Source organism: Cupressus sempervirens, chromosome 5, assembly GCF_028749045.1.
Source record: "Cupressus sempervirens isolate cs-2001-9-10 chromosome 5, ASM2874904v1, whole genome shotgun sequence".
In the NCBI taxonomy this organism is placed as follows: Eukaryota; Viridiplantae; Streptophyta; class Pinopsida; order Cupressales; family Cupressaceae; genus Cupressus; species Cupressus sempervirens.
In genome coordinates this window covers 269296210-269440388 of record NC_143122.1, presented here as the reverse complement: position 1 = coordinate 269440388, position 144179 = coordinate 269296210, and the positions used below count along the sequence as shown (strand labels likewise).

Here is a 144179-nt window from a genome sequence, read left to right as displayed (position 1 = left end):
AATGATCAAAGTACTCAATACCAAGAAACCAAACCAAGATCAATGTCAAAGCTCCAACCATGGAATTAGGAACATAAACATGACATCATAATCTAAACCATCTCCTCCAAAGAGATAACACGCTTCATGTGATCATATCAAATAACTGTATCATGTTACAACTCTATATTGGCAATAAAGAGAGAACCATGACATAAAAGACACCATAATAACATATCAAATAAAAGCATAAACAACATCTCTACCATGGACCCCTTGAATCCTAAAGATGTCAACATCTCCAATCACATGAAGATACCATCTCCAACTAGTGAACCAACAAATGTGAAAGACCCTTCTACAATAATAGGATCTAAGGCATCCTTCAACATCTGCAACACTAAAGAAGATCATCCATCACCATATGATGGAAAAATACAGTCACTGCTAAAGCTCCCATTGAAGCATGATACCAAGCTCTCCAAGCATATGACACACCATCCTCCAAATCTGAAAATCATCCAGGTCCACACATCACACTAGGTGAAACCAAGATCTCCACACTAAGGAAAGTCACCATGCTTTAAGACTCCATAATTGACTATCCAAGTACTCAAATATCATACATCCTCTCATCTCAAAGCAACCACATAAATGCACAAGTGACCACGAACAAGGCTAGCTAACAAGTCGACACCAACACTGAATCAAATCTGGTGGATATAGACAGCCGACATCCAAGTTATCCCACTACAATTAAATGGGTGGCCTACCCACCTGACTACATAACTTGTAGATCCAATCATTGCAACATGCGAACCCACTATCACATTAGTAACATATGCAAATGAGATCAAATAGAATAATCATGTAGACAACATGACTCAAACACCAGATCAAGCACAAATCTAATTTGCTAATTATATCCACATCAAGCACCATAGTCCAAGAATCCAACAAAGCATCACCATAGAAATGTTGAGTGACTGATCATGTACCAACATCTCCATGCAAAGAAAGAAAAACACCTCCTCTCACCATGCACAAAGAATGCATGCATGTAGAACTACAACTATCTCATCTGGTAACACTCTAAAGGAACGAGAGTCCAAAAAATAGCTCTTCATTAGATCCACAAAAAACTACAAGTTTTTATTTCAGTATGTAAAACCTACAAAAACATTGTGTTTAATAACACCCATGCACATCCACACCCACTTCTTATTTGGAGGACTTAGAGTCTGAATAAAATACCAAACAATTGAACCCATAATAATGGATTACATAGATGAAAATCACCATAGATTTTTTTGGAAAATCTATAAACCCCTTAGATCCAATGAATAAGAATCCAAGCCATGCATGTATAAACATCCAAGAGGAAAACATAGTACTGGAACTCTAGGCCCACTTGTAGACCAATCCTACAACCACTACTAGTACATGCATGTGAGAGAGATAGGCTATCCAAAAGCTTCCAGATCATCCAATGATCAACTCCATAGCCTCTATGCATTTAAGGTAACAAAAGAGACACCTTCAAATACCCATCAAGAGTTATTCTGTTGTCAACCAAGAGCTCCAGACCAATGTCATTTCAATATGACCAACTCTATTTTCTCTGTCTTCACCATCCTTCAAGAAATGTTTGTTGTCTCCTGCAAGACTTCCACTCATCAAAGGATTAATTATCAATCAATTTCTTCAAAACAACTTGTTCAAGCTCTGCAAGCTAATAAATCTTAATAGAAGAAACACCCAAACCCAGAAAAATCTGTGAATCCTCACATGCAGGCAACATGCAATTCACAAAACTGAGCTTTGATACCAATTAAAGGGAAATTAGAACACCCCATAAAGTCATCTAAGATCAGTATGCACATCCTGTATATAATAGTTCCTTGAACAACTTCTAATAAGCAAATACAAGTGCATACTACTATGCCATAAAAGCGAAAATAGACATAGTTGATTTCCCACAATTAAAACCTTAAAGGAAAGTGATTGCAATTTACTAATCTAAATAAATTTCAGCAACATTACGAAATACAGATTATTATTCTACAATTATGAAACTAGAAGAATGAGATAGAATAGAGAACACAGATATACATGAGGAAAACCTTTCTAGGTAAAAACCCCGCCCTCCAAACCATCAAGCTAATGTATTATTTAGCAACAAGTTACAATACATTTTTAGCCTTCGCATGGAGATTTACATCTTGCTCCATTCTAGAGAAAATCTAGCAGCATAATGTTGTGCAAATAACTTCTCATCTCTCTCTCTCATTTATTCTCTACAACAATGCTTGTACTTATAGAGTTTTCATACAAGAGGAAATCGTTTCTAAAGTGTCTACATTCAACACATCTAGAAATTATTTTAGAAACTTCCTTATGCACAACCCTTACATAAAACAAAACATAAGAGAATAAATCGCCAAAAAATAGAAGCTTTCTATTTATCTACTCCAAGTCTTTTTTTGTGGAAGAATCCAACTTCATTTAGCAACTTTCCAAGAAAGCACAAATAAAAACATAAAACGTGGTAAGGCTAAGTCACCTTATCCCAACAAAAACATTTAGAAATAATCTAAACAGTTGTTTTCCCTCATACGAACTGCAAAGACAACACCTTTTTCCTTCTAATACATCTTGGTATTGATGTTTACATGACATCGATGTTGTCCATACAAGGCTCTCTTCAATTTTTGAAGTATGTCTAGTAAAGAGAGAGAAAGTATGTCATGCCTTAGCAAGGCACTCCCTCATGTGTTCATTGGATTAATAAATTGTGAAGAGATTTCAATATATTTGAAGAACAGGGGAAAAAAATGCAGTGAGATGTATGTCATCTGGACAGTCAATAAAATTCATCAGTTTCCTTGCTTGCCTATAAAATTTTTTGGCTTTCTGTACAACCTCATTAGTAGTATCTCTCTTGTTCTCTTCAACTGAATTACAAGATTGATGTGAGCAGAAGAAACGATTTCGCTCACAAAGGTCTCAACCGACTTCAAAGGATTTCAAATGATGAGCATACATGATTTGCAAGACCAAAAGGTTGATTTTAAGGGACTAAATAAATAAGTGACAAACTGGTAAGGGCAATGATGTGCATCAATGCAAGTATGTTCTAAGAAAATAATGTGATATGAGAAGAAAATTAGGCCCAAACACTATCATGACGACCCTAACACAAACATTCATTACGAAGCTAGTTAAAGCAAGAGACATATCATGATAAAAGATGACCAGGATTGGAGACTCCTCATATGCCAGCCACACCAGCTGCTCAGCCCATGCACCTCGTCTAACGTACAAAGTCCAAAGCATAAACACTCATCAAGAGCCTCAATGTTAATAGAGAAAATGGTGCCTTCCAAAATGAGTGCCAAAATGAAATATGTCTCCAAATAATTATATAATTTGGAAATTTTTTATGGAGAATAGGAATGGACCATTCCAATAACATGTATTTTTGGGAATGGACATATGCTTGTTTTGGGGGTAAATTTGGTATATGTATCCCTATTCCCTATTCTGATTTGACACACCAAACATAAGATACCAGACCAAGTTCTATTTTCCTATTCCTATACCAACAAACAAACGGGGTTAGAGTCTTTGATGTTGTTGGTCGTTGCTATAGAATCAAATTTAGTATGCATTGATTAAGAGTAGACTTCCATTTAATGCCTCTATATTTCCTCGCTAGTATTGCTTGGTTTGATTTGATAACCAATAACGACATTGCTCGTCAATGGGAATCCCTTCAATGGTTTGCTTTCTGGTTATATATTTATTGTGATATTTCTCTCAGGATTTAACTGTGTGATTTTGAGTCAAAATCATTGACCCATGTTTCATGTGTAGTGATTCAACATGAATCCATCTCTCATGAGAATAAATGGAACACTTAGTGTAGACACCTAAATTTGATTACACCGCTTTGGTAATCTAATTTAGCCATCTCTAAAGGCATCATTAATTAAATTCCTATTTAATTAATCCTTTGCCATCCCTAGCTGATTAATTTAATTAATCATCTATAGTCCTAATTGATAAATCAAATAAACCTATTATTTATCAATTAAATCCTATTCTTCTATCTAATTCCAAAAATCCCCATTTATTAAATAAATCTATTTGATAAATAAAATCCTCAAATCTAAAAACCCCTCACCTATCCCTAAACCTCCATTTAGCCTAATCCACCCCATCCACCCATACTAACCAAGCTTAGCCACTAACTCACCCACCCTCATTAATGCCATCCACTTGCACATCTCTAACATTCATAATCTAATCCTAAACCCAAGCCTAATCCACCCCTTAATGTTTTCACATTCCCTAAACAAGTTTAAGACTTTCCTAAACCAAACCAAAGTCCCCCATCAAAAATCCCAACCACCAAGTCATGAGTGCTCTTACAAACCATAAAAGACTCTTACAAGCCCACTCATGACTCTTACATCCATCTTCCACACTCTTCCCTCTTCCACACTCATTCCTCTTACATCCCTCTTACATACTCAACCCCACTCATCATGCCTTTAACCAACCCTTTACCCTACCCTCTCACACTCATCCTCTTTTTGTGACAAGTGTCACCTTCCCATTGGTGCTAAACAAGCACAATCCATGTGCTCCCCTTTGAGTGCATCTTAGCCCTCCTTAACCATCTCCCCATCCTTACACCTAAGCCCTCCATCCCTCTACCCCTTGGCCTATAAATTGAATCCCATCCCAAGCCATTTCATCAACAATCTTTGAGCTAAAGTTACCATGCTATTTTGAGAACCAAAGTCATCAATCTTACCCTTATAATGCCAAATTGAGAGCTCACAAAGCTACCAATTTTCCATTACCCATCTCCACCATTGAAGCAATTGGGCAAGCAATTGAGCATACATCCACATCAAAGGACACATCTACAAAATCAAGGAAGCATGGAGTGTTTTCTCTTTTGAGGTTTGCATTTTTTGTTCGCTTTCTTTGTCTAATCATATATGTGAATTTAGTTTTAGTTTGTGAATGTTTCTCTTATTGTTAATGTTCTTTGCATACTAGATCTTGTTCTACATTTTGGCACGCCCGGTGGGACCCCACTATGGGTCATTTAATCATCAATTTCTATTTATATGTTGTTTTTCTAACAATCTAATGTTTCTTATTGTTTGAGTGAGTTGTAGGGTGTTTTTCTTATTTTTGCAAGATAAAGAACGCACTTAGGAAGAAGACATACCCTCAAAAAATCCAAAAATTAAAAAAAAAAATTATTAAAAAAAATTCTAAAAAAAATTCGCGTTTTTCAAATTTTTTTTCGCGCAGTGTCGTCTCCGCAATTTGGCGTCTGCGCCTGCAAACTATCGTCTCCACCAGCTACTCTGTCGTCTCCGCAACCAAATTATCGTCTACGTAGTTTGGCATCTCCGACTATCGTCTACGCATCCTAGACTGTCGTCTCCGCAGATCAGCGCCTCCATCGGCTACTCTGTCGTCTCCGCAACCTGAACTGTCGTCTCCACTACTGCCATCATCTCAACAAATTAGCATCTCTGCAGATCAGCATCTCTGCAGTTTGGTGTCTGCGCCTGATGAACTGTCATCTTCGCTTTTCTCTGTTGCACTTCTGTTTTAAAATCTTTATTTATGCACTTTGTAGTGTAAAAAATTTTTTTAAAAAAGAGTATAAATCAAAATTTGACTTTTAGTGCTTCCATAGGATTTAGACCATTTTAAGCATTTTTACGCATAGGAAAAACAGCAAAAAAAGTTTTTAAAAATTTTTCCATAGTTAAGCTCTCATTTTTGAAGATTTTGGCTAACTAACTAAATTGCATTTTTTTGTCTCATTGCAGATTGGAGCACATAAGGAACCACTAACCATGTTTCTTGCAGGTTCTCATGTTGCTAAAAAATGAACTTGAATGTTTAACCATTTGTCTTTGAATGCATGTTGCTAAAAAATGAACTTGAATGGTTAAACACATTTTTCATTGAATGAATGTTGCTCAAAACACACTCTTGAATGCCATGGATTAAAATCAATTTTTCTTGGAATTCATGCTTAAAACAACAAATCCAATCTTGAATGCCAAGGATCAATTAACCATTGCAATATCAAACACTTCATTTGGAGCTTCTAAAATTGAACAAAAAAAATCTCTTTTTCACATGCAACTTAGGTAAAGTTTGATTTTTGGACAATTAAGAAACTTTGTTAAGTTAAATGCAAATTTGCAAAAATCAATTTGAGTAGTTCCTTGGACTCACCTCTTTTCTAATCACTCGTCAATTCAACCATTGGTTGCAATCTCAGCGCCATTTATGGGGATGGGTCTATTTGAAAAAGGTGTTAAATGTTCCACAATCTAGCTAACTCACTTGGTCTTTGAACGTTTGCTTTAACTTTATCAAAATTCCTAAATGACTAAAACTCTAGATTAAATCAATCACACTTCAAGTTTGGGCACTAAAATTGAACAACAACTGACGTGGAGAGCCTTCGAGCACGCGCTTGAAATCAAATCTCACACACTTTTGTTTTGGGCTTAAAAAAAACTCACACTCAATCTTGAATGCCTTAAAGAAAATTAATCGATACTTGAGGTGGAGGGCCTCCAGACGCGCGAGTTTGCTTTTGTTGACCCTAACTCTTCTTATTGTTTGCATTCTTTGATCGATTTACTTTTGTTGGCACCTCAAATTGGAATTGAACATTGTCTCTTAAACATGAGTGCTTGCAAAGTCTAGATTAGCACACATAAGAGTCAGTTGGTAAAAGAACAAGTGTGTCTTTTAGCCCAAGGTCATCCAAGTCTTCTCTCCCCTTTTCGTCTTTCGAAGCCATCTTGCGTGCATAAGATTAGGATCCAAAACCTTGTTTCTTTTTAGGAGGCCTGCTTGAGGATTTTATCACCCCTTGGACGACCTCAACTCCAACGTTTCGACGGAGTATAAGAATCGGGAGGTGAATCGAAAGACACCTCTCTTGGGATCAAGATTTTTTCACTCGGGCTAAGCCTCAAAGAACTTTATACCCTTGAGAAGTGAAAGAGGAGAAGTGGGTTACCGCTCCTCTCGGCTGTGTGACATCTTTTTGGTCTCATCTACGAATTTGGGCCTCACGTACCTTGCGTATATCGAGGACTCCCTAGCTAAACCAACTGCCAGCCTTGCAGACAACAATCTAGGATGTTAATGTGTTTGAAGTGACTGATCGAAACATTTGTAGAACATACACACTCCTCGGCGCAAGTATCACATTCTGAGAACCACAAACTTCTATCTGGGTGTTCCTATTTATTGCTTGATTTTATTTTATTTATTGAATGAATGTTTGCCAAACTTGGTCAATCCTAGCTTAGGGCACACTTAGCGTAGTCACTGCCTATTTTAGAAGTTGAATGAGTCGAAGAAAAACAACTGAGATCTCTCAAAGCCAAGAAAATTCAAGAATTTATGTTGGAACAACCCAAACCCAAACAGAAGTTTCACAAGGTCAAACTCAAGCCATCTCTAGCATACCAAGAACTTTCAGCCAAGAGAAAAGAAATAACACCAAGCCCACGAATTGCCAAACTCCACAAAGAAAAGGACAAAGCTACTAACGAAGCACTTCAAGAGGCCTAGTTAGAGCGCACCATCAAATTTAGCCAACATCCAAGAGTTAATCCTGCTTATGCCTTACCAACTAGGCATGATTTCTATGATTAGACACCCTTGTTTCTCCACATCTTCTTGGATAAGCTTCACTTTAGAGTCATCTTTGTAGAAAAGCCAGCCATCTTAGGTTATCCCCTTAAGCATTATTAGGTCATCCATCTCATTTAGAATCAAACCATCTAGCTAGCAATCCAAAATCTTCACATCCAAGCCTTCAAAATTTGTTGTCACCTTGCCAAAAGTTTTCCATTCGTAAAATCTTCCAAATCTCACCAAGGTTATCCCTTTGACAGAGCTTTGTCTAGGGTAATCTAGCTTTGTCACTTGTTATCCCTCATCACCTTGAGCTAAAGGTTGGGATCCACAAGTGGTCAATCTCGTGTTCTTCTTAAAGAATCATCAGTCTATCCTTAAGTTGACACAATCACCACCAAGCTTGCACATAAGAAAGCAGACCTTTTGTGCTTTGGCAACATATCTTTGAAGTTAGAATCCCCAACCCAATCCTCCTTAGGTTTTGTCATATAGCTTTGCCTCAACCTAGGAAATCATTTGCATAGAAAAGCCTTCCCCCCTTTTGCATCCACCAGCATTTGTTGCATCTCATCCCTAGGAGCATTTTCATGCCACCCGTCACTCGCTTAGCCAAGAAGAAAGAAACAATGGAGCCCTATCATTTGGATCGAACAGACGCACCCCCCTTGAGCATTCAACCATCCTTCAGCCTAGAGAAAGCTATGCCATCACCTACTGACATTGAAGCTTTCATGAACCAACCAGGAAATGCAGTATTGGTAAATGCCATTATAGACAAGAACAAAGAGACAATCATGGCTAATTTTCGAAGGGACAATGTATGAACCTTTGACTTTGGAAGACCCCCTCCATTATCAGATCCATCTCACTCATTGTTTGGGCAGCTGCCACCAACCATAGGCTCTTATGATCCAAATTATCCTTAATATATGCCAAAAGAAGAGCCTCTAGCCAATCCATATGATCCAACAGACCCAAACATACCATCATCCACCCAAGTTGAAATCTCCATGCTACAAGCCAACCCAACCACCACCACTCCATCCTTGGTTCATACCTCTCCACTCCAAACCCCCCTTTACCCAAAACACCTCACCGTTCACTCCCTTCACTATTGTTGCTGTTGCTCCCCAACCTAGCCTTCCAAATCCACCCATCTCCCAAATTAGTGCTAGCATCTTTGGCCAAACTCAGCAACATACAACAGGGATGCCACCCATGGGGCCAAGTAATCAACCTTTCATCACCCCCAGCTTGTTCACCACAGCCCAAAGCACAATCCCATCATTTCCATTAGGTCTTGGGAGCTCAATACCATCAGCCACAAATCCACAAGCTACTACCCTCACTCCACAAAGCTATCAAATCCCACAAGCTACTGCCAATTTTCTGCCAAGCTCGCAAGTGACCCCAGCTCCTGCCACCACTCTACCAAGCTTCCAAATCCAGCCACAAAGCTATCAAACCCCATCAGTTCCATTCCCAAGCTTTCAATTCCCACCACCTCCACCACCAACTAATCCATTACCCCCTATTACCAACTACTTTTCAATGCCACTCCTAGGAGGTAATCCACCACCCCAGCCAACCACCAATTATTTGCAAATACCATCCCAAATGGGGGCACAACCCACATATATTGGTCAAACCCCACAAGCCCCCCGATCCTTTCCCCAAGCCTCACAACCATCTTATACCTTACCCCCACAAAGAAATCCATTTATCCCACAGCCAGCTTATGTTCCTCAATCCCAACCTCAAATCCCATATCAATAGCAAGCCTCGCACCACATGCAGCAATATGTGCCACCTCCCCCTCAGCAACCCATCATCCACCATGCAGCTACCCAAACAATGTACAATCCCTATCAGCAAATCCCTCACAGCCATCCATATTCAGTGGCCCCATCTAGCGCATACCTACCTCAAGGCACTCCTACATTGGGGGCACCCCAGCCATCACCTATCAATTCAAAATGGGAGCAAATGAAGATAGCTCTGAAAGCCATCCAAGAAGGGAATGATCTGAAGACATTTAAGTTTGAGAATGTGTGTCCTTACCCATTTGACAGAGCCATTACCATGACACCATTTCCCAAACACTTTGAGGTACCCAAATTTGACAAATTCAGAGGAAAAGGAGACCCTGTCACACATATCAAAGAATTTTACATGCACTACCAGGACATGGCATACAATGATGTCTACCTCTTGCGCCTTTTTCCCAAAAGCTTGGCTGGACCAGCTCTTGAATGGTTTTATAGAATCCCCTATGGCACAATTAAAAACTTTTTAGAATTATTTGAGGCATTCGTAGCCCAATATGCCCATCTTGTTGAAACAGAGCTATCAATAGTTGATCCTGTCCACACTAAGCAAAAAGGTGGAGAAAGCCTTGTCGAATACCTACAAAGATGGCAAACCCTTACCACCCGCATATCCTGCACCTTGCCAGAACGCCATGTGGTGAAAATTTTTATTGATAATGCCCATCCCAGTTTGGCTCACCACATGACCATGAACTGTCTGCAGACCTATAAGGATATCAAAGAGAAAGGAATGATCCTTGAGCAAGGACTCATTAAAGATGGTGTGGTCAAGATTTACAAAGAGTCTAACCAAAATCAATCACATTCCAATGACAAGTCTAGGTATTGGAACAAAAACAAGCATGTTGCAACAGATGGGGTTATTGACACCAGACATGTGAATATTGTTGGTCCTTCTCAAAACCAGTCTAACCCACCATATCAAACAAACAACCAACAAGCTATCAATTACCAACAATGGAATAACCAAAGCTATCAAAACCATAATACAAGACCCAACTTTCAATGGTCTAACAATCAAGCTAATGCCATCAATGTAGCTACAGGGCAAAAACCCAGATTCCAACCTACACCTAGAAACTATACGCCCCTTGGTGAGCCATTGGATGTCATTTTTGAGAAATTGGCTAAGGAAAACCTCATCAAATTTCCTCCTACCCAGCAAATTGATCCAAGCCAATCCAAAGCTGCATGGTACAAAGACAATGAGTATTGCAAGTTCCATAGGGTAAATGGTCACACCACCCTCAGATGCATGAAACTAAAAGATTATGTGTAGGACCTCATTGATCGGAAAGAAATCACTGTTGGTGCCCAAACCTCTCCCAATGCAGGCTTATAGATTTATCAAAATGCTTTTCCTCCACACAACAACCAAAATCCTAGAAAAGCACCTATCCAAAACAACACCAACAACTGCCAGCCAAACCAACAGCATGGGAAGAACAATGACCACACTTCATCCTATATAGACTATGGTAGCCTCATAGGTTGTATATTTGAGAAAGAGCCTTCTGTCAATGTTATCAATATCCGAGGACTAGACAATGAGTGTGCAGTCACCACTCGAAGAGCACGATTTAACATCGCAGGCCCACCAGTTTCATCAATACCATCAGCTCCATCAAAAAGCCGATACAATATCTTGGAACACCTTGGGAACATGCCAGCCCAAATCTCCATTTTAGACCTTCTCCGCACTAGTCCTGTATACAAAGACATCCTTGACAGTGCTCTCATAGAATCCCGTGTCCCTTCTGATATCAATGCTATTGATTTTCGTAATCTTTTTGGACACCTATCCTCCTCATGTGCCCTATCATTCAAACCCACTGACATATCCGCGATCGAGCCAGATCACACCCTTTCGCTTCGCATAGCCATCATGGTATCCAATTTTGCCGTGAAAAGAGTAATGATAGATAATGGATCAGCCTTGAACATTTGCACCCTAAAATTCATAAAACAAGCTGGGTATACTGAGGCAGATATGATCAGTGAGGTTATCACCATCAAAGCTTATGACAACTTGGAAAGAACCACAGAAGGGACTATTTTGCTACCAATCAAGGTTGGGCCGGTCATCCAAGAGACAGTTTTCCATGTTGTTGATCTAAACCTACCATTTAACATCCTCCTCGGTCGCCCATGGATTCACGCTATGAAGGCCGTTCCATCCACCTACCATCAATGCATCAAATTTTTGCATCAGGGCACTAAGGTAACCATCCATGCTGATCCATAACCCTTTTCTTACTACAATACGGTTGAAGCTTCATATACAAACCATTGCCCTGGAATAGACATCGGCACAGCCATCGCCAGCTCATCCCACACTTGTAATGATGCAGAAACCATCCTCGCATCCACCCTATCTACCGTAAAGATCAACAACAAAGGTTGTGGAGAATATAGTCCATCAGATGCATTTGTTGTCGGAGCAATCCAACTTGATCCACATACCCATGGACGGCCGACATATCACAAAGCTAAGGAGATTCCACCTCCTCGATACAAACAGTTTGGCCCAACAACCTTTGTATCCTCAAAAACCCCTCTTCATGAGGAGCTCACTCCAGATATCAACAATTGGTTACATAAGGATGCACCTCCAAGAAATCAAGCACGCCTTGATCACTTCAGCCAGAAGTATCCCCAAGAACATAAGCTCATCACTGAAAAATGGAACTATCAAGGTGGTGTACTAGGACCAGAAGAAAGGGGCATGCAATGTCCCATCGAAGCACATAAGTGGGAAACAAAGTTAGGTCTTGGCTTTGGCATACCCACAACTGGGGGCACCAACAAGAACGGTCATGCTTTTTTGAACATCCACCACGACCTTGTCGAAATCGAAGACATTCCTGAGGAAGTTGAAAAGAGGGCCTACAACGATATCCCAGACCAAATCTTCCTAGGAGACTCTGTTCTCCGAGAACTATCCATCCATCTCATTGACCTACCACTCGCTCATCCACAACTCATAGATTGGGACCAACCAAGTTTCATACAGATTGATGAGTTCGCATCAGAGGAAGCACTTCTAATATTTATGGGATCTGAAACTCCTCATAAGAAAACAAAGCCAGATTTTGCCTACATCTACAAGCTAGATCCCAAGGGGTATTTTGGAAAAAATCCCCAACCTAGTTCCAATACACCCAAAATTGGAACTAAGGTAAATCTGAGACTAGCTAAGGTAGCGAAGAGAACCCCTTAGCAAGAAAATCCAGAGCCACAAGCAGAACATGAGGATTTAGTATTGCCTCCTCAAGATAATCGACCAGAGGTGTCATCTATTCTAATAGAGGATACTAGAGAAGTCAACATCGGTTCTTCAGAGATCCCCAAACTTGTTCACATTGCTGCATCCCTATCACAAGACCAAGCTGATCTCCTCTTTGAGGTCTTAAGAGAGAACATTGGCCGATTTGCATGTTCATATCAGGACATGCCAGGGTTGGATCCAAAGCTTGTAGTTCACCATCTTTCAGTCAATCCAAAGATCAAGCCCGTCAGACAAAAGCTTAGAAAAATGCACCCCAAGGTGGCATTACTAGTCAAAGTTGAACTAGAAGGAATGTTAGTTGCTAAGGTTATCCGACCTATCGACTACTCATAGTGGATCTCCAACATGGTCCCTGTCACTAAGCCTTCCGGTGACATCAGAATCTGCACTGATTTTAGAGATCTAAACAAAGCTTGCCCAAAGGATGATTTTCCATTGCCCAACATAGATATGATTGTAGATCTTACAGCTAGACATGAAATTATGTCCCTTATGGATGGATTTTCTGGGTATAATCAGATCAAGATTGCAGAAGAGGATCAGCATAAGACAACATTCACTACCCCTTGGGGAACCTTTTGCTACACCATGATGCCTTTTGGCCTAAAGAATGCTGGGGCTACCTATCAAAGAGCTATGACAGCCATTTTTCATGATCTTATCCATAGCATTTTGGAGGATTATGTGGACGATATCCTAGTCAAATCTCACACCTTCATGGATCATCTCGCTGACCTGGAGAAAGTCTTTGATAGGCTAGCCCAATATCATCTCATGCTAAATCCCAAGAAGTGTGTCTTTGGGGTCACATCTGGCAAGCTTCTGTGTTTCATAGTTTCTAAACGAGGTATAGAGATCGACCCCAAGAAGGTCAAGGCTATCTTAGACATGCCTCCTCCCCAGACACTGCGACAGCTTCGCTCTCTTCAGGGAAAGCTTCAATCCATCTGATGCTTCATCTCCCAGCTTGCAGATAAGTGTACACCATTTTCACATTTACTAAAGAAGGATGAGAACTTTAAGTGGAACCCTTTATGTCAACACAGCTTTGACCAGCTCAAGCAGTATCTCACCAATCCCCCTATCTTGGTTCCACCAGTTCCTGGTCATCCCTTGATCTTGTATATATCAGAAACACCTACTTCTCTAGGGGCACTTCTAGCACAACATGATGATTATAACAGAGAGAGAGCCAGCTACTATATTAGTAGAACCCTAGTTGGTTATGAACTCAATTACACTCCTATGGAAAAAGCTTGTTTGGTAGTTGTTTTCTCAACTCAAAAGCTTCGCCACTACATGCTAAGTCATACCATCCAACTAGTATCCAAAATTGATCCTCTCAAGTATATGCTCTCCAGAACAGCACTCACAGGTTGGCTAGCAAAATGGGTTATGCTACTAAGTGAGTTTGACATCCAGTATGTGGATAGAAAGGCAATCAAAGGGAAAGCTATAGCAGATCACCTAGCTGATGCACCTCTAATAGATGCATATCCTTTGCTCATCGAATTTCCAGATGAGCATATCTGCCTAATTGAAGAATAGTCCCCATGGAAGCTTTATTTTGATGGCTCATACACATCTCATGGATCAGGGGCAGGAATATTGCTGGTCACACCTCAAGGAGATTACATTCCAAAAGCCTTCAAGTTACAATTCCCTAGCACCAACAATATAGCAGAATATAAAGCTCTCGTAGCAAGATTAAAAATAGCTACAGAATGGAATATCATTGAGTTACAAATCTTTGGCGATTCTTAGCTCATCATCAAGCAAGTCCTAAATGAATATCAAACCAAAGACGAAAAGCTATTACCCTACAAAGAGCTAGTTGATCAACTAACCCAGCATTTTACAAAGCTTCAATTTACACAAGTGCCACAAATGCAGAACAAGGCAGTAGATGCCATGGCCACTATCGGCTTGCTCTTGGAAATTCCCCAAGAAGCTAAGCAGTATGAGTTTTTAGTCGAGTGGCTCCTCACACCCGCCTATGCGAATGAGGATTCAAACCGTGTTTGTATCTTGGTTGGTCCCCAATCCCCTTGGTACCATGAAATTCACGCTTACCTTAACGATGGTATCATATCCCCTCACCTCACACGCACCCAACGCCAGAACCTTATTCGAAAATCATCCCGCTATGTCATCATAGCCAATACCCTATATCGTCGGGGTTATCACGATACTCTCTCTCGATGTTTAGATGAAAATGAGGCCGTGATGGCATTAAAAGAAGTACATTCCAGACTTTGCGGTGCCCACACGGGTGGTATTTTCCTAGCACGACAAATCCTTGAAGCAGGTTGCTATTGGCCTACCATTGAAGAAGACTCCTGTGACTTTGTCAAAAAGTGTCTCCCATGTTAGCAGTACACAAATCTTGTGCACGCTTCAGCACAGGATCTCCAACCTATTGCACCACCTTGGCCTTTCGCTTGTTGGGGCCTTGATCTAGTTGGAACTATCACACCTCTCTCATCTGATGGACATAAATGGACAATAACAGCTACAGACTATTTCACTAAGTGGGTGGAAGCAGTCCCCCTAGTCTCAGCTACAGGAGTTCAAGTCTCCAAGTTCATCTTGTACCACATTGTTTTCCGCTTCGGTATCCCATCCACCATCTTCACCGACCACGGAGGTAACTTTGAAAATCTCAACATGGAAGAATTATGCACTTCCCTCCGCATCCATCACCGCTTTTCTAGCCCATATTTCCCACAAGGTAACGGCCAGGCAGAGGCAACTAACAATACCCTCCTCAAAATCCTAAAGAAAGTTGTCAATGATTCCGGCTGCAATTGGCACCTACAAATAAATCTGACTCTATGGGCCTATCGAACCTCCTTCAGTACATTCACAGGAACAACTCCATACTCCTTAGTCTATGGTGTCGAAGCGGTACTACCCATAGAGGTTGAACTTACCTCATTGCGCATATCTTTGCGAGGGCAAATATCAGATGAAGAATATAGAGCAGCTCGGCTCACCCAATTAGATCTCTTAGATGAAAAGAGACAACAATCCTATGACCATCTCATAGTCTACCAAACTCATCTCAAAAGGAATTTCAACAAGAAGGTGCTCCCACGACACTTTCAGCCAGGTGACATGGTCCTCAAAGAAAATATGAAAGTCCAAGCAGATCGAGAAAAGAAAGGCAAGTTTGAACCCACATGGCTCGGTCCTTATGTTGTCACTGCATCCTTCGACTCCGAAGCCTATCAGCTATCTACACCAGAAGGAGAACTCTTGAATGATCCTACTAACATCATTCATCTCAAAAAGTTCTATGCTTGAAGATCCTTGGTATACCCAGCTTTTGAAAAATACAAAAAAATAGTAAAGAAAAATAAGCATCCAATGGTGAAAACTTGGCAATTCAAGCACCTTGGATAGGTACCTTGGTGAAAACCTAGTAATTCAGGCACCTTGTGTACTAAAGACTAATCCATTATCTATCACTATCCTATCCCTCATCCATCCACCCACCATCCCATAACACACCTGCTTGTTCCCCTGGTGTTCCAACCAAATATCCAAAATCTGATGAAGCTTGTAAATACCTCCTGTACAGCTTGTAAATCTTGTACCTCAGCTTGTAAATCTTGTACCAAAGCTTGTATTATACCTTGTAAATCCCTTGTATCATAGCTTGTATATTCGAATCTTGTCCAAAGCTTATACCATATTCTAGCTTGTAAATAATCTTGTATCCTAGCTTGTATCCCGTCACATGCACACAAAGAACCCCATTTTCACTTAAAGCTTTTCACAAACCATCTACCTATCCACCTATCAACTATTATAGACATCCCACCCTTCACAAACATTTCCATCTCACAAACCCCAAACATGAACAACCTTGTACATTTGTAACATATCTTGGTTCGTCAGCTTGTACATCCTCTTTAGCTTAGTACCATTGTATCTATCTAGCTTTTGTGTCAGTTCCTCCTTGATCAGCATCTTGCACACATCGCACAACCCTTGGTTAGCTATTCTAATGCATCCTTTAGCTAGATTTCCTGTCACCAAAGTGTTATCCTTCTTAGTTCAGCTTGCCAGATGCATCACTCATCCAAATCCACCAGCTTAGGTGCTCTCCGATAGGTCCTTGCAAGATATAGCTTTCCTCATGTCTGATCTTGGTTCGTTAGTACCTCGTCCTACCCATCTTATTGGCAAACGGTTCTCTTTTGGATTTTCACTTTCTTTTGATTTGGAATCTTTTATTTTGGGTCTTGAAATATCTTTTCCAAGCAATCTCCTTGTTCCCTCCTCAAGGTTGCCACAATCTTCCATATCATGGTATGCTGCAAATGGGGCAATTAGAGCATAAGGTCTTGATCAGGTCTTTTGATTGTTTTATTTTTTTGCTTGTGGGTTACCTAGTGTCATTTCCATGCTGCTTCCTTTGGGATTCATGTGTGATACTGGGGCAATCCTTGTGTGTTTGTTTCGAGTCAGTTCGTCAGTCCTTTGGACAGTTGGTGAAAAGGCCTTGATGTTCTTGGTAACCTTGGCAATTAACCGACAGTCCTATAGCAAATCTAGTACTCAACTACATGGTGGTACTTCTCTTTGAAGTATCCCCCCGCTCAAAAAGCTTCAATGGATTCTCTTCATCTCCATTATCCCCCATCCATATCTAGCACCTATCCCAGCTTATGCATCAGTATCTCTTTGGATCAATCCTCATGCTTAGCTTTAGGGATCCACAATCCTAGTCTTAGGGATCCACCAATCAAATCAATCCACCAAGCCTCATCTTTTGAGATCCACAATCCTAGTCCTAGGGATCTCCGAAACCCATCTTTCGCCAATCTAACTCTTTGAATCTTGTTGCATCAGCTTTATCATCCCCATCATCCATCCCCCTATCTTGGATTCCTTTTCTTTATAGCACTTTGCTCCTTCATCCCCCCCCCCCCAATCCTGGAAAGTCTTAAGCTTGTGCATCTGATTTCTCTTTATCATTCTCCCGTAGTGAGAGTTTGAGCTAATTCAGCCCCTCCTCTTTGCCGATCTATGTCTCTGCTTGTCTCGATTTCTTGTGCTTTTCAAGAAGCCGTCAAGCCTCATTTCTCTCTCTGCCGCCTTCTTGAGGGGGCATCATCTAAGTCTAGTCTCTCCTCTTCTTATCCGAGACTAGGGCAACCTTGTTGCTAAAACATCTTCCTCATGTCGTCTTCATTCGAACTTCTTTGAAATAGTTTTGTCTCAACACTATGTCAAAGAGGGGCAAAATGTAGACACCTAAATTTGATTACACCGCTTTGGTAATCTAATTTAGCCATCTCTAAAGGCATCATTAATTAAATTCCTATTTAATTAATCCTTTGCCATCCCTAGCTGATTAATTTAATTAATCGTCTATAGTCCTAATTGATAAATCAAATAACCCTATTATTTATCAATTAAATCTTATTCTTCTATCTAATTCCAAAAATCCTCATTTATTAAATAAATCTATTTGATAAATAAAATCTTCAAATCTAAAAACTCCTAACCTATCCCTAAACCTCCATTTAGCCTAATTCACCCCATCCACCCATACTAACCAAGCTTAGCCACTAACTCACCCACCCTCATTAATGCCATCTACTTGCACATCTCTAACATTCCTAATCTAATCCTAAACCCAAGCCTAATCCACCCCTTAATGTTGTCACATTCCCTAAACAAGTTTAAGACTTTCCTAAACCAAACCAAAGTCCCCCCTCAAAAATCCCAACCACCAAGTTATGAGTGCTCTTACAAACCATAAAAGACTCTTACAAGCCCACTCATGACTCTTACATCCATCTTCCACACTCTTCCCTCTTTCACACTCATTCCTCTTACATCTCTCTTACATACTCAACCCCACTCATCATGCCTTTAACCAACCCTTTACCCTACCCTCTCACACTCATCCTCCTTGTGACAAGTGTCACCTTCCCATTGGTGCTAAACAAGCACAATCCATGTGCTCCCCTTTGAGTGCATCTTAGCCCTCCTTAACCATCTCCCCATCCTTGCATCTAAGCCCTCCATCCCTCTACCCGTTGGCCTATAAATTGAATCCCATCCCAAGCCATTTCATCAACAATATTTGAGCTAAAGTTACCATGCTATTTTGAGAACCAAAGTCATCAATCTTACCCTTATAATGCCAAATTGAGAGCTCACAAAGCTACCAATTTTCCATTACCCATCTCCACCATTGAAGCAATTGGGCAAGCAATTGAGCATACATCCACATCAAAGGACACATCTACAAAATCAAGGAAGCATGGATTGTTTTCTCTTTTGAGGTTTGCATTTCTTGTTCACTTTCTTTGTCTAAGCATATATGTGAATTTAGTTTTAGTTTGTGAATGTTTCTCTTATTGTTAATGTTCTTTGCATACTAAATCTTGTTCTACACTTAGCACTCATTGGATCTAGGTGATGCTCACAGAGATGAAGCACCGGGACTTCTCGGGAGGTCACCCATCTTATTACTACTCTAGCCTGAGTGCATTTAACTACAGAGTTTCCTCCATGGTTAAACCCAAAGCTTGCAACCCCATTTGCAAAACCTTCACCAGTGTTGTGCCTTATGGACCATTCAAATTAGAAAGCCCCTTATTTTGTATATATTTATTATCAAATGATAAACATGAAATTCCATTATATCCAACAAAAATGTCACGTGTCATGTACCCACTATTGGTTATCATTCTTCAATTCACTTTTTTGTATTTGGTATATTACTAAGGACACAGCTATCCTCCCTACAAATTGCACCACTTACTAAATTTTAAAAAATGAAAACACAATGAATTTTTTTTTAAATTTTAACATTTGATCTACATGATTTGTATATTTTGTAATCGAAAACAATAAAAATTTTGAAAAAATTTCGTTGTGTTTTTGTAAATCTGTAAAAGAATCATGTTTGACTCTTTTTTTTTGGTCTTTGATGGATTTTGTCGGAGATTCGCCAAGGCAACAGCTAAAGGGTGAATTATTTTATTTGCCTTACCTATGCCTAAGCCATGCCCCTCATATTTTGCACCAATCAAATCAAATGCAATGTTGTTTGTCTATCCCATGACATACATGTAGTACGATGGTGCTTGTCCTTTATTAAGCTGTAACATTGAGAGAGTGCAAACAACATTTTAAGTGTTGCAATATTTATACAGTTACTCCTTTTATTATTCTATTTAATATTGTTAACATTACAATAATTTTTTTAATTTTTCATAGATAGTAATATAATATTTGAATAAATAGATAGAATAGTACTACAAAACATTTTCATAGATTATTAAATAATTAATAATATAAGATAATATTTTAAGATTAAAAAAAGAATAAATTTAATAAATAATTTTTTAATACTTTCTTTTAAAATTTATTTGAGGATTCAAAATGTTCATCTAAATATATTATGGATATTTATTTTTAGAAAATTTAAATGTAGAATTAAAAAATTTAAAATCTTGATACAATAGTGAAAATTAAATAGAAATGGATTGTGGAAATCTAATAATGTTAATTAAATGCAAATGATTATATAATCTAAAGTAAATTAAAATTTATTTGATAAAATTTTATGCTCATATAACATTAATAATATCATATTTCCACAATCTATTACTAATGATGATTTTGCTTCTGGATTTGATTGTGTATATTTTTTTATCATCAACGTTTTGGATCACACTCTGTGATCCATCGGAGTGTGATTCGAAACGTTGATGATAAAAAAAATTACACAATCAAATCCATAAGCAAAATCATCAGCATATAACATTACTGATGAAATGAATAATATTCTACATTTGATTTCTATGAGGTCATTTATAGATAGGTGATTGATGTTTGTTATAACATTAATGTAATAAGAATTATCAGAAAAAAATGAATGTTAAAAATATTAAGAACAAATAGATATAAGCATATAAAAAAGATAAGGAAGAACTATACAAGAAAGAATGAACAAAATTTTAACTATATTGAATAAATATTTCAATTATTTTAAATTTAAAATAGAATATATCATGAAAACATTTAATTATATGCTTAACATAACTATTACATTATTATTAAGAATATTAAAATTATGATATAAATTCTTAATTGAAGAGTGTTACTAATAAAGTTATAATTTATTAGCAAACTCAAATTGGATTAGACTTGTTACATTTAGATATTAATACTAGTAGGATTCAATTGAATTAAGATTATACGAAAATTAAATTTAGGTTTATATATAAATTGGATCTAAAGTAATTAGGATTGGGTTGTTATAAGGAAAAACAAAATTGAATTGAAGTTATATTTTTACATATTTATAATTTCTAACCATTGTTATAAAAGATTTATAAATTAAAATCAATTTATAAAATTAAAATAAATTATAATTTAAAAGTAATAATTTTGAAAAATAAATAAATATTCTAAAAATTATTAGAAAGAAAAGAAACACTATCATGGGATGGGTATGGGATGGACAAACAACATTGCATTTGATTTGACTGGTGCAAAATATCAGGAGCATGGCCTAGAGATAGGCTCGACAAACAAAATAGTTTACCCTTTAGCCGTTGCCATCGGAGCTGCGGTCAAGATACTTGGACATGTTTCTTTTCTTTCTACTCATCTTACTAGTACTGACACCTTCTCTTTAATAGACATGTCTTCACCGATAAGACGTTCCTATCATATATATTTTCTCGGTGCTCATTAATAATATGAAATTCTATGTACTCGTCCACTCATCCTTATCTCTCCGTCATAGTATTAGTTGCACCCTTCAACATTGTATTCTTAGCGAATGGGTCATCAGCTAACATCCATATGGGTGGCGATATGAAATTTCCTTTCTCCTTGATAATACTTCGTCTGCTCTGTAATCCCAAATACAATGAAAATTGTTGTTTAACTCCATTGTTTGATGCAAAAATCTGATACTCCTCAAATCAGTGATATGAATCTCTTGATATCACACGGTCAAATCAAAGTATAGATTTGGGGATAATTTCCTACATGCATTATTAGAATTGATATCGATATTATACCTTCTGTTTTTTCTTCCCAATTACTAAGCATGGATTGTGTTGTGGTATTTATTGCCTTATCCTCTGTAGGCTTCATAGTACCTATTAATTATTTTGTACAAGTTGAGTACCATCTTTTTTCAAAAAATCTATGGTCCTCCATCTCTACATATCGATGACCAGGTTCTTCCATCATCTAGACTTCCTCAATACGGTTTGATATATTTTTTCTGGCTATCAAAGCTTACTCTCCTATTTCAAGCTCGTAGCCATCTTTCATCGGATCTTCTCGAACATTATTTTCTGTTTTGTTGCAATTCTATCATCACTAACATTCTATTATTTCATAGAATTGTTCCATCATTAATCAACCTGGTCAACTTTTTGCATTTTTTGAACGAAGTTTAATAATGCTTGGTGTCCCCAACCTAAAGTCCCAATTAGATGTCGCCTATCATAGATAAAGTTGGATAATTAATATTTATTTTTCTAGTATGAATGAAATATCGATGCACATTCATCGCTAATATCTACTTCTTCATTACTATGATTGGATCAATGTTATCCATTTTCAAATTAGAGATCTGGTTCTTCATGAGACTATTGGCTCTATATATATATATATATATGTGTAACTATGGAGGGCTTTGCCACACACTTTTTCCTGTGCAGTCTCCAATATCATTTAGTCGCTCCTCAAATGGATGTTTGATTCCAATTGAAATTGAATTTTGATTTAGTTTTTACATAATATCTATTTTCTTAAATTTAGATTTCATAAAATTGTGTTCAGGTTGTACAAGCTGGCAAGATGTTGGGTCTGATACCATTGTAATTATCTTTTCTTTTAATATTTGTTATATATGATTCATTTCTATATTTTAATATTCTTTATTACTAGCAGTTGTATGTTTATGTAGTTGCAACAATTAGTCGATAGGAGGTATTTTGGAAAGAATATGATAATGTGTAGTGTAACAAAGTCAGTATTAACTTACAATTATAGAATAATACAACCATGATATTTAGTGTTGATAGAAATTTTAATTATGTGCTTTAAATTAGGAGTAATTAATATGCTATAATAGCTATGAATACACAGTGAGAAGTTGAAAATTTGCTTTTAGAAGCTGAAAAGAGAAGTTATTACCTACCACAATGTTTTTTAAAAATAAAGACTGAAAGCCAAGATAAGATAAACTTTCAAATTGCATTTTTATAATAATATACACTTAATTTGAAGTAGGCTTTAATGAAAAAGAGATATGTAATTAGTAAGATGCATATATGTATAATTATTCTTTATTGAGGGCGTATATGGATGTGAACTTTGTATGAGATGATTCAATGTCATGATGGAATCCAGAGTTTGCTAGAGGGGCTAATTTGTAACTCTAAATTCATGGATAAAATAATTAAGAAGCTGAAAAATAATTATTGTAAAATGCATGTAGTACTAATAAATGTCAACAGTACTTGTAGTATTTTATTAGAGAAGAAGAATTACGAATAATCTTGGTAGGAGGCTATGCAAAATTTAAGAAAAAAGCATGTCGAGAGTGTTGAAGGTTGTGATGTTGTAGCACATATGATCCTTTTTGAAATCCCATGGTAGATAGTTAGATTTTATATATTAAAGAATACATATTAATGTTAATAAAGATTTTATTCTGAATTAATTTTATAAAACGTTTTTGTGCCAACGAACAAGATTAATAACAAATATATAAAAAGCAATCTAAATAGAAATAAAAATTAGATAAATATCTTGAAATATTTTGTATTGTAATTTTAAATTTCTATTTGAGAAAAATATAATTCAGTTCAAAAATAAGAATGATTTTTAAAAGATTTTCTAAAAGAATTTTTATTCTAAGATATAATTTGCTATGAAATTATATTAAATTATGGTAGACCATGAAAGAAATAAGCTAAACAAAAGATTTTAAAATATTTCAAGAAATTCTATTAAGAAAAGAATTTAAAAATTGTAAGAAACAAAATGTTTTTCTTTAGATTTTATGTATATTAAAAAAGAATTTATTTAATTGTTTTCTTCAGATTATATATATTAAAGAATCTATATTAATGTTAATAAAAAATTTATTCTGATTTCATTTTTGAAAATGTTTTTGTGTCAACGAAGAAGATTAATAACAAATATATAAAATGTAATCTAAATAGAAATAAAAATTAGATAAACATGTTGAAACATTTTGTATTCTAATTCTAAATTTCAAGTTAAGAAAAAATAAAATTGAGTTAAAAAATATGAATGATTTCTAAATACAATTATATTTTAAGATTTTATGTATATTAAAATAGAATTTATTTAAGTTTTTTCTTTAGAATTTATATATTAAAGAATACATATTAATGTTAATAAAGATTTTATTCTGATTTCATTTTTAAAAATGTTTTTGTGCCAACAAGATTAATAACAAATATATAGAAAGTAATCTAAATAGAAATAAAAATTAGATAAACATCTTGAAATATTTTGTATTCTAATTTAAAATTTCAATTTAAGAAAAATAGAATTGAGTTCAAAAATAAAAATGATTTCTAAAATATTTTTAATTTTAAGAAAGATAAAATCATAATGATAAGAAATAAGATTAATAAAAAACATATAAAAAGTAATCTAAATAGAAATAAAAATAAGATAAACATTTTTGTATTGTAATTTTAAATTTCAATTTAAGAAAATTAGAATTGAGTTTAAGAATAAGAATGATTTCTAGAAGAATTTTTATTTAAGAAAGATAAAATCATAATTTGAAGAAAGTTAAAAATCACCCACCAATACCATACAAAACTAAAAGTAATGAGACATATTTTAAAACAATGAGAACAAGGAAATAAAATTAAGATTCTATTTGACCTTTTCTACAAGTTTGACATTTCTATTTAATAAAGTGAAATTAAAATAAACAATTGGTAATGTACATCAGACAATTCTTGAATCCATGTAAAACTAATCTACACATAAAATGTAAAATGATCTAGTTAAAGGCAAGCTAAAATAGGTGCCAAACAGAGTTTGAAACCGTGAAAAAATCTGCACCTACTACAAGACTCATGCGTGGAATCATTTTCCACTTACAGAATCAACATAATCAAATAAGATATCGGTTTTGGCCCCAAGTTTAGACCAAAAACTAAAGGCAATCTATCTATAAAATGGCTGCCAAGATCAAACAACGATTTGGCTTCAGCATGTAGATTGCAATGAAGACATTGAAGACCCTACACAAACACAGAATCAAATAAATCAATAAATCTTTAATCCTTTATTTTAAATAGAGCAGAAAAATCAACTAAATTTGTAGAACAAATTTGGGTCTGTTCAGAAAAACGTCATCTTGAGCTAAAGATTGTGGTCAAAAATCTGACACAATCAGCAATATGATCTAAATTGTTTGACATCTAAAAGTTTGCATTGGAAAGGGAAAAAATAGTTTTTAAAATCCCTTACTAGGTATTTCGCTTCAATATGTAGATTGCAATCGACACATTCAAGAACAAAGTTGAAGGCTATGGATGATCATTTATAAAATTTAACAGAAGACATCAGAGAATTAGCAAGTTAAAAAAAAAATAGAAAACTTAATAGAAAAATAAAAAGTTTATATAAAAAGGATACTTATTTGAAAGAAAATAATAGAAATTAATGTTTTTAGAAAAAATCTAAAATATGATGTTTAATGGAAAAGCTGTCATAAAATAGAAAAACAATTGGGGTTAGAATTTATTTTTTTGGGAGGAAACCTCCCACATAAAAGCCTATCGGCTTAATAATCTAATATTTTAGCCCATTGGCTATTTGTGGGAACTTTGTTCCCAGAAATTGATTTTTTAACGAAAAAGTTGTCAGGAAAAGTTGTCATTTGGGTAGAAAAGTTTTTTGGAAAATTGTAAATCCTTTCCGATATTTATGTCAGTTTTTATCTAATTACACTTTTAACTCTCCGTAGCTCATGTTGTGATCTTTATTTATTTAACTTTTAATTTTTAAAATTGATTTAGATTTTAGTTTTTAAATAATTTTAATTTTTTTTTAATATTAGTTTAGTTTTTCCTTTATTATTTTTAGTAAATAGAATATATTTGTTAGAGATGTTGCTATTTTTTCATATTATTTTTTTAATTTCTCTTATTAATTTTTTATAATAAATTTTTTGATGTGGTTTTTTTAAATGATTAGTTTTTTTATATTTGATAAATTGAATTTAAATAAATATATTTACTAAATTCTTTTCATTAAAAATTATTAATAATCTAATTTATTCATATAAGATAAGATAATATTATTAATGTCCGACAAAATACCACAACGAGGGTCTGTGGGACTATAAGCTTACATCAAGAAAATAGTAGACACCAAACGGTGACCACAAAAGAACAAGTACAAGAAAAGAAGAAGAAGAAAGTAGGAGACAACACAAAAAAGACTAGATATCCGTCCTCCAAGGGAAAAAGTCCAACAATGAGTGATAGATTATATTTTAAATCTCCACTTTTAACTATTGTTTTTCTTTTCCTATTTATTTAAAAAATAATTACTTGTGATCTACGTTACCTCATGTTGTGATCTCTATTTATTTAACTTTTGATTTTTTTAATTGATTTAACTTTTAGTTTTTTAATTTTTATTATTATATTAGTAAATAGTTTTTTCTTTAAATATTATTTTTTAGTTTCTATAATTTATTTAATTAATAAAATATTTGTGAGACATTATTTTTCATATTGTTATTTTTTATTTTTCTTATTAATTTTTCTTGAATTTTTTAAATAATTTTTTTTTTCATATTTGATAAATTGAATTGAAATAAATAATACTTATTAATCTATTTAAAACATTTTAGTAAATAGTATGTTATTTAAATTGAAAATTATTAATAATTTAATCGATAGGCTATTTGTGAGAACTTTGTTCTCGAAAAATATTTTAAATTTCAATTTAAGAAAAATAGAATTGAGTTCAAAAATAAAAATGATTTCTAAAATATTTTTAATTTTAAGAAAGATAAAATCATAATGATAAGAAATAAGATTAATAAAAAACATATAAAAAGTAATCTAAATAGAAATAAAAATAAGATAAACATTTTTGTATTGTAATTTTAAATTTCAATTTAAGAAAATTAGAATTGAGTTTAAGAATAAGAATGATTTCTAGAAGAATTTTTATTTAAGAAAGATAAAATCATAATTTGAAGAAAGTTAAAAATCACCCACCAATACCATACAAAACTAAAAGTAATGAGACATATTTTAAAACAATGAGAACAAGGAAATAAAATTAAGATTCTATTTGACCTTTTCTACAAGTTTGACATTTCTATTTAATAAAGTGAAATTAAAATAAACAATTGGTAATGTACATCAGACAATTCTTGAATCCATGTAAAACTAATCTACACATAAAATGTAAAATGATCTAGTTAAAGGCAAGCTAAAATAGGTGCCAAACAGAGTTTGAAACCGTGAAAAAATCTGCACCTTCTACAAGACTCATGCGTGGAATCATTTTCCACTTACAGAATCAACATAATCAAATAAGATATCGGTTTTGGCCCCAAGTTTAGACCAAAAACTAAAGGCAATCTATCTATAAAATGGCTGCCAAGATCAAACAACGATTTGGCTTCAGCATGTAGATTGCAATGAAGACATTGGAGACCCTACACAAACACAGAATCAAATAAATCAATAAATCTTTAATCCTTTATTTTAAATAGAGCAGAAAAATCAACTAAATTTGTAGAACAAATTTGGGTCTGTTCAGAAAAACGTCATCTTGAGCTAAAGATTGTGGTCAAAAATCTGACACAATCAGCAATATGATCTAAATTGTTTGACATCTAAAAGTTTGCATTGGAAAGGGAAAAAATAGTTTTTAAAATCCCTTACTAGGTATTTCGCTTCAATATGTAGATTGCAATCGACACATTCAAGAACAAAGTTGAAGGCTATGGATGATCATTTATAAAAGTTAACAGAAGACATCAGAGAATTAGCAAGTTAAAAAAAAAATAGAAAACTTAATAGAAAAATAAAAAGTTTATATAAAAAGGATACTTATTTGAAAGAAAATAATAGAAATTAATGTTTTTAGAAAAAATCTAAAATATGATGTTTAATGGAAAAGCTGTCATAAAATAGAAAAACAATTGGGGTTAGAATTTATTTTTTTGGGAGGAAACCTCCCACATAAAAGCCTATCGGCTTAATAATCTAATATTTTAGCCCATTGGCTATTTGTGGGAACTTTGTTCCCAGAAATTGATTTTTTAACGAAAAAGTTGTCAGGAAAAGTTGTCATTTGGGTAGAAAAGTTTTTTGGAAAATTGTAAATCCTTTCCGATATTTATGTCAGTTTTTATCTAACTACACTTTTAACTCTCCGTAGCTCATGTTGTGATCTTTATTTATTTAACTTTTAATTTTTAAAATTGATTTAGATTTTAGTTTTTAAATAATTTTAATTTTTTTTTAATATTAGTTTAGTTTTTCCTTTATTATTTTTAGTAAATAGAATATATTTGTTAGAGATGTTGCTATTTTTTCATATTATTTTTTTAATTTCTCTTATTAATTTTTTATAATAAATTTTTTGATGTGGTTTTTTTAAATGATTAGTTTTTTTATATTTGATAAATTGAATTTAAATAAATATATTTACTAAATTCTTTTCATTAAAAATTATTAATAATCTAATTTATTCATATAAGATAAGATAATATTATTAATGTCCGACAAAATACCACAACGAGGGTCTGTGGGACTATAAGCTTACATCAAGAAAATAGTAGACACCAAACGGTGACCACAAAAGAACAAGTACAAGAAAAGAAGAAGAAGAAAGTAGGAGACAACACAAAAAAGACTAGATATCCGTCCTCCAAGGGAAAAAGTCCAACAATGAGTGATAGATTATATTTTAAATCTCCACTTTTAACTATTGTTTTTCTTTTCCTATTTATTTAAAAAATAATTACTTGTGATCTACGTTACCTCATGTTGTGATCTCTATTTATTTAACTTTTGATTTTTTTAATTGATTTAACTTTTAGTTTTTTAATTTTTATTATTATATTAGTAAATAGTTTTTTCTTTAAATATTATTTTTTAGTTTCTATAATTTATTTAATTAATAAAATATTTGTGAGACATTATTTTTCATATTGTTATTTTTTATTTTTCTTATTAATTTTTCTTGAATTTTTTAAATAAATTTTTTTTTCATATTTGATAAATTGAATTGAAATAAATAATACTTATTAATCTATTTAAAACATTTTAGTAAATAGTATGTTATTTAAATTGAAAATTATTAATAATTTAATCGATAGGCTATTTGTGAGAACTTTGTTCTCGAAAAATATTTTAAATTTCAATTTAAGAAAAATAGAATTGAGTTCAAAAATAAAAATGATTTCTAAAATATTTTTAATTTTAAGAAAGATAAAATCATAATGATAAGAAATAAGATTAATAAAAAACATATAAAAAGTAATCTAAATAGAAATAAAAATAAGATAAACATTTTTGTATTGTAATTTTAAATTTCAATTTAAGAAAATTAGAATTGAGTTTAAGAATAAGAATGATTTCTAGAAGAATTTTTATTTAAGAAAGATAAAATCATAATTTGAAGAAAGTTAAAAATCACCCACCAATACCATACAAAACTAAAAGTAATGAGACATATTTTAAAACAATGAGAACAAGGAAATAAAATTAAGATTCTATTTGACCTTTTCTACAAGTTTGACATTTCTATTTAATAAAGTGAAATTAAAATAAACAATTGGTAATGTACATCAGACAATTCTTGAATCCATGTAAAACTAATCTACACATAAAATGTAAAATGATCTAGTTAAAGGCAAGCTAAAATAGGTGCCAAACAAAGTTTGAAACCGTGAAAAAATCTGCACCTACTACAAGACTCATGCGTGGAATCATTTTCCACTTACAGAATCAACATAATCAAATAAGATATCGGTTTTGGCCCCAAGTTTAGACCAAAAACTAAAGGCAATCTATCTATAAAATGGCTGCCAAGATCAAACAACGATTTGGCTTCAGCATGTAGATTGCAATGAAGACATTGAAGACCCTACACAAACACAGAATCAAATAAATCAATAAATCTTTAATCCTTTATTTTAAATAGAGCAGAAAAATCAACTAAATTTGTAGAACAAATTTGGGTCTGTTCAGAAAAACGTCATCTTGAGCTAAAGATTGTGGTCAAAAATCTGACACAATCAGCAATATGATCTAAATTGTTTGACATCTAAAAGTTTGCATTAGAAAGGGAAAAAACAGTTTTTAAAATCCCTTACTAGGTATTTCGCTTCAATATGTAGATTGCAATCGACACATTCAAGAACAAAGTTGAAGGCTATGGATGATCATTTATAAAATTTAACAGAAGACATCAAAGAATTAGCAAGTTAAAAAAAAATAGAAAACTTAATAGAAAAATAAAAAGTTTATATAAAAAGGATACTTATTTGAAAGAAAATAATAGAAATTAATGTTTTTAGAAAAAATCTAAAATATGATGTTTAATGGAAAAGCTGTCATAAAATAGAAAAACAATTGGGGTTAGAATTTATTTTTTTGGGAGGAAACCTCCCACATAAAAGCCTATCGGCTTAATAATCTAATATTTTAGCCCATTGGCTATTTGTGGGAACTTTGTTCCCAGAAATTGATTTTTTAACGAAAAAGTTGTCAGGAAAAGTTGTCATTTGGGTAGAAAAGTTTTTTGGAAAATTGTAAATCCTTTCCGATATTTATGTCAGTTTTTATCTAACTACACTTTTAACTCTCCGTAGCTCATGTTGTGATCTTTATTTATTTAACTTTTAATTTTTAAAATTGATTTAGATTTTAGTTTTTAAATAATTTTAATTTTTTTTTAATATTAGTTTAGTTTTTCCTTTATTATTTTTAGTAAATAGAATATATTTGTTAGAGATGTTGCTATTTTTTCATATTATTTTTTTAATTTCTCTTATTAATTTTTTATAATAAATTTTTTGATGTGGTTTTTTTAAATGATTAGTTTTTTTATATTTGATAAATTGAATTTAAATAAATATATTTACTAAATTCTTTTCATTAAAAATTATTAATAATCTAATTTATTCATATAAGATAAGATAATATTATTAATGTCCGACAAAATACCACAACGAGGGTCTGTGGGACTATAAGCTTACATCAAGAAAATAGTAGACACCAAACGGTGACCACAAAAGAACAAGTACAAGAAAAGAAGAAGAAGAAAGTAGGAGACAACACAAAAAAGACTAGATATCCGTCCTCCAAGGGAAAAAGTCCAACAATGAGTGATAGATTATATTTTAAATCTCCACTTTTAACTATTGTTTTTCTTTTCCTATTTATTTAAAAAATAATTACTTGTGATCTACGTTACCTCATGTTGTGATCTCTATTTATTTAACTTTTGATTTTTTTAATTGATTTAACTTTTAGTTTTTTAATTTTTATTATTATATTAGTAAATAGTTTTTTCTTTAAATATTATTTTTTAGTTTCTATAATTTATTTAATTAATAAAATATTTGTGAGACATTATTTTTCATATTGTTATTTTTTATTTTTCTTATTAATTTTTCTTGAATTTTTTAAATAAATTTTTTTTTCATATTTGATAAATTGAATTGAAATAAATAATACTTATTAATCTATTTAAAACATTTTAGTAAATAGTATGTTATTTAAATTGAAAATTATTAATAATTTAATCGATAGGCTATTTGTGAGAACTTTGTTCTCGAAAAATAAAATTTTGAAGAAAAATGTGTTAGTTGACTGAAAAAGTTGTTATTTGGCCAGAAAATTAAAAATCCTTCCCGTCAATTATTCACCGAACAATTTTTATCTCACTCCACTTTTAACTCTTGTTTTGATATTTATTAGTTGTTATCTCCACTCTTAACTATTATTTTTCTTGTTCTATTTATTTGTTGTGATTTCCACATTAGCTCATATTGTGATCTATTCATTAAACTTTTGATTTTTAAAATTGATTTAAATTTTAGTTTTTAAATTATTTTAATTAATTTTTTTATATTAGTTTAATTTTTTATTTAAATATTTTTTTTAATTTCTATAATTTATTTAGTCAATAGAATATTTGTTACACATTTTTTTTGTATTTGTCTTATTAATTTTTCATAATAGAATTTTTGATGGTCTTTTTTAAGTGATTTTTTTCATATTTGATAAATTTAATTTAAATAAATAATATTTATTAATCTATTTTAAAGATTTTAGTAATATTATGTAATTTTAATTTAAAAATATTAATAAACTAATTTTTCATATAAGATTATATTTTAAATATTCACTTTTAACTATTATTTTTCTTTTCTTATTTATTTAAAAAATAATTACTTGTGATTTTCACATTAGCTTATGTTGTGATCTCTATTTATTTAACTTTTAATTTTTTAAATTGATTTAGGCTGGCGCATTTTAAATTATTTTTTATATTAGCTTAGTTTTTCCTTGAAATATTGTTTTTTCAATTTGAATAATTTATTTAGTCAATAGAATATTTGTTAGAGATGTTTTTTTTTTTAATTTCTCTTATTAATTTTTCATAATAGATTTTTTATGAGTTCTTTTTTAATGATTTTTTTTTCATATTTGATAAATTGAGTTTAATTGTAAAATCTTGAAATTATTGAATGTGTTTCTTAAGAAATATTCAAATTTCCTAAATATTGTAAATTTTATATCTATGTTTTAATCTTCAACCTTTTTATTTTTGTAGTTTTATTTTTTTTTAAATCATATTTACATTATTTAACATTATTCTACATTTTTCTCTTAAATCTTATTTCCTATCGGCACACTCATTGCATGTATAAAAGCATGCGACTGCTAGTCTAATTATATTTTTAAAAATAATTTTATTATCGAGCACCTGTCGGCTTATCGTTGCAAGCACAAAAGCATGCAACTACTAGTATATCATATGAAATTATTTGTATATTTTTATTTTTTTTTATTCTGATTTTTTTTTTATAGAGATATTGCATTTGATATTATGCCATATTGACTTTATGATCATATATAATATTTATATTTACAATTATCATCCATTATTATTAATTTATAATATAGTATTATTATTTTATTTGACATTATTATATTTATCTGATGTATTATTATTATGCCAAAATATATTATTATTATATTATTAGTATTTTACTTCACCATCATGATTAAGGGACATGGCATCTATTCATCCAACAAATTATATAAAAAATCATATAATATCTACTAATCTGAAACTAAATATGGATATTGTCATCAAAATAGACAAATCATTATAACTTCACTAGAATAGAAAAAATATTTTCTCAATTGTAGCCACATATCTTGCACAAAGATACACAAAGAACTTCTCAATCACAAATATATGATGTACAGAAGGATAAGAAATCTAAACACCAACAAGGAGGAATATCTATCTCTCATGTGCTATCATTGAGCTTCTAGATCTCGGCATTTTCATTCTTTGTCTTTAAAAAATTCTTAAATGGTATTAGTCATAGGAATTTCGTTGCATAGCCATTGGAGAACATTTGTCTCACATTTGAGAAGGCCACAATTCACATCCAAACTGCCTATAAATTTTGACTATAAACTATCTATATTGGACATAAAAGAAATCAAAGGCCAAAAAAATTATGAATTGGACTTGTGAAGCCCAATTTGCAATTGGGTACAATTTACTATTTTCAAAAATACTTTCTATTTTCAGATCTGATTTAATTTTCATCAATTTGCACTTAGGTAATTTTATTTTTGGATTTGACTATTATTCTACCATTATATGTATTTTGTCAAAAAATTATTTGGCATAACTTGATTTTGGATAAGGCCAAATCCACAATTGAATGGAGAGACTTGCAGTGGAAACCTCTATTATATATTCAATGTCGGACTTATGGCATCTTAGTTTAGGTTTATAGATCAGATAAATATATATTAACATACCAATATTAATTTATAAAGTTACAAGTGGAGAGTTGCATCTTAATTTAGTTTTATAGACCAAATAAAAATATATTAACATACCAATATTAATTTATTGAGTTGCAATAAATAATTGTTCACTGTTAATTATTCTTGAAGAGAGTTTGGATATTTACTTTTATTTGAAGAGAGTTTGGATAATTACTTTTACAGAAAAAAATGTAAAGCCAATGAAATATGATGTAAAAGAAAATTCCAAAAAATAAAATAAATATACAATCTGTGATAATTTGTTGATTATTATCATTTGATTTTGAATATCTCTATTTGCTCTAGCATTTTCAATACAAGGAAACTTGCATCCAAATCATTGGAGTTTCTAGAGCCCATAGTGTTCTTGTAATGATGGCAGATTGCAAGTATCCATTAGAAATTTTATATTCTCAAATCGAGTAGGCTTGAGGATATACTTAGATTTAGCTTTAGGAAATACTTAGATTTAGCTTAATGCTCCTGAGCATGCAACATACTAATAACAGAGGCTTATATTGTAAAAGTTTTGATTATTTTTTCTTAGAAAATAAGCAACTTCTGTTATTTCTCTCAAGATCATAGAACATTCCTATACACGCATCAAGGCCTAAATTTGATGGCCACATATTTGTCTCGATTTCCTAGAGGCAAATAAACTATTTCTAATTTTGAACATAAGGTCGAAGGCACTCGAAAATTCAAAAAGATGTATAAAACTAATACATTCAACTCTTGAAGAACATTTTTCTAAAACCTTTCTCACCCATTTAAAAGGTGAGCTTATATAACTTGTATAGTGGTATCAACTTTGCATAATTGAAAAATACTGAGACTACCATCAATTGCTCCTTTAAAATGGGGGAAAATATAGTTACAATCAATAACCCTTTGAAAAGAACAAAGGCAGGAAAACCTAATCAATCGTCAAGATTACAAGATATACAATATAACAAATACAATCATCCAAAATGCTCACTACTCCATAAAGCTGTTTGGTGCTGATTCCTCCTCAACGTCCATTTCCTATTCCATTAAAACTATACGTATCCATTTCCTGTTCCACGTAACCTATAAGTGAAAGGAACAAAATGTTCGCTACTCCATGGCGCTACTTGTTACTGCTTCCTCCTCCTCTCCATCCATTTCTTGTTCCACACTTTTAACCTAGTAACAAAAAGAACCAAATCCTCAAGATAATAAAGGACAAATATTTAAGAATGTTCGTTTCATAGGTTGCATAAAAGATAAGTAACTGTCAACATTACAGTCTACTAATTTTCACATAAGAATGAAGGGATAAAAATAATAGGATAATAAATATAAAAATGCAGCAAGATCATACTTGTCGTCAAGAATGATCATCCTTGTTCCATTGTTGCAAAACTAGAGGCTCAAACTTATAGAGTTGATGTTGAAGTTTGATTAGATATTAACAAAGAGTAACAGAGATTTAATAAAAGCTGCAGTAATGTTTTGGAGGTGGGGATTAGTAGATTAATGATTGAGGCATATACAGATATACTTGATTTTTAACTTTCAAACTAAGTAGAGAGAGAGAGAGAGATTTGATTATATACGTGAGTGCATGTTTGAGTGTAAGAAAGAATGAGATTTACAATTTAAACAAATGATTATAATAAATGCAAAGAAAAAAAGTGAATTGATAACCTTAAATATTGAACTTAGTTGATTAATCTGAGTTAGTACAGGATTGGAATTACAGTGTAACTTAGTCCCCCAACCGTGAGGTTTTCTTTTCTGTAGTCTCTTTCTTGCTCTAAATCCCTCGCATTAAACTTTGTCATCTTACAAAGATTGAAGTCCTACCTCTAACATATAATTTGACAAAAATAAAAAAAATTGAGAACATAATGAGCAATACAAGAAGAGTATAAGGTAAAGTGAAAAGGTGCCCTTATTCATAAACCAGGTTGGCGTACTGGCTAGGTTGTGACCCGAGTATCATCTTTTATAGGAAGCAGCTTCATCAAAGTGTAATGCACTCATTGCATCATGCTCTGAAATCTACACAATGAAGATAGCATAGAGGCATATACATCACATAAAATGCTTCAATAAAGCCCCAAGATTAACTCACCATCCTACCTGTTGTAAGTAATCCTTTACAAGATAACACTAATCTAAAGTAGCTTTAGAACTCGCACTATACCAAACCATCTGCAAAGTCAACCTCCATGGTGCACCAATAATGAGCTTTAAAGTTTGACAATATGCCTCCACAATTGAACCTCGATAATTTTGACAATGCACTCTCTTTCAGCAGTTTCCAACTTCCTCAAAATAATTACAGAATCTATGTTGACAATCAAGCCACGAGACTAATTTGAACTCTACACCAATTGCCATGGGCTAGCCATTATTGTAGGAGTTCACCATTTGACTCTTCTCTTCAACCAGTATCTCTCAGAGACAGAAGTTGCATAATAGTAGACTCAAGAAAATCCAGACATCATCTGACTATCATCTATCCCTGTCTTTAGGGCTTCTTTTTTTACCAGCTTCAACATTATATACTTCTTTAAAGGGAGGTATCGTCTGATTTCATTGCACAGCATTTGACTTCCCACAAATTAATGCTCAAGTTTAAGCTTTTGATGTTCAGCTCAGAAAACTCTCTGCAATTTTTCATGGACAACATTACCTGTCATATGGAACTGAACATCATTCTCAACTTCGTTGACTTCTGTCTAGTTGTATGAAAGTCTCAACAGTGTCAAGCTTTTCCAAAAACATTTTGTAAGAGCATAATATTAAAATTTACCAGTTTTGATAAGCTTCTCTTGTAGCTCTCCATCAACATAAAGTCTGATCTCAACCTCAATTATAATCTCAATTTCAGCAGCATAATATTCTGGGTAATTAACCATTGCTTCCTCATTTCCAATCAGTATTTTTTATTTTGTTGCTTCTCATGCCTTAAAACAGTTACCACTCTGCTCCTCCCACTTCCTCCACCCTAGGAATATCATTCCAGATTTGTACTTGCTCTGTTCTCACCTTTAAAACCCTAACATTTACTATGATTCATAATCTCAAGGTGAATCCTTTAGTCCAAGTATTCTGCATGCCAGTAACACTACAGTTCAATATCACAGAAACAAGTAATCACCACCTGCCTCATTTGCAATGTTGTTTCCTGAGCTTTTCAAGAAGTGGATGTGAATCTTTTGCATGTATACCTTTCTGTTATTGGCTCGCATTTACACTTCGGATAAGAAAAATAAAAGCACGAGATTGGAAACTTTTCATTTAGGGTCAAGGCTAGAACATTCTAACTTTTCAACTTTGAACAGATTAATTAATTTTTTAAGCTTAAGCTTTAGATAATAATGAGGGCTTTTTTTAATTTGTATCCTAATGAGGGCTCATTATAATTGGATTGCCACTGAAATAGAGATTGTGTTTTATGACAGCTCCACTTGCCTGCTATTTTAAGACCAACAGTATGCATAAGCTTTTGGGTTTCATAAATAAAGATCATATGTACTTGCATTGTGTAGCTCTATGCAGCTGTGAGCCATATGTTCATTTAAGTTGCTCACTGATTGCATCAGAAGGACTCCTTAATGAAGCGTGGAGCAGATTACATGGTGAGAGACTGACAGGAGACCAGAAAAGTATCTGCGCAGCAAGGTTCATATTGGAGAATAATGAACATCATCACTTGTCACTGTAAAAGGGCCAAAGAAGAGTCCAATAATGCTTGCAGGGAATTTGCCCAAGACCAATGGGGCCATTCTGGACAATCCTAGGAGGAAGTCAGATGCACCCTTTCAAACTTCTTCCAACATGCATGGCGAATGACTACAAGAAGACTAGTTTGCATGCCTTCTGCTGTGACCTAAATTGCATATGACAAGAAGGCTTCAATGCCAGAAACAAACAAATCAACTCTGCCTAAATAAAGTTGAGGATGGGAGGAGATTAGAATTATCTAGCAGTAATATCCAAAGAGTAGCGAAGTTTCATTCATTTGTTTTACGAAAGGGTAACAGTCCATGAAATTCCTATGATTATTGTAAAACTACACCACAATAGCAAGGATAAATACTCTTATTTACTGAACTTGTAAGCATCTGGGTAACTACCTCAGGTACATAATGCATAAGCATGTTCTCAATACCAGACTTCAAAGTGAGTGCAGAGCTAGGACAGCCACTGCAGGCCCCTTGCATTTTCAATTTGACTATGCCAGTTTCCCTGCAAGAAAAAAAAAACAAAGACACAAATCATCCTCAGGCATTAGCTTAAGCTGATAAAAAGATGAAAAATAGAATTTTCTAAGCTCATTCTGAAGCACGTGTCGCCCCGGGAATAAAGATTTAATAATCCAAGCACAAAATGTATGTTATTGCAGCTACAGTTCTAGCATAGCATAAAAACATACGGATCAAAGCCACGATATTCAATATCACCACCATCATCTTGTACAGCTGGTCGTATGCGTGTCTCTAATAATTCTTTTATCATGGCAACAGTCTCATCATCATCCTGAAAAAACAAGTAAAAAAATGAAATACACTTGCATAGAATTATATGTTAGTTGTCAAAGTTAATTTACAGGTGCCTCGGAATGAACTCAACGATCTAATATGAGTGTTATGAGACCGTATAAGTCTAAAGCTGAAGATTAGTATATTATACCCATTTAAAACACCTTCTGACTTGAAACCTTTTGTTTCTATTATACTTAAACAAATCTTAAGAAAAAGGTTCAGCAAAGCAAATATAATTCTGGTATGACCTTCGCTATCATGATGATATAACTGATGAAATCTTAACCAAATATGAAAGGTGAACCTGCACTATTCTACTTATCAGAAATAGTATTCTAGCATGTGTTTTCCAATGTTTCATCTCTTGGACCATAAGAAGACATCAATAATGCTCATAAAAGAACTAACCACTTATCTCTCTTCATTCTTATGTTGCCTGTAGTGCTTACCATGTTTGCATCTTGTTATGTGTTTCTTCTTTTAATCCAATCCAAACTCCTGATATGTTAGTGCAATATTTTTTATTACTGATCTATTTTTTTGTCATTGCTGATGTTGGTAGTTGGTTATTCAGGTGATTCAATAGTGATCATTTATGCATGATGTGTATGCCAGAGATGCAATGATGTTTTATGATGGTGACTGGATGAATTTATATCTCATTGTGATGCTTTGATTTCTAGATTAAAATACTTTTATATTTTGTGACCTGGTATAATATTTACTGTGTTTAGAGATAGATTTATTAGCAATGTTACCCAGGGATGTGTTTCCAACATAATTGAAATGGAACATCCTGAACACTTGAAAACTTCAGGAAACCTGTCCCCTTGCTGCCCATAAAATTAATGGTTAAACTTTCATAATGTATTTTGACTTCCACTCTCAATTTAAATTATTTAACACAAACATTTATGTTGAGGTTCTATAATATATATAAGCACTATTTATCCATATTTTTGTATAAATTTAAAACGTCCCTTTATATTTTAATTTTCCCCATTTTTTATATAGCTGTGCCCATTGTTGTCCCCCTCTGTGGGGGAAAAAATATCCATCCTGGAAACCCATTTCCCCATACCCCCATTCCGGAAACCTGAGGTAACATAATTTAATGACATAGTTACAAGACTTGGATTTGCCTCGGACTCAGCAAGCTGATTTTTGACTTGGCCTTGATGTCTGAACTTGGCAAATCGAAAAACCCAAGAAATTCAAACATTTTAAATGATGTAAATCTTATATCATACATCATTTAATCAATCAACATCAAAGACACAATAATTGAGACAAATAGAAGCTACTTTGCACACATACACAAGGTAGCAATGATCACATACATATAAATGCAAATATTTGAAGAAAATAAGTTAAACTAAATAATACATTAGAAACACAAATAGTATCACTGTCAAATGTCTACAATATGAAACCCATGGAATCAAAATTTCAAAACATATATCAAAATAAAAGCTAGATTGTATACGACTAAGGCTCAAAATAGTCTACATCAATGATTAGTCGACTCCATGACCTTCCCAAATAAATAAAGTAGTAGCCAATCGATCTGCTGGTCTATTTTTTAAGACCCCAATATTCTTCTGTCAAACCTTTTTTCTCTCTTTCTTGTGTTTGCAAATGAAGGAATGACCTTTTTAGGTTTTAGAGAAGCCTAAAAAGCAAAAAAATGTCAAACCAAAATTTTAAAAAAATACTTATCTTTTGCCTTTTAACTGCCGGTAGAGTCCACAGGGCTCGGCAAGTCAGACAAGTCTGCCTGACTCTTGAGAGTCAACCAGGACTTTGCCTAACTCGGCCAAGTCAGAGTCCAAAGGCACTTGTGTGCACATACTAGTGCATGTACCTTGCTTGTGATGGATGCGCCACAGTACGAGAGGACTAGAGGGTTCCTTGAGGTTGAGTGGTGTGACCAACTACCATTGGGGACCGGTGTACAAACATCAAGTAGTCCACACTGAAAGTGAAAACTCCTTTGGACTCGTGACCACTAACATTGTATCTATATTTGATCTCATGTATTATCTTATTGTTTCATTCAAGATCTGTATGATGTATTTCCTTCAAAGTTCCTAGACTCAAACTCGGAAAGGCTAACTTGAATCACGATTCAGCAAAATGAAAAAACCCTTGAAATTATATACTTTTGTAATTATATATATATATATATATTCCATGAATCAAAACGAGACAAAAAAACTCAGCCAAGTTTGCTCAGCTTAGTGACCCGGACTACCCACACAACTTGCGGCAAGTCATGGAACTCTGATTTCCTTATTCTTTTGTACATGATATTATTGTTCATATGATCTTAGCACTTGTGTAGTGATTATGACTATAATCATGGCATTGGGTTTATGACTCGTTGAGGTTGGATGTTATTACATGATGTTATCCTTGATTGTATTTATATGTACAAGATGATGACCAAGAAGATAGAAATTAGTGTTATTAGATTCTCTACAGAATATGGTGATTGTTAATGTAATTTCCATGATAGAAGCTTGTGTGTTGACCTTAATCATTTCCATTATGCATGTATGTGACCCCCCTTATATGCCTCCAACATCCTCGGTAGGTTAAATGATCTCAAAAAGATCAATTCTAAACATGTGGACCCTTAAGCTATCAATTTTACTAAGTTTATGACCTTGATTCCTTTCTTGTGCATATGTGCCTTAAAATAGTGCATATGTTTCTTTTTATTACGCATCCACTCCAAAATGGTGCACCCATTCTTTGCCTCCTGCGCATACTTGCAAATTCTTCCCTGTCACTATGGTAGCATCTATAACTTGTTTCGCACATTTGTAACGTGTTGAGAAAATGTGCGTTCTAAAAACTGGATGATAATGTTTATATTGTATTACTTAATTTTATTATGTAAATGTTTCATCTAGATGGACGTGCAATATGGAGAGATTCCCATGGAATATTCTCGATGAGTTGTATTGTACGATTATGATATTTGTTGTCCTACATTTTGTCATCACAAAATGTTGGTAATAGCACGAAACTTTTCCAAGCTAGTTTCACATTTCTCTAAGCTTGAATTTGATATTTAATTGTTTAATGTGAATCAATTGATCCATTTCAATTCAAATATCAAATTGTTTTACTGAAGACCTTTGTCAAGTTTTTTCCGTTTTGCTTTATGTCGAGTCTTTGCTTGATTTTTGAAGCCTTCACAAGCCATTCTTTGCTTTTGAGTTTGTGTTTGCTTGTGTTTAGTCCTTTGGTTTTGCTCATGTCATGTCTTTCGATTTGCCCTTCGATTCGGTCTAACTTAGAGGTCAATCAGAGTTGTCAATCAAGAGTTATGCCCGTTTTAGTGCCTCAAAAGTGGACATTTTAGGTGCAACAGCACGAATTAAAAATATGATGTTATATTTTCAATTTCACTTTCACTTTTTGAAAAATATAACATTATACTTGCTTTTCGTTATGTTTTTAAGTTACTTTATCTTTAAATTTATAACTTAAAGTGACAATAGTGCACTTTATGTTACAATTTTAAGTTGAATTACTTTTTAATTTTTCACTTAAAGTAACTATATAACTATATAGTTACATTTTAAATTTTTTGTTTTAAAAATCAAATACTTATTTAAATGTCACTTTAAAATGATGTTTATGTATTATATTGAATAATATGATAAATGAATATTATTTTTGACCCATTTGATAACATTTTTATAATTTTAAGTGAAATACATGACTAAAAGTTTTCAAAAATGGACTTTTTATGTGCAATTGCATGTAAAAACTATGAAAAGTGGAAACTTTTCATATCATTACATATAAAACTCACTTTTGAGGATGCTTTTCATGCCATTACATCAAAAGCTCATGAAAGTGAACCTTTTTGATGCAATGACATGAAAAGTCAAGTTTTTGTGCTTAAGCATCAAAAAGGTGAGACACACTTTAAAATATGCAAGTGACCTCAAAAGGTCTAATTTTGCCCATGAGCATGTTTTAAAACATGTAATGCACTCCAAAAAGTGCAATCTTGTATGGAGACATATTTTAAAATGTGTAAATGACCTCAAAAGGTCCAATTTTGGAGAAAGACATTTTAAAATGTATTATGCTCATTGAAAAGTCCGATTTTGAGAAGAAAATGTGTTCTTGCTCCCTAAGAATCCAATTTTGGCCATAACTCAAGATTTTCTTCATGGATTTGAACAAAATCTTTCGCATTCAAGGCATTTTTGCTTGGTGATCATTTTGCTTCCATCAAAGATGAGTGTAATGTGCTGAAAGCCGTTTTTGGGAGTTCATATCTACGGCATGTTTTTGTGAAAAACTCCAAAAATCTTCATTTTTGCCCAACGTTTTTGCATGGAGATAAATCATTTTGCCCTTATTGAGTGATTACATTGTATCTTGGTTCATATTTTGGAGTTTAAACACCAAAACATTTTACTTGGAAATCTATGGTGAAACAAGTTTTTTCTAAAAACATCCCATGAGCTTGAATCTTTAAAAACATTGGAATTTGGAGAAGTTTTAGGGCACGTTTTGGCATTTTGCAACAAATTTTCCTTGTTTGCTGCCCTCGTTCATTCAAATTTACAAAGTTGGAAAAGGTCTCATCATTTGTGAAGAATTTTTCAAATAAAAGAGCATCTTTTTCCTTCATATTTGGCATGTAAGTGGACTTCTTCCTTCTTGTAATTTAATTCATGCTTCTCTTTGCTGATTTTATGCATGAAATTATTAGATGATTGCCATTTGTGAAGATCTTTGCCATCGAAAGTGCATTTTCCCTTTAAATATGAAGTTTCATTCATTTTCATGTTTTTGGTTCTTTCCCAAGTCCAAATTTCGAATTTGAGCTTTAAAGTGCATTGCATCTTGGCATGTTTGAGTTATTTCCTGAAGATAAAGGTACGTTATTTCTTTTGTGTTTTATGTTTTGCGTTTGTTTGCCGGTTTTCTCCACTTGGAGAAATTACAAGTTCTTTCCCAAGAACTTGTTTTTGCTTCATTACATGCGAAAGCATCGTCATCTTTCGCATTTATTTCTATTTCCATGTCACAACACTTCATCTCTCATTCAACAAAATGCGATTACATGTTTTTCATCTCATTCGCCATCCGCCCATGCATGCAATCCCATTTTTCGCTTCCGTTTTCACCCATCTCACTTTTTGCTTCCATTTGCACGACACAATTACACGAAATGTTTTATGTGTAATTACATTCAAAAGGTCCGATTTTGATTAAAAGTCACATTTTGAAAAGTCAAAACGATGCCATTTTCACTTCCCATGTACTTGATTTCTCCTTTTCCCCAAAAGTGACTATAAAACTCATTAGCTTCCTTCCATTTTCTATTTTCATCTCTTCATATGCATTTGTGCTTACATGAGTAAATACATGTTTCTGCCTCATTCCATGCTTTACATCTTGATCTTCATTCGCACATACAGGTGTAAGTGTTTCCTTCATTCGCGTTTGCATCTCATTTTCACTCTCTACCTCCCGTTACATGTTGCATTTACATGTAATCCATTTTCTGTGCAATGACATCTTGAAAGCCCATCACATTTTGAAAATCAGCAATCTCCATTTGCACGCATTCCCATGCGCCAAGCACTTTACTTCAAAATTTAACAAAAAAGAAAAAAAAGAAAAGAGGTAAAGGTGTTGATAGAAAGTTGTTCTGAGTTTACACATGAACATCATTGAGAGGGTTTTTCAAAGTGTCAAAAACTCCATTTTGTGCTGATCTACAAAAGAGAATTTATGACAACTTGAGTGAGAAAAGCTGGATCACATCAAGTTTTCAAATGACAATGGACAATTCATCAAAGTCAGAGGTTACCAAGGTGAATGCAACGGTACAAAGTATAGGAACTTCCGATCTTGTGATCTTTCGATATTGCATCATCAAGTACAAGGCCTTTCAAAACAAGGCCCTTCAAAATTGTTTCCTTCTCTTCCATCTTCTTTCTTCTTCTTTCATATTTGTAGTTAGAAAAAATGTATTACATGAAGATGTGTATTTACATGTAATGCGAGTTACATGTATGTAAAAAGATGTAATGCGAGTTGCATGTGCAGTTGCATGTAACCCTATTTTTTCTCCTGTAATTAGACTAGGTCAAAGTTGGTTGAGTTGCTCCCACTTTTTCCTCCACCTTTTTCTCAACTTCTTTGCCTATATAAAAAAGTGCCCCCTCATTGTAAAATGATCATTATCTTTTATGCAAGAGAGCTCTGAAAAAATTGTGCCAACAGAACTTTGTTTGTGTAAGCACTATTTTAAGGAGAAAGTGAATACAAAGGAGCATTTGAGACTTAACTTTGATTAAGTGAGATTGTTATTTGAGTGAATTGTAAGCTTTGTCATTGATTCATATTGTCTTGTGTTATTGGTAATTGTTCTAGTGAATTGAATTGAAAAGAGTTAAGAAACAATTGAAGCCAGAGCTTTGACCAGGAGCAATTGTGAAAGTGTATAGCTAGAAGCTTTATCTGTAGCTTATATTTTCTTCTTAATTTCCAAAATAGTAGTATTCTTACTTTTAGGAGTCTTTGTGCCTTAATTGTAAAGTTTTTTCATATGGAAGTACGATGACTTAAAGCCAAAACGGTACATTTTCAACTAGCCTTTGAGTTGGTGAAGGTTTATCGGTATCGCTATTTCCAACTCTTGATAGAAGTGTAATTAGAGATTCACCCTGCCCATTACTCGCTCCACGAGTAAGTGGATCCTTTCTTGAAAGTTAAGAAGAAAGGATATTGGTAACACCTTTTTAACAAAATCTCTCGACTTCTTGCTTACCTTGAGTTGATCCAAGGAACGGTGAGAAGGGGGAGCCTTCCCTTTAAGGTAGGAGAGACTCTGTCTCACACGCTGTGGCTGGTCATCCTATTTTGTGACTGGATTTTTTACCCAAAACTGTCGGTTGCAAAATATCCACCCAACAATAGTATTTGATTTAATTATTTAATATTGGGGAACTAAATTTAAATGCCCAATATTGAATGTGAGGTCAAAAGGGTTAGGTAGCACATGGTTTTATGTAAACCACTTGGTGGTTTTGTAGGAGCTTGTTTCTATAAAAGCAATCGCAAGGGTAATTGTCAGGTGACATGAACAACCACCGTCGACGACCAGCTACAGATATCGAGCAGTCCCAGCTAGCAGTGGAAACTCCTTTGGACTCGTGACCTATGCCATTGCAGCTTTGTTTGATCTCATGTATGGTATCTTATTGGTTCATTCCAATGCTCTATGGTTTATTTCCTTATTCTTTTGTACATGATGTAACTGTTCATATGTTCCTAGCACTTGTGTAGTGATTATGACTATATTCATGATATTGATGTTAATGGCTCATTGAGGCTAGACGTTATTACATGATGCTATCTTCAGATGTATTTATATGTACAAAATAATAACCCAACAGATTGAAATTAGTGCTTCAGATTCTCTACTGAATATGGTGATTGTTAACATGACTGTGGCGGTAGAAACCTTTGTACTAGTTGTGTATTGACCTTAATCATGGTACATTGTCTTCATTATGTGTGTATGTGACCCGCCTTATATGCCTCTGACATCCTCGGGAGGTTAGATGATCTCGCAAATGATCAATTCTGAGCAAAACCATCAGTTCTGAACCTGATTCGATTCCTATGCATATGTGCCTTAAAATGGCACATACATCGCTTTTTGTTGCACATCTACTCTCGAATGGCGCATCCATTCTCTGTCTATTGCGCATACATGCAGATTCTTCCCAATCCCTATGGCAGTTGCCACCTCCTCATCCATGACCTGTTTCTGCGCATATGTGCTCTGCAAAGCTGCGCATCCACAATAGAATGTAGTTCTGCAAGAGCTGTTCAAGTATGAGCATGCAATTACCCTTTGTTCTCATGGTTCCATTGATGCCATCACAGTTGGAATCTGACTCCATTTAGTGTATTGGTTGAACAGATCTTCAAAGTTAGACCTTGCATGTTTACAGTTCTGTGATGCCAGTGGGTTTTAAGGGATGCTATGCAAGTCTAGGCTTGTCATCATCACCCAAACACTCTTGTAGATTCTCGTTGAGCGGTCTTAATGTAGCGGCAATAGGACCCTTGAGATAGCCCTTAGATCTCAATGGCTAGGTATTGTTCATGTTTTTTTTGTGTCTAATGTTTATTGTTCATTAATTCATAATGATTGTATTATGATTGTACCGTTGGTGTATTCTCATTGTCAGTATAATTAACTATGCCTTGTTAACAAAACAAACAAAGAGAAATTGTGTGTGTATTCCTAAGGGTCCTCTGGTGGCCGTGACATTACCAATAATTTGGACTTCGCGGCTGATATCAACACTAGCAAAAGTTTTGGATATCCATGCTGAATGCTTCTGAACCCTCTGAGATTCTGGCTCCATCCTATGAGAATCTTGGTTTCTTGTAATTTAAAATAGGTATACATTTTTGCAGACAAGCTGAAATGGCTCATAAATGGGAGATCAAGGCGTTTGAACTTTGAACCATAACAGAGCTGCATGAGAAAAAACTGCTGCTAAGGTATTTGTCTGTTGGGAAACAACATTTTGTGCAAAATTATTTAGTTAATTGTATTAGGACATGTAATATCATAGTAAAGTGTATATGTACACTTGTATAAAGTAAGTAGTATACTTTGTTGAAACTTCAATCTATTGCTCCATATAAATACTTTCTACTTTTAGCATATGATCAAAAAGTTAATATGATGCTCTCAACTAAGAAAGCGTGCAGTTTCCACTAAATCTCATTCTTTTGTTTTTACCAACAAATTACATAAAAACTAGCAAAAAAATAGCAAGCTTGCCTGGAAACATTGCTTGACATCATGGAAAAAAAACTTCTGTGGCCAGATAAGCATGAAAACATTCAGTTTTACATTTTTACCTTTCATTTCTCACTACTCATACACACTGACAATATTCAATGCATGTTTAGGTGAATTCAACAGATTTTTGCTTGATTTTGAGCTGATTTGCTGAGCTTTTAGGCAGCAACCAGAAGTTGTCCCAAATTGTGTTTTTTATTAATCAGCTTGTTTATTTTTACTATCATGCTAGGGTTTTATTGTTGTTTTTTATTGATGTTTCTTAGCTGGCTGCTGGAGTTTATATTTTTATTTTATTTTATGATAAAGATAGAAATGCAGATTTTTAGTTTGAAAATTGGCATCAAGAAGCAACAAAGTTGGTGTCATGCCAGGAACCTTACTGGGAAGCATGGAACATTGCAGAGACAGGTAGGACTAGTTGTGTAGAATACATGAAGATGACGAGACGCATCACCTCCCTCAAATTTCATCTTGCACAAATCCACGGAAGAGCTGCTTCCATTGGTGATAAAGCAAAGTTCGAGTGATGCAAGAGGTTAACACTTTCCTTCCTTCATTAGAAAAGTAAAGGACTACTTCAACCATGGCAACTGTAATGGGTTCTTCTCTTGAGACTAGAGTAGTTAGATCTTGCATTGGCCTATGCATACAAGGCTCTTCTAGCACAAGTCATTAATAGTCAACCATCCACATCACACTGAGAAGTTCATCAGCTCTTTGTTCTACATAACACTCCTGATGCCCAACTTTTCCTTGAAGATACTGCATGCAACCAAGAGAAGCAAAATGAGGCAAGGTTGGCAATTGTCAATTTTCAGTATGTCAATATGACTATAGCATACCACGCTGCAAGCAGCTCTTATTGGGAGGTAATTGTCACTAATTTGATAGTTGCAAGGAAACGGTGAAGTCATCACCTCTTACAATTTGAGAGTATCATTGGATGGTGATGTTAGATGGATGGAGTTCTCGGTGGAGGAACAAAAGAGGATTTTGCAGAGAAAAGAGTTTCAATATTTGGGATAATGGGTGAGCACATGGCAGGAATGCCCTAATTAACTTTGTTGTTGCTTCAAGGGATCAATTGAGGTTCCTAAAGTCAACCTGCGCCTCTAATGCAAAAATAATTGGTGAGAATCTATACCACATGTTTAAAGAGGTGATCTTGGAGGTGTGTTGGTAGTTAGTGTTGTCATTGATGTCAACCGTTTGCCTGCTTACTGTTCAAAGCTTGCTGATGACAACAATATGTGCTGATGTTGATATGTTCTAGTGGCAGTTTGATGTCAACCCTCTACCTGCTTATAGCTTAAAGCTTGCTGATGACAATAATATGTGTTGATGTTGATATGTCCTGATGAAAATTAGTTGTCCTTTTGTATCGACCTTCTGTTTATTACAGTTATGAGACCATGAGACGAGATGAGATATCGATGATTCTGTTGTAAAGTTTCTGATGACACATTTGTGGAGTGATGCAGAATGTTTACCAAATGCATTGCTCCTCTGGCTGTAATGTGTTGCAAAAAACAGATGTTTTTGCCAATGATAGATGGTTGTGGTACTGTTGGCTGAGTGTTCTCTTCTATAGATATCTACCCAATAGGACTTGATGACTACTTCATTGTGTTAAGCTAAGATGTTGATGTTGTGATGCTGGCCAGAAGTATTCCAGTGAGGAATGGTGTATGTTGATAGCAAAGAAACGTGAATCGGAATCGGATCGGAATCGGCAAGGCCGAATCAAATCGTGAATCGGCAATGAATCGGCAAATTTGAAAAAACCCTTTAAATTTAAAGATTTTAACAATTTAAAACTTATTTCATGCACCCTTTATTGAATATAACTTAAGCACACTATAACATCATCAAATAGAAGTTAAAACTTAACATACATAAACATGGAACATAAAATCCATCACATACGTAACTATGTTATCTAAAATGTAAATTGTAGGCTAGCTGAAGTAAATAGAAATCAAATGATCATAATGATTTAAATCATAGAATGTATGTAAGATGATCCATAAGACATCAAATCATAAATTTATGTAAGAATCTAAGATGAAGATCCATGAAAGTTTGAAACATATGTCTATCAATGATTCAGTATCAATATCTGTAAACAAAATATAAAAACAAGGCTCCAGCTCAAGCCTCAGGCTCATAGTCATCATCATCCTCAACATCATCCTCAAGCTCAGCTACAGCCTCAGCCTCAGCCTCTGAGTATCCAGTCTGCCTAGTAGCAAGGCGTCTAATGTAGGTCCTAGAGGACTGTCGAGCCATATCTCCCGCATATAAGATGGGCTCACGAATGTCGCTAGGGCCTGTGTCTGTGCGTGCACGTGTGCGTCTACCAATGCCTGAAGAACGTGCTCTAGCTGCCTCAGCCTCTATATCCACCTGGTCAATCCACGCACGGTCTTCCTCAGTGAAGACTGGATCTACAACCTCTGTGAGCCACTCTGATTCTGGATCAATCTCCTCCAGAATGATCGGAGAGGAGTCAGTGCCCAAAATCTGTCTGATCCTAAGACGGAGGTTGTAATGAATGAAGACAAGATCATTCAACCTCTGCACTGTCAACCTGTTTCTCCTCTTCGAGTGGATGTGCTTGAACATGGACCAACTGCGCTCACATCCAGAAGCGCTGCTTGGCTGACTCAGAATACGAATGGCAATTTTTTGAAGTTTTGGGGTTGTGGCCCCAAACATTTGCCACCATCTATCTGAAATAAGGGAAAATAAAAATAATTAGTCTCATTTACAAATTACAAATTACAAGTTAACTCTAAAATTACATAATCAACTTTAAGTTTAGAATCTAGATTCATGAACATTGACTATATTATTTAATTTTTATCTGGCTGTATTGTTTCCCGAGCATCTATGGCTACCCTGCTAGAGAAAAGTGGCCCTTCTTTATTATTGAACTTATCAAGCTCAATAATTGCAGCACTACTATCCTCATCAGTACTCAACCTCTGGATCACTGTATATAAGCCGGTGAGAACCTCCTCATCCGCCTTGAAGTCAGGACGAAAACGAAATGCCAAATTCAAAAAGTAAGTTGCTGCATGGATGGGTCTGTGGAGCTGATTCTGCCATCTCCTATCAATGATGTCCCAAGTAGGGGCATACTTCTCCTGCACTCCTGCATACTAAGCTCTAATGGCCTCCTTGGCCCTATCCATGCCCTCATATATGTAGCCCATAGAGGGCTTCTCCCCATCAGCAGTTCGTAGGAGAGATACAAGAGGCTCAGTGGCCTACATATAAAGTAAAACAAAAATTTGAGTCAAAACTTAAACATAGAATAATTCAATAATATAACTTAAGGTAAAACTAAATCATTAAACAATTAGCATAGTAAACTGTAAAATATTAAATGTTAAATTGCAATAAAATTACCTTAAGGATTTCTCTAGCAGGTTTCCAAAAACCATCATCATCAAATATGCAATCCACCACATCTATCCCTGCAGTGGTCGTAGCATAGGAAGATGAAATCCACTCCCGCCCAACAAACATGCTCCTCAAATCATCCCTTGATGTCAACAAGGACTGCAAGGTGATAAAATTCGAGGCAAACCTCGTGATCCCTGGACGAGCTAACTCTTTGTCTCCTGTGTACTTCCTCATTGTGTTAAGGACAAATGAATGATTATAAATAAACTTGCATATGTTTTTTGCCCTTTCCACACATGACTTGACCCACTCAAGTTTGCCAATTTCCTCCAACATGAGGTCAAGGTAGTGTGCTGCACAAGGGGACCAAAATATGGTGGGGTGCCTCTCCATCAAAAGTTTGCCTACAACAATTTTAAGATAATTAGAAATTCAAATTTCAAACATGTTAGAACTTAGGATACTTAGAAATTCTAAGTTAGAATTAGAAAAAGTTCAAAATTCAAATAAATTTATTTCAAAACTTAAAAAGTTAAAAGTTTACCTGCAGCAACATAACTTGTTGCATTATCCGTCACCACTTGCACCACATGTTGTTCCCCCACCTCTGCTATAACTTCCTCAATAACCTCACATGTGGCATTTTTTACATGAGCAGAAGCATCAATGGATTTGAGGAACATGGTATATCCTACAAGTAACAAAACAACGAATTATAATTACTATTAGCAATCAACAATCAAAATTTGAAATAGTCAATCACGATTCAAAATTATGTATGTAGGAAAGTAGAATGATCAATCACCTCCACAGGATACAAGAAAATTGAGGAGTGTTCTTCCCCTCCTATCTGTCCAACCATCAGTCATGATGGTGCAACCCTTTTCGATCCACTCCTTTCGGTTGTCCTCAAGCTCATGCCTCATATCCTCAACCATTTCCTCCAGGAGGTATCCACTCAACTCAGCCTCAGTTGGGGCTTTAAACCCCGGACCACAAATGGTAACTGCATCTATCATGTTCTGCCAATAAGGAGTCCTGTCACAAATAGATAATGATATTGATTAGAAATTTAGATGTCAAAAACTAAAATCATAAAACAAGTAGATATAATTAAAGTTTTACTTTTACTTTTAACTTTAACTTTGAAGATAACAAAGAAAAAAGAATCAATTACCTGGCTGCAATAAATGGAATGTTGCAAAAGTACCAGAATTTGCAAATCTCTTTTCTGGCAGCATCATGAATCTCCTTGTTCAAACCCATGCCCTCAAGTGTGGGTTGGGAGCCAGGAGTAGTGCGGGGCACAAAGTAACTATCCATTCTGCTTTTCCGCACTCTAGGCCGCAATAGGTTGGTGTTGGACTCTGTCTCAGTATGAGACCGACTACCACTAACACTCACATGAGCACTAGCACTAGGATGAAAAGGAGGCCTAGAAGAACCCTCTCCAACACAACCTACAGATGCGGAAGCTGATGCAGATGCACTTGCAGATGTAGATGCGGTTGCGGATGTGGGAGCACGGGAGCCAATACCTCTTAACCCTTCAAGTTGCATTTTCTTAGTCAACTTGTCTTGTTCAATTTGTTCTAATGCCACTAAACAAGAGTGTTTTGCCTCAGCGGTTTGTTGAGTGCAAACTGTGACATCATGGCCAGGTATGCCAGCAATGTGGTATTTCAATCTATAGATACCTCCCGAATTTATTTTTTCTTTGCAAAATATACATTTTGTTTGATATTTGGTTCTCCCAGGAAACTCTTCATTATATTTCTAGCATTCATCTTTTTTACCCATTGTGGAAATTGGAAAATGAAAGCAAAGGGCTGCTGCAATAAAAAAATTCATGTAAAAAATCAAAGTTTGCAACTAATAAACAAAAACTACAAAACAACAAACCCTAGTTTGCAATTTAGTAAAAATAAAAAACATTCAAGATTTGCAAATGAACACTAAAAAAATTTAACAAAAAATGCATACTACACTAACATGCAAAAAAAAAACCAACACTTACCTTTTGCAAATGAGTTGAGGAGTGTTGATATTGACTCCTTAATGCTCCCAATGCAATTTATGACCTCCCCAAATGGACTTCTGATCTCTTTGGTGCTCTTCCTTCTTGCCGGTTGGAAACCTATGGATTCTCTTTTCTCTTCTTCTCTCTCACTCTTCCTCTCTTCTACTCATACTAAGCAAATAGAAGGCTCTTTAGGGTTATAACAAAGAGGAAAGTCAACTTAGAAAGCAAATAAAACATGTGTTTTTTTTTTAAAATTGAACTTTCTATCCTTGCTGCCGCGGCCGATTTCTGGAGATTCACGATGGCGATTTTGGCGATTTTTGCCATGAATCGCCGATTTTGGCGATTCAGGCGATTCACAAGAAAAAATCGCCACCAGCGATTTCCGATTCCAAAAAAATCGGGAGTCATGAATCTTATCGCGATTTCGGCGATTTCAGCGATTTCATGGCGATTTTTGGAACTATGGTTGATAGTGATGTGTGTTAAGTGTGTTTGCAGAGAACTGCTCCGGCAGCTGCTTTGAAGAATGCTTCACATCCGTCCATGTTTATTGGTATGACCATGTGGTTTTGAACCTAGATTGTGTGTCTTGTGTTTGTTGCACTCATATCTTTTCAGGTCCCTGATGTTGCAGCTGATGTTTGAGAAAATTGTTGTATGTTGGCACAATCTTGGTGCTGGACTGGTCTAGGAAACACTCCGCATTGATGCTTCCAGTGTTGCAGCTTGCTGGGATTGTTCGCAACATCTATGCAATGTCTTAGTTCAATTTTCAGAAAGAGATGTATACTGAAAGTATGTCTTTGGGGATGACTTTTGTGATTGTGTTTTCCTGGCTTTCCAGTTATTAAGAACTTTGTGTCAGTCTGGCTTTGTCAGCTTGATTCATTGAGGATAAATTATATATGTTCTTGGGAGTGATATTGGATTTTCAAGGAAAATCTCCACGCAAGTTATTAAGTTCTTTAGTGCTGCACTATGTTTAGAGTTGGTTTTTAGTGTTGTTTGTGGCTATCTAGTCAACAAGGCTTGTTCTCTTGCTTATGTTCTTGATTGCAATAAACAATGTGTTGACTTGGTATTGGGTTTCACCGTACCATTTGGAGATCTGCATCAAATGGTTCCATGTTGAAGATGTGTTTTGGGCTGACTAACTGTTGCTACACGTTACTTTGCTCCTGATTTTGGAGGATGTGCACCAAGCATTAGCGTGTGATGTTTGGGATTACATTGGTTACGTTAATATGTTTTGGTTATTATGTTATTATGATTGGGTTGTAGTGCCTCTCCCATTTGACTTTTGTAAGTCGTCCTGATGAATGCACCCTTGCTGATCTTTTGTTGTGATGGATCATGATTGTGACCCTGAGTGGTCTACACCATTGAGGTGTTTAGATTTATGTTTCTATATCAGTTGCTTTGATTATGCTTTTGACTGATCTTTGAGATTATGATGTGATTTTTGGTTCACTGAGGTTTGTGCCAGTGGTTACCAGGATCGATGTGGTATCATGAGGTTGTTCCGTGATTACTTTGAGGTGTGTGCAAAGATTGCACTGTGTTCTATTACCATGCTACACGGGACTAGGTTCCTGTAGCAGTGGTTAGTCATGTTTATGACTATGGTTGTTTATATGTTTTAAATGCCTTTTTATTGCAAAGTAATCAGTCATTATTAATGCGTAAGTAATTAGAATGGATTGTTCATGTTGGATTCTTTGGTTATGTGCTGTAGACATTTACCTTGTTATATTTCTGATTAGAGAGATATTTGTTTCTCATGTGATGTTTTACATTTGAGATGACCTGAGGGTCAAATGTTACTCTTTGATTCCAGTATCATAGATATTAGACTACTATGCTGTTCAGTTAATCATATTGCATGATGATGCTATTTTGAGATGACAGTGTGTTTTATGATGATATCTGGTTATCTGGTATTTAGACATACCTCTGATTATGTTATGTGATGGATTTAATGCTATGGTTATTTACTTCATTCCTGCGTTGTTATGCATTATGCGAACGTGAGTGATGTAAATAGATTATTTTAATATAATTAAATAAATGGTTAAATTAGGTGATTTAATGCATTTATTGCTTCGGCTATGTTATTATATGCAATTGCACTTGATCGTGTTGTTTAGTGTGCAGGATTTATATCCCTGGCAGTGGCAGATGGAGTTAGTGATTCAGCCATTCATATTTTACCAATGTCGTCCTTATATGGTCGACGTATCCTTTATTAAAATGTTTAATTTAAACCTTTCGGTGATTATTAAATCCGAACTCATTTGCATTATGTGATTAGACCAATAAGCGTGTCTGTGCATTTAGAGTTTCGCTTTGTCGCGAAAGTTGTTTAGGAGATTTATGTGTTTTTGAGTTTTCGGGCTTTTTAATTGATTTATTTTAATTTATGGCAGCTTTGGCATAGATGAATTCCTATTTATAGGAATAGCCTGTTTTCGTTTGGGTCGATTCGGGGTTTAGCTGGATTGGCTGGTTATTTGCCCTAATCGATTATTCACCCGAAAAGTGAATAAGTATCCAAAGAGGAATTTAATTCCTCACTTCTCACTTTCAAATTGGAAAGTTGGAGAGTAAAACCCAAAATCCTCTTCATGAGGATTTACTGTTTTGTTCGTTGTGGGAGCTACGGGTGTGGTATCGTCGCGAGGTTGAGCTCGTTGGATCCAGCTCGGGGAAACCTTGGATTGCCGCGATTTTCAGTTACTTCTGCGGGATATTTATTTTATGGTTCAGATTCCTGTTTTGCCCTTTTGGCTGTGAGGTAGGGCTTTCCTGTTTTATTGTTTCTGCTCCGTTTCTGCTTCTGTTTTTGGTAGCCGTTTGTTTGGAGGCTAAGAACTAGTGTTCCCCTCCGTTTCTGTATGTTAGTTCTACCCGGTTGGGCGGGTATGAACATTTCCCTGTTTTTTGGGATGAGGGTTTGGGATTTTACGCCATTATGCTGGCCGTTTTTGCATACGGTGTTCGATTCCATTTATTTTTGGATTTTTGGGATTTTTGAACCCAAAGGCCAAATGGGTTTTAATTTTGAAGTTTTTCCAAAATTTGGGATTTTTACCTCGTTTTGCGTGCTGCCCTATTTTCTCGGGTTTTCTTGGCACAATGTGGGTCGTGGACCTTGATGATCTGTTTGGATATCAGTCAAACCACTTTTGCACTTTTATGTTGCATTGGGATGTGTGTCGCATCCATACTCTCGACGTTGTGTTCGGTTGAGTGATTTTATACCTGGTGTTATGGTTTCCTTTAGACCTTTTCTTTTGTTTCGTGAACGTTAGGATTCGTGTAGAATCCATACTCTTGAATTGAGGCCGATTGAGTGAGTTCATGATGTTTGGTCTCGTTACATCATTGGGATTCGTGTAGAATCCATACTCTCGGATTGAGGCCGGTTGAGTGATTTCATGATGTATGATTTTATTGGCTTTGGGATTCGTGTAGAATCCGTCCTTCCCGTGTTGCTTTCAGTTGGGTGTTTTCTTTGCATTGTGTTCTCATTCCTGTCCTTGTGTTATGATCTTCGTGATGGTGGTGCGCCACACACGAGTACGTACGCGTACATTTGTTGGGTGACTTGCGAGGCCCGATCTTTCGTGGATTTGCCGGAAGTTATGATCATTGGGTTTGGGATGGGAGTATGCATGCCCACGGGCACTTGTCGTAGGAGGAGCATGGGTAGGGTAGGGTAGCATATGGAGGGGGCTTCTATCCTGTAACCTGGTGACTACTTCCCGGTTGGCAGAGGAAGTTTTATATAAGTGATAATTAAATTAAAACTTTGGGTCGTAATAAATACAAGATAATTAAAATGTGTGGGTTGTGCGCCTTCCATCGTGAAGAGTAGCTGCCCTAGGTTGTGCGCCTTCTGTTGAGAAGAGTAGCTGCCCTAGGTTGTGCGCCTTCTATTGAGACTAGCTTGGGCTTGTCGATGTCAGGCGACTCTCCATGATGTCAGCCCCTACATAGTAGCCTATTGAGTATCTAACCAGGACCTGTACTCCTTGCATTGTCTTAGGTTCTTGGTTGCAGCCATCATACTGTCTGGCATGAGTGTTAGCCTTGGATGTTGTGTTTTTTGTGTTTGTGGTTGGATCATTATCTCCATCAGCACGGCGGGTGTGGACCTACGGGTGCCACGTGGTTGGGAGGCGTAGCTACCTTCACCACTGCTAGGGATCGGTGTACAGAGACGATCTTTGTCCTAGTGCGACCGTTGCTGGATGTTTTCACTTGGTACTTCGGGTTCTGGAGTATGCTTTCTTGTGACTTATGCTTTCATTGGAATGCTTGTATATCATGTTTAGATGATGTTATTTTATTTGGCGCATTCCCTTATTATGATGTTTAGCATATGATTAGATGATGTGATTTGCTTTAGTAGTATATATGTTGCTTACTGCTATTTAGCATGTGATAGGTGATGTTATCTACTGTAGGATTATCTTATGTGTTATCACTAGCATGTTAGATTTCCTTATGCTGTTACTATTGCATGTTTTTAGTAGTGACGTCCCTATTACGACAGTACCGACGATTTGGTCGGTGGCTTGGGATGTTACGCGCGGGGGATGGCTAGGACCCACGATGGTCTTATGATGCTATTGACGGTTGGAAGGAACCGCGTACTTAGTTTGGTTGTTTTGTTCCTGAGATGTATTTATGTACATCGAGATGTTGCTTTTGTTCTTTGCAATGCTTACTTTCAGTGTGTTCTTTGTTGCTGTGGTTTAGATGGATAGATGTTCTTCATTTTGTGTTGTTCTTGCACTCGAGTGTTCATTCCTCGATTCGCGTGGATCCGGTACTCCCCGGTGTGGAAGTTCTTTTGTTGTTTTTTCCCCGTTTTTGAGTTCTGGAAGTGTTTTTTTCTTTCTATGGGCGACATTTGTTCAGCATTGTGCGACACTGATAAAGTATCGCACGCCCATACAAAGAATGTCGCACGAGATTGTAAAGTGTCGCACGCATTACTGAAGAAGTGTCGTACGACACTGGAAGAGTGTCGCACGGCTTTATGAGAAATGTCACGCGATACTTTTCCAGTATCGCACACCTTCTTGAGAAGTGTCGCACGCAGTAAGGGAGAAGTGTCACCCTCCCTTAGTAAAAAGTGTCGCACGGTTTTTGTGAAAAACTTGCGCATGCCATCAGCGGGCACTTTTCTTCGTGATCCGATCTTTTTGAGAGTTGATCTGGATACCCTTTTGGCCGTTCTTCGAGCCTATGTTGTTGCATTTTGAATTCAGGAGGTTTCTTTGAAATTCAGTTTTTAGGTTTCTGTTGTAGTCCTTCGGGGTTTAAAATATATCGTTTAAGTATAAGTTCCTTATACTTAAGATATATTTTAATATATGCGAAAAATCGTTTGAGATAGGTTTCAGACCTCTCAGAGATAAGTTATGGATTCTAGGAAATTTCAGGGCTTTAGAAATCCAGACTTAGCCAATTTTTAGGGCTTCAGGATTTCAGGCTTAGCCAAATTTCGAGATTCTGCATTTTACCCCAGCTTGGTGTTTTGTTGATGAGTGGTTGTTTCTTGTGCCCTCATCATGTGCGTTGTCTTTGTTGGCCTTGTTTGTGTGTGTTAGTTTGGTAGTTGCGTTTGGAGATTCGTTGGTTGCCGGGATTGTGTTGAAGTCTTCCGTTGCGATCTTTGTGATCCCTGTATGATGTTGTCTTGTGCATTCATACTTGTAAAAAAAAAATATATATATATATATATATATATCTTGGCTTGATTTGAATCCTTGTTTCCAAGGATCTCCGGGCGGGGCATTACATGGGTCCTCTTTATCTCCTAGATGGGACCACTTTCACCCCAATTATATTTTGGTGGCTGACTTGTCAGGATTACCCTTTGTCCCTTGTTCTGTCCAACCTAATTGATGGTTGATATTTATTCGGATGGTATAAGTAAAAGATTGAATCACTTGCAAAGTGAGAATGGTGGAGGAATGATGAAAGATGTAGGTTTGAGGCAGTAGCAGTGGGTGGTGGAAGTTGTGGACTGAAATAATAATGGTTGCTAAAGACATCATGTCAAAGGCATCTACATTCTAGGGAGAATGCTAGGAGTCTGCAAACGGCCTATTTCATCATACTTCATTCCATATATTCTGAGTTGAGGCAGTGAGCTCCTCATTGGATTTTCTTGTATCTTGCCTTGAAGAAGTGATCTTCAGTTGCAAAACCTTTGTACCTAGCCCCAAGGCAATTGTCTTGGCAGCATGTTCAGCAGTGAGCCTCTTATAGCATTTTGCATATATTGTGAGCAGATTCTCACCATGGTTTTCCTCTCCTTGGATTTTCCATGTAAATCTAGTGTTCTCTTGTGTATTGATGTTGAATGTTTTATCTTTTGTTTGAGTTTGATGAAGTAGCAGTGGGTGGTGGAAGTTGTGGATTGAAGTAATAATGGATGCTAGAGACATTGTGTCAAAGGCATCTACATTCTAAGGAGAATGCTAGGAGTCTTTAAAAGGCCTATTTCATCATACTTCATTCCATACATCCTGAGTTGAGGCAGTGAGCTACTTCATTAGGTCTTCTTGTATCTTGCCTTGAAGAAGTGATCTTCAGTTGCAAAACCTTTGTGTCCAGCCCCAAGGCAATTGTCTTGGCAGCAGTTCAGCAGTGAGCCTCTTGTAGCATTTTGCATATATTTTGAGCTGATTCTCACCATGGTTTTCCTCTCCTTGGGTTTTTCACGTAAATCTAGTGTTCTCTTGTGTATTGGTGTTGAATGTTTTATCTTTTGTTACTGTTGTTCAAAGTTACATGTTTAGAATCGAAGTAAAAGTTTAAACTTGATAAGAGATTAATTCTCCCACCCACAGCTTCCAAGTGTGTTCAAGGTGGATGTGCGAGATGTTGTCCACAGACAGTGTAGCAACGTATGTGGCAGCCAGCAGGCAACTAGAGGGGAGGTATCCTACATTGATCTTCTCCTTAAGAATACTGGCAACCTTCCAAGGGTAAAAACCATCATGCAAGAACCATAACAAAATACATCAGCAATAGCCTTGGACGCTTAAACCAATAAAACAACACACTGATGGTAGAGAGCCTGTGTGCCCAAGTACAACACAATTTGCCACCAATTGCATCCCCTTGCAAAGCATTGCAGCATCATGTCATCTCTTAAGCGGATGCTAATGAACACTCCATAGGAAAGATTCTCTTTATTGCAAGAAGCTGAAGGGGAATGGTATTTAAGACCGTCTTGATAAGCTATTTGCCAAAAAGATGGGCAAGATCCTCAAGGTGACATACAAATTGACAGTAGACAGCTTGTGTGGCTAGTTACAACACAATTTGCCACCAATCTCATCATTTTGCGAAGCATTGCAGCATCACTGTCATCTCTTAAGTGGATGTTAATGAGCACTCAATAGGAGGGACTCTATTCAAAGAAATTGTAGCGAAAATTGTATAAGACCGTCTCAATAAGTTTTTTTTCCAAAAAGATGAGCAAGATTCAAGCCGACATAAATTATCAATGATATTCCATTATAAGTTTTTATTATTTTAGATTACTACTTTTTTGTCATTTATAATCCAACTTACAATTTGATATTTTGTTTTCTTTTAGGTGTCAAAAACAATGATACTGCAAGTTTTAGGAATGTGGACAAGGGGACTATGTTTTCAGGACAACAATTTTTTTGGCCAAGTTTGATGACGGCTATATAAATAAAGGGAAAATTTTAAATACATAGAGAAATTTACATATATACATAACATTCAGATGAAAGTATGGACAAAGCATGTGTAATGTCCCTTCTTTGGGGACATTAGAATTATTAAGAAATGAATTCTCAATATTAAATTTGACTATGTTACCTGGAGATTTATTATTAAAGGTCAAATTAATATCCCAAATGGTCACAAGAGGACGAGGAGGAAGAAGACAATTTACCAAGGAGAAGTTGAAGAGTCGACCACTGTGAAGATAAGAGGAGATGAGACTCATTCTTTCGGTATGCTTCATTTCATTATTCAATTCAGATTTCCTCTCTTGTGAGAGTCTCAAAAAGCTCAGCTTTCAGCTAGTTGGAGGATGTAACCCCTCGTGCTAGCAGACAGTGGACGCAAACCCATTGTCCCGGGGAACATCACTTCAGGTGTTTCATCGCGCTTACAGGTTCTTATCCTATTGTTCCAATCCGACTATTGAATCTATATTTAGGATTGGCTTCTGTGTATTGGTTATTGTATTGTTGTATAATACAATAACGTTTAGTTGTTGGTTGTTATATGGCTTCTGTATAAGGCAATGACATTGTTGAAGATATTATAGAGTTTGCTGGTTTTGTACTATCAGTTGTAATTCATGGGTATCTGTTTGACACCTTGAATGATATTGTGAAATAACGGTTATATTCATGTGAAGAAACCTTCTGGTCTTATTATAGCATTGTATTCCATTTTGTTTATATCTGAATTCGAATATTGTATCTGAGATAATTGAAAAAAAAATTATTGGAATTTCTACTGTTTACCGGTTGTGCTGGAAACTATCTACCAAGTTGTGTTACTGTTTATATTGCTCAAAGAGAAACCGGTAATATCTGGATTAGAATATTACAGTGGTATCAGAGCTGGTCTTCCTGCCAGCCTGTGGATTTATAACAGCGGCAAACTTTTATAAAGATTTTATTAGAGTTCTCCCTCAGAGCTGAGAATCTTTTTTGGAACTTTTACTAAAGCCAATCCAGACTGTGTTTTGGGAAGTTACGTCACTTACGTTACAGAAAACTTGATGAGGTATCATTTGGGTAAAAAAGCAGTATTGTCTAAAAGGACAAATACACCATTCTTAGGCTTCATCCAATAAGCATCATCATCAAATTTTTATCCAATATGAAGATTTGTTACCCCGTGATCTGTTGAGGATATTTTAATGACAATGCAATAGTTACTGCACCTATTTATATATGTTAAAAAGATGAGCAAAAGGGTAATGCAGATTACTGTGCACAGAAATGAAATCAGAGTTGGTGCAGGACAAAAATAAAAGAAATTTGAAATTTTTCATATCTATAAGCATGAAGCCACAGAATTGAAAGTGATGCAGAAATGAAATTATCTTTCATTTGTTACCGAGTTGATGCTCATTTTTGGTTTAGTGGAATTACAGGAAGATTCTTGTAAAAGAATATACAGATTGTGTTAGAATTTAAGTCTTTTCCATACAACTATACCTACAGCAATGAAGACAATGAAATGAATAACACTCCAGTCAGACTGTAATCTGCCAATCATCAAGCAGCATACAGGATGAATAATATTCAAGCCATACAATTCAGAGTAAGAAATCAACAAAGATGGGAATGAAAGAAAGAACAAGTCTCAGATACCAGAGTGTGGTGTCCAGGAGATTTTAATGGCCATATCTCATAGAGCTGCTGGAGCATTGTTTATTATTAACCTTTTGTTTGTCAATATCGAACGATAATCTGTGTTTGGTTACAGGTTCAAAAATTCCAGTGGAAAAGAGGATGAATTAGTTCCAGCAAAAGACAAAAAGCATATGTGCATGCATACGATTTTTCTATCGGGAAATGCATCCTGTTGAATATCAGGTTGAAGATGATGGAGTAGTGAAAAGGATACGATGCATTGAAGCAATTAATAAGCATCTTGCGTTCCTTTGAAAGGCCTCGATTAAAGCAATATTAATAATAAATAATTGCATGTACAACAGATACAACGACACATAATCTGCAGTGCACAACAGTTACACGAAGGAGCTCTTAAGGCTGCAAGCTACGATAAAGATTATACCATGTCTCCGTCTGTGTACTAGCATCGACTGGAAGAAACGGCAGACAGTTTTCCGGAAGGCAAAATCAAAGGCGTCAGCGACGAGTCTTGATGATAAGAACGTTTATTTCTACCTCCATAGTGCAGATACACTTAGCGACTGTTATCTTCATTTGAGGAAGCATCGATTCTGGAGCGTACTGACAGACCCAGTTCGACAAGCGTCTCAGCAAATAGAATTGGGTGAAGACAAATTTGAATGAGTGCAGGGGCTTCATAATATCTCTTGGCAAGTATAATGCCAGCTGTGAATACATGGACAACCGAGGGCATAACTGATGGAGGAGCGCATAGAAACGGAAATAAAATATGGACAAGCGCTCAACTAACATGATGACACCTATTGGAGGCAGGTGGTCTATTCAAAGGGAATCACAGGTGTATAAGATTCGACAGGCATATAGGAATATCGGCGATACTAGGAGTAATGGTAGGAGCCATTGAGGAACACGTGTCCATATTGAACCACATCTCTGCAGCCGCTGAAGAAGATATGCATTCAAAGTAACGAGTGGGTCCTCAAGGAAGGATGTTATTCACTAGGCTCACTTAAATGGACAAGTGTCACACCTAAATTTTTTGAAATCACCAGATACTGTCAGACGTCATTCGACAGTTACAATGGTAATCCAGAGTGCCTACAAAATTGACAAATCTTTTCTCTGACCAATGAGAGTGTCAGTATCATGTGGGATGCTTATACGTCTGAGGAATGCCAAAATTAGATTCTTGTCCCAAAGGAAATTGGTTTTACAGTCAAAGATAATTTGAGGTGGGTGAAAGCGAATGAAAGAAAGACCCTTCAGGATATTCTCAAATGACAAGACCATGTTATTCCTGGTATTCCAGTTTCTATGTGGTGTCATTTCAATCAAGCTTTTATGAAAAATTTGTCTCAGGGAGTTGGTCTCTTCCATAGCTGTGTTCCACATTTCCTGTCTTCTTGAAGTAAATATTTTATTTTATTTTTTGAATGGAGCTGCTGGTGAAAGTTCTCTACTAAAATGCTACAAGGAAGAGTTAGTTTCACATTTGGGATGATAGAAGTTTGCTCACAACAAGTGGTCTTGGGTTAAGCAAAGTACAAGGATGAATTGATAAACTTGTCTTTCTAACACTTTGGACTCATCTTAAGAACTGCAATCTGAAACTGTAAACAGAATTAAGGATTTAACGACGACTGTATGATAGCTCTACAGGATTGTATATAGACTGATTATGTCTGAATGGCCATAGCATATATCTTAACAAACACTTAAGATGTGGAGTACGCATTAGTGCAGTGTTGTTTGAATTAATGATTTCTACATCATATGTATTACTCTGGCACCCATAATACAACATAAATCGTGGGGACATGATGACATTTCAAGAATAAATGGAGACAACAATGTATCTACAAATGTTTTCATGCAACGAGATACTTCTGAACTGTGGGATTTGGATGGATTTTCATCTCCATTTGTTTTAACTGGTGACTTTTTGGAACTGAATAACTTGATACTTCTGTGGTAGTTGGATTTTGCCATCCATACATATCTCTGTCACAAAGGTGACCTATAATTGCACTGATTAATCACCAGTCATGAAAAATACTCAAACAATATTGGCATAAGTCTCTGGCATATCGAGCAGGTAGTATAGAGATTAGCCGCACCTGTGTGAGAAGTAGAAATTTTGTTGTTGAAATCTTCAATTTATTCAGTGAGTCTTCAGCGATATATTCCAGTTTAGACTATAAGCAGGATAACAGTTGAAGAGCTGATTATTGCTCAAGGAGACGCTTAGTTTCTGAAGCTATAATTTGTAGAAGCTGAGCTTGAAGATATTATTGTTCATTCACAAATTCCCACATTCGTGTTTTCATTACCCAACTAAAGAAGTGCTCGATACAGGTGGAAAAGATTTGGATAAAATCAGGAAAGGTACGATGAAGCCACAAGCACAGTTAGCTCATGATCTCAAAGCTGAGGTAAGGGCAGAAATACTCGACATTTATGGAAAGTATAAAGAATTTCCTATTCGAATTCAAAATGACTTATTATTCAGCAACTACTTGGATTTTTATCTCGAGCAGCAAAATGTGACTGATATGGCAAAAAGAAAGTATCTAGAGTTGGCTCAGGATCTCTTTGCTAACAAACAACACACAGGGGTGTGTGAAAAAATTCTGATAGGCCAAAATCATCATTTGGATGATCTTGAAATAGCAGAGCAGACAACTACCAAAAATGAACAGCCTTCTCACGACCACATAGAAGAGGTTACACGAGGTTCAGGTTTCTTCGTTGGTGACTTGGAGGTGAGCTTTGTCAAGCAAAATAATGAAGTGGATTGCACACAAGTTAATAACAGTTTGGGACATTGGCACCATGAAACATATATTCATGATACTCAGAACGTGAATTTAGAGGAGCAACCTAGGATGGTACTGCAAGACAAGAAACAGTTTCAGCAGGGGAATAATGAAATTCATGCCTTACAGAATCAACTGAAGGTTAATGAAGACATGGTTGTGGCATCCTGGGTGTAGTTTGATAGTATCCACGAGTTGGTTGAGGAGCTCTACAGGAAGGTCGCAAGGGAAGGGGAAAGTGACTTGTATGTGGCCGAGTTGCAGAAAGTCAAAACAGCCCTAGAGACTATGAAATCAGATTACTTATATCTGCTGTCCGACAGGGATTATATTCTTAAGGTTGCTAAGATTTATCCAGCACAGTCAAATCAGGAAAAGGATGAGATTGAGGATCTCAACAGGACACTTAAGTATGTTCGGGAGGCACTAAGTGAAACTCAATTTTCTTTACAGGGAGCAGGAAATCAAATCAAGCTCATGGAACACTCTCAGGAACATGAGAATAGAGTGAGGCAGGAGTTCTTTTAGGAAGTCATTGACAAACTTGAGGATATTCAACAAACGTATGACTTGGATAGCTGCCCCAAACGGTTAAGTAGCAAAACTCCATAACACTTTCAGTTTGTTCACAACCCTTTCTTTGAAATTGTTGTTGACAGGTCGTTCAACAATCCTCTTTTTGTGTTAAATGAGAAATCTTCTCTTGTTTGCCACAAAGAGGAAGAGTTTGATTTCAAACTTTGGGATCCTGGTTCAGATTCTAGCAGTGAATCCAAATCTCCGCAGAGGAATGATCAACCAACTTCTATTGTTTATCATTTGATTAGTCCCAACACATTTCACCACATTCAGAAGTTGGGTGAATTTTCTTCATCAGCCTTCGAACAGTTGTCGGTAGAGTATTTATGTGAGATTTGTGGGTAGATTCTCAGGATTCTTCATATTCATAGCTCCTATGCGCTGGGGAATTCTCCAAGTTTATGCCAACAACGTGAATTCTAATGTCCATGGGATGGTGGTTTCAGTTTTTGAGCAATTCATATCTTACATCATCCATCTAAGTCAAGTCTTCACATTCTACTGGATTATACATGGACCCTGGATATATTTCTATATCATCATAATAGCAAAGCAGCATAACAGAGTTTGGGATCGAAGTGTTGGCAGGTTGTATCTTTGGTTGGATGAGGATATTATTGTGGTCCTATTCAGTTTGAGGCTGATTATGATGATGATCAGTGTTGATCAATTTATAGGCGCACCATTCCTTCATAGATTAATATGGGATCCAAGAATTCGGTTGACAGGTATTTTGCAGAGTGGTATCGTGCTTCATAGTTTGATCGGGTTTGTTGTCAATTTGGGCTACTAGATTAACTACAGATTTATATGGGATATTGGTACTTATTGCTTGAGGGCAAGCAATCTCAAGGAGGGGAGATTTGTAATGTCCCTTCTTTGGGGACATTAGAATTATTAAGAAGGAACGAATTCTCAATATTAAATTTGACTATGTTACTTGGAGATTTATTATTAAAGGTCAAATTAATATCCCAAATGGTCACAAGAGGACGAGGAGGAAGAAGATGATTTATCAGGGAGAAGTTGAAGAGTCACCCCTGTGAAGATAAAAGGAGATGAGACTCATTCTTTCGGTATGCTTAATTTCATTATTCAATTCAGATTTCCTCTCTTGTGAGAGTCTTAGAAAGCTCAGCTTTCAGCTAGTTGGAGGACGTGTTGAGAATGTAACTTGGATAATGCTACAGGTCTGTTAGTACGGGCTGTACATTCTTCTATGGATAATATATATCCAATTATTGACAATTAACACATTTATACCTTCCCTAGAGAAGCCAGCCATTTCCAAAAGGTGTTCTTGTTTAGCATTTAACTTAACTAATGCTTAGTTTTGTTAATTCTATTCAGATCCTAAAATCGGCAATTTAGGGATAATCTTGTGTTATTGTCAAAACTAATAGTCATGTCCCTTGAGGGACATACCCTCTAGATGGGATATATGTAGGGTTGAGAATGTAGTTTGGAGAACACACATTACAAAGCATTCTGATCTACAAGCATTCTCCTTCCCATGGATACCTAGCAAAGATTTTTTCAATCATACAAGTTTGAGCACAGAGGATTGGACCTGCAGTAAGCACAAAAGATATCTACCTCACAAATCTGAATATACATTTGGAGAAGATCCATGTAATTAACATGGTATCAGAGCCATGGTATCAGCCATGGTCAGTTCAAATGATTTGGTGCTCTATTTGAAGGGTCATGGTTCGATCTTCACTCATTGGAAGCAAATTTATCTTGTTGCCAAATCAAGGTTATACCCGTTCACTGTTCTGAGCTTATTGAAATGCCTTTAGAGGCTCGAACTTGACTAAAATATTAAGGAATGAATTTCTTCATTATATTGCACATGGACATGGAATTCGGCGTTGAAATAGCCATAATGTTCACCAAACTTCTGTAGGTGGATCACAGAGAATATTCTAGGAATATACCATCATGTGTGAAGATACCTGGCAGCTAGATCTCAACACCACCTGTGATCTTAATCTTCCCACATCGAGTCAAGTAAGCAGGATGAAAGGAAAACTAACCTGGACAAGATTGTCAAAGATTAGATTTGAATCCTGGAGGAACTTGTTTGATATCATCACTTTTGTGCATATACAAATGAGGAATAACAAACAGCAATTTCAAGAGAGAATGCATGTTTAGTTTGCCACCACTAAATTAGAGGAGCACAGGTTTATTCGGGAAGGACTTGGAGCTTGGTTCCTTCTTGTTTCATAAGTTGATATGGGAAAGTGGCGATGTGCATGGCATGAGAGCTCACGAGTTGTGTCATGTTACAAAAAAAAGGGTACAGAAACTCTATAACTCCCAACGCGCTCACTTTGTAGCAGTTTTTAAATTTGTTAAAATTTCATGGTAGCCAGATCGTTAAACTTCATCTCTATGAAATTAGTCTCATTGAACTTCCGAAGGCAATTGAAAATGAAAACTGCAAATGCAGGAGAGTTATCTCTCTGTTTTAGTGTTTTTGCCTTGTAACCAAAATCGAAATTGAATAGCAGTTATTTGAAAAGAAGTGGCAGATATGATTTAGATACGTCGATTAGGAATAGTGAATCAAACAATGGGGCTCACAAGTTGTTTGCAAGAAGAGGGCTGTTGACAAATAATATAGAGAGATTTGTAGCAAATTGACTTAGTTTCAGCAGTCACAAGGCTCACAATTCAGATCACAGACTCTCATTGAGACCCGGAGGTAGATCGCAAGCCTACAACCTAGGTTTGGTGTGCAACTTCAAACACCTATCTGGGTCGCACATGGTTTAGAGATGACTAGACAACTAGGTAGCTATATTTGAGAAATCATTAGTCAAGCCAAATATTGCTTGTGGTTAATAAGGAACAATTTCTGGTTTCCCTATAGTGATCCAATCTGGATTCAAATTAACCTCAAAGTTGAATTCATTTGGATGGAAGGATTCCTTTGGCTTATGAAATATTAGACACTCTTGAAGCAACTAACGTGAAACCCTTTGACCCATATGTTTTGATTGTTACAGTTGTAAATTCACAAACAATCTCAGAATAGCAGCAGTTTGCAAGTTTTGAGTGTCAATAGGCAGCAGGGGTCACAAATGAGGGGTACCTTCAATACTCTTGGAAGTCTCAATACTCTGACTAGAAACACTTTACATTTTAATGGAAACATAATGAATTGAGATGGGTCTGCACTTGAAATTACTTCAAGATCAATACGAGTAAAGGATTTCAGAATATACTATGGACTGGAGCTTGTGATCTAGTCTGACTTCTATGTTGCTGAATGCTTATATCTGTTGACTACGGATGGACCAAGAAGTACAAAGAGATAAGTATTCTTTATGGTTGAATAATGCTCTTAAATCCTTCATGTTGTTATTAATTCATGCTATATTATTTGGATAATGAATCATGAATGATTCAAGCATTGATATTTCTCTTGGACTGTTATTAATCTCTGTGAAAAGCTATCAGGATGGCACCAAGGTTAGAGTACTAGATGTATCTAAGTATTCTTCTACCAAGGAGCAATTACTTTTCATAAGAGGAATGCAATGGGAAGATGAGAGATATGTAGACTACTTCATTGATACATTTAGTTGTATCTCCCACCCTCTGTGGGCAATGCTAGGTAGATCCATCCTTTGCAAGTATGGAAGATGGTATCATAGAAAGTCCATAATGTTCAATATCACCCTCTGAGAATGCCATAGTGATTATGTGAATATTTTGAATGTTTTGAATCCTCCCTAGCTAAGAGGGAGTATTGAAATTGGCTAAATCAGATTCTAGCATATTTAATTCTAATGTATTGGCCAGAAATGAAGGTTGTGATCTCTAGATGTGAGATACATTTGATAAGGCTTTGTCAGGTCCAAAATATCAAAGGAGGATACATTAGGCTGTTGGAAACTATAGCCAAGCACAAAATTCTTTGTAATATTTGGTGACTATCTACCATTCTAGAAGGCCGTTACTCAAAAGAGTATTTGGTGAATATCGTTGATATTCTAGGAGGCCAGACTCATGATATCATATGCAATATCAAAACATTTTACTCAAGGCATTTCTGATCTTTCCTCAAGTCTAAGAGGGAGTGTTAATGATTGTGGATTTAGAAAAGATGCATTCTATATAACCTTATGACTATTCAGATTATTAGTATTGGTTCTCTTAGAAAGAAGGGAATAAAGTGACATAATGCTGTGATACTAAGATCATTAGCATGGTATGCCTTCTTGACAAAAGGAGAAGCTAAATGATCTGCAATGACGAATCTTGACACAGAGGGAGTAGACCATGCTTTATTTATTCCCGAGTAATAAAGAATTTGTAGCGAAAATCATAAGTATCATCTTATAAGAAGGTTATATGTCAGAGAAAGTACTTAGAAGATCGAGTTGACTCCCCAGGATCTAGGTTATACAAACTCAGACTGAGTGTATCATGTCAAGATGGTGTATACTCATAAAGTACAAAAGCTTTCATCAAGGTTATGATGGAAAGATAAGTATCTATTGTACTTGAGCTCATCTTTTACCTTATGTCTATAATATCTTTCATTTGTATTTCTTATAAGAAGAGTATATGCCTTGATTTTGTTTTATGAAGAATGTTCTTCTAGGAAAGAAGTTTGGATTTAGAGGGAGTACGACATCATATCAAGGCAGCCTTGAATAAGGCTCAATCATCTGATGGGCCTACTTTTATAAACATCATGGTGTGGAAGCATTTTTCAGCAAACAGTCTTGCAACATCAATTTGCAGTAATAGAAAGGAATCTTCCAACACGAATTTGATGTGATAGCAAATGATCTTATGGTGTTTTTTTTAAATCAGTAGAGGACTACTGGCAAATCTTGAATAGATTCAAGATTGTGTTGTGAAAGAGACATTTCGATGTCTATGAATCACAACTTGGATAAAGAGAGAATTTAATTATTCCCTAGACTTGATCCTTAATTAGAAAGCAGATATTCTTATCAAACCTCTTTGAGAGTGATCATCTTAGGAAAGATCCATGTGTGATTGAATTATTTTGTATTCTTATGATAATTTTATTTTTGTCAGGCTATTGACTGTTATGGGCTCCACCATGTGTAATCATTATTTAAGAGGTGATGATCTCTGAAATAATGAATACTTGTGTAAAAGGCATTATGAGAGATGACGATCTCTTAGATAATGTACTAAACAGTAAATTTTACTGTAAGATCCAGATGAGTTTTAGATTGTCTTGTGACATTGACATCGCTATGTTCATGGGTCACAAATTGGATAAAGGAAGAATTTTAGAAATTCTCCAGGTTTATCTTGTATTCTAGTAGATCTTAAACTCAGGATCTCGTTGTGATATAGAAATACCAGTTTCTATGAGTCACAACATGTATCTTATCACTAGTAGCAGTGATTTGTCATATCACAGGTTTAGTAATATGACTTTTTATCATGTGTTCTATGATACTACATACTAAGAAGAGACAGACAGATATAGAGTATTAATTCTTGCTTAACATCTGTATTGATGTTGCTAGAAATGATATCTCTTTGTAGGATTATCAGGTTAAGAGGGAGTGTTGAGAACATAACTTGGATAATGCTACAGGTCTGTTAGTATGGGCTGTACATTCTTCCAATGATTGATAATTAACACATTTATACCTTCCCTAGAGAAGCCAGCCATTTCCAAAAGGTGTTCTTGTTTAGCATTTAACTTAACTAATGCTTAGTTTTGTTAATTATATTCAGACTCCTAAAATCGGCGCTTTAGGGATAATTTTGTGTTATTGTCAAAACTAATAGTCATGTCCCTTGAAGGACATACCCTCTAGATGGGATATATGTAGGGTTGAGAATGTAGTTTGGAGAACACACATTACAAAGCAGTCTGATCTACAAGCATTCTCCTTCCCACGGATACCTAGCAAAGATTTTTTCAATCACACAAGTTCGAGCACAGAGGACTGGACCTGCAGTAAGCACAAAAGATATCTGCCTCACAAATCTGAATATACACTTGGAGAAGATCCATGTAATTAATAGGACGTAGCCCCTCGTGCTAGCAAATAGTGGACACAAACCCATTGTCCCGGGGAACATCACTTCAGGTGTTTCATTCGCGCTTACAAGTTCTTATCCTATCGTTCCAATCCGATTGTTGAATCTGTATTTAGGATTGGTTTATGTGTATTGGGTATTGTATTGCTGTTGTATAATATAATAACGTTTAGTTGGTTGTTATATGGCTGTTGTATAAGGAAATGACATTGTTGAAGATATTATAGAGTTTTTTGGCTTTGTACTATCAGTTGTAATTCATGGGTATCTATTTGACATCTTGAATGATATTGTGAAACAACGGTTATATTCATGTGGAGAAACCTTCTGGTCTTATTATAGCATTGTATTCCATTTTGTTTATATCTGAATTTGAATATTGTATCTGAGATAATTGAAAAAATTTCTACTAGAATTTCTACTGGTTACCGGTTGTGCTGGAAACTATCTACCAAGTTGTGTTACTGTTTATATTGCTCAAAGAGAAACCGGTAATATCTGGATTAGAATATTACAGCATGTCATTCAAACATTATAGAACCTTAACATACAACATTTCAATAGTCAAACTCAATACTCAAAATGCATTCATAATACGGAATTCATTGTCAATAGCAACAAGAACAATAACCAAACTTCCAGATTGAAGCACGCTACCATCATTTAAGTTTAATATAAATTATCAGTGTAGATGTTGTAGAGATAGCACTACAATTGCTTTGGAAATTAACTTTGTGCAGTAGTGCCAGAACATGAAATAACATTCTTATGAAATACTAACATAAAAACATTGAAAACTGTGGTGGAGTTGACTGTTGCAGGTTTGTCATTGACTCCAAAAAGGGCTGCTACAGATAGTGGGTCAAGTATATCTCGCAATGCTCTTCTAACTCTAGACCATATTCACCAATGATCTAAATTGAGATTGAACAATTACACCCCTAAAACTACACCAACTCACTGTAAGTGGACTGCTATTAATATAATTAGGGCTTCTATACAATTTCAAACATGATATAGGTCTGTTACAGGAAAATGGCACCTTGATGCAACTTGGAATATTCACAAAATGTTCCGCAAAAAACCCAAATCAACCCAAAACCAACATAGCACTAATGTATTGCCACATAATGGCATAAAGATACATGTTACAAGTTTCTAATGCGCTTGTCACACTTTCCCAACACCTAGAGTGTATAGCATGACTGTAACAACATTCTTCATTTCACGATTCTCAATGTAGTGTTGTCAAATACTAATCTAAGGAACCCAAATAGAAAGAATAGCTGCCAAACAATAATAAGCATGTTACAAAAAACTTGGAAGGAGGGACTCACTTTAAAATTAAAAAGGAAAGTTTTGTTAAAGAAAAATCAGATATTTTAAGTTTTGATGCAGCCTATCCCATTGGTGACACATCAATCCTAGGAACATTCAAGACACCCCCAAGGCGTCTCTGGTCATTCCCAAAAAAAAATTCTTCACATTTGTAGGTTTCCAAGACATTTCCTGTAAATTTTCAACAGAAAAGGACAGAGTGCGGATGTCCCCTAGTTGTCCCCAAGTCTCAAAAACATTTCTAGTACGGGGATGAGGGTTTTTTGGCCAAGGACGCATCCTTGAATAGCACTAGTCAAAAGATTTGGTGAGAGTTCCACAATTGGTAGATGTAAGGAAAAAAAAATCAGGGGTTGTGATGTTTTCTGTATCAGGCCACTAACAATTCACATAATTGACAGGAAATAGACTGAAACAACTCCAACAACAAATTCGTCCAACTAGCTATTAAAGTACTATTGTAATTTAGCTTATAGTATTCATTCAAGTAGTTTGGTTAGTAACTTTCTATTCTGTAAGTCAATCAGTCAGTTTTAGTAACTTCTATTATCATTTCATGGTATCAAAGCATAGGGTCCTTTTTGGTGGATTTTTTAAGGAAAAAATTGTGGTTCAATTACCTAGAAATTTCGAGCAAATTTCCAAAAACCAAATTTATTTTTTTAAACAAAAATCATGGAATTTTTTTAAACAAATAAAATGCGATTTTTTGACAGATTTTTTATAGAATAAAATTAGTGACTTTTGTCCTATTTTAGGATTTTTTTGATCTTTTTTTTTCTTCAACAAAAATCAATTTTTTTAGAGCATATAACTTTTTTATCATTTTTTGTTTAAAAAATAATCAAATTTTATTTCCAAAGACCAGATGTAGTTTATTGGAAAAGTTTTGTAATGAAATTTGTGGTATCAAAACCTAGAGATTTGGTAAAATATTTTCTTAAGTTCTTGAATGATTTTTTAAAAGAAAATCATGGGTTTTAATTTTTCTTGCAAGGGTTCTCCAGTCCTGTGATTGAGTGCAAAATTGTTACTAAATGATTCTTAGACAAGATTGTAGGGTATTTTAACTCATTTTTTATACGAAATGAAGATTTTTGACCATCTAGAGTTTGACAATTTTGCACAAAATCATGGTGTTGTTTTGCTACAACATTTTTTTGATATTTTATCATTTTTCATCAACAAAAATCAAAGTTTTTTGAAAAGTTGTTCTTGGTTTTCATGCATTTTTACCCAACATCATGATGGAAGGCAACCAACGCACGCTCACTATTTTTGAGAGTAGTATCCTAAATTATACCTTTATTTAATTTTATTCCTCAGTTAAGTCCCATTTAGTATCCTAGGCTTCCACGTCAATTATGCTTGATCCAACCTTGAATTTGCACATATTTATGGCATCCCCATATCAAACTAGAGCCTCGATCAAAATCTAAGCCCGTTTTGGGTGGTCAAGGGCAAGTTGGGTCATCCTTGACCTAACAAATGGCACCAAATTTGAATCAAGAAATGATTGTCTGATTTTAGCGAGATCCCCAAATCCATGTCATCCTTCTCTGAGTTTTGCACCATGAACTGACTAGAAGAGGTATATAAACAAAGCTACCTCTCTCATTTTGGCAAGCTATGAATTCAAAATCACCTTGACTGAAAAATGATAAATCAAATTCATCTTTCAAGAAATCAAGCAAGCATTCACGACATGGAAGACAAGGAGTGATTTGTAGATCTAAGCACTTGCAAAGGCATTCATGATCTTCCTATCCTAGATGCAATATGAAGACAACATCAAAGCCAACTTCATGCATATTCATAAGAAATTTGACATCAATAAGATTTGTGAGGCTATGAGCACTTTATCAAGCCTCTGCTACATATTGGCACACTTACTTTTCAAGAATTTTCACCTTGATTTCAAGGTTGATTCCTTAACCAGGCTCTGACTTAGGCAAGCCCCTTTCCAAAACCATGTTCCCTCTTTTCCTATGTGCAGCAAATAGGTGGTACCCATGTGAAAGAAGCTATAAAAAGGTTAGAGCAAAGCTACAATTTGCAGGTCGTTGCATCAAAAAGTGTTGGGGTAGAGGTGAGTTTGATCCGCCCTTGACCCTCTAGGTCACCCCTAACCTCTTGTTTTGAGCTAAAATTCAGTTTATGAGTTAGTCATTGTCTCTACTTCCCAAATTGGTGCAGAAGCATCCTTGGGTAGCTAGCAATCTTTCATCACCCAAAAACAATTTGTGCTTTGTTTTCCTGTCTGGAAGATAATGTGTGCAATTCTTTGTTCTTGCATTTCTACATGTGCATTTTTTGTAGCTTATTGAGGACCTAATTTGGATCATTCTTCTATGATCACGCATCATTTGGATTCCTATTCCACGAGTTATCATTGTTTTTTCTCTCAAGTAGTGTGGTCTTCGTTGACACCTTGACTGATCGGTAGATTTTCATTGTGCGATGTATAATTCGTGTGTGCAGTGGTTCGAGGCTCTTCGTGGTATTTTTTGGATCATGTGTGGATTTGTATCCCGAGTTGCGCATCTCTACGTGCTTATTAAATCAACTATTGATCTTGTCTTCAGGGCTTGTTCTATTTGTTATAACATGTTTTCCTGATATTGAAGAATCTGATTCTTTGAGCCAGCTTGTAAGTCTTAGTGCCTATAAATATAATTTATGTAGTGTTAGGTAAGGGACGGAGCTACAGAAGGAAAGGTTAGCTCTGAGTCTTCAGAGATCATGAGAGTCATCTAAGTTTGGTGTTGTTTGTATGGCCACAACCGGGAAGGCCTTACAAACCAACATGAATGAAGCAAGTTTGATGTAACTAGATTGCATTTTGATCATAATTTATTGTTCTTTGATCTTCTTGTTTCCGCTGTGTTACTCACTGTTGCAAGGTTTCAACATCTCCTTTGGAGATTCCCCATCCTTGAGTTGCATCAAGTGGTATCACAGCAAGGTTCATTCCTTGGTCTTGATCATTGGAAGTTAGAACAGATTTTGCGGCAGCAATATCCTAAATCGTTTTTTTGTATCGTAGCAAAGAGTAGATCTAACCCACAATTGTAGAGGATTTTCTCACAAAACTCGAAGACATTGGGAATGCCTCCGAGGAGAGTCAAAGGTATTATAGATAAGATTTTTAGGGCTTTGCAAAGGCAAGTACAAGCCTTACAAGATGAACTGCGAAGGAGAATTCCATCACAAGTTGGTCAAGATAGTGATGAAGAAAACAAGGAAGAACACTTTGAAGAAGCTATAGAAGATGCCCGATATCCAAAGAGGCCAGATTTCTGAAAGTTGTGTCTAAAATAGGAAAGAGACTTAAAGTTGAAGTTTATAAATTTGTTGGTAGCCTTAGACTAGAAGAATCGGTTGAATAGATTAATGAGAAGGAAGAAAATGTCAAGTACAAAGATGTAGAAGAACCTAATTAGGTTCATTTTGCAAATATCAAGCTTAGAGGACATGCAAGTGTATGGTGGAGAGAAGTCCAATTGGAAAGAAATAAGAGAGGAAAGGAAAAGGTGATTTTATGGGATCGGATGGTTGAAAAGTTGAAAAAACAATTCATTCTAATGGATTATGAATTAGAAGTGTTCAAGAAGATTTAGGGTTAAAGCAAGTTGACAAGAGTTTTGCATATTCATGGTTAGGACTGGTCATTGTGAAAACCAATAAGAAAAAAGTTTTTAGGTACATTTTTCATTTGAGACCTAGTATTCAAGAGGAGTTACTTACAGTTCGGCTGACAACAATTGGAGATGCTTATTAGACGGCATTGAGGGTTGAAGAGAAGCTGAACAAAAGATTTGAAGGAAGATGGAATAACAAGAATAGATTTGATAAGGCTAGTGCATCTAGGAGCAATGCGATACTGATTCCTAAGGAGTGTGATACTGATTCCTAAGGAGGTCAGTGAAAGATCCAGTAGTAGTCAGACTATTAATGGTTACAAAGGTGGACCAAGAGGAAACAATGAATTCTTAAGAACTTTTTTTCAGTGTGGTGAAACAAGGCATAGGGCATCCTTATAGAAGGATTGCACATTTGGATAGAGAAACTCTCAACTTCAAAGGAAGGCACATTGAATGTTGTTGAAGGCGGCAAGGTCCTTATTAGTAGAAGCTTTTCTGCATATATTGAAGAGTTGGTGTAGAGAAAGAGCTTGTTTAGAACTAGATGTAAATGTAAGGATAAGTTACGTAATGTTATCATTGATGGTGGCAGTTCTGATAACTTAGTTTCAAAAGAAATGGTTAGCAAATTGAAGTTGGAAAGGAAGAAGCATCCAAATCCATATACGGTTAGTTGGTTAGACGATGATTCTAGGGCTAGGGTTGATGAGCAATACCTAGTAGCTTTAAGATTGGAACTTATTATGATGAAATATTATGCGATGTCTTGCCTATGGATGCTTATCACTTATTGTTTGGAAGACCATGGCAGTTTGATAAGCGCATTGTGTTCGGACATGTTAATACCTATTGGATAAGGAAAAAGTCATCAAAGTATGAGTTGTTGCCTTTGGAAGACAAAGGGGATGGAAGATGTGGAGTCAGTAGGATCTGCCCGATTAACAATGTCAGACATAAAACTCGGATAATTGATCCACTAGTTTTGGAGACGATAGCTAAGGAAAAGAATATCCTTGGTGAACTTTTGGAGGGTAAGGCACAACTGACATCTTTGACCTCACTAGTTCAAAGGATGATGGAAATTCTGAGTACTGGTCAGAATTGTGAAGCTGACACTGGACTGCACAAGGGACTTGTGGAAAGGTCCGAAGATAAGGTGGTTCTGATAAGTAATTGTGAGTAAATGCAGCAAGAGGTTTGTGGTGGAGTTACTTGGATTGTGGATAAGGTAAAGGATGATAGTGGGGATCAGTTACTATTTGTTGCTTATAAGAATTTGAAAGAAATGGTAGGAAAAAAAAATTGCAGAACTTGAAGAAGCGCAACAAGCAGAAGCTCAGGTTGCAGATGACGAAGACTTGTGGATTAAGAATGAGCATCGGATTTATATTTTGAATTCTGTAAAAATTTTCATTAGTTCCTCTTATGGAACATCTTCTATTCACCTGGGGTGTCTCATGCAGGAGCCTCCTTGGGTAGCTGGCAATTTTGCATCACCCAAAAACAATTTGTGTTTTATTTTCCTAACTGGAAGATCATGTGTGTCATTCTTTGTTCTAGCATTTTTGCATGTGCTCTTTTGGTAGCTAATTGAGAACCCAATTAGGATCATACTTCAATGATTGTGCATCATTTGGATTCCTATTCAATGAGTTATCCTTGATTTTCTCTTAGCCAGCATGTTCTTTGTTGGCACCTTAACCGATTGGTAGATTTTCATTGTACAATGTATAATTCATGTGTGTGATGGTTCAAGGCTCTTAGTGGTAATTATGGATCTCGAGTCGCGCATCTTTATGTGCTTATTGGATCAACCATTGATCTTGTCTTTAGGGCTTGTTCTATTTGTTGTAACATGTTTTCTTGATATTGGAGAATGTGATTCTTTGAACCGACTTGTGAGTCTCAATGCCTACAAATATAATTATGTAGTGTAAGGTAGGGTAGTAGGAGGCAAGGGGCTTTGAGTCTTGACAAATCATGAGCGTGATCTAAATTTGGTGTTCTTTGTTTGCCTGCAACCGGGAAAGCCTTACAGCCTGGGATCTATAAAGCGAATTTAAATGTAATTGGATTACATTTTGATGATACTTTGTTGTTTTGTGATCTTGTTGTTTTTGATGTGTTACGCATTGCTGCAAGGTTTGGACATCTCCATCACAAATATAGTCCTAAAATTGATTCCTCAATCTGCACTCTGTTTGTACATACAAAAAAACCTCTCTCTATTTTGCCCTAAACCGTGCATTTTCCACTTTCAATTACATAGTTATCTTCCATAAAAGCTAAGGATCACAAAATCTAATTAGTGTTGAAGCCTCCTTGAGTCTAGTGAATCGTCTTCCTTCCAAAATATGAAAGAAGATAGGTTTGGGCTTCCTAGTTTGTCTACACATCCTAGTGAACCACCCACATGTATGACACATTTTCTTCCATTACATTTTGGTTAACCCCACACCTTACATTTCCATTCTGATTTGGATGTTTGGATCTGACTTGGATGATTAGATTTGATCTACGTAAAATTAATTAGTTATATGTGCAATCATGGATCAATTTTGTATCATATTAGACCTTGTTTTGCATAAACTTGATGAATGCTTACATAATCTTTTTAAATCTATTTATAATGTTAGTTGACTTGAGATCAACAGCTTGTAGGGAACCTGTAAGTCTATAATTTCTTCTTACAGGGATGTCATATGTAAGGCTTAAGGTCATGAAACTCATGCACAACACAATAAAAGAAGGGAATGTCTAAACAATGCAAATTACTAATAAATTGATCATTTAAATTTTAAGCACTACATGAAAGCAAGTAATTTTGGAAAAATGCAACATTCTCCATGGGAATGTAGGGTTCACCAAAATGTGATAAAGGAACATTCGTGTGATATGTGTGGGTGGTTTATTAAGATGCATGGACAAACTAGGATGCCCAAATGTATTTTATTTCTTACATTGTAAGGAAGACGATCTGCTAGACTTGAGAGGCTCAACCACTAAGTGGATGCACTAAAAGTGGAAATGCAATCTCTAAGGCAAGGTAGAGAGAGGTTTTTCTGCATGTACAAACAGACAACAAACTAAGAAATCAATTTTAAGGCTGGATATGGGAAGCAGAGACAATGGCTAACTTGTAAACTGAATTTCAGCCTGAAACAAGAGGTCAGGTCAACAATAATGTCCCCATTTTCATGAACATCAGATTCAAGGGATTAGCATATTATCATGACCTTTGTAGGTTGATTACTGTGGGTACAGGGTCTTCTGAGGCAAACGCTTGGTTAATGGAGGATCTTATCTTCTCCATGATTCTGTATGTTCCAGTTTGGTCTTCATTCGGGTCAGATCAGGTTCATTTGGGGTCCGTTTGCTATACTTAACTATTTCTATTAAGTCCGAGGTTGATCAAGAAGGGCCCTTTCTATTTTTAGTAAGGCAGACATATGGATAGAGGATGCAGTGGTTGACTCCCTGGTTCAGAAGATTTGTTGAGTTAATGAGATATTAATTTTTTAATGGCCTTTATTGATATTTAATTATTTGAGACTTGAGTTATATTAAAGTTAAAAATTAACTATATAATAAAATGGGGACCACGTTGAGGATAATGAGTAATTAATACTCACTGATTAAAAGTGTGATTTATTAATGATATATTAAAGTCAACTCATTATTGTAAAAGATATAAAAATATTAAAGCGTCTTGCTAATGAACATTCACGGAAAGTTATTATAAAAGAGCCTTGGATAGAAAACAAAAGAATTCTATTGTGCATTTGACTTTTACAAATTCGTTAATGAGTTGTGCCAAGGGTTTCGGATATTGAGAGCTGAAAGAATTGAGAATTCTTCTAAGTGTTTTTGCACTCTGAGCTGGTGGAACTATCCAGTGAAATTGTGGCCGGAGGTGACATCATTCAGTGCCATCCATTGTTACAATTTGTGGTTGATTTTGTAGAAAAAATTTCAATGTCTGGTCCAGATATTAATTTTAGATGAAGTTTCAGCATTTTTTTAAGATATAGTTTACCAATGCTGAGAATGATATATGATTGCAGAATATAGGCAGCTGCAGCTTTAAATGGAGTGACGGCAGTCTTGTTTACAGCCTGCGATTAATTACAAGGCCCTGCACTTGGTTTTCAAATGCAGTGGTTTACATTTAAGGGGCATGTTTTGGGTCAAAGGTGCTGACAATTTCAATATCCAAGCATAGGCGATAACAGTGACAGTTCACAATTGGCTGCAATATCAATTTGGATGTCAATTTGAATACATGTTGTTGCTATAGGTTTCAATATTTATTTAATTTCTTACTTCATGCATACATTTGACATTGTAGATGGTTTGAATTAAATGTGGAAGAACAAGAATGTGCACCAAATGTTCAATGTAATGCGATACTTAAATTGCTCATAGCCAGCTTATTAAATTGCATGCCAAGTGTTTGTGAAAATGTCCATCGGGTTGTAGGTGCACGTTTTAAATGTAGAAATCGTATGTATGCATTCAAAAACACAAAAAATATTGCATTTGCAATATAGTTCTTTGCCTAGATATCTTAGAAATCATTTTCAAGCATGTAAATGTCATTTAAAACCATTCCAACCAAGCAAAAACAATCTGAAAAATAGAAGACAGTGAGATAGAGCTTGCACACAAAGTGTTTGACAAAATGTCAAACATCTAAAAAGTAAAGCAATTTGGTGTTTGTTAGAGTTAGAACCAGCAGAGGTTCTTATAATGACCTGTAGGGTCAGGAGCAAGTCAAACCTACCTTTGACCTTGCAGTTTTGATAAAAACAACTTGCAAACCACAACTCTCAATCTGACCTTTCAATAGTTCCTTCCTCACATGCACCACTTGTTTCCTGCACACAAAAATAGAGGGAAAAGGGTTGTGGAAAGGGGTGTGCCTAAATCAAACCCCAATTGAGGAATTGCCTTGTAATCTATGTTGCCAAATCGGGAATGGGAACGGGTACAAGTACATGGGTACAGCAAAACAATTTTGGGGGGGCTTGGGTACATTTTTGGTACACTCATACAAATACACACACACACATATAGATATATACACATCCATATATACATATATGAAATAATTTTAGAATGTCATATACCAATACATATGCTAAACAAAACCATTACAAATTTCAAATTATGAAACATATCATTCTAATTTAAATTCAGGCTTTTGTATTAGAAAGTTCAAGCCAGAATCTCATGATAGATAAGTTCAAAGTTCCCTAATCAGCACTCTGGGTCTTTAGAATATGTAAAAGATCAAATTAGAATCATTGAACATTTTGGCATTTAAAAACCCACTAAAGATTTGCTTCAACATCTGATTTTAGTACGTTTCATACGTGAAATCGCCTAGAAAAGTCCCATGATTCAGCAACTTAGCATGAAATTGAAAAGAAAACGCCTAGAAAGGAAGCATGCAAATATATAGCAGAGGCTTGATAAAATGCATATACCTTCACGAACCTTCTTGATGTCAAAATGTTCATGAAGATGGTTGATATTGTCTTTGATGTTGTATTGACAATGAATATAGGATACGAAAATCATGAATACCTTAAAAAATGCTTAGATTTACAAATTACTCCTTTTCCATGCCATGAATGCTTGAACTTGATGCTTGCTTGACTTTCTTAATTGACTTGATTGCTTAAGGGATGGAACAAATGCTTGAGTCAAGGTGAGATTGAATTCATACCTTACCAAAATAAGGGAGGTAGCCTTGATTACATAACTATCCTAGCCATTTTGAGGTGCAAAACTTGAAGGATGCCGACATGGATTTGGTGTTCTCACTAAAATCAACTAATTGTTGTCTGATTCAAATTTGGGGCTATTTCTTAGGGTTATGGGCACCCCAAATTTTGCACTTGACCCACAGAGTCACCGTTGACCACCCAATACGAGCTCAAATTTGGATCCAAAGTCCAATTTGATATAGGGATGTCAAAAATATATGGGTAATGAAGGTTGGATCAAGCACAATGAGCATGGAAGCCGTGAACATTATAATGGGGCCTAATTAAGGAACAAAATTTATAAGGATACAATTTAGGACAATATGCTGAGTCTTAGGATCCAGCATTGGCTGCAAAGAGTTCATCGTTTAGTATTTTTTTGCACAAGTTTGTAAAATTTTGGGGCAAACTTGGTGTAGTTAGTAGAATGACCATTAAGGAGAGGGTATTAAAGTAACATTGTAACATTTAGCTTATAATGGTCATTTAAGTAGTTCTAACTTCCAATTATGTAAATCAATCAGTCAGTTTCAGTAACTTCCATTTATGTCTTCAGTTCTTGATCGTTTCCGATATGGAAAGATCTTTGTAGTATTTTATAAGTATTCCTCTCCTTTGTTAAAAAACAATCAATTACAATTTCATTGGCTACTACTTGAACCCAAGGTTTTCCTTCTCTTTAGACTTTGGGACTAATGGGGACTTCATCGGGGGGCTTGCAACGCTGCAGAAGGTAGGTTGTTTTCTTCACCTCTATGCATTTAATACAAGATCGACATTGTATCCAGTGAAAAATATATATTCGATGTTTGACATAAATTATGTAAAGGTTAATCAAATTTCTAATTTAATATCAAGATATATGCTTGGATTGTCTCTTCTTGTATTGTCTCAGATTTTAATGTAATATCACTGTTGATATATTTCTAATAACTCTTTGCTGCAGATCGCTGGAAGATAATATTATTTGCTTTCAATATTTCTTCTCGCCGATCAGGTTTACATACATATACTTTTGTGAAGAGGCACGTCCATGAATAGACATGCCTCCACATACGTGGAGACATGTCTATACATAGATGTGTCTCTATGTTAGACCCAGCGATATACATATGTCTATTGATTGTCAACGGTTGTGGCCATTCATGTTGGTATCGCACAATAACCCATGCTGTTACTACTTGATGATATCCGATTTGTTTGGTTTAACACAGTGATTTAAACCGGTATACGTGGAGACATATCTATACATAGACATGTCTCTATGTTAGACCCAGCAATATACATGTCTATTGATTGTCAATGGTTGTGGCCATTCCTGTTGGTATTGCACAATAACACATGCTGTTACTACTTGATGATATCCGATTTGTTTGGTTTAACACAGTGATTTAAATCGGTTTCAAATCTGGCATGGCACATCCATAAATATCAATGTTACTGATCAGTGACAATGGATTAAACAAAGGCAATCTCTCCATTATTGTGATGGCATAAATCAGTATATCTAGTGATGTTCATTAACTTACAAGATAGATGATTGAATGAGAGACTTCAACCGTCTCTCATTCAATCATTTATCTTACCGAAGCTATTATGTTCTAACAATTTAAGTATTATTTTTAGTAAGTTCAAAAGCCAATTTCATCTTTAATTAAGTTAAAATTTTAGTTTATTTTTCAGTTTACTAAGTCAACAGTTTTGTCCTTGCAGATTTGTAGTGTGAAGATTACGGCACAAAAATGCCTCACCATTCACATTTTATTCCAGCCCATTTATAGGCATTTGCTCGATTGGAGCACATTTGAGGCCAATCACTCCAAGAAGTGCAACAAGTTGACTTGAAAAGTTAGAAGTATCTAAATGATCTCGTTTTGTACAGTACAATCTCTTATAAACCAGAAAGGTGGACAGAAGGGTCATACGATGCCATTGACCTTGATAACATGTATTGATATTCAAATTGGATCACTGATGATGTAAATTTCCTCTTCTCCACAAATGAGATCAGCGATGAGGAGTTCATGGAAGAGCCTCCATAGCTACAGAAGGGAGGATGTTTTCTTCACTTCTGCATATTTAAAGATCAATTTTGCATCCAGTGAAAAATATACATTGTGTTCAAAACCTATATTTGTAATATGTTCAAAACTTAGTTTTATCTTTAATGGGTTCAAATTTCAGTTGATTTTTCAGTTTATTAAGTTATAAATTTTGTCCTTACTGAATTATAACGGGAAGATTATGGTGCAAAAACCCCTCCCTCACATCCACAATTTTGTTCCAACCCAATAACATTTATGGGTGTGAGCTCAATTGGAGTACATTCGAGGCCATTTACAAAAAAAAGCGCAACAAATTGTCTTATAAGTATCTAAATGACCATGATTTTGGTATGGTACAATCTCCAGAAAGGTGGACAAAAGGGTCATACATGATGCCATGGACATTGAAAACACGGATTGATATTCAATTTGGATTACTAATGATGTGAGTGCCCTCTTTTCTTCAGACGAGATCACTAAAATTGAGAGCAGTAGAAAAACAGGTGGTAGATGCAGGGGCATAAAGGAGGCAAAAGGTGAGGTGGGGGCATCAGTTGGGGCTTCATTGGATGTAGCTTCAAGGAACAAGCTAAATTATTGCCATACACTTCGAAAGCACCCACAAAAAATTTACTTATATGATTAGATAAGACAGGATAAATTTATTAATGTCTAACAAGAGACCATAAGGGTCTAAGGGACTGAAAAATGTACAACCAGGCCACAACCAGCAAGAGGAGCATCAAATAGTGTCCACGGAAAGAACAACATGAAAGCCAAAAACATAACAAGAATAGGCTAGATACTCTTCACAAGAAAGAAATAGTCCAAAAAAACTACAAATACAGTTTGGAGTGAGGGTAAGCTTCAGGCCATCTCAGAGAACCATTGGAGGTGGGTTGATGCTAACAAGTGTACCTTTTACGAGGCCTCACAAACTTGGTGTGACCCAAAGAAGAAAGGTCGACTAACCGCTTTGTCCCTCGGGAAGGTGATCCAGGAGTGAAGGAGGTGATAAGCTGGTCTGAAATCTACCTCAATGGGGACTGAAGATGTAAAGAGTGATGACAAAGTCGCAAGACCTCCTAGAAATAGAGGGCAATACACTACTAATTGGCATATCTAAAGAATGAGGAAAGGGACATGCACCCTTTGAACAAACTGTAGAACCTTCCCCTAATCTCATACTAGATGGGGCAATGAAATAAAATGCATCTTTTATTCTACCTCTCCAAGGGGAGGAAGGCAGTAGATCCTGTCCTCTCTATCAATATGATGTTCAATCTGAATACGTAACCAATGGAAGCCCACCCAAATAGAACCCAAATAGATGCAGAGGGCATGAGTCTAGTGGCAAGTGAGGTACCAAGGGTGCACAATAACCCCATCCTGGATATCCATGTAGTGCTTGTTATCGAAAGCCATCCTCAAGCAAAGTCCCCCCGTAGGGTTCCTCCATGTTTTGATGATGTACTGTCTATAGATGTTGGTCTTGACGTGCTCATTCAACTCCCTCTAGGGGAAAAGGTGAATTGGGGCATCCAGAGAAAATAGGAAGGGGGAAATGCGGTCCATCACGATCCCAATTGAGCCGAGGAGACCAAGGCTCTAGGCGAACCAACAACAAGCCCTACTAGTAGAATTAGAAACTGCCATCCCCTCTAAAGAACAATAGGCCAAGTAGGAATACCTATGACGACCCTTAGAGGAGTCCATGAAGCCCAAAAGCCGACAGAGAAACCAAACCAAGTCAAAGATGGTCCCAAGCCCGAAAGGGTGGGCACCAAACTCAACCAAGATGATGTTTTGGGGAGTGCACCAATGATATCTAATAATGCGCCAAAGAAGGAAGGTCTAGACACTCTCGAATATGGGTCTCATGATGGTCATCAAGAGAGTCTCAGAGATCCAACTGTTCGTCAACCTCTAGAAGAGAGTCACCCAAGGAACAAAATCAAAGGCTTTGTGAAAGTCTATGAAACAACAATAGACTTTCGTCATGGGGTGTCATGCCTCCTCAATGATTGTCTACAAAGTCAAGATACGGTCCATGATCTGAAAATCTATATGAAACCCCGCCTCTCCTCTAGCACAACAACACCAACAGTCAAGCTCCTTGGATAAGATAGTATTCAACATGGTTGTGTAAAGTTTAGCAAATGTATGTCCAACCATGATGGTTTTGTAGTTGTTGGGTTCCAAGACCAACCCGGTCTTATAGATCGGATAAATTGTACATCACGACCAAGAGTCGGGGAAGCCAGTGCAAACCACTATGTTAAAGAGCATTGTGAGAAAGGAGCCCAAAATTGTAATACCAAGCTTGAAGAGCTCCACTTGGAACCCTTCCTCATCTATTGTATTGCTATTGTTCATGCATCTAACTGCCTCATTGATGTTGGAGAACGTGAAGAGGTGGCAATGAAGCTGGGGAGTGAGTTGGAGAGGGGCCTGACAAGAGATCTTGTAGAAAATGTTTGTAAAATACCAATATGGATTTGTAATTACTAATTTATGATCTTATGACACCATGATGTGTACTGACTTCCTTATTGATCCATGAATGAACGAAAAACTGCTTATCAGCTCTCTAAATTCAGTGTAATGCATAACTTAACAATATTTTTGTAAATATAATTTACTAGGATTTTGCAAGTTACCAAATCTGAGTACAATGTGGATCTTCCAATTCATAAGTTTTTAAATAATAGGTCAAAGTTCAAACATCCAAATACGAAATAACGCAAGAGAAGCATTGAAAAAAATTGGTTCTGATGTGTTCGGATTGCTCCCATCAGATGCTCTACATATCTGTTGCATATGCTCCCAGACAGACACTTGGTGGTTCGAAACACATTTTTCTTTTACCCTGGAATCTATTGAATTCCATAAATCCATTCAGAACTTCAGGGTAAAAAGTGAAATATTTCTTGCATAGTCGCTTGTTTCAATTGCTTAATGTTTGCTGCTAAGCCCAGCATTTATTGTTTTAGGTTCATATTAGACAACTAGAATGCTTCATTAATTTCGTCGATCCATTTTGCTAATTAAAATGAGAAAAGGTTATTATGTTCATTCTTAGAGGAAGAATTACATGTTAATGTAGATTTACCTCTGTAATGGCGGTATCTTTGGAAGCTCCCATATTCGAGTCGTAAAACAAAGGTTGCCCTGATGAATAAAAATCCATGACTGCTGCAAAGATTTCAGGTTTTAAAACATCCCACGAGGCCTCCTCTAATTTAGTTACTGTTATGTGGTCAGATCCAAAATAAACACGTGCAACACCTGAAAACGCACATTAAAAGAAAAACTTTAAAATGGAAACTCAAAATATAATCTATTCTAGACCAGATATTTTATGGTGAGAAACACCATCCAAAATAGTTAATAGAAGTCCAAATCTGAAATTTATAGTCATGTGAGAACAATACAAACATCTTTCATAGTACCTTGAAAAAGAACTAACTTTTATAAGAGCATTTACTTCAAAACTTTTACATAACTCCTCCACTAAAAATAAACAATGTAGTATGTATTCAGACTATTCACCACACATGAAACCAGAGTCAAGAAAAGAAATACCAACGAAACATAAAAGGATAGATGATCTTATTATTAACATTTAAATTTTAACCTAAAGATAGACATTATATAGGTTTGTAGCTTTCAGCTACAAAATGATACAGCCTTAGAAAGTTGAAACTTATAAATGATTATTTTGTACAATTCTGAAATCTCACACTCTTCTATTCTAGACATGTTCATTCTCAAAGCTTTTTCTCACCATAACCAACAACAATTTATAATCGTAGGGACAATAACATTTCAATCACCCACCAGTTAGTGTTACAATGCAATTCCTTCTTCGTTTCTAATAGATTACAGCAGATACATGAAAGTGACTTTGTGTCATTAGTTGTAAAACAAACTGTGGATTATGTTTAGGTGTAGCTTGATTTCCCTTCCTCTATCAACAGACACAATTGCAACTTGTTGGATAAGATTGTAATCTGACCATTATACATATATCTTAAATTCTTCAATCGACTTTGCTATGCTCTTCTACTCTCAGTCTCATCTTCATGATGATATTGGTCTTGGCCAGCATCACCACATTGCAATGCAGGTTTTGAAAACTATAAAATTATAAAGTTACACATACTTACATTAATATAAAAAATACATATATGTAGTTGGTTTCAGGATCATGCATCATCTTCAGTAGCTATAGCTTAATACAGTTTCTTTAGTAATCATATTATACAATTATCCTACCTTAATATTTATCAACATATTTGGACCCAACTAATGGAATTGTTTATTGATATTAAAAACAATATTATGCTGTAAGTTGCATTTATCCCACCTGAGTCTTTTTCAGCATTAAACTCAACAATATACTCCATCATAAACCTGCTCTTGAAATACACTACCAGTGTTGCATATTTGTAGACTCCACTTTCTAGCTTATAGCTTAGGGCACACTTTATTACATAGTATTCATTGATAGTTCCACAAGCACAATCAATTATGAATTCATAACATCCATCAAACCTCAGGGTGTATGCATGCATAATGTAAATGGGTACATCATATGATAAGTCATTCTTGATCTTCTTAAACTCGCATTAGAATTTTCTAAAGGGTTCTTCTTGATACACTTGGATCAAACTTCAACAAAATTAGTTTCTAAATAATACAACTTTAACCGGACTTGGACTATTGTACTTTTTACTGCACTTTGCTTACATGTCTTTTACTGTACTTTGCAATCTCTGCTTTAAAGGATCTCAAGTTATAATATTTTTCTGAACTGCAATGATGTGGCGACCAATCAGCTACATGAAGGCTTTGAAGAAGTTTTCCCACGGAGCAGATTGTAGACAACGAGAAGCAAAAGAACCACTAGCTCTCTAATAGCCTCCACAAAAAACCAACAATTGTAGTATGGGGTTAGGCTATTTTTTGTGTAGAGATTTCTATATTGCATTGGCTTCTACTTTAGCATTGATTTCCTACTAGTGCTGACTTTCTTTTAAGAGTTAAAATGCATGCGTTAAATATTAGAGAATGAATGATAATGATAATATGATACTGAATGGTTATAAAATCATCTTATTCACAAGTGATTTAATTATTTGACTACATAATCGTGATGTACATACTATAGCTGCAGTGCTGACTTTCTAAAGTGTTGACCAAGCACATAGTTGTAGTTGACCAACTCTCCAGAGTGCAACATATATTTAAGGTGAAACTGATGATGGCTGCATTTTCAAGATATTACGCATCACATTAACCTTCTATTTATTGAATTTCACTGCAATTGTTAAAGGTCGATTGTTTGTACTGCTCAGGTTGACCACTATAAAAGATAATTACTGTTGCTCTAAGCCCCTGGTTTCAACACATAAAACAGAATAGGTCAGCACTTCAATCAAGAAATGTGGTAAAGACAGAACAAGCCAACAGTGGAAAAAAGATTCTGGCCAACAAGAAGCAGGATAAGGGATGCTGGCAAAACCAGAAGAGGTCAACAGTTCCATCAAGAATTGTGGCAAACATAAAACAAGTCAACAGTGGAAAAAATATTTTGGTAAACAAGAAGCAGTATAAGGGATGCTGGCAACTGATGATGGCTGCATTTTCAAGGCATAAAGATCACATTGAATTCCCAATTACTGAATTTCACTGCAAATGTGAAAATTTATTATGTTAATGTTTTGAACCAGAATATTATAAAAGCAATAATCAGAAGCTTTAACATCAAAACACAAGATAAACAAACAAAGATTTACCCTGAGAAAATCCTCCTACTCAAGGGAAAAGCCCTACCACACCCAGATTATACCCTTTATTGAGTTTTCCAAAACAGTATGGTTATCTCTTGCTTACGCTGGAGACTTCTACCAGTCAGTCAATAAACTATATGATCAATTCAGAATAAGACAAAACTCTGTATGAGTATCTCTCAGATATGTCTACCACATAAAGACTTACAAATGCAATATCATTATGTCAATCAAACACAGATCAAGTACACTATTAATTATGCACTATGTATAATAACTATATCATCTGAAAATTGAAAACAAGGCTCAAGAAGAATATGAATCAGACATAGAGCGATTCCCAAAGAAGAGATATCGTACTGATGCAACAAACAACCAACAAATGTTGTTGAGAGATACTCCTAAGGATCTGCCATAGCACCTACCAAGAAGAGTTCACACAACAGAAGAGTCTCCACCAAGGAATACTAGAGTCTGCCATCACAATAATAAACTAAAATCAATCAACGCAGTAACCGTCAACGGCCACATGTAAATACACAAGTCATAATCATCAGTGAAACCCGGGGACTCGCACCCCCCCCCCCCAATCTTGAAGTACCTATCCCTCGGACGTCACTACACTAGGTACTTGAAGTACCCGAGTACCCCCACCTCCATTCCGCAACCATGCTGTTGCCAGGATGGGTACTTGAATTTCTATTTCATTTTATATTTTTGAATGTTACAATGTTGAATGTTCCATAGTTCTGTTTCATGTTGCACTATTTCTATGTTCAAGTATTTTAATTTGGTATGATATACTGAAACATCATTTCATAAGTAGCATTTCAAGTTCTATATGTATAGTATATAGTACCCCCTTTGCCCCCAACCAGCTGCCACCATTCCCCTGCCACCCCCCATAGTCCCAAAATTGAGGCCTTTCGCACGGCCCCACACCCTCTTGGAATCTCATCCTGATGCACCCTAGTGTCGGTGCTACACTATAATTATGAGTCACCTCACAATCGCCATGCAATATATGCAAATGATGCCGAAACATACTATCTAAGTAATGAATCAAGAATAGTATAAGCAAGAGAAACCAATCTTATGCGAACAACTTGGTCATGACTGGGAGTCAACATGATCACTCAGCTGGGCAGAACAAAAAACCTGGAGGATGCCGAAACACGTTTGAAATTCCGACATCTCACAAAGAGGGAGAGAGCAATAAAAACATCTCAATGCCAATCAGATGAACTACACAAAGCCATCAGGGAGCTGGAACTCATATCAAATAACAGAACAGAATGAAGCGTGATAAGAAAAGATTATCATCACACAGAATTTCTCAAAATCCTTACAGCAGACAATCACAGGTAACTAATCTCTCTCACAGCTACATAACTTAACCAATTATTTGTAGTTTGTCTTCTCAGGTTGACTGCCATAAAAGATAATTACTGTTACTCTAAGCTCCCAAAATCAACATGAAAACCAGAATAGGTCAGCAGCACCATCAAGAATTGTGGCAAAAACAGAACAAACCAACAGAGTGAAAAAAATTCTGGCAGAAAAGAAGCAAGACAAGGGACGCTACCAAAGTTATAAACCAGAAGTTCCACTATGGATGGTATTAAAGATAATTACGAGCTTACAGTAACATATTAGAAGCCAACAGTCCTCTAAGAGATGGCGACCATTGTTATATGCCTAAGTTGAGAGAGATAGCACAGAATATGCAGATTCAACAGGATTGCATAATACCAGAGATGAGTGAAATACAGCAATAGCATGAATATCACAGAGTCACATTACACCATAAATGATTGATATATGTTTCATTGCATAATAGTTCCCACATTAACCACATCCTCACTTGTTCCAAGTTCCATACAAATAGACTCTATACAGTTGGTTACATCTCCAACTGTCACCATCTGACAACACAAATGAGACCTCTTCAAAACAGTGATTTGTTAACTAACAAAAGTCTTACTTACCTATTCATGGCATAATTGTCACCTACGACCATGATAATTAAGACTGACAACAACTAAACTAACAAAAGTCTTACTTACCTACTCATGGCATAATTGCCACCTACAAACATGATAAATAAGACTGACAACAACTACGGACGATGACCAATTTTAGATGGCAATATCATGTGGGATGGTGAAATCATTTTTAATTTATCTGAGACGAGAGACAATTTTAATGATAGCTGATGTAGGTTTTATTTTTATAAATTATCCAGCATATGTTTAATCTACTATAATTTTTTTTTTAAACCTATAGCTAACAATAGATTTCCAAGAAGTGGCATCACTCAAGCAATAGTTTTACCTCAAGCATATAAAAGATACCAACTAAGGACTCTTGCGGTGTGGCTTTGTTGACTATTGTTACAAAAGCAAAAGATCACATAGTTGACTCTGCACACTGGCTTAAGGATGATTAAAGTATAAGCAACAACTGCTTTTTAACCAAACTATCTTTAATCCTTCATCTCCATTTAAGATTCATTGTCCTTTACTACGATGGTTTGGATATTGTTATTGCACATTGTCTATCTCCATATACTCAATCCATTGGGAGTACTACTGTCTTCTCTGACATGAGAAGCAATTTTTCTTGCTCCTCAACAACTTGCACTCCATGAAGATCTTCCTCATTTCAAAGAGACCTTGCCACCCACTCTTCTCCCAAGTAAAACTACAGCTTCTAACATCAGCCCTAATGTGTGGATTTCCTATGCTAGCTTTTCTTTACAATGTGCATGACCAAATTAAAGCCTTGGTCCCTACCCCGTTGCCATCAGCTACCACTGTCTCCAAGTATATCATCGAGAAAGCTATTATTAAGTTATATACCAGCAACACAGCAGATTGTGAAGGTCTGCAAATTGTAATTATACAAAATGGTGTTGATCAACTATCATCTTACTTTCCCTTCACCAAAACTTTCCAACAAAATGGTTTGTTCAAACTTCTCTTAGTCTAGGTCCTAACACATAGCCATTCTACTCATAAATTTAGAGGTCTCTTCAACCTTGAAATCTATGAGACCATCATGAATCAGGATCCATTTGCCAAAATTTACGCCACTATGTCAGGCATGCAATTTCTAAGTGCTTGGAGAGAGGCAACATTAGAGCTCAACAAGCAGCTAGATTCAAGAGACAATCAGACCACTGGCCACATATCGACACTCCAAGCTATCGTTATGGAGGCTCCCCATTAGTCTTCACAATCTCTTCTTGTTTTATAGACTTCAAGGCTCTTAACTCAATTTTGAGACACCTACTTTTCTAGAGGATACAAGATGTTAATTTTTCATGATTCTCTCATTACCGAAGCTTGGATGATTTATGAGACAATTATTAAGCACTTGCCTATTTCTCGTGGTATTTTTGACTTTGTGAAGAGTACCAATGGGGTCAAAAAAGGCTTTCCTCTTCCATTAACCCTCTCCAATATTTACATTAAGGAGTTGGGAGTTACTTTGGCAACACACCCATATAAATGAATCAATGATGGTTGGATTTTACATGAGATCATTCTAGGCTATAGCTATGCTACTTCTTTCCAATGATTTCATTCTCCTCTCCCATTTGACCAAAGGCTTACAATGACAAATTGGTGCCTTGCTCATTTCTATGAACTTCACTAACTTGTGGTCAGCCTTAGTAATTAGTAAAGTCATTACTTATGAACTTCACCAACTTGCAGTCAGCCTTGGTAAAAGTGAAGTCATTAGTTTCAACATTTCCAAACATTCTTTCCAGATCCCAATTCTCCCGCAAGGAAGCAGCTTTGGAGATCACATCAACTTAGACATACTCAAGAGTCCAATTTTTCGGTCCAATTGCATCTTTGCAAGGGCTATGCCTCTCTATGTCTTGGAACATCCATGTTTCCCGAGATATTCCTTGAAGGATAGATCCTTTTGATAAATCATCACGGCTACAATTTTATTTGTGTTTGAAGTTTGGGGACTAGACACAAAATTCATCAATTGGACCCATATTAAGAGGGTCGAGTCCTCATGATGTGGCACATGAAATGTAGCAATCTAATGATCCTCAAACCATTGCCTTGACCGAGTTTATTGGCTAGCCACTACCTCTTGAAACTATCTTCTTGCTTACTTTCTACATCCATAAACTTAGATCCATGGGTGATTCAACTTCTAGTCATGAGTGGTATCCACAATTATCTCTCTATTACTCTAAGCAGATCACTTCATTTGGCTCCAAGTGATAACTACATTCTTGGTATTTTAAGACAAGCTTGACTAGCTCGATCCTTTCTATCAACACCTCTATTGATAGAGTACCTCCACATATTCCACATATTCCTTAGACACTCCTACTCAACTCCTTCCTTTGAAGGTCACCTTCACTAGACCTACCAAGAAGGACATTTACAAAAAGTAAAGCAGTCACTTGGACGGCTACTCATATGTCACTCAGCTTGGAACTTGATTTTTACACACAACATTTCTTATGGCCTATAGTTTAAGGATTATATATTATGACATCCTAGCCATCTTTCAACATCATTGAACACACTACTTGAGGTTTACTATTGAGTATTTTAGCTTGGTTAGGAACTTCCACACAAGTTCACCGTGAATATGCAAGGAAAAGTTCAAGTGGTTTGAGTTACTCTATTTTCCATTCACTTTGAAGATAAGAGTTAGTCTTTTTATTTTGCTAAATAAATCTAAAGTGCTACTATCTAATGGTTATAAACACTTATCTTCCAACTCATCCTTATAAGTAAGAAGGATATTTTGTAATCCAATCTGATTTTTGAAAGATTAAACTTTCAGCTCAATTAGTATAAAGATAGGAGCAAGATATAGGGACAGATGGCTTCAAAAGCTTTTTAAAGGACTGAGCTACTAAAGTTGTAACATTGCAGAACATAGAACAAATTGTTGATTCCATGCAATTGCAAATAATATTAGTTGTGGAGTTTGCCTTGCAAGTTTTTCGAAGCAATCAAAGACTGATTTGAAAGTGTAATTTTCTATGCATGCTTCTTTATTTTATAATTTTCATCATTGTGTGATTTAGCAATGTTATTTATGCTTACTCCATGAGAACCCTAAAAGAAGAGCTTGAAACAATATCTTTCAACAATTTGGTCTTAGTTGCACTAGATTGTTTGATAAACACCATATTGGCAGAGATGGGGTTTTCAGAATCCTTCATATCGAATGCATCAACAAAATTATTTGATGCCAATGGTAAGCAGTATTAGGGAATTTGGCATCTAAGGCCAACTTAGTAAAAATTGTAGCCTTCAAATCTTATTGTTGGGGAGTGAATCCTCAACCCTACAAGTTAAGGTCTTTGTTCTAATGATTTTTATATTTTGTTTTCAGTTGTATGCTTGTATTTCTTAGTTTTATTCTAATTTAGATTTATTTAGTTTTTTTATAATAGCAAGAAATCGGGTTGCAAGAATGACTGGTAATGAATGTTCAGGTGGGGAAGGAACCGATAGATTCATAATTGATATAGCATCTCCTTTGTGGAGACATCACAAGAATTTCACAAATTCTAAGAAGCGGGGCATATATTTGTTAGTGTAGTTATTGTAATTCTAAACCAAAAACTAGCTCATAATCTTGAGTGAAACTTCACTTTATGGGCCCTGCTAACAAAGGGATGGGAATGTGTCAAGGCCTAAGTAAGGATTCGTATGCATAGATAATTACACTTTCAAATCAGTCTTTGATTGCTTCAAAAAACTTGCAAGGCAACCTCCACAACTAATATTATTTGCAATTGCATGGAATCAACAATTTGTTCTATGTTGTTCTGGAAAATTACAACTTTAGTATCTCAGTCCTCCAAAAAGCTTTTGAAGCCATCTGTCCCTATATCTTGCTCCTATCTTTAGACTAATTGAGCTCAAAGTTTTATCTTTCAAAAATCAGCTTGGATTACAAAATATCCTTCTTACTTATAAGGATGAGTTGGAAGGTAAGTGTTTATCACCATTAAATAGTAGCACTTTAGATTTATTTAGAAAAATAAAAAGACTAACTCTAATCTTCAAAGTGAATGGAAAATAGAGTAACTCAAACCACTTGAACAGGATTTGTAAAAGAACAAGAAGAGCTTGATAGATTAATTCAAATATCAAAACAAACTACTTATAATGGTGTAGCGAGAAAAAAAATTACCAATTGATTTAGCTGTAGCCTCAAAACATCCATTCTCGCCTATACCAAAAGTGGAAGATGAAGATGAAGTACAAGGTATTTGAAAAGGAGGGAAGAGACAATGCTGATCAAAAAATTGCACATTGCCTCTATGCCAATGGTCTTCCTGTCAACTTGGTGAGATCATAGTATTGGTGAATGTCGGCAATCAATAGTGCACTAACTGGTTTCATAAGTTCTAGGTTTGAAAGATGTGTACTACCTTGTTGGAAAGAGAGGAATGCTATAGAGACCTCCCTTCAACCAATTAAAGATTCTTGGACTAAATGAAGTGTTTCTATTGTTTTCAGTGTATGGAAAGATACCAAAAACCATCCATTTCTTAATGTTATTGCAATGTCCCCAAAAGGAGCAATGTTTTTTAGGGTAGTTGATTATGTAGTGTAAGTGAAAGATGCACAATTCATTTCCAGAAAACTCATTGAGTCCATTGAAATGGAGGGTAGTGAGAATGTAGTCCAGGTAATCACAGAGAATACAAAAAATTGTAGGGGCACAAGTGCTTTTAGTTAAGGACCCATATGAGCACATTTTTTGGACACCGCACACTGTATGCTCTCTCAACCTAGTGGTGCAACAAATTGGCACTCAAATAGAGTGGGTGGAACAAATATATGGAGAGGTCGAGGAGATCCAAATGCTTGTGATGAACCACAAGATGTCTCTCAAGTTTGGAATTGTTTAAGGTAAATATTAAATTTAATTTATTTATTTAATTTTATTTATATCGTGTTCATTTATCAATTGTATATAAATTTTCTTGATAATTATTTTTAATGTGTTATTTATCTATTGATATTGTTATTAACTTAGGTTGTCGAGAGTTGATTTTCAACCTCAACCAATAGGGTGTATAGAAAGCTTCACATTCAGGGAGGACCCAAAAGGTTAGTCATTGGTCTTGGATGAAAATCAGTGGATTTGTTTGGAATATGTATTGGAATTCACCAAGCCTAGCATGACTTCGTTCTTATTTGCTAATACAGATGCACCTTTCTTAGGAGATGTCTATGATGGAATGGACACGATCGTAGAGAAAGTAAAATTGGCAATACAAAAACATGAGGATGACCTTGTAGAATGTGAAAACTTATACAATAAGGTGAAATCACTAATTCATCATCATTTGTAAAAGATGACTGGACCTTCTTGCATATGCCCAATCTCCAAGGTACTATAGCAAGAAAGTACTTTCTATGCCAAGAAAATTAGCATCATATCGAGATGGAGTTGCTAATGGGTATTTGTGGGCATTTAGTACTCTTCCAAGATGCAGAAATAGAGAGACATTAGGCAAGAATTTGGCATGTTTGCCTCAAGGAGAAGTCATACTCCAACGACTATTAATGACCAATATCCCATGGAAGTTGCCAAATTGTGGAAAGTCCATGGTCAAAAGTTTGGATACATCCAACCTATTGCAATCAAGATCCTCTCACAAATTTTTTGTTTTTTACACCAGTTTTATTCTACAACTTAGTGCTTGATATTCTTTAATTTACTTTGCAGTTTTACTTTATCTAGGTTGCAAGTTCTTTTGTCGTTGAATGGAATTGGAGAACATACTCCTTTATCCACTCAGTGAAGCATAATCAACTGGGTTCAAAAAAAGGGTGAAGACTTAGTTTACATTCATTCTAATTTGCATTTTCTGTCATGTAAGAAAGAATACTACAAGGATGGGGCAGTAAAGCTTTGGGATGTAGTCCCTGAACGTGCCAACTTGGATGCAACCATTTAGAATCTTACTAGACTTGCTATAGCTTAAGATGATGATGATGAAATCTCCTAAATATGGTGCATTGGTTTAAATTCATTCTAATTTGCATTTTCTGTCATGTAAGAAAGAATACTACAAAGATGGGGCAGCAAAGCTTTGGGATGTAGTCCCTGAACGTGCCAACTTGGATGCAACCATTTAGGATCTTACTAGATTTACTATAGCTTAAGATGATGATGATGAAATCTCCTAAATATGGTGCATTGATGCAGACGTAGGGTTCAAGTTCACAACCATGTAGGCATATTTCACAATAATGGGTTCATACCCTTCTCACAACCCCAACACTAGTCCTCATATTGCAAAGTTCACTTTCAAAGTACTAATCTTTGACATCTCAAGCCTTCAAATGGACAAGGATTCATCATGGATGGGTTCTCAACCAACACTTTCCTATCATTTTCCACTAACTCCAAGTTCCCCTTTGTAATGCCTTTATGCTTCAATAAGTTATAAACTCCAATTAAGGGCTCAATGGTTCATAGGGCTCAACCAACTTTAGGAACATCTTAGATCCATTAAATAAAATATTTTAAACTCCCTTGGCAACTCTCAAAAACTCTGATTTTTTCAAACCTCTATATGCATCCTCTAACTAATTTATCTCCTACTAGCCCTTGCAGATGACAAAACCGGGCACAACTTCCAATGAAGGCTAGATACTCACAAACTAAATACAGATTCAAAAACCCTTTTCGAGGTTCTAAAACATATGTAAAGTAAAGACATAGTTGGTTTGGAACATTTCCACCAAAAGTTGACCGATTTCAGTTTTGAGGGTTTAATTAGGTCTGTTTTACAAAGCATCTATGAGAAATTCAAAGGCCAGACTCACAAATCCTATTCTATTTCCCTCAACACGTTACCAATAGACTAAATCCACCATTTTTATCAGGAAAAACAACCATCAAGTTACCTAATCATCAAACCGGAACCCTCATTCTAGGCCAATTTTGCCTTGAACCAAGAGGATTTTTTACAAGTGTCATTTCTGAACCCTTCCAAATCCTGCCAAACCCCAGACATCTTTCAATAGGTCCATATATTCTTCCCAAGCCATCAAATACCCAGCCACAACAACACTTGTTCAAAACTTAACACTCATACCTCCTTGTGTGCTTGCAAACTAGCAATGGCTCACCTAGGACTTCCTTAAACACGGGCAGAACACCATTTATTCACTCTACTACGACCATAATCTTTTAGAGCATCCAAAAATCATTCAAACCAATAGTTTTTAGAATTTTCCAATGGTGAATCATAACCCAAATTGCCAAATTGGTCCACAAATCCTCATTGGCAAGGGTTTCCAAACTAGTTTCAGGAAAAATGCAATATCTCCCTCAATAATTGATAAATTGACCTAAAACCACTGCCAAATTAAAGCTAACTCGCTCCTTTATCCAGCTATATGAGTTTCAGATCATGTTTCATGCATACAAAATCGTAGAAAATGCTGCAACCGGGCTGTTACAGGAAAATTTGGAAATTACAGCTACTAAAACGATCATAATTTCAAAACTTAATGAAATTCACCCAAACTTGTTGCAAAGGGAACAAGACACGTTATTCTATCAAATGAAATCAGTCTCACATCATTATCTAACTGTACAAGGCCATACAGACCTCGGAGACAGTGAGAAACCAGAAAATTTGCATAGGAAAAAATGCTTTATTCATATGTATGTTACAATAAACTGTCTTCTTCACATTCCCTGAGCCTTTCAAGGCCTATTTAAATGTGTTCCATCCCAAACTAACCTCTCAAACAACCAAAATCAAATTTTAAACATCTATGACTATTGGCCTTCCCTCTTGCATTTTTACAACTTTGGCTTATAACAATTTTTACGACATTTTTTTTGGCAATTTGAGCAACTTGCATAAAAACTTATCCAACTGACCCTCCAACATGAGAAATGACCTTCATTGGTTTTATAACATCAAATGGAACACATACAAGCATAAACTTAGACCCTTATGACAACTATTGACAACTTGGTTGCAAGAAAAGTTGTTTGACAACTTTCGTTGCAACTTGTCAACTTTTGCAAAATATGAACTTATATGACCTCTATTACATCATGAATGGTCTTATTATGTTACATCCCAATTTTTGACCTAGCTTGAAATATAGCCATTGAGGTTCGCATGAAGTCAGTTGACAATTTAATTTGTTATAATCTAGCAAAATGGTAAGATAGTTGGTCGTTATGATTTCAAGTGAAGATGACATGATTAGTTGATCATTAATTGCAAATTCATGGAATTAAGATGAAAGTTTAACTGTTATAATTATTTATGATTAAATAATTTAATTACTGAGGAATTCCTTGCAAGGAGCATGTTGAAGGGGTGGAATCATTGTCAGAAAAGAATTAAGCAGGGCATCACCATCATTGGGCAGATGGGTAGAGGATCTAGGGACTTGAAACAGGATACATCTCTAGAACTGAATGAGTTATTAATAATTAATTTAATTAAAATAATTGAGTTAAAATGTAAACAAATCTCAACGGATTTTAATTTATCTTTCATCATATTATTTTAATAAACGTGCATATAATATTAAATGATTTGGCACCATTAAAATTAAATAATTTAATAAAGTGATGTTTATAAGTACATTTAATATTTTAATAGTATTCAAATCATAATAACTTTAGAATTATTATAATTTTCGAATTACAACTTTCCAACTTTTTCCTTTTCGATTTAATATTCTTTGCTCTTAAATGATAACACTTGGCATAGCTAATCGATTAATTTTTTTTTTGGCAATCCAAATTGTTTTAATCTTTCTCCAACCTTTTTATTTTTATCTTTTAATTTGTATTTTGATCTATTCAAATGGTTACCTTGGGAATTCGAATAGCTTCTTTATAACTGATAAAAGCCGTAAGGTCTAACTTGTATCTTTATTTTGAAACCTCCAAACGTAACTCGGATACCATTCCTAGTCTTTGGCGTCCATTTTCTGTTCTCAGCCTTGCAAGCCATATTACATTCGAAACCTTCAGCTAGCAAACAAAATAAAGTGCAGAGGGAACAGCAAGTGAATGAAAAGCATACAGCTGAGTGTATTGCTGCGGGTTGAAGAACTCTTTCAAGTACCCGAGCCACATAGTCACAGGGCCGAGTCACATAAGACACCTAAAGTATTCCATAAAATGTTTTCACTTCCTTTCCATGTTTGATATTAAATATGTAATCATCCCTGCAAGCAGATGTAAAGGATTCCTCATTCATCATGGCAGATATTAGTTTCCTTTGTGACATCAATCTGTGTTTAGAGCCAAGCATAATTCATTTTCAGATTGCCTTTATTTCTTACTGTGATGTAAGACCTGAAAGAAGTTGTCCATAATATTTTCTTTCAAATTCATTGTAACCTGGTAAAGATTAATCGATTATCTTAGCCATATTTTCGGTTCAAAAACAGTTAACTGATTGATATCCGAATAGGCAACTTCCCTGAATTTTTTCCTAAAAGACTATCTTCTTTGATAGCATATATTATGCAATTATCTGAATCTATCTTGAAAATCTGTCATTTTTATTTGAAAAACATATTACATATAATAAGTCTGGTGCCTCCCATGTTCTGATTTTAAGTTACCGTAATTTCTTTATAGAGAAAAGATAATATCTCTGAGTTCTTTTATGATTCAAGACAAGAAGATAACATTCCAGTATTTAATCATTACAACCTGATTGGCATCTATAAATATCCCATTTAGTGTACACCAAGGAATTCACCAGGCAAAGGTGCCAGTATGTGGTGAAGAAGTTGTAAAATATCTTTGTGATCTTTAATTTGATTACACCTGGGAATCACCGGCTTGGAGACCTAAATAGGTTGAGGAGGTGAAGAGGTTGACATCAGTATTCATATAGTGATACATAAAACATTTCTATAGCTTATGCATGTTTCACTCAAGAAAAATGTTGTCAATTTTATGATCTTTAAAGAATATAATCATAGAATGTGAAATGATGATTGTATGTAATCTTCTTGAATAATTGTAGAGCCGTCTACCTTGAGAATTCCGGATACCTGGGACTCACCCAACTATGTAGCCAAGAAAATGGGTGATGAGGTGTGAGAAAGGAATGTTCAATAGTATGAATCCGTATTATCAATTATGACATTTCAATATTTATCATTTAATATGACTAAATTAATAGCTCATGCATATTCCTGTTATGGTGATCTCCTGCTACCAAGTCGTATGGTGTGTTTTAGTTCATGATGCCCAGTGGATGGAATGATGTTCCCTATCAATTCCGGGTAGGGAGGGCCTTTCTCGTTAGAGATTGTGTGGGGATATATTGTGGTCTGAGGTTGGGTGATTAAGCCATTGACAATGTTTCACCTCTCTCAAGATGTCGGATATGTGTTAGACAGAGATAAGTTATGCATTCAATTGTTTATCGGAAACAGGTATTATCATTTTTATTTATGAGGAGGTAAGATTAAATTGAAGTATTTCAGTGTAATCATCATTTTACTTTCATATATATGAATAATGAAAATAAGTATATTTTCTGATCTTGAGATACTATCACAGTTAAGTAATCTGAGGAAAAGGAATCTGAAGCCCTAATTGATTTGAGAGATGACTAGAACCTTAAATGATACAGTGGTATCGGAACCCTAATTGAATCCGTGGTATTGGGAACCCTAATTGAATCCGTGGTACTGGAAGCTCTATTTGAATTAGTGGTATCGGAAGCCCTAATTGAATCCATGGTAGCAGAAGCCCTAGATGAATCCGTGATAGCGGAAGCCCTAAGTGAGATAGCTGTACCAGAGCCCTAAATGAACCGAAGGTAAATGATACCCTAATTAATACAACAGTATGTGATGCCCTAATTTAAAATATAGTGGTATTTAATTGTAATTATCATTTGATTTTTTAAAATAGCGGTTTGTAGATGATAGTCATCATATGAAATTGTTATAGTGTATTTGTGGTCTAACCCAAGTGGTTGCAGAAGCATCCCTAGTTTGATTTGAACTCAGTTTTCCAAGGTATGTGGTTTTCAATCTCTTTAGTAATTTCATTTGATGGTAATTCAAGTTTTTAGTTAAGAAGTTTTGTATAACTGTTTTTCACGATAAATCTTATTCACGTGAACATGAATGATATAACTGTCTTGTTATGAAACGAAGTAGTAATTGTATTCCTTGAGTATGTTGAATGATAAATTAGACCCAGGAAAACCAGATGTTACATATGGTATCAAAGCACTAGGTTCAACACTAAAACCTTGGGTCCAGCACTGTTTTTGAAAAAAACTGAAAATGCAATGTTGAAAAAGATTTATTCTACATAACTGGATATTGCAATCAAAACTGGAAAAATCATTCAAAATAGCCAAAAAGGCTGAAATGATATAAAGTGGACAAATGTATAAATTATGATATTATAAAGACGAAACCTAATTAAAAAAATAAAAGGATCGGCAAGTTGAGTGGTGGAGATCAGGTTTGACGACCCAAATTTTGAGATCCTTGGCCAGGGTGGATTGTCCAGACGCTTCAGTTATTTTGTCGAATAACTATTGGGACTTTAATTAGGCAGATTTGCCGGAATAATTGATCTTGTTGATTGTCTAAATGCTTCAGTTATTTTGTCAAATAACTGTTGGGACTTCAACCCACCTGAATACTCAGATGGCAGGACTAAAATGATACATATGCCTAATCCCTAGAGGGAGGGCCATTCTTTGTCGAGAATGAGAAGATTAAAAAGGGTCCAGATGCCGAGACTTGCGCAATCCAAACACAGCTTATAAGCTTGATAAAATGTTATCTAAATTCATTATGATTGGGTTTTTCGACCCAAATTAATGACAAAAATAAATTGTTACCTATTTGAACTTGTACTTAATGGAAACAAAACAGTGAACCATGATCCTTTCTGATGTTGGTTAAACGACAAGATCATTATGTGCTCCAGTAAGGAGTAAACACACTTGCATAATTGGAACTATCAATGTTTGTTTACAGATACAAAACTTTTGATGAGATGGGCGTGGAAGCCTGAATCACAGAAATGGGAAAGATGAATTTCCAAGTATTTACAAATGAATGATGAGAATCTTATGAATTGTTTCAGATGCTTATGATCTTGATTTGATGATCTTGCATGGTATATCATGTTTTTACCCTTGAGCACATTGTTATACATGTATAATACACATGCGACGTTGACTTTACTTATTGAGCTGTTGTATATTGTTTTGGAGATATCCTAACATGAAATGATTATTCTAATGAAATATTGGGCATAAAGGTCAAGGTTACAATGGAAAAATATGGATTCACTAACCTATTACAAGTAATCTGTAAGTTTGCGAGTATGATCTATCTATTAATGAGGGCCATGTGCCAGATGGTACGTATGAGTGATTTAAATTATGATCAAGTTATGATCTAGAACTTGCTGGTTGAAGAATTTCAATTTTTGAATACTTATCTTACTTTTAGTCATTGAACCCTGAAAACCCTCTTGAAAGAAGATATCAATATGAAATCGAACTAATGATATGGTGAGTGTCTACATGAGTATGACAGGAATATGAAATAGAATCAACTTAACTGAAGCTGAAATGACCACCATTACGGTAAAGTAAACTCAAGTGAGTACATGTTTAATTTTATGTTAATATGCAAGTATCTTTTTGGAAACTTAAAAATAAAAATGGATCTTGAGTTTCGATCATGAATTTCATTCTGACCCGATTGAGAAAAGAAATGATATCACAATGTTATATATATATATCTTGCATTTGGAATATTCTTTTAGTGTTTAAATTGCAGAGGTCATCAAGGACGATGAACCACAAGGGGAATGGTACATTACATTCCAAAATTTTAAAATACTCCTTTATAATGTTCGTTGCAATTTCAAGTTCATCGAGGATGATGAACCACAAGGGGAATGGTATGTTACATCCCAATTTTTTACCTAGCTTGAAATATAGTCGTTGAGCTTCGCATGAAGTCAATTGGCAGTTTAATTTGTTATAATCTAACAAAATGGTAAGATAGTTGGTCGTTATGATTTCAAGTGAAGATGACATGATTAGTTGATCGTTAATCGCAAATTCATGGAATTAAGATGAAAGGTTAACTGTTATAATTATTTATGATTAAATAATTTAATTACTGAGAAATTCCTTGCAGGGAGCATGTCGAAGGGGTGGAAGCATTGTCAGAAAAGAATTAGGTAGGGCATCACCATCATTAGGCAAATGGGTAGAAGATCTAGCAACTGGAAACAGGATACATCTCTGGAACTAAATGAATTATTAATAATTAATTTAATTAAAATAATTGAGTTTAAATATAAACAAATCTCAACGGATTTTAATTTAAATGTAAACAAATCTCAACGGATTTTAATTTATCTTTCTTCATATTATTTTAATAAATGTGTATATAATATTAAATGATTTGGCACCATTAAAATTAAATAATTTAATAAAGTGATGTTTATAACTACATTTAAGATTTTAATAGTATTAGAATTATAATAACTTTAAAATTATTATAATTTTCGAATTACAACTTTCCAACTTTTTCCTTTTCGATTTAATATTCTTTGCTCTTAAATGATAACACTTGGCATAGCTAATCAATTAATATTTTTTTTGGCAATCCAAATTGTTTTAATCTTTCTCCAACCTTTTTATTTTTATCTTTTAATTTGTATTTTGATCTATTCGAATGGTTACCTTGGGAATTCAAATAGCTTCTCTATAACTGATAGAAGCCATAAGGTCTAGCTTGTATCTTTATTTTGAAACCTCCAAACATAACTCGGATACCATTCCTAGTCTTTGGCATCCATTTTCTGCTCTCAGCCTTGCAAGCCATATTACATTCGAAACCTTCAGCTAGCAAACAAAATAAAGTGCAGAGGGAACAGCAAGTGAATGAAAAGCATACGGCTGAGTGTATTGCCGCAGGTTGAAGAACTCTTTCAAGTATCCGAGCCACATAGTCACAGGGCCGAGTCACGTAAGATATCTAATGTATTCCATAAAACGTTTTCACTTCCTTTCCATGTTTGATATTAAATATGTAATCATCCCTGCAAGCAGACGTAAAGGATTCCTCATTCATCATGGCAGATATTAGTTTCCTTTGTAACATCGATCTGTGTTTAGAGCCAAGCGTAATTCATTTTCAGATTGCCTTTATTTCTTACTGTGATGTAAGACCTGAAAGAAGTCATCCATAATATTTTCTTTCAAATTCATTGTAACCTAGTAAAGATCAATCGATTATTTTAGCCATATTTTTAGTTCAAAAACAGTTAACTGATTGATATCCGAATAGGCAACTTCTCTGAATTTTTTCTTAAAAGACTATCTTCTTTGATAGCATATATTATGCAATTATCTGAATCTATCTTGAAAATCTGTCATTTCTATTTGAAAAACATATTACATATAGTAAGTCTGGTGCCTCCCAAGTTCTGATTTTAAGTTGCCGTAATTTCTTTATAGAGAAAAGATAATATCTCTGAGTTCTTTTATGATTCAAGACAAGAAGATAACATTCCAGTATTTAATCATTACAGCCTGATTGGCATCCATAAATATCCCATTTAGTGTACACCAAGGAATTCACTAGGCGAAGGTGCCAGTATGTGGTGAAGAAGTTGTAAAATATCTTTGTGATCTTTAATCTAATTAAACCTGGGAATCACCGGCTTGGAGGCCTGAATAGGGTGAGGAGGTGAAGAAGTTGACATCAGTATTCATATAGTGATACATAAAACATTTTTGTAGCTTATGCATGTTTCACTCAGGAAAAATGTTGTCAATTTTATGATCTTTAAAGAATATAATCACTAAATGTGAAATGATGATTGTATGTAATCTTCTTGAATAATTGTAGAGTCGTCTACCTTGAGAATTCCGAATACCTGGGACTCACCCGACTGTGTAGCCAAGAAGATGGGTGATGAGGTGTGAGAAAGGAATGTTCAATAGTATGAACCCGTACTATCAGTTATGACATTTCAATATTTATCATTTAATATGACTTAATTAATAGCTCATGCATATTCTTGTTATGGTGATCTCCTGCTGCCAAGTCGTATGGCGTGTTTTATATCATGATGCCCAATGGATGGAATGATGTTCCCTATCAATTCTGGGTAGGGAGGGCCTTTCTCGTTAGAGATCATGTGGGGATATATTGTGGTCTGAGGTTGGGTGGTTAAGCCCCTGACAATGTTTCACCTCTCTCAAGATGTCGGATATGTGCCAAACAGAGATAAGCCATGCATTCAATTGTTTATCGAAAACAAGTATTATCATTTTTATTTATGACGAGGTAAGATTAAATTGAAGTATTTCAATGTAATCATCATTTTACTTTCATATATATGAATAACGAAAAATAAGTATATTTTCTAATCTTGAGATACTGTCACAGTTAAGTAATCAAAGGAAAAGGAATCTGAAGCCCTAATTGATTTGAGAGATGACTGGAACCCTAAATGATATAGTGGTATCGGAACCCTAATTGAATCCGTGGTATTGGGAACCTTAATTGAATCCGTGGTATTGGAAGCCCTATTTGAATCAGTGGTATCGGAAGCCCTAATTGAATCCATGGTATCAGAAGCCCTAGATGAATCTGTGGTAGGGGAAGCCCTAAGTGAGATAGTTGTACTAGAGCCCTAAATGAACCGAAGGTAAATGATGCCCTGATTGATACAGCGGTATGTGATGCCCTAATTTAAAATATAGTGGTATTTAATTGTAATTATCATTTGATTTTTTAAGGTAGCGATTTGTAGATGATAGTCATCATATAAAATTGTTAGTGTATTTGTGATCTAACCCAGGTGGTTGCAGAAGCATCCCTAGTTTGATTCGAACTCAGTTTTCCGAGGTATGTGGTTTTCAATCTCTGTAGTAATTTCATTTGATGGTAATTCAAGTTTTTAGTTAAGAAGTTTTGTATAATTTTTTTTAACAGTAAATCTTATTCACATGAACATGAATGATATAACTGTCTTGTTATGAAACGAAGTAGTAACTATATTCCTCGAGTATGTTGAATGATAAATTAGACCCGGGAAAACCAGATGTTACATATTATGTCCTCATTACAATTTAGAGCACTAAAATTGAATCAAAGATCAAGTGTTGCCCCAGGGAGACATGAAGTTGACATGGTGCTCGTGCACTATGCATCTAGTGCGAGTGGAGCCACTTTGGGTTCAAATGATCCTCAACTTGCAGCAGCTGAAGATAAATATTCAATAAATGATTTTACTTTATTTTTAAATCCTTTTAATGGTTGATGAATCATGAACTATATATTGTAATTGTAATGATTTTCTGATTTTCATTGGAATCATGAACACAGAAATATATGATATGGCTTATTTGAATATTTGTGAACTATCAATTGACATTTATGATTTATTTATCTTTGGCATTGGACATTGATAAATGCTGAGGTATCATACTATCAAATGATTTAAGTCTGTATATTTTTTCAATTATATTTTTTTTGTCTGTATACATATACACATGCACATACCCTAACACATTCAAAACCCCACAAAAAAATTCATGTATCCATGTACCGGGTTCTTGTACCCGCTTCCACATCTGGATTTGAACTGGTAACTTAGTTTCTAGCAGGTAAGTGAAAATAACAAGAATTGTTCATCTTCTGCCGTTATACTGTGGCTTCTATGAACAAATCATCAAAAAAAAATTCGGCAATAGCAGAATACACCTCTTGGATTTTCGCAACATTCATGAAATTCGCAACTGATTTTGATTTTGCAAACCTAAACTGGAGTCCTATTTGTCAGTTTCAACATTGTTCAAACTTCAATAATATCATCCAATCAATGGTTGCAGGCCCTCCGATGTTTGTTGGGGAAATTGAATGGTACCACAGGCTGTTTTGAAGCTGTGTCATGCTCTATTCATGTCACTGTCTTGCTTACGCAGGAGATAGCAGTCTTGACTATTGCCAGAATTTACAGGTATGAAGCCTCTGCAAAGGCCCATATGTCCTCTGATAGAAAAGTATCCACGTGTATTAACTAATTGCAGCTTCTTCAATGTTACTATTCTTCATGATTTAATTCAATATTTACAGATCATTTCCTACTATAATAGATTTCAATTCCAATACTAAATGCAGTTTTAAGATGACTATATAATCCTTCCTTTTTGGACAAAATTCAAATGCAAACACTAGAGAAGGATTTAACCAAGAAGAGTTTCAACAGAATGCCACAGGAGACTCCTAGGCTCTAGATACTTTTACAACCAGGGGAGATGGATTCATAGAACTCCTTATTCCAAAGAATACAGAAAGAACATAGAAATTAGATAAAAGACCATCACATCCTCAGATTAGAGGACAAGTTAAAAATTTGGAAAATTCAGAGAAACCTAGGATAGCAAGCGCGTGCTATAATTCTTTCAACAAAAAGTAACACCGTATGAGGAACTCATTTAATAAGGTAAGAGTTGCATATCAGGGTTTGAATGTTCCTAATGATATAGAAGAAAATTTATGTGTTGTTTGGTATTTCAAAAAAAAACATATTAATACATGAACCAACTATAATCATAGAATGAATCAAATGAAATGAACAAGGCATCAAACCTTACATGCCTAAAAAATATTTCTAAGGCAGCATATTCACCACTTCAAGTTCAAAAGTTAAAGATAAGAGTCTAATAAAACTTAAATGAAAGCCGTGTTTCTCACACTAACTAAAAGTTTAAGAAAATAGATAGCAAACATGTTTCAATATTTTATCAGTTTATTGCTGCCACCTACCATCAATACCAAAGAGTGCCTTTGCCAAAGGGGAACCCATAGCTGTACGAGCATTTGGAAAGTCTGCACTTCCAACTTCCATTACTGGCTTTCCAGGACTGAACATCAAAGACAGGGGATTGGGAGTTGACTGAGTCTGTATAAACATGCTCCTCCGTTGACCTGCTAATCAAGAATTTTAAGAAAAAAGTTAGAAATCAACTGCTGCTAATATCCTCGCGCCTCAATACAAATCAATAATGGTTAACTGCCACTCATCTCCAGAAAGTTTCAAGGATTGTGAGTAGCAATTGCACTCTAACTTGTGATGGCCACCCAATAGAAGCTTATAGGACAACTTCAATCAGTTAAAAACAGACACACACATATATAGGATTTGCCAGGCCGACAAGATTCAGAAGTCCCATTGAAACATTCTGACTACCCCTTGGCCCTTAGATTATATATGTGAATTTGTTGGCCATTTTTTATAGCAAAATGGTCAATAGTCAGTGGTAGTTTTTTTCCATTTCAAGGTACTCTTAAATATCAAATGGTTCATAGGCAAAGTTATTCTTTTGTCAATAGAATAAGGACAGCCAATTAGCAGCTTTAAGTTGTATAAGGTGTAAAATTGTCAGACTGTTTGACCATTTAAGCTTTTGGTGTTTTAAGAATAGCAGCCATTTCCAAACAATAGAAAATTGTTTGCAGTGGAATAAGCACATTATATAGAACCAACAAAAGTACCATTATTTGTACCCAACTAAAGCCATAAACTTCATGGAATTAAAGATGTAAAGAGCAATCAATGACATTATTTGTGCTCAAGGATATGCATAATATGGAGTAAAGAACATCGATCTGCACGACTTTAACTACAACAAATAAATATTTTAAGCCAACAAAATCACTAAGATGGAAGCCAAAAAAAAAACATCAGTTATAATCAATATTTAAACTACAACTTTCAGCAAACAGAAACAATATTATGATGGGCGAACAGAGTCGGCCATATCCACCACAAATTACACTGGACCTACATTAATATTTATGACAAAGTGTGATGGAATTTATTACAATGTTGTGCCACTCATACTACTTTGAATTTCAGCAATTGAATTCATTGAAATGTTAATATACAGTTAACAAAAGGCCATAGTTTGCAACCAAGTAAAGCCGTAAACTCCACGGAATTAAAGACAAAGCACAATCAACTAGCTATATTTGTAGTCAAGGAGAGTTGTTAAAAGGAACAAAGAAAAACGACCTGCAACCAACACAATCCATTACTTAACTAATGTGAATAAATATTTTAAGCCAACAAAATCACTTTGATAGAAAAAACAAAAGTCCTATATTATAATCATTATTTAAGCTATAACGCTTCCAGAGAACAGAAGAGTTTTCATTTCTTTTGAACAGAGAGATAAAAATAAAAAACAAAAAAATTTTACCAAAACCCCACAATTTTTTCCATTTTTTTCGAACAAGAAAACACTTTTTTTTTATCAGTTCCCAAAAATACTAATTTTTCCCAAAGTTTGTATATTGAAGACCTTTGCCATTTTTTTGCTGGCACAATCTTGGTGCGTCTGTTATTACTGATGACTACTCTACCAATTTATTCTAAATGACCTAAAACTCTTTATCAATGTTTGGGTGGCTTTGTACATCTGCCCTGAAGAGCTCAAATGTTAAGACTATATCCACTACGGGCAAACCAAATTCTACAAAATCAATTTTCTTTAAGCATTTAGAAGAACGACTCGGGCCCTGCATGGAGTTCGTCGGCATTAAAATTGCCCAATCCTTTCCAGAATGGTTTCTATCCTTATAAACTTTTTTTTAAATATATTAAATCTACAAACTATGACCAGAGTATGAACTGGATAGATTACAATGCCATGGGAATTATTTTTTATTTTTTATTTTTTAAACCAGAGATATAAAAACCTCTAGAGGAGAAAACTCTGTTTTATAAGATTAAGTAAGACGAGAAAGACGTGCTTTGGAAGAAATTTGCCGAATGAAATCAAGGTGACAGAAAAGACGTGAAAAGAAGGCTTACTGAATATTGTGTTGTTCCATACATGTGCGTGAGAAGAGCGTCCTGATGAAATTACTGAGCCAGACATGCCATTGGTCAAAGGAGAACTCGGAGCTACGAATAATTGACGGCGGCCGACGTAAAATTGGCTGCCAATGCTCCCAAATCTTTTTATTCTTGTAAAATTGCGAGAAAACATACCAAGAAACCCTGACATGGCAATTGCAGTTCCTGGTTTTCTTCTCAGAACGGCTTAAAACAATGATGTCGTAGATAACTGGGATCTCCTCACAGTCGGGTTTCTGTGATTCCTCTCCTTTGAAAAGATGCCGTCTTATATACAAAGGACAGTAATCAAAAACAGCAAAGCTGCGGACTAAGAATTTGTAATCAAATATGAAGTCTTACCTCGGGCAAATATTGCACGATACTCCTAATATTTTATTTATAATAAGCATATTAAAAGATGAAGAAGATATAAATTAAAGATATAAAATTGGGATAATTTGAAATTTGCTAAATGTTATTAAACATATGCAATTGTGTTAGGGGTGACCGATGAAGATCACTATTTATATATTACTATAAAGAGAAGAGATGGTATATTAAAATAAAATAAAAAATTATAAGATTTAATACAATTTTTATTCTAATTCTAAAATATATTTAAAATGTCATTGAAAGGTTCTTGAAGAGTTTATAGGGATCAAGTCTAGTGAATGTAAGACTCTTGATTCCAAATATCAAAAGGTCAAATGCTACCTTCAAATCTAATTTACAAATTCAAAATAATTTGTTATTTTTTAGGGAATATTTTAAAGCTGGCACACAAATTCAAAGAAGTTGGTGATCTCATCAAAACAAAGAGCAAAAAAATCCTTCTAATTTATTTTTTAAATGTGAAATTAAAATGTTTGACAAGTGGCAAAAAGCATTTTTAAGCTATTAGAGCAATTTACAGCCCCACCCCCCCTTTTTCACCTACTTGTTAAAAAACAAGGGCTCCTATTTTATAGAAGAAGAATCCAAATAATCCATCAACCCCCCTCATAGAACCCCTCCCTAAACAAACATAGCAAAATCATCTTAAGAGAGAAAATGATCAATTAAATTGGGGTCTTGATTGAGAACTCTAGATTCAAATATATAAAAATTTATGGATTGTAACAAACTATAAAATGACATTTTAATAATACAAAACTAAAATTATAAAAGACTATGGAGAAAATTTTAGATTAAACTAGGAATAGTTATTTTAATTATGGCTAAATATATTTTAAAAATAGTTATTATAGAGTATTTTAAGTAGAATATTTAAAAATAACATATTGCTAAAATTATTCAAGAGACAATTTTTTTTTTTTTTTTTTGGAGGGTTCAGACCTACGAGGCAACCCAGTGAGGCACGAAGCCTGCAAGCTACCAACCAGCAAAGATCACCACATAGACTTTTTAGGAACTCGATATGGACTCACTCGTGCCTGAAACCTCCACATATAACCATTATTCTTTCTTAAGGTAAAAGTAGGCTTTTAAGAGGTTGTGAAACCCTTTACAATTAGATTTTGAGAGAAATTTATAACCCTAGTAAGATTAATAGTTGCAAAAGATAAATAATTCAGAATAGCAAAACTAACAGATAGACAATGGCTTAAAAATTAATAGCATGCAAATCTCTTGTTGCCCCTGAGAATAGAACACATAGGCCAATGCCTCACATCAAAGAAATAGTCTACCAAGAGATTCATAAGGTTTTGGAAGGCTCTCTAAACCACATTGAGTTTTGAAATGGCTCCCACAACAATAATGGGTTTAAAATACTTCCCAAAACCATTACAAAGATTTAGCAAGCTAACCAAACCTTCAACTAATGAAATCAACCTTAAGATTGAGCAACGGAGAACTAGCTTTGAAAAAAAGATAGCCTCCCAATCAAGAACTTTACATTATGTTTTAATATGGCTCCCAAAACCGTCATCACATACCACCTCGTAATATTGATTTATCAAAAAGATAGCTAAAACTATGGGGTTTTGAAAGACTCCCTAGACCACCATAGGTTTTGACTTGGCTCTCACAACCACCTTGGCTTCTAAAATGGTTGTCAAAACCATTAAAGGATTTTGATATGCTCCCTAAACCTCTATTAACAACCTAAAGAGATAAGGCAGTGGAAAGCCAGCTAGAAAAGGAGTAGAAAGAACTCCTGTCACCTTCAATTTGGGTTTTGAAATGGCTCCTAAAATCAATCTAAAGTCCATAACTATGACCTACCAACCAACTTACAACACTTTTACAAAACTCCTATCCATCTCCATAGGAAAGGATCACCTCAATAGGTGTTGTAGAGGACAAAACCACCAAAAGGGTAACTAAAAACTAATTTGACCCTACAATTTATCTACCAAATCTAAGATAAAACCACAAAGCACCATTGACCACATTCCACTAATAGTACTCCACCTTATTAGGATATATCAAGTCACCTCTATACGAAGTTGGAAAGGGGGGAACCACAGCAATATAATCCAATCCCACATTATAGAAAACACAAAGATACCCACCTCAATATGGATAAGCTTCACCTTAAAAGAAATCTTGTAGGGAAGAACATGATGTAGGACAACAACAATAACCTCATTAAGAGAAGAGAAAAGAAAGTTGCATGATCTAGCTAGGAAGGGAATAGCCTTAACAAAACACACCGCTAACCAAAAATAGACAAAAATCCAAGACTGGCACTTGAAAAATGATAGCAAATGCTTGACTCAAAGAAACACAACCAAACCAATAAGGAAACAACAAAGGAAAACTCCTAACACAAGAGAACAAATGAAAAAATAACAAGGAACCTAGAAAACCAACCCAACCTAAAAGGCCTAACAAAGAAGGAAATAGAGGAACCCAGAAATCTAAATCATGCAAATAATAATTAAAGGAGAGAACACCTCACCCAAAGCTATGAAAAGCCCCCCCATTACAATAGAAAAACATTAATCATTAATATACCTGAAATTGAATTTCATCCTAAAGATACTGTAAATCAGAGATATCAACTTGCTTTTTTACAAATTATAATGGATTTTTATAACAAAGAAAAGAGAAAATGCTAAGTGGAGACAAAACATTCCAACTAATTTGATTTAGGATGGTTAACCCCCTCCCTTAATTAAGACAATTGTTGAATTATAAAGATATGCATTGTAATTTAGTTTTGAGGTGTTACATAGGAGATGCTCCGATTTTGAAACCCTAAGTTAATCCTAGACAAGTCAGTAATATGTGTAAGAAATAATTAAATTTTCTTCACTTTTTCAAATGACAAGAAGGGAATGATCACATTATAAATAAATCAGATTAAGTGTTAATCAGTAGGCTGATAATGTGGATGAAAATCATGAATATTAAATTACATCATTTCATCTCCTTTCTAAATGTGAATAAGATGAAGAGTTAACAAACAAGATTACATGAAAAGACCAGCAACTCTTTATATGATTGTCACTTTGAAGTCTCTTCAATTTCCCTCTTTCTTTCAAACTCCCTTGACTCTGATTTTCTTGGGCTCTATTTAAGGTCTGTTCAGATTTCTTTAATCTCATAGGGTCTTGAAGATGAATTCAAAAATCAAGTTGAGGGGTCCCTCTCCCCAAATTGCATTTGATGAACCTATCTCTGATGTGCATCTCTCACTGGTATTGCAGAACACCATTATTTGATCAAGAGAGTCATATTTAAAATTTTGGGAAAGGAATTTGTGAACAATATAGACTGGTATAGAATCTTTAGCAACATCCTTGCCATGTTTGTGGCTCTGGCTTTCTTATAAGACCCAGATAAACCTAGTATTTCAATCTTATGCAAATGGATTTTTAAGTAGGAATATGTAGGGAACCTTGAAAAAACAATGACTTGTATCAGAAATTATATATATAGGCCTTGGCACTATGATGTGCCTATAGATAAAAAGACAACTTATTCCATTGTACCCTCTCATTTCATCTTTTGACTCTAGCATACTAGTAGAGTGGTTCCTCGTCATAAAAATAAATCTAGCTTTTTAGTTAGTTTTCTTTCACATTCAACCAACCAATAGTAGTAATTGGATGGACACTTACCAAGCAAAAGAAGAGATCAAAGCATTGGATGGTAACACAACTCTAGATGCCAACTTGCTAGAATTACCAAGGCAAAATTGGGAAGATGAGAAGGAGGATGAATTATCATCACCTCTACTATGTCTGAAGACTACATCCATATTCATTTAGTCAGATGAACAAAATATTTTGATGTTTAATCATGATGCTTAGTAAAAGTTATGTTAGGATTAAATTAATCTTCCTAATTTATTCATCTAAAATATATAAAGAAGTCGGGCATTTAGAATAGTCGCAATTTCAAAATGTTTAAATGAATTTTGTATTGGTAAGTAGGAGATAATTTCCATAGCAAGTCAAATTTTGATATTGCTATCAGGATTTAATTGTGTGATTTTGAGTCAAACTCATTGACCCATGTTTCATGAGTAGTGATTCAACATGAATACATCTCTCATGAGAATAAATGGAACACTTAGCACTTATTGGATCTAGGTGATGCTCACAGGGGTGAAGCACTGGGACTTCCCTGTGAGCATCACCTAGATCCAATGAGTGCTAAGTGTTATGTTTATTCTCATGAGAGATCTATTCATGTTGAATCACTACTCATGAAACATGGGTCAATGAGTTTGACTCAAAATCGCATAGTTAAATCTTGATAGCAATATCACAATTTTGTATTGATCAAATCACCAATACATATTCTCATGTGCATTTGGATTAATTAAAACCTTCTTAAAGTGTGACTTCAAAATTCTAGCTTCTAGTATTCACCCAGCCTCTAATATTCACATAACTTTACAAATTGATCAAATTCAATGTCATTACAAGCATTGAAGTATATTTAGGAACAAACATTCCAATTCAAGGTAAATCTTTTCAAATGAATTTTGTAATAAAAGATAGTAATCACTGTAGGATTTGAGCAAATATGAAAATCAAATCCATGAAGTCCAAGAATACCTGCATGTAGAAGACTTGTCATGGAGAAGAAAAAAGACAAGAAGAGGCAAGGGTTTGATCTGAAAACACACATTGTATATTCAAAATAAGAAGAGATAATAATTACAAGGAGATCAATTCTTATAAAAGGAGATCAAAACTTAAAAAGGGTAACCTAATAAGTTATTAGAGGTAACCTAAAGGTGAAAGCTATTTAATAATTATTAAATAGAGAAAGCTAAAAAACACATAAAGAAAAATCTTAGAAGGGAGAAAAAGTAATTTAATAAATTAAATTAAATTATCCTTTTTCTCTAAGACCCCCCCTTAAGATGAGCAACAATGTAGCTACAAATAATGCAGAAAGAGCAACTACAATGCAATGCTGAAAGCAAACTTGGGTCTCGGCAACAAGGCTTGATGAGATACTCGATCACAACAAAATCTCTATGAAACGAAGAAATAGAGAAAACCCAATGGGAAACACTCTACTCCAAAAAGAGATAGCTGGAAAATCTAGTGAAGGACTGAAGAAGCCTCCAACTAGAGGAGTGTTCTAGAAAATAGGAACAAAGAGTTATCATGAAGAACATCACTGAATCATGTAGAAGCTGCAAAGCTCTGTCGAAAAATAACTACTGATCTAAAGAACCTCCACTAAAATAAACCCTAACCAGGTAGAGAATACTATAATCTACATTGAATTAGGAGGCAAACAAAGGCAAACAATTGAACTCAAAAATGCAGATGGCATAAAACACCATAGCCTAAAGAGTTGATCAATCGAACCAAGGAAGGCTGAAACCAAAGTAGGAACGAAAAGAAGAGTGTCTATATGGTAAATGATCCATCTCACTGAAATGCATAGGTACCTAGCTACTGCACTTGCCTAGTACATAGGATCAAATACTAAATACATAGCTCACTCCAATGAACCATGGAAGCATGAGAAACAACAGAAGAATCCCCCCTAATACAGATAGGGTGAGGTGATAAGCAGCTGAGTAAGTGGACCAAAAAGAACTACAAGACAAGGAACCATGATCAAGATGCTCAAAAGACTACATAAGTGTGTACTAAGGTGATCAATCTTAGACACGTCATGACACTAATGTCACAGAAGGGACACTCACTGGACAAAGGAAGATTGAAAAATAAGGCAAACATCAACCCCCCCATGGCACTTTATTAGAGTAGTGCATGTAGAATAAGGCACAAAACATAGTGAATCCCAAGAATACAACAATTTGCATGAGTGTCCTCAAATGACACTACTCAAATCATAAGGCAAAATAAGGCAAACAACTGAAACAAAAAATACAGATGCAGTGTGACACTTTATCTTAGTGTTTTTGCAAGAATGCATACAAATGATGTCTAAATAGACCAAAAGAGACATAAGACTAATATAAAAGATAGTACAAGTCATGACGAATCATCTAAAGCAATGAAATCGATCCCCAAACCTGAAACAACCAAGATATCCACTAGAATGCAAAAATGTAGAAGACTGAATAGAATGTGCCTGGAGCAAAGTCTAGAAAAACAACTAGCATCATTGGAAAGAGCTTTCAAATGATATAAAGAATTCCCAAATTCGAGATCAGAGGCTCAAGATATGTCCCCCGAAGTGCAAAACTAAACATCTGGCTTTGACTGCCAAAACAAGCAACCAAACTACATCAAAATCCAAAAACATCTACATCAATGTCTTCATCTTAGAATGAGTTTTCTAACACACTTTTAGATTGAAAAAATATGTCTGTATGCTCAAGTTACAACCAAAAAACCAATAGTAGGTCAAAAAAGGACCTGAAGGGCTTGTAGGGAGCACTGATGCGGTGCTGACATCATGCTGATGTCAACATTTTTACTAGCCTAAATTTGATGGCCAAGGGGCCATCGTAGCAAAAAAAAGACTGCCATGTGGCATCCATGTGGAAATATGGCCCAAAACTATTGACATGGCATTGGTACATGGCAAGTGTCAATGTGGCACCAATGCCACATGGTAGGTGCAGAAATGGCCACATGGGCATATGCTACAGGAGGTTGTAGGGTAGAATGTTGGTGACCTAGAGGTGGTACCAGTGGCAGTACCAAAGTGGTGACGGCAAAGTTCAACAATTGACACCAAAAAAGCAAAAACTAGGGCTAAAAAATAGGAAATTAACATCAAAAAAGTCTGCCAATAGTCGGTAAAAAATCTCGCTGAAAAAGCTACTACCCGTGCCGAAAACTGAATGTTGTGTTGGAAAAGCTACTACCGACTAGAAAAATGGGTCCGTCGGTCGAAAAATGGCTGGTGACCATTTTTTTACAATATTTTTTTTGAAAAAATTATCTTGGAGTACGTGCAAGAGGTCGTACAACCTTCTAGGCAAAAAAAAATTTCCTCCCAAACCAATGTTGTCCAAAATGAACAAACTTTATATGGAAACAAGGGTTTTACGCCTTCTAGATCCATCTGTGAAGTCCGTTTGGCCTCAAACTGCTCCAAAAATTGGTGACCCCCCTATTTTCTCAAGAAATACTCAAAAAAACTCTAGATCTATTCCATCAAACCCTCATTCTCCTTTTCTCCAAATACTGAACAAGCTACAACATATCTCACTCTGATACCATGTAGGATTTGAGAAAATATGCAAATCAAATCCACAAAGCCCAAGAATACTTGCATGTAGAAAACCTATCGTGGAGAAGAAAAAAGATAAGAAGAGGCAAGGGTTTGATCTAAAAATAAGAAAATTGTGTATTCGGAATAAGAAGAGATAATAATTACAAAGAGATCAATCCTTATAAAAGGATATCAAAACCTGAAAAGGGTAACCTGATAAGTTACTAAAGGTGAAACCTATTTAATAATTATTAAATAATTATTAAATAGAGAAAGCTAAAAAACACATAAAGTGAAATCTTAAGAAGGGAGAAAATGTAATTTAATAAATGAAATGAAATTATTATTTTTCTCTAACAATCACAAGGAAAAGATAAAATAGATAAAAAGGAAATTTAAATGATAGATGGGTATAGAACAATATGTGCAATATACAAATCTAGATTAGCATTATTAAAACCCTACCTTCATTTAGTAAGCCAATACATAATATAAAACTAAAAATAGGAAACTTAAACAAAACATAATTGAAAACTTAGATGATATTCTTTAGATAAATGAAGAAAATTAAGAATCTTTTTGAGTTATAAAAGTTGTTGAATAACAAGGATTTTGGAAATTATATATCGATTTTGCACTAGTTACTAACCTTAAGTGCAAGTGTCTAGAAATACAAAATATAGGTACAAAAAGAGTAGAAGATTAAAGGTTGAAGTTTATATGTGAAAAAGGATGAAGAACTTGAAAGAAGCTAATATATTTTTGAGAGCTTGAAGTCCTCATTAAGATGCAAAGATTCACATAGGTTCTTAAAAATCATTTCCTAATAATTCTAACTGAAAATAGGAGTGGAAAAGTAGCTATCATTTGTGATAAAACTATAGAGATTTGAAATTCCTCTCAACAAATCCTTCTCATTGGATCTCTTGTTAAAATTAAGAAGTAAAGGAAGTAAGGCCTTCCTAGGACCCAAATTGTGAGGTAGGTATTTGTACGAAAACTCAAACTAATTAAGAGAATAGATGGTGGAAAGAAGATTATAATGGATCAAATTATAAAGAAGGAGATACCCTTCATAAAACATTCTAAAAACTAGGGTATGCCCCTTTTATCTATGTACTCTTATATAGGACATTTGTCTTGGGCGAGACTAGAGGTTTTCTTCTCCGTTATTTCCTACTAGTGTCCATTTGAACAAAGATTTTGTAAATTTTATTTTCTTGATATAATATAAATGGCTTCAGCCTTTTACCAATAAAGAAACAATAGGAAAAAGCACCTCCCACCATGGCCAATCAAGGACAAGAGAAAAATCATCATCATTGTCCTCCAAATTGCCATTAAAAGAGCTAAAAACCACTCCTCTATTACCTGAACCCTTGACACCCCTCTAACTAAATAGGAAAAAAATATTAACAACTATAACTAAATTTTAAAAAAAATGACAAGCAAGATTAACCATCAAATTCATTTTTACCATTCTTTTTATGCCAAGAAAAATAAAGGTATATGCAAAGTGACACAAAAGTAAAGATAACTAAGATAGTATTTTAGGTTGACCTTCAAAGAATATGTTCTTGTCAACCTTTTACTTTTTTTCCCCCTTTCTTTTAGATGATAAATATAAGAGACAAAAATGCCTAATTCATCTACACTAATCAAAGATTAATAGATTAGCCTCCTTGAAATATTTATATTATTCCCTTGGAAAAAATGAAAGCATTAAAATTCAACTTACAAAACAATCACTAATTTTACCAACGAAGGAGTGAATTAACAACATATTGTGTACTTTGAAAAAATGTTTAGAGTGCCTTGTTAGCTGCATCAGTGACTCAAATCCATTAAGCTAAGACAAAATAATGGTGAAAATTTAATTCTCTACAACTACTAAATCTAATACAAAATAAGGGAGAACTTTTTATTCTCTCTCACTTACAATAGATCTTATGACCAAATACAAATAGAAAGTGCATTCAAAATAAAGTAAACATTTGTTACCATGATCATACCACAAGAAATAAAGAGACCTCATAGAATTTAGACATACTTCATGTTGCATGCATAGTGTGTGGTTGGAATGTAAGAACTTTATGACCACTACAATAAAGGCTTTTAGTGACCTCTAGATAGTTTTGTAGTTTTTAAATGAAAATATATGTGGGAAAGAAAATATCAGAATTGAAGATTCTCTACCTTGCAACAAGTTAAATAACAAAAATATTTGTGTTTTTCTATAGCGAAGGTTACCTGTTTTGAGAGGAAAAGGACCATGGAATGGTCAAAGACCTCTAGCATCCCTACATGTACGAGGAGAGATGAAATATATAATGAAAGGTGTTGGTGTGAGTTGTTGGTGAGAAAATACATAAATTTTTCTTGTTAAAACCTTCAACCATTATATAGATTCTCTATTCTTTATTTTGCATTTTGTCCATCTACTTTCCTTGAATATATTTTGATAGATCTAATGAAATATATCAATAGGTAACCTTCCCCAATATAAAATAGCCACATTCTTTTCATCTTCTATTTTCATATGAATGTAACATTCCTAACCATCTTTAAATTTTCTTTGACTTCCTTCCATGTGGCCTCTGTTGGGGGATCCAAGGTGGGTTTTCCACATTTCTCTTCGTAACTCTATACATGATTATTTGGAGGGGAAATCCTTAGGGTCCCCCTTAATCGTGCTTTCCTTTTCATTGTTTGAAACTACTTCCTAGAACCTCGTTTTGACTTAAACCATGTTGCTCTGATCTTCTCTTTTGAGGTCAACTCTATTCTCCCTATCTTATATGTCATGTCTTCCTTGGAAGTGCCTATAGGCAAGAGCAAGGATTTTTCACCCTCTTTTGTCCATGAAGTGAATGGGGTTTTTTCCTGCTTGTAAAACCTTCAACATGTGTATCTGGATGTAGTGTCTCCTACAAGTTAGTGACATTATTGTGCAGGTCTCAGATAAAATCCTTGTCGATTCAATTAACAAATTGTATCTTCCCCTTGCTGGCAAGTTCTTTTCTTTCTGGCCTTTTATTGATCAACTATGAGAGTGGGATACTAGTAAATGATGTTTGAAAGCAAGTGTTGAGATTTGTGTGATGGATCATAACTTATTTCTTTTTAGCTTTGTGAACAAGGAGGACCTCCTTACAATGTTGAAAAATGTTTCTTTGGCCTTTGATAGCAACCAGTGTACCATGTTGGCCCTCTGCAAATAGAAACTAGGACTAGACTCATTCAATAATATAGGAGATATTTCTCTAAATTGGGTGTGCACCATAGGACTACCCTTATTATTCTAGAATATTGTATATTTCATGGCATTGTTGATTTTTTTTATTACCTTTTGCCTATTGATAGGGTTACTCAACTAAAAGCATGTCTCCTCTTTGTGTGTATTTGTGTGAATGTTGAGATTAAATATGTGTTATTGATCAACATTACTCTTAAGTAGAAATATGGATCTTTCATTCAACCATTGGAGTATGAGAATGTGGAGGCATTTTCTCAACTTTGAAAGAACTATGGTTACCTTAACAATGTCTGTATATTTAGAAAGGAGGCCACTAAGCTTCTCTTCCTAAGTGGGAAGTCATTTGTGAGTTTGGCTTCTCCAAAAATATTTCCTCCTTGAATATTGTGGTTCCTTTGTTGGGTAAGACCTCTTTCTCTTTGTAGGATTTTATGGATTCCAATGGGTTTCCAAAAAAATGGTTATGTACCTATTTATGTTCCTATGATTAGCTTTAAAGGTTCTTGTTCTTTAGATGTTTCTTTGTTGGATAGCTCTTCTCATATTGATCTGGTATCTTTCCACAAAATGACTCAGTTCTTATCAAGGAGGATTTGGGGAGCCCTCAACTAGTGTTGAAGGAGAAAACTAATAAGGGTCTTTGAAAGTCTAAATTTAATATTGAAAATGATTGCTTGTTTTTCTCTCCTAATCCTTCTTTTGGTCATCTGGAGTCTACTAGTCTAAAGGGCCAACTTGATTTCTTGGGTTTCTCTTTAATACATCTTTCCAAAGTGTCCAAAGTGATATTTTGGATGGACGAAGATGATTTAAAAGTGGAGTGTTGTAAAAGGGAAAGGAAATAGAAAAAGGAAACTAGATGTAGGCAACAAAGGTAAACATAGTAAACCTTTTAGAAAGAGAGCAGGAAAGGGGAAGTAGAGAAAGAGGTTTCTAGGGATAAATAGATAACTACGGACATATTCTTGAATCTCACTAAGAAGAAAAAGTAGGCGACCCTATCTTATGGGGGGTAATTAGAGAGACTCAACGAGGGGTTTTCTCTCTAGGGAGTTTCTTATCTATATTTATTATCATAAAGGTTATGTCTTGAAATTCAAGAGGCTTCAATAGCCTCACCAAACAACACATACTTAAATGTGTTATGTAGGAGAATAAAGTGTTGGAAAAATAAGAGGAGTATCTAAGGGGGGAGGGGTTAACCTTAATTAGCTTAGTTGCATGCACATAAAAGAAATAACATGAACACAAGTGACACCAAGATTTAATGTGGAGTAATTGAGAGGGTAGGGGTGAATAAGTTACCACTGAAATAAATCCCAAATCCCTTAGATGTTAGTACATAACATAAACTTCATTGAAAATATTGATGCTTGGTAAACACACAATCACTCGGTTTACACTAGAAAATGTTGTAACTCGGCAAACATTAAAATAATAAGACAACTACTTAACATGAAAATATTAAGATATTATCTATGATTAATCTTACTTAAATTATTTGCATACTCATAAAATAAATAGCATGAACACAAGTAACACCAAGATTTAACATGGAAACCCAATTTTGAAAAAATCACCAATCGTAACTAGTTATTGATTTTCACTCTTCTGAAGTGAGCCCTATTAGGAGACAACCTTATTAAAGGTTACAAAACATAGTGTTAGGTATGACCTTGTTATAAGATTTAATCACCCTATTATGAGTGGCCTTGTTAGAGGTCTTTAGACACTTCAATTTAGAAATGTCACCTTGTTAAAGGATTTACAAATAGTTGTTAAGCCAACTCTATTAAGAGATTCAGATCACTACTACAATGGTTAGAGAGTAACAATGAGATGACCTAATTTTTGATGCAACTAAATTGCTAATTATAAATCTCAATTCTGGTTTGTATGCTTGATCATTTCTGATCGAATTTATCTTTGCAACTCAACAAGGATATTCTGCTTATCCTTCTAATTTGCTTCCTCTAAGCATCTTTAAATCTTCTATTACTTGCACACATTCAATCCTCAACTTGACCATGTACTTATACCTTATGAATTATCAAGTTAGCTTGAATACATGTTAGAATAATAGATATTCATCTCCTCAGTCAGCTAGAACCAATAAACAAAACTATTGAGTTCAATATGCCAAAAGAAGAAAATCCTTCATTAGCCAACCTTGCTCAATAAACACTAGCTTAGAAGAGATTTTCCTATGTTAACCAAGTGAATTCGGTTAACACTGCATCTTCACAAACTTTCTTTGGTAACCGAGTGAGCTCGGTTAACATTGGTTCCATCCAACTTTTCCTTCATTAGTTGAGTGAGCTTGTTTAACACTCATCTTCTTCAAACTTCTCTTTGACGCCCATGTGGATTGTTGAAAATAATTGGATAATTGTCTATTGTCTTTGATGTTACACAAAATCTCATATCATTGCCAGTCAGTGTATGTAGAGCTCACTTGGGTGATGAAGACAGTTTCCTATGTCTATCAAGCATTCCAAAGTTTTCCAAGTTCATAAGTCAATGATTACCGAATTCACTTGGGCATCAAAGAGAAGTTAGAAGAAGATGAGTGTAAACTGAACTCACTCGGTTAATGAAGGAAAATTTGGACGGAACCAATGTTAACTAAGTTCACTCGATTACCAAAGAAAGTTTGTGAAGATGCAGTGTTAACCGAGTTCATTTGGTTAACATAGGAAAATCTCTTTTGAGTTAGTGTCTATCAAGCAAGGTCGGCCAACGAAGGATTTTCTTGTTTTGCCATATTGAATTGAATAGTTTTATCTATTGGTTCTAGTCAAGTAAGGAGATGAATATTAATTATTCTAAGATGTATTCAAGCTGACTTGAAAATTCATAAGGTATAAGTATAAAGTCAAGTTGAGGATTGAATGTGTGCAAGTAATAGAAGATTTAAAGATGCTTAGAGGAAGATAATTAGAAGGATAGAATAATATCCTTGTTGAGCTGCAAAGATACATTCGATCATAAAGGATCAAGTATACAAGCCATAATTAAGATCTATAATCAGCAATTCAGTTGCATCAAAAATTAGTTCATTTCATTGTTACTCTCTAATCATTGTAGTAGTGATCTAAATCTCTTAATAGAGTTGGCTTAACAACTATTTATAAATGCTCTAACAAGGTGACATTTATAGATTGAAGTGTCTAAAGACCTCTAACAAGGCCACTCCTAACAGGGTGATTAAATCTTCTAACAAGGTCACACCTAACAGTGTGATTTGTAACCTTTAACAGGGTTGTCTCCTATCAGGGATCACTTCAGAAGAGTGAAAATTAGTGACTAGTTGCAATTGGTGGTTTTTCCCAAATTGGGTTTCCACGTTAAATCTTGGTGTCACTTGTGTTCATGTTATTTCTTTTATGAGTATGCAAATAAGTTAAGTAAGATTAATCATAGATAATATCTTAAGATTTTCATGTTAAGCAGTTGCTAACTTATTTCAGTGTGTGTCGAGTTACAACATTTTTTAGTGTAAACCGAGTGACTGTGTGCTTACCAAGCATCAATATTTTTCAATGAAGTTTATGTTATGTACTAACATCTAAGGGATTTTGGATTTATTTTAGTGGTAACTGATTCACCCCTCCCCTCTCAGTTACTCCTCTTATATTTCCAACACTTGAAACCTTCTCTGTAAGCACCAAAAGCTCTGATACCAATTGTTGGAAATATAAGAGGAGTAACTGAGAGGGGAAGGGTGAATCAATTACCACAAAAATAAATCCAAAATCCTTTAGATGTAAATACAAAACATTAACTCTGATAAAATTGCTAATACTCGATTAACACACAGGCACTCAGTTAACGCTAACAATATGTTGTAACTTGGTAACCACTAAAATAATAATTATTACTCGACAAATACTAAACATGCAAAACTTAAGATAATATATCTGATTAACCTTAATTAACTTAGTTACATACACATAAATGAAATAGCATGAACACAAGTGACACCAAGATTTAACGTGGAAAACTCAATTTGGGAAAAATCACCAATTGTAACTAGTTACTGATTTTGACTCTTCTAAAGTAAGCCCTATCAGGAGCCAACCTTTGTTAACACTAGTACATTTTGGCTCATTTTTTGATGAAAATTGGTCAAAATTTTGACCAATTGTTGTGTCACTATTTTTATCGTTGAAATTTTGACCAACATTGGTGTGTGTCAAATTTTGACCAAGCATTTGGTTGAAAAAGGCTTCTGTTGGTGTGGGGAGCATTGGTCAAAATTTTGACCAATCTTGGTTGAAATGCCTACCAAACATTGGTCAAAATTTTGACCAATGCTAGCCCTTCATCGACCAACATGCCAAACCCATGACCAATGAATTGGTCAAAATTTTGACCAATGTTTGGTGGAAATTATGACCAATATTTTCCCATCATAAACCAACATACCAAACCCACGACTAATAAATTGGTCAAAATTTTAAACAATGTTTGGTCAAAATCTTGACCAATTCTGGCCTTTCATCGACCAACATGCCAAACACATGACCAATGTATTGGTCAAAATTTCAACCAAGATGATTTGTTTAAAAAAAAACTAGTAGAAGATAAATATCCAAAGTAATCATCGACATCACCCTAGTCAATGATTAGTTCATCACCATAGTCAATGATTAGTTTGGATATTTATCTTTAGGTCTTTGGTGGTTCTACCACCAATTTGAGATGAGATTTCACAGACCTATATTGATGGCACTACAAGTGGCTACAGATGGATGAGGTTCTTCGATGTTGTCTGCATATAAAAGTCCAAATGTGATTGTACCTTGATCATCGCCCTCTCATACCCTTGCAAATCAAGCCACTTCAACTAGGGAATATAATCCCCAATATTAACACACCCATGATACACAAAAGACTCCTTAATTTCCTTGGAAATAATCTCCTCTGAGACCCCCGATTCCTCTTCAAAATAGGACTCATTAATGATCATAGACATGAGAATCTTGAAGTACAAGAAGGAGAAGAACCTCTTCATGTTAACATTATTCTATAGCTAAGCCTACTCAAATAGAGAAGCAACTCCTTTGCAAAGTTGTTGGGATCTCTTGGGAGCAAAAGACTAGATTCTCTTGGGAGAGAGAAGCTCAATAACACAAATCCTTCAAGCAATTCTCCATAAGGGGACATTTGTAGCCCAAGAAACCATTGAATAATTGTACCCCAAATGCTTCCCTTGTGAAAGCTGAGGCTTCAACCCCAAAGCCTTGTCATTCACTATGAAACACTCTCTCACTAACTCTACAAAGCTTATTATTAAAACAAGGCGATTGCCAAATCTGACATGCATAACTGGCCTATAGCTTTTAGAAAGACAATCTAAGATCTGGTGAATTGGCCTTTTATTATCAAGAAGATTATGAAAGTGCCCAATTAGGTGAAGACCACCTGGGTTTGGGTGAAGACAATTCTTTTTATTAGAACTTGCAAGGCTTTTCAATAGAGAAAGAGCAACATAAATTGTAGCAACTCCTACCACAATAAGAGGGCTAAATGTTGTTAATGAATGTGTGTATCAAAAATTTGAAATGCAGAGATAAAAATACACGATGTGGGTAATGGCATACAATATCCTAGGAATAAGGGTCATTGTCAATAAATTTAAATAAATAGATTACCTCTCAGCTAAGCCTCCAATAAGTGAGATTGCCCCTTTGTCCCCAGTATTCAATCATTGAAGGACACCTCTTAGCATGTGGGAGCATTCTTTATGTTTGAATTACCAGTTAAAGTCATATGGACAGAGACTTCAATAAAGCAATATCACAATGGAAGCTTTGAGATTACAAACTTTCCATGAGTGTTAGAAACTTAATATAATAGTATCATCTATTTATATCATGAGGTAATCAACATACAGAAAAGCAGAATCATAAAATAATCATTCAATGACAACTACAATATGAATAATTTATAAAATAACCAACAAATGGGGATACTTCATATTATCATCATTAACACATTTCCCTCAAAACAATATTGGATGGTATATATGACATAACAATGCTCAAAACTACCATTAATTTGGAATCAACCAAATTTGTGACAAACTCTAACGACACAAAAAGATTCAGAAATCATGGTGGCATGTAGTCATCTGGGCTTAAGATATCAAATAATAAACATAATGATATTATATGATAGTTAAATCTGAACCCCAAGAAACCATTAAATAAAAATAGGGGACCTCATTGAATGATTTAGTGGCTCTTTGCATTGACACTAAATTATATTTTATATAACACTCCATGATGATAAAATAAAATTTGTGATTTAGATACTTACAGATAAAATTGATGGATCACTATCATCTCTAATCCTTGAATGTGAGATGTCAGCAGCAATGATTACTAAAGGTAATTTTGATATAAGAGGTGAATTTTTCCTCTCCTCATCAACCAATAGTGAATTTTTCCCTCCTAATTGTTTAATAACAATTATCAAATTATTCTAGTTAATAGCAAAGATTCTATTAAGATAGATAAATCATTTTCTTTTGAAGGAACACCCACCGTTGCATTTATTTTTAATATAACAATGGCAATGTATTCAGGTTTACGCTTTTTCACATGGTCCATTCTAGTTAATACCAAAGATGATATTAAGATAGAAAAATCATTTGCTTATGAAGGAACATCCACCTTTGCATTTATTTTTAATATAACATTGCCAATGTATTTAGGTTTACACTTTTTCACATGGTCTGCCAAGCAACACTGAGTCCAAATCCTCAAGTCCAATTCACAAATCTTTTTTATAGAAGTTACAATTAATGCCAAAAATAAATTAGTATAGTGTTCTACAGTAAAAATCTATTTTTCATTTGGTGATTTAAAAAATAATTTGAAATCTTGACAAAATTACATTACAAACCATATAGATGTTTGTTGTCTGTTTGGGGCATAATACACATAATTAGTTCAAGAGGACTCTTTTTTTTATCCATAAAAATCTACATTAGATGTCTTACCACACCATCAACATTGCCATGTACCTCATATATAGGTGGTGCTGATGGTAGAGGATTCATGTTCTGCAGAGTTAACCTCACTGGCCAAACCCAATACACAACCAATATCAAAAGGATGGCTTAAACTGCGTAAAAGATAACCATCTCTAAAAGAAATTGAATGTGTATATAGTTGATGTGTGAATGTGGTGCAATAATCAACCTGTCATTGACTTACCGCACTATATTGCTTACATAGGTCAAGTAGTTTTTAACAAAATTCTTTAATTGCTCCAGCAGGGACACCACAAGTGAAGTTAACCAATGATCACTGTGAAATTTTGGCACCCTTAAATATTATCTACAACACCAAATAGTAAGCCAAATTAGAAATGAGTTACGAATAATAGAGCTCACTTACACGAGCAAAGCTACAAATCAATACTAGAATCTAAAATATTTTGTCATTTCAATTTACATTAAAAAATATTTCTTATAAAAACACATTGAGAATATTGTAAAGAAATGCAAGATAACTTATAACTAAAAAAGTGTAATCTTCCTCAACTATAATGATATCAAAGTTAGATTTCCAAATTAAAATTTTCAAACTCGATTCTCAGATTTTCAAAATAGGTTATCTTCACCTCTGTTAGTTTTCTGTAATAATTATAAAGATTTATCACCCTCTATGCTTGAACGTGCAAAATGTGAAGACCTAAACAACCTTTTTCTTGGGTAAATATGTAAATACTCGTACAAAGTCAAAGTAAATGTCGTGATATTTTCACTCCATCGCCCCATTGTAGGACAACCATGGGAAACATTTTTGCTTGGTAGTTTTGTGGTTTGCCTAGGTAGTTCTTGGCTTATCAATATTTTTGCAAGTTTCAGATAAGAAAACTCAGGCAACATAGAGGTTGGAGGGGGTGAGAAGTGAAGCTTTTGAGCAGTAAAAGAATGAAAGTGCAAGGATGCTCTCATTCAACAAGTCAAACTCCCAACACCTATAGAATACTAATCACCTTGTCTCCATCATTCTCACAACATGCAAACTTCTGACCTTCATCTTTAAAAAAATCCTTGCAAGCTCATTTTTACAACCAATTCTTAGATGATAACTCTAAGAAACCATAGGTGGTTGGAAATTAGATGATGAGTGTGAATCATAGTTGCACATGGGAAGAATAAAGTGCTATGTCGATGAAGGGAATTAGGATTGGAATGAGTGTAAAGAAGTAAATCACTCTCATAAAGTTCAAAGATTAGAGAAGAAAAGTATTATTTTGAAAGACTACCCCAAAAAAAAAAAATGAAACATCTGTTGTAGCCCTTTGGTAGGGTTTAAATAGAGGGATAAGCTCTTATAAGTGGGGATGATAATGAAGCATATGTTGTAACGATAATAAGTCAACAAAATGAGTTATATGAAGTGGATAAAGGATGTTTGAAGATCAAATGCATGGATAGTAATGGTCTCAATTTTAATGAGGTTAAGGAAGACAAAGGTAAAATCTTATTGAAGGAATAGATGAAGAAAATACAAAATTTATTGAGATTAAAGGGTTGATGGAGAAGAAGTAATCGGTTGCACAGAGAAGAAAAGATGAATAACATCAATAATTACTTTTATGGTGATTTGTTTGCAATCAAGAGAAAAGTTGTAGCAAACTATTAAACCTGTGACATTGGAGAATAGGAACTCATGTAAGAGGATCAAAGAAAATACATGGAGAAGTTCACAACTAAAATATATCATTATGAGGGTGTGATAGAGAGAAGATCAAGGTGGTTGTAATTTTGATAGAAAGGAAAGTGTGTACACATAACTTGTCCATTGAAGAATATATGGATGGATGGTGGATCTGCTAAAGAATAAGAGAAAATTGCAATAGTAAAGATTGACAAGACCCTTGTGCAAAGTTACAAATGGATGATGAAAAGAAGAGTGGGGTTGAAAGAGCATCCCTTGTTGAAGGTGTAGAAGAGAGAAGAAAAATAAAATTTGTAACGGTGATTATGAAATGAATGGAGTTGGAGACCTTGAAGATAAGGAAAAGTTACAACAGTGATGGGTCCTTAGGAGGAGATGGAGTGTTGGAAATACAAATGGGAAATGTATACTTTTGAGAGGGGGGATGAATTAGAAGTACTAATCTCTTACTAATAAAACTTTTAACTTTCAAACAATGCATGCATAAACATACTGAAATAACATGTAAAGTAAATGCATCCACATAAACACTTGACACTAGATATGATTACCCAAAAACCCTCCAATGAGAAGGTAAAACTAGGGTGGGGATGACACCCACAATTCTTCACTATTGCAGCAATAAAGTTCACCTATTAAGGTTACATAGTTTGACCATTCTCATGATTTACCTTGTGAAAGGCCTACCTTGTTAAAGGCTTACAAAGGATTGTTAGATCCCACTCTGTTAAAATATTTTAATACCTTGTTAAAAGTGTTCCTGGCTAAAGGACTTTAGAATACTCACTTGGAATGTCACCCTTTTAAAGGATTTCACTATGATTGTTAAGTCAACCTTAATACAAAGGATTTCATCCTACTGATATATTTGTTAGAAAGTACAGTAGAATGTTTGATCTGACTACTTACAATCTAGTATTGCTGATTTCAAATCTCAATTTAGTCCATCTTGATACTCTTTGATTTGATTTGAAATAGTTGTATCCTCAATCCTCTATTTTATAAACTGATTTTGCAATTTTGTCCTTCTTCTAAGTCACCTTGAATGTATACTGATCAATTCACCCCTTTCATTTCTTTAGAACTTCGCTCGCATCACTTCCTCATTCATACACACCAATTTATGGGGCTTTGTCTCCCTTTAAAAAGACTTTGGTGGCTTAGGGTTAGGTATGAATGTACAATTGAGATTCATTAATTTTTCCTGCTTAATTCCTTCTATTTTTCTGATTGGTTGCATGTTGATCACATAGGGAATCCAAATAGATTCGATCTTATCTTCAAAGCTTTGAGATCTATTCATAAGTCAGCTCAAAAATAGTTTACATAGTTGTTTGTGCCATCACAAACAACTAGGTCTATTATGTGTTACTCGACACTTGTTAATATTGATGCTTAGCACATACTATAATTTTTTCTAGCTCGGCATCTACTATTCACTTGGCACTTGAACTGCTTGGCACTATCTATTTACTTGGCACTTGATTTACTCAGCATCTGTACATATTATACTCAACATATGTTACTAGCTCAACATGAACTTAGTAAAAATCTTAATGTGTTGACACTCAATTGTCAAAACCAATCTGAGATCAACAATCTCCCCCTTTGACATGAGTGGAAAAAACACTTTACATGATGAATCTAATCTCCTCAAGTATAATATACATCTAGTTTGGCATATATACAAAACTTCAAAATTGTTCAAAATTTTGTAATGAACTATATACCTCAAAATTTTGTGACTCCCCCTGAGTTCATGTTTCTTTTCTATATCCAAAATCTCTCTGAGTTGATTTGCCTCTTGTTGATACTTTTTGTCCTTAATCATTCTGATACTCTTTATTTGATATGATCTGATATACCCTATTTATGCTTTTCTTGTTGTTTACTTCCGCTTTGTTTATCTCCCTCTTTCACATGTCACCCCCTTTGCTTTTATCTCCCCCTTTTTGACACTTATGTCAAAGGGTCTATACATTGAGTGTGTATTTATCCAAGAAGTTCTTATTAACTTCCATTACAATCTTGAGAGCAGCATGCTAGTTGTCTAATGCAACATCTAATGATTTGATTTGGATGGTTGTCTCTGTTATAAGGTGAACTAAGCCATCCAAAGTTGAAAGATTAGGATTTTTTTATCACCATTTCAGCATAGGCTAGTTCCTTTTGTAGTATTTCCATGTGAGGGATTAGTGAGGCTTGATTATGGACTAGCTTGGCTCTTGTATTAGCCTCTTCTACTATTAGTACAACTAGTTCCTTTCGTGTATGAAGCACTATATGGAAATGCTTCTCACCTTGAGTTGGATTTTGAGGCAGTTGTGTGCTTGAAATCTTCAAATTCCTTTCTAAACTTGAAATCCTGTGGCTTGTCTCTTGTGTGAAGAGATTGGGGTCACATAATTTTGTGTATAATGAGAATATATTCTCAAGTAGCTTCTTCACTTTTTCTATCTTTATAGCCAACTCTACTTGTGATAGTGGTATTCCACTAGATATCTTCTCATTAACTTAACCTTGGAATTTCTTTTGAGTCCATTCCATGAGTTTTATATTGGTTTCCTGGTCTTCATTTGTCACCTGATCAACAATTTCTGACAATTGTTCCAATATAGGCTTGGTTTCATTAGGTTTTTGCAAGTTGAATGCATCTAAGAAGATGTCTTTGATCTAATGTAGTGCTTTCCTTTGCTTATACTCCTTTCTAGGTATCTCTTGGTTCTTCTTCCTTTCTAATGCCTCCTACATGATATTGATCTATTCTAGGTTCATGGTTGCATAGTCATATTTTGGTATTACTACTTCTTCATCTAATGTTAGGTCTCCATAGTGAATTACCCTTGAAACCATTGTTGAGCTTGAGCCTAGTGCAAAAATTTGAAGTGGCATTGCATCAGTGCTTGCCTCCTAAAGGACTTTGGTAGGAGTGCTAGTTGTTGGTAAATTAACCAATGTTTGAATGACTTCCTGCTCCTTTTCCTTTGGAATGTCCTTGTCTTCTTCTAATCTTCCTTGATCAATCATAATTGTTTTTCTTGCACCTTGAGTTTGTGTGTCAAGCACAAATACCTCTGTTTGTCCTGCTTGATCATTTGCGGGGTCCTTTGCAGTCTGAGTCTATTGTTCAATCATAAAAAATTTGATTGTGGTGTCAACCTTTGCTGATGTAGCCTCTGATGTTTGCATTGGAGGTTGACCACTAGTAGCTGTAGGGATGGCAGAAGGCAATTCTTATGTATTCACCTTATCCCTAGTTATGTCAGCTATTGCTTTTTGTAGCTCATCCACACTGACCAACACTGGATTATCACACAATTTAGCTTGTAGCGTGGATTGGTCAAAGATTTTCCTCAAATCCTCTACAGTCAATGGATTGATGTTCTAAGTTGACTTTTCAGGAACATCTTTGATTTTTATTGTGACTGTAGGTGTGTTTGTGTCATGCGAAGGGCTTACTAGTGGCAATTATGTGTCTTGCACACTTTGTTCTATTTGCTACTCCTCAGCTATTGCTATTTCATCTTCCTTTTGTTGTATCTCCTCCATTGTGTTATCTTCCTTTTCTTTTTCAGTTTCTCTTCCTTATTATCATCCTCATCTTCTCCATTGTTCCTTCCCTCAAAGGGATCCTCTTCTCCTTCCTTGATAGTAGTCAAGTCATATATCAACTTCCACATTTGAGTTAATTTCTTTACAACATCTTCAATCTTATTTTGGAGGATGCTAAATGCCCTATACTTGGGTGCAAATTTTCTACCATGTTTTTTATTTACCTTGGTGATTTTCCCCTTTGAAAATTCTAGCATCACTTGTGCCAATGTAGACTCTCTTATTTCCTTCTCCATATTTAGGCAATAATGCCATTTATTCTTAACAATTGAATACAAGTCTTTGGACATTGTGTTGTCAAATTCAATAGGGGTATTCTTCAATTTTGCCATCATGGCATACACTGATTCTTCAACCTTATTTTGATATTCTCTACTCAATTTATTAAATTCAATATTTTTCAAACCAGTTAAGTTTGCATTATCCCTAACATTATCACAAATGTTTTCAATATCAGACTTGGGAGCATGACTTACCACTCTCAATTGGCTTGTGTCTTCTGACTCGGTCCTTTCATCATCTGATTCTAGTTGTGCAACATATTTTCTCCTTAGTTTCTTTTGCATAGGACCTTGTTGTTTAGTAGCCTTCTTCTTTTCCTTTACTTTCTCCTTGGCCTTTTGAGTGGTGGCCCTTGTGGTGGCTCTTGTAGCTAGAGCAGTAGGCTTTGCAGGACTTGGTTTTGCAATTTTCTTTCCCTTTGGTTGTGTCTTAGCCTTTCTCTTCTTTGTTTCTTGTTTGGCTGGTGCTTCCTTGGCTTGTTCCTCCTTAACACCTTCTTCTTCTTCATCTTCACCCATGCCTTGGGTTAGGACAAGAGGTTCTTGGCCTTGCTCTTGTTCTTCCTCTTCTTCTTCTTCATCATCATCATCTTCATCATTGCCTTTAGATCCTTCACCAAATTTATCTTTCAACTTCCTCACTATTTTATCTTTCTTTTTTAGATTTGAGGTTGTTTTCAACTCCATCTCAACTTTAGATTTGACAACATCATAATTTCCAAAGATTTTTTCTGACTTATCAACTTCTTCTACAAGTAGTGCAGTGATGGTAGCTGAGGCTTCATCTATGTTGATTTCATAACCTAAAGGCCTTAGCCATCTGACTCCAGGTACTGTAGGCTAGATGAAGGTATAGTCAATGTCTACCAAGAAACAAATATCATTATAATACTTCTCCACTAGGGAAACAAGAATTCTCAGCCTCTGTTTCATTGACTACTTGAAATCCTCAAAGTAGCTAGTCATTATTGACTCAAAATTGTCTCCCATTTTTTCAATGTACTCATTTATTTCCATAGCCATAGACCTATTGGTATTCCATCCTACTCTACCAAAATATGGGAATTCATTTTGAGCATAAAATAATATACATACCAAAATTGAACCAAATTTGCATCGAGCACTTTTAGATTTTCTTATTGCTCCTAAATTCTCCATTATTTGTTGCAACTATAGCTCTGCAAGATCATAAGTATGATCTTTCTTCACAATCTTATATCCTACATCAACTATTATACAAGGACCACTATTCAGTTGGCTTGACTGATAGAATTTGTGTGATATAACCCTCACTGCAAATTCAAGAAGTGGATCTTTGATAGTATCAATGGTCATTCCTCTCTTGTTCCACTTTGCCCCTTTATTTCACTCTATTACCTCTTTAGAGTCACTCCTTAGGATCTTGGTCCAATCTAGGGTTGGGTATCCTATAACCCTATGCACAATTCTCTTTAACAATTTTATGGGTCCACCTTTTAACCATAAACAACCATTGTCTGTTCTGGTTAGAACAATTATGATCCATTCAATCTTGAAAATGGTGGGGAAATCTAGGGCACGGGTTAGTCCCTTTCTCTCTAGGATTTTTAACTCTTCCTTCAACACTCCATCTTCACATAATTTATCATAAGCGTGATGAATTTCTATGTCTCCACTTCCTCCAACCTTGCAGTTATAACATTTCCTTACATCTTGTACCATCATGACCTTGGGTGGAATAACAGATAACGTGCCTGTTTGATCATTCTTGTATGCAACCTATAGAATAGCCCTAATATCTAGTTGCTTAACCTCATTATTGACTAGCTGAACTTCAAATGGTTTCTTATCCTTTGGATTCTTAAAAATTGACATCGTTTTGCAAACTAGGGTTTCAACAAATATAAAACTGCATAACTCGGCATGTAAAGAATACCTTTAGATTGATGGAATGATGCTTGATCATTGCTGGAATCCATGCAAATGCTTTAATCCTACTTGAAAATTGCTTCTTCACCTTTCTCGCTCTTGCTCTGTGTTTGTAATGACGAAAAATGAGCAAAAATCTACCTTATACCCTTTCAAAACATCACATTTAATGCATGGTGCATATACAGCTGTAAACTCAGCTTCAATGTAATTTCTATTTCACTTGGCATCCACTAATTTTACCATCACTCGACAGCTATAAGAATGACCCTTACTTGGCTTCTATAGAAATTTCCTTCACTCGACAGCTACTACTAACTCGGCTTCAACTGGCTTTGGCTAACAACTTGGCACACACTAGAATTTACTCGGCAATTGAAGAGAACTTTTCACACCTAATAGTAAGATGAAAACTTAAAGATTTAACATTGGTTTTTCTTTGTTATCTTGCATCTTTCTTCATGCTAACTTGTTATTTTCAGCACTAACTTATCTTGGAACTAATATATGATGAAGCATTTAAATATTAGTCCCACATACCTCTTTTTGCTTAGTTTGCTGAGATGTGATCATTTGACCTTTCAGGTGAAGTGATCCCTTCATTTTATGTGTTGCATCCATCTTTCTTTCTCCATGTTTTATTCATCTCTCCTCTGATGTGCTCAACATCTACCTTGCATTTTCCCTTGTTGAACTCTGAGTTAGGTGCCTTTGTCCTTGTTGGGCAATGCTTGCTGATATGACCAATTTTCAAACAACTAAAGCATGTAGTTTGACTCAACCATCTATTGTAGCTACCATTGAAGTGTGTTCTTATGCAATTCTCAGGGATGTGTCCATACTCTTGACAATAATGACATCTATTTCTTGTATTTTAATTCCAATTATAGGAATTTTCATGGCTTCTTCCCTTGTTTGATGACCATGTGGACTTGGATCTACATTCAAAGGCTCTATGTCCAAACTTCTAACAATTGTAGCAGTGTCATTCAAATTTTGGTGCATGCATGGTTCTAGTTCTACATTCATGTGCTTGATGACCTTATTTGTTTTACTTGTGACAATGAATCATGTTCTTTGGCTTAGCATTCTGACTAGCCTTCTTGCTCCTGCAAACATTAGTTATATGTGCTCTCTTTCCACAATGATGACAAGGAGGTTTAGAATTCTTACCTTTATTGTTTCTTTCCTCAGCAACTTTGAATGATTCTCCTTCTTCAGTGCTTGTGAAGCCCAATCATAATTTGTCTTTACTAGATCTAGGGGATTTCAGTAGTTCCTCAAAGTACTTGATGGCTTCATTTGGCTTATTGAAACTTCTGCAAACTCCTTTTCTCTTTTCAAGTCATTTTGCAATTGCTCATTCTGGAACTTCAATGTAGTTATCTCAATGTCCTTGACATTCAACTCATGATGGCCATTCATCATTTGGCTTAGGGTGTCCAATTGCATGTTTGAGATCCTAGATAGCTCTGCTAATTTTTCTTCCAATCTGTTTGCCAAAATTCTTTTTTCTTCTTCAATCATGGCCTTGTCTTCTATAGCTTTCTTCTTTTGCTCAGTCACCTCACATAGCAATATTGCTTGTGATTCTTGTTCCAATTTGAATTTTTTGATTTCCTCAACTTGTGCTCTATTCTTGTCCATGAGATTTTCAATTGCTGCATCAAATTCATATGAGTTACCATCTGCAAATAACTTTGTGGTGTCAATATCTTTGTATTGAGTGTTATTTTCTGCCATATCAATCTCTTTCCTTCTCTTTAGTGAACTTTTGAAGGTATCTTTGGCTTCATTTAGTTGTTGTAGTAAGAGATGTATCTCAATCACCTAATTCTCAATGGTCTTTCCCAACTTGTAAACCTCCATCTCAAGATCTTTTCTCCAAGTTGTAAGGCTTCTCCTGATGAGAACTCAGCTCTGATACCAATTGTTGGAAATACAAATGGGAAATGTATACTTCTAGTGGGGGAGGGGGTGAATTAGAAGTAGTAATCATTTACCAATAAATTTTTTAACTTTCAAACAATGCATGCATAAACATACTAATATAACATGTAAAGTAAATACATCCACACAAACACTTGACACCAGATATGATTACCTAGAAACCCTTCGATGAGAAGGTAAAATTGGGGTGGGGATGACACCCACAATTCTTCACTACTGCAGCAATAAAGTTCACTTGTTAAGATTACATAGTTTGACCATTCTCATGATTTGCCTTGTGAAAGGCCTGTCATGTTAAAGGCTTACAAAGGATTGTTAGATCCCACCCTATTAAAGGATTTTATCACCTTGTTAAAAGTGTGCCTGGCTAAAGGACTTTAGAAAAATCACTTGGAATGTCAACCCATTAAAGGATTTTACTATGATTGTTAAGTCAACCTTAATACAAAGGATTTCATCTTGCTGATACAGTTGTTAGAAAGTACAGTAGAATGTTTGATCTAACTACTTATAATCTAGTATTGTTGATTTTAGATCTCAATTCAGTCCATCTTGATCCTCTCTGATCTGATATGAAATTGATGTATCCTCGATCCTCTATTCTAAAAATAGATTATGCAATTATGTCCTTCTTCTAAGTCACTTTGAATGGGATGACACCCACAATTCTTCATTACTGCAACAATAAAGTTCACTTGTTAAGGTTACATAGTTTGACCATTCTCATGATCTGCCCTGTTAAAGGCTTACAAAGGATTATTAGATCCCACCCTATTAAATAATTTTAACATCCTATTAGAATTGTGCCTAGCTAAAGGACTTTAGAACACTCACTTGGAATGTCACCCTGTTAAAGGATTTCATTATGACTATTGAGTCAACCTTAATACAAAGGATTTCATCTTGTTGATACAATTGTTAGAAAGTACAATAGAATGTTTGATCTAACTACTTGCAATCTTCTATTGTTGATTTTAGATCTCAATTTAGTCCATCTTGATCCTCTCTGATCTGATATGAAATTGTTGTATCCTTGATCCTTTGTTCTACAAACTGATTCTGCAATTTTGTCCTTCTTCTAAGTCACCTTGAATGTATAATGATCAATTCACCCCTTTCATTTCTTCAGAACTTTTCTTGCATCACTTCCTCATTCATACACATTGAATTATGGGGCTTCATCTCCCTTTAAAAAGACTTTCATGGATATGGATCTTGAACTATGGCACATGAGTTAGTTCATGATACCAGGTGCTTACGCAGGTCGGGAAGGCACTGAGGAGATTTGAACCCATGACCAAGCCAAAACCAGGCTCTGATACCAATTGTTGGGCCCATTTGCCATTACACCAAAAGCCATGACTGTTAGTAAACATGGAACACCACATAATTAACCACCTGTGGACAGGGGAGCGTGTCGCATCACCCAATAGGTTGCATGTTGATCACATAGGGAATCCAAATAGATTCAATCTTATCTTCAAAGCTTCAAGATCTATTCATAAGTCGACTAAAAAATGGCTTACATAGTTGTTCGTGCCATCACAAACAACTAGGTCCATTCTGTGTTACTCGACACTTGTTAATACTAATGCTTGGCACATACTATAATTCTGTCTGGCTCGGCACCTAAACTTGCTCAGAACCTATTATTCACTCAACACTTGAATTGCTCGGCACTATCTATTTACTCGACACTTGATTTACTCAACATATATACATATTATACTCGGCATATGTTACTAGTGTTGGAGTTGATGAAATCCAACTCTGAAGACGCCCAAGATCACCTGCATGCAAAAACCTGTCAAAGAGAAGCCAAGGAGAGAAAAGCGTGGAGCAAGGGAAAAAACCCTAAATGGACATGAGATACAAAAAGATATTGCAACACAAGAAAATATGTATTTACAATATGCAAGAAGTGATGTGAAATATAATGAGGGAGAGACCGCTTATAAAGGCCTCAAGGGATCTCCTAGAACAAGCTAGAAGATGCTAGGAGATAAGTGTGACAACTAAGCATACATCCACATGAGGTGGAAAGTCCTTGAATAAGGTGAGAGGATAAGTATGACTTAGGAGAGAATAAACTCCCGTATTGTCAACAACTTATAACTAACTCCTAAACTACAACTAATAAATGAAATACATTTACCTAAGTAAGCTTAAGTAAATAGAATAAATTATTAATTATTAATTATTTACTCTAACACCCCTCCTTAAGTGCAACTTAGGGAAATGCCTTAATCTCACAAAACTAAGATGAAATGTAGAATGGGTCCCGACAATGAGGCAATGTTAGGTACCTATGAACAATACAACAAAAGATGCAACCTCTGTAAATGGGAAAAGAGAGAAAACCACATGGGAAAAGCCCTCCCCCAAAAAGAGGTAAGAACCTAGTGAAGAACAGAAGAAGCCTCCAACTAGGGAAATGTCCCCTAAACTAGGAACAAGGAGTGATCATGAAGAGCATCACTGAAGCATGAAGAAGCCACAAAATCTACCATCAAGAACAAAAGTACTGATTTGAAGAATCTCCATGGAAGAAGAAGGCACAAACCGAGCATGTCTATATGGTAGATGATCCATCTCACCGAAATGCATAGGTAGCCAGCCACTACAATCACCTTGTATATAGGATCAACCACTAAATACACAGTTCACACTATTGAACCATTGAACCACAGATGCATTAGAACAACAACATAACCCCCCCTTAATGCAGACATGCAACTGAGAAGGTGGGCCAAAGTCTCTTGCAGACGAACCAAGAATGATAAGAGAGGAAGAGGTATAGACACCTATAAAGACATGGTCACATTGATGCTACATGCGGCTAATGTCATAGAAGGGACACTCACTTGACAAAGGGAGAAAGCCTAAAACAACAAACAACTATCCCTCCCATGGTTCTTTATAAAAATAGTGCAGGTACAACTGACTCAAGAACAACGTTCATGAACTCAAAATGCAAAAGTGACACTTTATCTTAGTGCGTATACAGAAGTTCTTACGAAATGATAGCTACAATGATCAAAAGAAAAAACAAGCTGATACAAAAGAAAGTACAACCTAAAACAAAGGAAACCATGTGAGGAAAATGATCCTCAAACCTAAAACACTCAAGATATCCACCATATAGAAAAAATGCCAAAAATATGATAGAAAGAGTATGGGCCAAAATCTAAGAAAAAGGACCACATTTCTGAAAAGATGACAGAACCAGCTTTCCAAAAATATGACGTTTTCAAAAAACTGACATGGGACGCAAAAGATATGCAAGTCGGAGTCAAAAATAAAACTTTAGACTTCAACTAAAAAAAGGCAAAAAAAATGCATCAAAACCTGAAAATACCTGTACCAATATCTCTGTTTTGGAACCCACTTTTTGGCACTTCTTTCGGATCGAAAAAATACCTCTGTATGCTCAAGTTATGGCAAAAAAATGAAGGTAGGTCAAAAACTGAACCTGGAGATGTGCAAGCAAGGTATGTTGATGCAGTGCTAACATCATGTTGATATCAGCATTTCACTAGCTTAAATTTGATGGCTTCAAGGCCATCGCTGCAAAAAAGATGCCACGTGGATGCCACGTGGTAGGCAGATGATGTGGCAGGTGACATGGTAGGGTCCACGTGGCACCCAGGCCACATGTCAACCCCATAGCTGCTAACTAGGCAGCAATGTGCAGAGGGTGGCGCTGACTGGGCATAGGAGGAGCTTGGCAGGTGGAGGTGGTGGGAGCTGGGGGCATCATTGATATCATCGCTTAAGAGGTGGTGGGCGGGTGGCAGCTAGGTCGCGGTTCTGCTGCGGCAGTGCAGTCGACTGCGGCCGCTCGCAGGCTATGTGCAGGCAGGGCCGCGGTGGCGTGGCGATGGTAGTCGGGTGGTGCACTGGCGGATTGCCCAAAAAAGATTTTATTTACATTTATTTTTAAATTTTTTTCATTGAAAATCATCCGTACAATTCGTATGGAAGCCCTGGAATGATTTTTTTTTGTCTCCCAAAGCCTTGTCTCCAAAAATGAAAAGTTTTATATGGATCCTAGCTGAAAAGAGCCTTCCTGATCTAATGGCAGCGTCCGTTTGGGCTGAAAGTGCTCCAAAAATTCATTGTTCCCTTGATTTGAAGAAAAAAACACAAACAAACTAGGGTTTGTGTCTCCGAATAACAGCTTCAAAAATTCTTCAACAAAGTAGCAGCAGGAAGGCTCTGATACTATGTTGGAGTTGATGAAATCCAACTTTGAAGATGCCCAAGATCACCTGCATGCAAAAACCTGTCAAAGAGAAGCCAAGGAGAGAAGAGCATGGAGCAAGAAAAAAAACCCTAAATAGACATGAGAGACAACAACATACTGCAACACAAGAAAATATGTATTTACAATATGCAAGAAGTGATGTGAAATACAATGAGGGAGAGACCGCTTATAAAGGCCTCAAAGAATCTCCTAGAACAAGCTAGAAGACGCTAGGAGATAAGTGTGACAACTAAGCATACATCCACATGAGGTGGAATGTCCTCGAACAAGGTGAGAGGATAAGTATGACTTAGGAGAGAAAAAACTCTTGTATTGTCAACAACTTATAACTAACTCCTAGACTACAACTAATAAATGAAATGCATTTACCTAAGTAAGCTTAAGTAAATAGAATAAATAATTAATAATTAATTACTTACTCTAACAACTAGCTCAGCATGAACTTAGTAAAAAGCTTAAGTGTGTTGACACTCAAT

The 144179-nt window shown here is 35.1% G+C and overlaps 2 protein-coding genes across 6 annotated transcripts; both read right to left on the bottom strand.

Annotated features, from left to right (window-relative positions):
- Positions 1-34659: 34659 nt before the first annotated feature.
- LOC149555598 (nifU-like protein 4, mitochondrial) lies at positions 34660-112378 on the bottom strand. 5 transcript variants are annotated; one of them, XM_089829711.1, is made up of 7 exons: positions 112270-112378; positions 112090-112143; positions 110040-110204; positions 87504-87679; positions 38326-38429; positions 38027-38138; positions 34660-35081 (listed from the first exon to the last, which is right to left on the bottom strand). In XM_089829711.1, exons 1-7 carry the CDS (start codon positions 112283-112285, stop codon positions 35013-35015), a joined length of 696 nt encoding a protein of 231 aa, XP_089685837.1. In that variant the 5' UTR covers positions 112286-112378; the 3' UTR covers positions 34660-35012. The 5 variants fall into 5 exon arrangements, with proteins under 5 accessions (XP_089685837.1, XP_089685838.1, XP_089685835.1 ...); XM_089829712.1 differs by having other exon boundaries at positions 110040-110201; XM_089829709.1 differs by having other exon boundaries at positions 112090-112378.
- LOC149555599 (uncharacterized) lies at positions 49339-52402 on the bottom strand. Its single transcript, XM_089829707.1, has 5 exons — positions 51898-52402; positions 51526-51758; positions 51265-51411; positions 50724-51124; positions 49339-50581 (listed from the first exon to the last, which is right to left on the bottom strand). Exons 1-5 carry the CDS (start codon positions 52278-52280, stop codon positions 50474-50476), a joined length of 1272 nt encoding a protein of 423 aa, XP_089685833.1. The 5' UTR covers positions 52281-52402; the 3' UTR covers positions 49339-50473.
- Positions 112379-144179: the final 31801 nt, after the last annotated feature.

Bases quoted from the DNA above. Each gene is read 5' to 3' on its own strand.
- LOC149555599 (XM_089829707.1), bottom strand. From the start codon at position 52,280: ATGCAACTTGAAGGGTTAAGAGGTATTGGCTCCCGTGCTCCCACATCC. The intron at 51,759-51,897 runs GTAATTGATTCT...TATTTGTGACAG, and splicing joins ATTCCATTTATTGCAGCCAG to GACTCCTTATTGGCAGAACA. The intron at 51,125-51,264 runs GTAAACTTTTAA...AAATTGTTGTAG, and splicing joins AACAAGTTATGTTGCTGCAG to GCAAACTTTTGATGGAGAGG.
- LOC149555598 (XM_089829709.1), bottom strand. From the start codon at position 112,285: ATGTCAGGGTTTCTTGGTATGTTTTCTCGCAATTTTACAAGAATAAAA. The intron at 87,680-110,039 runs GTAGGTGGCAGC...GTGCGTTTTCAG, and splicing joins GGCACTCTTTGGTATTGATG to GTGTTGCACGTGTTTATTTT. The intron at 38,430-87,503 runs GTAAATCTACAT...TTGTTTTTTCAG, and splicing joins AAGATACCGCCATTACAGAG to GATGATGATGAGACTGTTGC.